The sequence below is a fragment of the Aquarana catesbeiana genome, linkage group LG01, assembly GCF_042186555.1.
Source record: "Aquarana catesbeiana isolate 2022-GZ linkage group LG01, ASM4218655v1, whole genome shotgun sequence".
In the NCBI taxonomy this organism is placed as follows: Eukaryota; Metazoa; Chordata; class Amphibia; order Anura; family Ranidae; genus Aquarana; species Aquarana catesbeiana.
The window spans coordinates 108,352,596-108,492,429 of NC_133324.1; the positions used below are offsets into that span (position 1 = coordinate 108,352,596).

The window sequence follows — 139,834 nt, forward strand, 5'->3', positions numbered from 1 at the left end:
ACTGACAGGGGGACAGGCAGCATCAAGACCGAGGCATACAGGGCCCTTGCCTCATCATTTTCTATGGCTGCCACAGGGACCCTGCAGGAAACTTTCCTTGCTGGCCATACTCCGCAGGGGAATGGTAAAATCTGGGTCCAGCCCACCTGCAGCTGATTGGAAGAGGAGACTGAGGCGGATACTGTCTATTCAACTCTCTCTGCAGAGAGAAATTGTGCAGTATGTGTGTGTTGGCCCCCCGGCCCTGCCTTGAGCTTCTCTTCTTCTCATAGAGCCCATGGAGAACCAGGTGCCCCTATGTCTGAATAGCCTCTAATTTCTTGATCTATGCATCCCTTAATCATATTGCTTTGGACACTCTGCAAAGTCTCTTTCTATCATCCTTAGGAGGATGCCGAGTCCCTAGATCAATAGATTTCCATCTCTGAAATAGAGGGGGCTATTAACTAATTTTCCCCCAACAAAATTCCCAGGCCTGATGGGTTATCGGGGGAATGGTATAAACTACATGTAAAAGACCTAGCCCCAAGGCACTGCAAGGTATTTACTGAGAGTTATGAGTCACAGTCCTTACACCCCCCCCCCCCCCCCCCCCGCCCTCCAATGTACCAAGCACACATTATACTATTGCCTAAGCCAGGGAAAGACCCCAAATTCTGTGAGTCTTATAGACCTATTTTCCTTAGGAATTATGATTTAATGGTCTTGACTAAGGAATTAGCTATGAGACCGGCAAAACTTTTATCCTCCTTAGTTAGTATTGACCAAGCTGGTTTTATCCCAGGTAAATCAACTGACATCAACCTGCGCAGGATTCTGACACACTTGCAGCTCCCCTTCAAATGAGTCAGCTTTCTGGATATGCTACATGTAGCCAAAGCATTTGACTCCGTTGATTGGGTCTACATGTCTGCCGTGTTGGAGGTGCTGGGTTTTGGGCCACGTTTCCATAATTGGATTAACATACTTTATAAAGCTCCCTTAGCACAGATTAAATTGGGAGGTGAGTTATCTGAATCATTTTCTATTGGCAGGGGGACCAGGCAAGGTTGCCCCCAGCATTATTTGCTTTAATGATGGAACCAACTGCCCAAGCCATACATATCTCTCCACATATTAAAGGTATACCGGTTGGTCCTATTATTGAAAAAGCGGCGAATGACATGATTCTTTTTTTGAATTACCCAGGCACAGGCCATAATTTCTAATGGCAGTTCTGATTCTGACAGCAGCAGGTTTCAGCTTCTAGAATACAATAGCTGGCAGGGACATGAATGTTGTTTAGCGCAGAAGGGTGAATTGATCAATTTCTCTTGTTTGGCCCCTCTTACAGTGTATAGTCAGCCTTTAATTCAGAGCTGTTAGAAAATGAAGATGGCAGTAACCAGAGGAATTTGAGACAGAATAAGTGCCATGAAAAAAATAGTACCGTATATACTCGAGTATAGGTCGATCCGAGTATAAGTCGAGGCCCTAATTTACCTCAAAAAAATGGGAAAAACGTATTGACCCGAGTATAAGACGAGGGTGAGAAATGCAGCAGCTACTGCAAATGGAAAAAGAGGGTCAACAATGCCCATCTGCAGCTGTATACCTCCCTGTGTCCTGTGCATGTGTCCTGTGCATGTGTCCTGTGTATATGTGCATGTGTCATGTGTCCTGTGCATATGTGCATGTGTCATGTGTCCTGTGTATATGTGCATGTGTCATGTGTCCTATGTATATGTGCATGTGTCCTGTGTATATGTGCATGTGTCTTGTGTATGTGCATGTGTCCTGTGCATGTGTCCTGTACCTGTGTCCTGTGCATGTGTCTCGTACCTGTGTCCTGTGTATGTGTCCTGTGTATGTGCATGCGTCATGTGTATATGTTAATGTGTCCTGTACCTGTGTCCTGTGTATGTGTCCTGTGTATGTGCATGTGTCATGTGTCCAGTGTATATGTGCATGTGTCATGTGTCCTGTGTATATGTGCATGTGTCATGTGTATATGTGCATGTGTCCTGTGCATGTGTCCTGTACCTGTGTCCTGTGAATGTGTCCTGTACGTGTGTTCTGTGTATGTGTCCTGTGTATGTGCATGCGTCATGTGTATATGTGAATGTGTCCTGTACCTGTGTATGTGTCCTGTGTATGTGCATGTGTCATGTGTCCTGTGTATATGTGCATGTGTCATGTGTATATGTGCATGTGTCCTGTACCTGTGTCCTGTGTATGTGTCCTGTGTATGTGCATGTGTCCTGTACCTGTGTCCTGTGTATATGTGTATGTGTCCTGTGTATGTGTGCATGTGTCTGTGTATGTGTGCATCCTTCCTGTGTGCTGTGCATGCCTCCGTGTGCCGCTCTGCACCGATCAGCGTGTGCTATTACTATTCGGCGGCCATTTACTGTTCAAAAGCCGCGCCTCCTCTCTCATCCTCATACCACGGACGAGGATGAGAGAATGTCCGTGATAGGCTGTACACTGACTGCTGGGAAATGAAATTTTCTGCCTATCACAGATGAGGAGGAGGCGCGGCTTTTGAACAGTGAATGGCCGCCGAATAGTAATAGCACACGCTGCGCACCGTCTGCCTGCATGACACGCTGATCATGTAGGCAGAGGGCGGTGACTCGAGTATAAGTCAAGGGGGGCACTTTCAGCCCAAAAAAAAAAGGGCTGAAAATCTCGACTTATACTTGAGTATATACGGTATACTTTTCTAGTATGCTTTTCATTATAAAGCAAATTTTAAAGTACTATGTCACCGTAAACGTTCCAGTGCAGCCATACATAAATGTTCAGAGAAGGTCTGACTGCAGTGTAAATTATGACGTCAAATTTTGATTTAGTCTTAGATATAGTCTTTTGATTAAAATGCTATTTTAATTTTAGTCGTATTTTAGTCATCTGAATTGTTTTCGTTTTAGTCGTATTTTAATTGACTAAAATTTCTATTACATTTTAGTCTACTAAAATCAAATTGGTATAGATACATTTTAATGCATTATTTCTTTAGAATTGCCAAACATTATATATACTCCTGAAGTAAAAATTGAATAATATGTTATTATTTATGGTATTAAGGTTTCAACATGCACTACAGATACAGATTTAGCCATTGTGATATATAATGTCTTTATAAATAAAATCAAGTTTCATAAACAAACAAAAATATTGCTTTTTGACAAGCAGAAGTACAACTTGAAAATATAAAAAACCCAGAAAACTGTAAACTCTATTGGCTGTAATGCCATTGCACATATTACCTGAATATATTACCAACATTAAATATTAAGAAAAAAAAATAGGAAAAGCCTTTTTCTTAATTGGTTTTCTTTAGCAGCTTAGTGGATGCCCCTTACATATTCTTATGTGGTAGTTCAGTGTTCATTTTGACATCAAATTTCAATTTAGTTTTAGTCATATTTAAGTCATCTGAATTGTTTTAGTTTTAGTCATATTTTAGTCGACGAAAATATTTTAGTTGACTAAATTAACACTGCTGGCTACAACAAATACATCACAAAAAAATTCCTGTGCATATATATATATATATATATATATTTATATATATATATGCACAGGAATTTTTTTGTGATGTATTATATAAATTAGTAAGCTTACTGTTACAACAAAATATGTCGACTTGAAACAACATTTAGTCCTTAGAACAATAAATATCTAAAGATTCTTTTTCAGAGGAGTAGAAAGAGTTTGATGTGTTCTCTACAATATAAATAAATAAATAAATAAATAAAAGAAAGGTCTGGTGTCCTACCTCCATCCCTAATAGTACAATAAAAACAACGGTATCGACCTTTGGGATTTTATATGAGGTTATATACATGATTATAATTACCGTATTTATCGGCGTATAACACGCACCCCAATTTAAGAGGGAAGTTTCAAGGAAAAAACTTTTTTTTTTTAAATAAACCACTTTGAAGCAAATAATGGTCAGTGAGAATCAATGCAGCCTCATCTGTGCCCATCTGCAGCTTCAGTGCAGCCTGTTCTATGCCCATCTGCAGCCTTTTCTGTGCCCATCTGCAGCCTGATCTGTGCCCATCTCCCCCCATCAATGCAGCTCACCATCTCTCATATGAAATTACTGAGCCCCCATCTGTTTCCTCGGCTCTAAGTTGGCAGTCACATACACAGTCCCGCCTCCGCCATTGGCATTGGACCAGCTCCTGTGATAGACAGAACACTGGTCCAATGCTGGTGGCGGAGGCAGGACTGTGTGTGTGATTTGCAAGCCGATTTAGAGTCGAGTGAGAGCCAAGTGGAGAGGAGATGACGGCTTGGTGATTTCCGGTGGCACTTGTCCCCCTCCTTCCCCTCTGAGGTACGCTGTCGGTGTATAACACGCACCCGCGATTTTCCGATTTTCCTCCTATTTTCAGGGTATATACCGTATATATACAGTATATATATATATATATACATATATATGGTATATACCGTATATATATATATATATATATATACCGTGAATATGGTATATACATATTTTAATTATATAATTTATTATATACACATTATATCATATTATATTATAGTCTGCCTTCCCGTTGTTCCTTGGTCAGGATTTTTGGTTGGCTTTGCTCCCTCAGCTCCCTTCACCGATTGGTGAGTATGGGGTCTTCTCTTTTTTTGTAAGGCCCATATTACCGTTTGTCCATCACTTATTCATGTGTTGCATTACCTTTTTGATCATTCATTTCCAGATATATTCTACATGCATCCACCCCTGAAGAGCGAGTCACATCTCGCGAAACGCGTTGGATGTTTTAGATGTTATGTATACTCATGTATTTCTAATGTAATGCAATCTTTAACCATGTACAAATTGTATCGGCTTTGCCTTTATTTATACTACTCTTTTATGTGTGATTATTTCTGCAATAAATATTTGTATTGTATTTATATTTGTCAATTTCATCTGTCTATTGTGCACACCTCATATAAAGTCCCAAAGGGTGATACCTTTGTTTTTAGTGTTCTCTACAACGACTTGAAGAAGTCCCTTCAGCTTTGTAGTTCGCCAGTTAGATATGGTATAATAAAATGTGGGTACTACTGAATGTAAAGCTGGATTTTAGTTTTTAGTTACTTTCAGGCAAACACACAGCTAAGTACAGAGTATTATCTGCCAAAGGATTTGTAGCTCCCCAAGATAGTCATGCAGTGACCTATTTTTTTCCTCATTCCAAGCAGTCATAACTCCCAACAGTCCCTCGTTTGAATACTGTCCCTCTTTTGAAACAAAATTATTTTCCTTCCTCCTTAGTTTGACACACTTGATCCAATGCTACCTATGTACAATGCATGATTCAAATGGCTGTGACAATTTACAGTTACAAAAAACTTGCACTGACTTCCATAGCACTAATCTACCAGGGTGGGAAATTAGTAGACTATTCCAATTGTAATATGGATAATATTGGTAAATCAACTCCATGAGTATTCCCATATTCCCATTCAGCAGTGAAGTATGTCAAATGAATGAAGTTTAATTGAACAGCGATCTATTCCGGTGGAATGATCAGAAGTCCTCAGACCAGGGCTTTTTTTCAGCAGGAACGTGGGGGAATGCAGTTCTGGCACCTCCAGCAATGAATGTATGTAATGACAAGGAGTGCTGCTGTGGTGTGCTGGAAGGTCTATTGATGCTTGCTGCTATCAGATCTATTGTCACTGGCGGGGATCTATTTTTGCATGGAAGTCTATTGTTGCTGGTGGAGGGTCTTATGTTGCTGGCACCTGGGAGGGTCTATTGATGCTGGCTGCTGGGAGATCTGTTGCTGCTGCCGGGGTGGTATTTTGTTGCCAGGGTCCATTGTTGCTGGGAGGGGGGAGTCTATTGTTTGGAGGATCTATTGTTGCTCGGGTGATAACCTGTTGCTGGGATGAGATTTATTGTTGCTCACTGCAGGGGATCTATTTTTCTGTCTTTCTTGTTATCATTAAAAAATTCAGTGCAAATCGCTTAGTAGCTCAAAATGATACTTGGTTCTGTATTCTCTAAAAGGGGCGGTACAGGGAGGTAGGTTACAGGTAGAACTAAGGGACGGTGCTCAGAGGTGAGTAGAGAGCAGAAATGAAGGGTGACTCAGAATGGGGGGGTTCCTGTACATATTCTCTGAGAAAAAAGCCCTGCCTCAGACTAATGACCAGTGGCGGCGGCTCCATAAGGGGCGCAAGGGCGCCACCTCCCCGTCCATGTGTCCGGCCTCCTAATCTACATGCAGGGCGTCAGATGCATGGATTCCAATGGGGTCCTTTTTTTTTTTTTTTTTTTGAAGCACGTGATTAGGGTAAGAGGCTTCAAAAGGCTTCAAAAAAGTGTGGTGCTCGGGACGCAGAGCCATGACAATTCGCTATTGTCTTCCTCATTCTCCTCCCAGCCCCTATTGACCAGGGAGTCCCTTTTTGGACTTTGGACTCCCTGGCCAATTGTGTCTCAGGACGCACTTCCTGTTCCTGTGTGGCTGGGAGGAGAATGTCTCTGTGTGTGCTCGCCGGAAAATCAGTCAGAGCGGCCCCGGTTCTTCCTTCCCCCACCTCCATAAGGTAAGGCATCATTCTCATGGCACATTCACAGTGAATCGCCGCTGTCCGTCTCTCGCGGGCGGTGTTGTTAGCTTGTGACGCCCCCCCCAAAAAAAAAATGTAAGCACCAGGCGCCACTGCGGATGACAGTTGAAGATAAAAGAAAATATGTCCCAGAACTGTGAAAATACAAAAGGATACTCAGTTCAGGCAGGTTTACACCCCTTCTGTGGTAGACAGTTTGTGCAGACCTAAATAGCACTGACAATCGTGCCAGTTAGAAGTACAGCACTGTTACTAGCAGGAACTATCTTAAAATAATATCTCTTACACCCACATGTATCATTATCACTAAACAAACTGCTTCTTCAGTCAGCATGAAAGGCATGAGTCAATACTATGTCATCATACTATAATCATTTTTGTTATGGGAATTCTGGTTTTATGATTATTTTTATTCTTGGTATTTCCATATAACTGCGGTTTCATTTGCAGCTGCAGAAAAGATCCGCTTCTGATCTGGACTTAATTCGAGGTATAAAACTCTTCCTTTGTGATCTGTAGAGGTAAAATAAAAAAACACATCAGATGATCCAGATCAAATCTATGATGAAGAAATATAAACTAACAGCACACATCTACACATGCTGAGCCTTGTGTTTTTCTAATTCTTCAAAACTGCAGCAAACTAAATACTTAGCAGACAGCCATAAGAGCAAAGCAGGGGTGTTCCTATCATGACATAAGGTCAATCTTATTTAAAGCAGAATTCTACAAATTATCTTTGTTGCTAATCTATATTGGTCCAGCTTGGCATGATGCAGTTATCCATATTTTATATCTGGGAGGTCATCGGGGATACTGAAAACCACTGTAGTAGCCTGTGCCACATACAGTGATAGCTGTGATCTACTGGGTTCTGCTCAAATGGTTTTCCCTCTGCACAATGAATACAGGGGTTGCTCGCTCAACTCCACTACCATTTGGAGAATGGCTTCTATTTTTTCAGTGAATACAAGATGTTCTCTGATTGGATAAGGTGGAGAGGAAACAGATGACATCACAAACTACCTCCATCCAATCAGAGAATGCCTTATATTTACTGGATAAAAAAACCCAAGGCGCCCCGTAAATGGCGGTGGTGTCGCACAAGCATTCCCCTGTGTTCAGTGTGTAGAGGAGAAGGCTATGACTGTATGTAGCATGGGCTACTACAGTGGTTTACAGCAACCTCAACAGCCCTCCAGATCTAAGATATTGATAATTACACTGTGCCAAGCTGGAGTTCTGCTTTAAAGTGTTAATTCTCTATCAGCACTTCCAGGACAGGCCAGATAAATTCTAATTGGTCATATACCTGGTTTGTTCTGGAAGCACTGAGGTTGAGAAGGGGAAATCCCTGGATTGTTGGAGTGGCTGTGGGGGTGCTGACAGTTCGGCAACCCTGGATGTAAGAACAACAGAGACCGGTGGGGGTGTGGAGGGTGTCTTGTGTTAATTCACATTTTTCTTGTAATGGCGAACTAACACTTTAAAGGGACTTGTCAGGATAGGAATATGGGAGCTGCCATTTAAGGGTTGCCTTGGCAGCTCATATACACATATTTATGTCCTGACAACTGGCTTGGCTTTTTTCCTATTTTGTTACATTACAGCCTTTAGTTCAATGTTTTTTTAATCTGAATTACCTGTATATGTGATGGATCAGAACACAATAGTCTATGTTGGTGAAGTAAAATTAGAAAAATATATACATAAAACTATTTTTCAGAAATAAAAAAACGATAATTGGCATGTGTGAATGTATTCACCCCCTTTGTTATGAAGCCCATAAAAAGCTCTGGTGCAACCAATTACCTTCAGAAGTCACATAATTAGTGAAATGATGTCCACCTGTGTGCAATCTAAGTGTCACATGATCTGTCATTACATATACACACCTTTTTGAAAGGCCCCAGGGGCTGCAACACCTAAGCAAGAGGCCCCACTAACCAAACACTGCCATGAAGACCAAGGAACTCTCCAAACAAGTAAGGGACAATGTTGTTGAGAAGTAAAAGTTAGGGTTAGGTTATAAAAAAATATCCAAATCTTTGATGATCCCTAGGAGCACCATGAAATCTATTATAACCAAATGGAAAGAACATGGCACAATGGCAAACCTACCAAGAGACGGCCGCACACCAAAACTCACGGACCGGGCAAGGAGGGCATTCATCAGAGAGGCAGCACAGAGACCTAAGATAACCCTGGAGGAGCTGCAGAGTTCTACAGCAGAGACTGGAGTATCTGTACATAGGACAACAATAACCTGTACGCTTCATAGAGTTGGGCTTTATGGCAGAGTGGCCAGAAGAAAGCCATTACTTTCAGCAAAAAACAAAATGCCACATTTTGAGTTTGCAAAAAGGCATGTGGGAGACTCCCAAAATGTATGGAGGAAGGTGCTCTGGTCTGATGAGACTAAAATTGAACTTTTTGGCCATCAAAGAAAAAGCTATGTCTGGCGCAAATCCAACACATCACATCACCCAAAGAACACCATCCTCACAGTGAAACATGGTGGTGGCAGCATCATGCTGTGGGGATGTTTTTCAGCAGTCAGGACTGGGAAACTGGTCAGAGTTGAGTGGATGGTGCTAAATACAGGGATATTCTTGAGCAAAATCTGTAGCACTCTGTGTGTGATTTTAGGCTAGGATGGAGGTTCACCTTCCAGCAGGACAATGACCCCAAACACACTGCTAAAGCAACACTTGAGTGGTTTAAGGGGAAACATGTAAATGTGTTGGAATGGCCTAGTCAAAGCCCAGACCTCAATCCAATAGAAAATCTGTGGTCAGACTTAAAGTTTGCTGTTCACAAGCGCAAACCATCCAACTTGAAGGAGCTGGAGCAGTTTTGCAAGGAGGAATGGGCAAAAATCCCAATGGTAAGATGTGGCAAGCTCAAAGAGATATATCCAAAGTGACTTGGAGCTGTGATAGCCGCAAAAGGTGGCTCTACAAAGTATTGACTTTAGGGGGGTGAATAGTTATGGACATTGACTTTCTCTGTAGTTTGTCAGCTTCAAAGTTGTGGGCATGTTCTGTAAATTAAATGATGCAAATCCTCGAACAGTCCATGTTAATTCCAGGTTGTGAGGCAACAAAACATGAAAAATGCCAAGGGGTGTGAATACTTTTGCAAGGCACTGTATATATATATATATATATATATATATATATATATATATATATATATATATATATATATATATATATATATATATTGTATATACTGTATATGTTGTCTATGTCTTGACAGGTGATATATGCGCTTGTTGTAAGTCAGTGTTTCCCGAAATTGTGCTGAAAAAGGTACACATTCTGTAACATGCACCCTCAAAGCAAGACATCAATAGCAGCTTCTCCACTCTTATCATGACATGTTTTTGCACTGTATGCTTTACAATATTGCTCTGTAAACAACATTCTTGATGTATAGGGCACAAATTCTTGATCCTAGACTTTGTAACAGCTCCTATGGACTGTGGTGATGGAACTGTCATAATAAGGTGACAATTATATAATTTCTGGCCATCTATTCAGGATGAACACCTCTTTTGACATCAATACCTCTCCACCTCTACCTCCTCCCATAAAAGTACCTCCGCCCATATAGTATTTCCATGTGCTTTTCAATTAAGTGTTTTTCAGAGCAAACCTCCTCCCAGTGTCATGCGACTATGCAGTGATCCCTTTTTCTAGGTTCCATCTATTAAAATAGGAAACAGAGTTATATGGTCAAGTGAACCAGATGTTAGAAGATACATTTATGGTACTTCTTATATGTTTTTAACACATGTACCTTTACTGAACTACATTGTCTTTACTCTGATGTCTTGTCCACTATTGCTTTATCATAAATCTTACATACCATGAGTGCTACAACACAAGATAAACTATATTTTCAAATGTATTGCCTTTAAACGCACGTCGACTTTAATGGCATCCCAGTCTTACTTCGTAGGGTTCAATACTGAGTTGGCCCACCCTTTGCAGCTATAACAGCTTCATCTCTTCTGGGAAGGCTGACCACATGTTTTAGGAGTGTGTCTATGGGAATGTACTTTTGACAATATAGTGTATGATATAACAATATTGCTCATTCTAAAATTAAATGAAGCTAGGGAATGGTGTTGCCCTTAGTGATACTAAACCCAGGACCCTGCATTCACTATATCTGGTCTCCCACAGTACACAGAACATGGAAATGCAATTATTTTAGTAAATATAAACTGCTAAATACCTTTTCTCATCAGCAGTATATAGCAGTCTTGTGACTTCTTTCAGTGTCTGGATAAAGCTTGTAGGAGGAGTTTTTATTCTCCTTTCACTGTCCTATGAGGTGCTGATTGGCCCTGTGCCAATCACATGCACCCTCCCAAGAAGAGAACTCTCTAGAAATACACACCAAACTGAGCATGTGCAGAGTACCTCCAAAGGCTCTGAACTTTCAGGAGATGGATTGGGGACAGTAGAAGAAGGGGAGCATCAGAGAAGACAGGATCAAACAACCTTTTTACACAATGCATAGAATTAACCCCTTAGGTTATACAATGAGAATAACAAGCATGCTTTACTGCATATACAGACAGATTTTACTGTTGTGAGTTTAGTATCACTTTAACCTCCCTGGCGGTATTCCCGAGTGTGGCTCGGGGTTAAAATTCAGGACCATTAGCGGTAACCCCGAGCCACACTCGGGATTACATCGCAGGATCCTGGTGCCTCCTTACTTACCTTGTCCCCGGGATCCTGCGATGTCCCCCGCAGTGTCCGCGGGCTGTGTCCTGTTCCGAAGCCTCTCTGTGCCAGGCTCCGTTCCCTGCGAGCGTCGCGACGCACGGGGGCGGAGCCTGGCGGCAAATTAAAAAAAAATGTAAAAAGCATAACACATACAGTACTGTAATCTTACATATTACAGTACTGTATGAAATCATTTCACATCCCATTTGTCCCCAGTGCTCTGGCCCATGCCCTGCATGCAGTTTTATATTGCATATACTGTTCTTTCTGCCTGGAAACTGGAGATTGTCCATAGCAACCAAAAAGTGTCCCTTTACGTCAAAAATGGCTTTAGACCAGCTAGAAAACAGCGATAGTAAATTAGAACACTTGCAGAATTGAGCGATAGTGAATCGTGTGGAAATTTATTTTATTACTATTTATTTTTATTTTTTTTAATTATTATTTTTTTTTTATTATATTATAATTTATGTTTTTGTATTTCAAACTTTATCATACCCGGGATATCTACTAGACTCTTGTTTGGACAGATTTAAGTGTGTTATTGTTAAGAATTACAGGCCTACAATATAAAACTCCAAATTTCCATGCAAAATAATTGTACCGCTTTCAGCACCTAAAATCAGAAAGAATCATACCGCCAGGGAGGTTAAAGGCCTTATCCTATTACTAACATTAGTGTCAGTAAAAAATATATACAGTATACATTTAAAACCTTCACAAAACTGTAACGTGCAATAAAATATCAATAAAGATATGTTAAATAAATAATACATTTCTTTTCAAAATACTTTCCTTACATTCATGCAATTTACTAAAGAATAAAGACTCACCATATATATCTGTCCTTTTTAGTAAAGTTGGATACTTCCAGACAGTCACCTGGTTTCTCGGTGTCCCATGACTGGTGGCCAACTCTCTTGTTTTAGGCAGCCAAAGAATGGAACAGATCTTGTGAAAGAAAAGTCAAAACATTTTGAAAATATATATGTAATGATATTTTCATATGTTAATGCTAACTTTACAACTGACCTACACAAAGAAGCACTTGATAATATTTAGGGCTCATGTACATGGGCATTCAATACCCTTTTTTCAGCATACCAGCTACTAAGTGTAGCACCCTCGGGTGTGCTAGCAGTGAAGTACAGACAAATTTATTTGACTTGTTTGACTCATGGTATGTGTAAGTGTGGAGTCTGGGTCAGGGTTTATTGCAGGTCAGGCTGGATGACTCATACAGGCAGGTCTCTGGTGCCTCCCCCTTATTCTAGAAGTTTGGAGAAACTTCTAGATGTTACTGGGTGGAGGCCAGGAGGGATGATCTGCATACTTAAGGGAATCTAGCCAATCCCCAGGCATACTGTTCTGTCAGGGTGGCTAGGTAATCCCTTAAATATGGATGAGTCAGGCTAGCAGGAGAGTCAGATGGAAGATGGAGTGCTGAGGAGGCTGTCGGTGGCCTAGGAGGGGTCTGGTTATCTCAGGAGGATCCATTCAGCAGAGCGGTTTGATTTGGAATCTTGCCTGAGAGCAGTGGGAGCAAAGAAGAAAAGGTGAATACATCAGCACACCCAGGGATTTTCAAGGGGAGAGAAAGCTTTCTAAAGGGCAGCATTGTACTTAACCCTTTTATCCTTGCCCTGGGAGGTTTTCAGACCAGCCAGGAGGGTTGGTAGTGCCTGCAAGCAAGTGTAGCTGGGAGCAGTTCTACATTAGGAGAGGATACACTCCTGCAAGCAGTTTGCTTCATCTTTTTGTGCTATTTCCAAGAGGGGCTGAGAGCTCCTAGTCTGTAATGGACTTTTGCTATTAATCTACTATGGTCTGAGGAAAGGAAGAAAGCAGTTCAGCATCTTTGTGTACAGAAGAGGAAAATTGTCCTCTTTTTGTTGTTCTTTGCATCAAGTTGGGCAGCCAATAAATCCCTTCACCCCATATAAGTTGTTACCCCTAATAAAACATCAAAACCTAAGCCAAGGGACTGACTCCTTGTGTCTGGATGAAAGCAGAGAATGCATGTTGCCTGGCTGTGCAGGTGTAGGGGAACCAGATACCAGCAGACCCTGCGGGGGTAGTGCTACGTATGAATGCGCAATCAATATGAGGCAAATTGAAATAATCCAGAAGCAGCTACTAAAAACTCAAAACAGCTCCTAATACATCAGAAACAACTCCCAACAAGTGCCTGAGCAATTCAAGGGAAAAATTAAGCAACTCAGAAGTGATTAAAAGAAATGTAGAGCCGCCTGAAAGCATACTGTACTGCACTAGATTTGCTTCTGAGACCAAGCTTAACCACTTCAATACCGGGCACTTTCGCACCTTCCTGCCCAGGCCAATTTTTAGCTTTCAGTGCTGTCACTTTTTAAGTGACAGTTGCGCGGTCATGCTACACTGTACCCAAACTAAGTTTTTATCATTTTGTTCCCACAAATAGAGCTTTCTTTTGGTGGTATTTGATCAAATTTTATGCTAAACGAATTTAAAAAAGACCGAAAATTTTGAAAAAAAAAAAATGTTTTTCTTTGTTTTTGTTATAAAATTTTGTAAATATGTAAGTTTTCTCCTTCACTGATGGGCACTGATAAGCTGCACTGATGGGCACTGATGAGGCAACAACGATGAGGTGGCACTGATGGGCACTGATAGGCGGCACTGATAGGTGGCACTGATATGCGGCACTGATGGGCATTGATAGGTGGCACTGATGGGCACTCATAGGTGGCACTGGTGGGCACTGATTGGCACTGATAGGCGACACTGATGGGCACTGAAAGGCTGCATTGATGGGTACTTATGGGTGGCACTGATAGATGGCACTGCTGGGCATTGATAGGTGGCACTGATGGGCATTAATGGGCACTGATGGCTGGCACTGATAGATTTAACTAATGGGCATCACTGGTGGCACTGGCAGGCATTTTACATTGGCACTGATTGGCAGCTGCCTGGGTACTGATTGGCAGCTGCCTGGGCACTGATTGGAATTTCCCTGGTGGTCTAGGGTGGCATACCTGGTGGCCCAGTGTGGTGGCCATCCCTGGTGGTAGTGGCAGCATCCTGGTGGTCCTGGGCGGGCATCCGAGAGGGGGGCTGTGCTGATAAACAATCAGCATAGACCACCCCGTGACAGGAGAGCAGCCAATTGGCTCTCCTCTACTCGCGTCTGTCAGACGCAACTGAGGAAAAGCCGATCAACGTCTCTTCCTGTTTACATCATGATCAGGCGTGATTGGAGAGAGAGGGGACAGGGCCGGGTGGCGGCTCCGAGTCTGAATGGACACACAGAGCTATGGCTCGGCTCGGGTGCCCCCATTGCAAGCTGCTTGCTGTGGGAGGCACTCAACAGGAGGGAGGGGCCACAAGCAAAGAAGAGGGACCCAAGAAGAGGAGGATCAGGGCTGCTCTGTACAAATCCACTGCAACAGAGCAAGTAAGTATGACCTGATTGTTATTTTTTTTCAAAAGAGAGACGTTACAATCAATTTAACTCTGGTGCAAGCAGTGGGTTGGCTCTTGGGAGGAGTTAGGTCAATATTAAAAGGCCTTGATGAGAATGTGTTATTCTGGAGGAGAGGGTATTCCATAATTTTTTATGCAGATTGCCCTGGGTAATGCCAGCCTAAGGCGCTATGTTGGCCTTCTGGCCTATTTATCTGGTCTGGAACCCAAGCATTGTCTGGTGAAATACATTTCTTTAGCTTTATTCTTGTCCTCATCTATATTTTTCAAATAGACAATTGTTTTGCTTCCTTTTTTCTTATCTCAGCGAATAAACAATGGTAGTGTGCTCTTTTTGGAGGGATTCGGGTTTTTATGTGAGGCCCCGACAGGGTGCAATATATCCATTGATTTATACACACTGAAACATTTTGTGGCTTACCTGTGAATTTGTATTTATTGAATTGGTGTTTTTCCCACTACTTGTGTCCCAGATGCGTATTTGTCCATCCCGCATTCCACCTCCAACAGCAAGAGTGTCTGAGAGCCAAGGACACCAATTCATTGCCTGACAAAGATAATACTGGTCTCAATATTGAGCAGTTCATTAATATTAAAGTTGAGACTGGAGCCTCATTTTGTGTTAATATTTGACTTTTATGTAAGATCCATCAACTGGTTTATGGAATTGCAGGAAGACTTAATAGTAAAGTAAATTCAGTTCTTCAATCCCCCCCCCCCCCCCCCCCATTTGATGAAACCCTCTTGCTGCCTTGACCTTTCCTAGTGCTTTTCCCTCCCACACAATTTGGCCTGCCTACAGAAATGTCCATGGGCTGGCACTCCAGGCTTCTTCCTCCTTCCCTCCTCTCTTCTTGATACTCTCACTCTATTCCACTCTCTCTGCCTTTTCTGCTCTTTCTGCCCTACTGCTATCATGGATAGGTTGTTAAGGGACATTACTACTGGGTGTAGACTCGTCCACTCTACGTCTAAGAGGTACCTCAGTATATTTTGCTCCTCGGTCTCTCTGAACCCTGGAAACCTAATAACTTTGGACCCCCAGTAGCATATTTAGGGGCTTAAGCAACACTTTCCCTAGCTTTTGCCTGTTTACTTCTAACATTATGGGGTGCACACCGTTTGTGTGATCTGTTACACCCCCAGATTTGTTCTGTTCACACACCTAATGTACACTGTACCATGTACTGTTACATGTTCTTTTATGTCTCACATTGGTTCCATTATCTGTATGTTACCTCTCTGATTCTTCTATGCCAATAAATGATTTGAACAAGAAAGTAAATGGCATTCAGGACAGGGAACTTTGTTGTACAACTAGAAAGATTTTGAGGAAAGGTTGTGCAGTACTAGACAGGCAAAACCATGAACTGCATTTTAAAGCAGAACTAAACTCAATCAACCTTAACAAGGTTTAATAGTTATGCTGCTAGCATTAGTGAATTCATAAGAAGGTACATTATATTTCCTTGTTTTGCACTTTTTTTTTAGCTTTCTTCAGTTGCTTCCGGGTTTCTGGCCTAGGCAAACGATGTCATATATCCTAGGAGTCTTCATTTGACAATTTTTGCTTTCATCTGCAGGGGAGGGGGGTTCTCAGCTTAGCACATCCTCCTGCCTGCATCCTGAGCTAAGGGCAGATGGATTTCAGGAAGTAAATGCTACCTGAATCTCCTGCCTTTACTCAGAATGGTCATTACTAGATATGCTAGGGCACAGGTGTCAAACACAAGGCCCGTGGGCCGAAGCCGGCCCTCCAGGCCATTTCATGTGGACCTCACACCTCTCCTGCAGCTGCAGGAGAGCTCCAGCCCTCCAGCCCTCCTCTGGTCCTCCTCCAGTTTGACACCCGTGTGCTAGGGGGATGTGTTTTAATCACTTCAAGACCAGGCCTATTTCTGACATTTGTTGTTTAAATCAGTATTGTTTGCTAGAAAATTACTTAGAACCCCCAAACATATATATTTATTTAGCAGAGACCCTAGAGCAGGGATCTCCAAATTATGGCCCTCTCCAGCTGTTGTGGAACTACACATCCCATGAGGCATTGTAAAACTCTGACATTCACAGATATAACTAGGCATGATGGAAATAGTAGTTCCTGAACCACTGGAGAGCCATCGTTTGGAGACCCCCTGCCCTAGAGAATAAAATGTTGGTTGTTGCAATATTTTATGTCACACTGTTTTTGCGCAGCAGTCTTTCAACTCAATTTTTTGGGGGGAAAAATACACTTCAATTAATTAAAAAAATAAAACTAAACAATAAAGTTAGTCCAATTTTTTTGTATAATGTGAAAGATGATGTTAGGAGTAACTAGACACCTAACATATCACGCTTTAAAATTGCGCACACTCAGGAACTGCTCCATCCTACCACTGTGGGCAGTTTAGTATTGTTACAGAAATGGATATATTCATAAAACAAATTGCACTGTCTGGGATTTTTTTTTAAATCCCAGGTCTTAATTCAGTCCTATATCATAGTTCTTTATTATGGCCTACTTGGTGAACTGATAACACGAATGTATCTCAAGCTCACCTTTACGGCAGTGGGGTGCAGGATGTTCTGTAGAGGAGTGTTTAGCTTGATTGATCCTGGATCATATGGCCAGATATTTAGGTGACCATCGCTTGATCCACTGGCCAAGTGCTTTTCTGATGGTGACCACTTTAAACTGCAAATGCCTTGTTGGTGACGCAGTGTTCCCATTTTATGTTGTGCCACACGAACATCATGGTGGTGTATATGCCCAAGCCTGGAGCCACTGGATTATAATTAACGATAAAGCACAAATAACATGTTTTCAACTGATATAAGCTTTATAATTCTTATTTTATATGCCTGACCATAATTACATATTAACAGGAAACCTGTCATAAAGGAACTACTATAGAGGCTGGCTTTGATTAATTCCTTCTCAAAATGCTAGTTTCCTGGCAGTAAGAGTTTCTGATAATAAGTGCTACATCAAAGAAGGACAAGACACTCCAACCTTTGACAGCCTTAGGGCTCCAGATTGCAATTCAAAAACCGATTACATGGATATTGGGAAAAGAGGCCCTGCTGATCACCAGCATGAGCTATGGAAAGGTTTCCTATTTTCTCTCTAAAGCCTCGTACACACGATTGGATTTTCCGCCGGGAAATGTTGGCTGTCAGGCTGTTGGAGGAAAATCCAACCGTGTGTATGCTCCATCGGACAATTGTTGTCGGACTTTCCGCCAACAAATGTTGGCTGGCATGTCTTCAAATTTTCCACCAACAAATGTCTGTTGTCGAATTTTCCGATCGTGTGTACACAAGTCCGTCGGACAAAAGTCCAAAATACAAACACGCATGCTCAGAAGCAGAAGCGGTCGGTCTTCTAAACTAGCGTTTGTAATGGAGAATTAACATTCGTGACTTGGCAATTATGAAATCTCCAAATGCAGCACACAATTCTCTTCTTCTTTAATGGGATAATAATGAAGCTGCTTTGCTGGTGATACTGATGGAGTTATTGCAAACAAATTTACAAATGCTTTTATTTTCTAGTGATGTCAAGAATAATATTATTATGTTTTTTTTTTTTTATTTGGGCAAGTTACCACAACACCATTATCCCGTAGTTTTTAAGAACAAAGATACAACTATGTTGGTGTCCCTTGTTAATTTTACACTGTATTTTTTAAAATGTAACTGCCTACTCCCAAACTGTCATTTGAAGTAAAACACATAGCCAAGTATTATCCTACACAATTTTTTTATTGTGCATTAAAAAAAAAAAAAAAAAATAGACATGCTATCTGCCAATAAAACTTAACCAAAATGCATTCTATGCAACCAAAAATATAGAAAATATACCAAATCAAATCATTATTCAACCAAAAAAATAATGTCAAAGCAATAACTCCAAGGCCAATAATGAATAACATGTTATCTCCTCCGATTCCGCAACATGTCTGGTTGACGAACGGCCATTCAGAAACAAACTGAAAAGCGCTAAATGAGAAGCGCGAAAAGAAAAACGCAAATCAACACACAAACTTCTACTAAAACAAAATTAGCAGAAGTAGCCCAAAGGGTGGCGCTAAAGTGCTGAAAAACCACGTAGTACGTCTAGTACGTCACTAGGTTCATAATTGTTGGCCAACATTTGTGTGACCGTGTGTCTGCAAGACAAGTTTGAGCCAACGCCCTTCGGACAAAATTCCACGGTTTTGTTGGCGGAAAGTCCGATCGTGTGTACGAGGCATTACACTGGAAAACCCCTTTGAAATACATGCATAAAACAGAGTGAAATGTTATTATGAAGGTACCTTTTTTTAGTTTTTCTTTTAAACACAGAAGGGAAGGTATAAACCGTACTCTAATTTCATAGTAAATCTCTAGCATGCTAACTCTGTTCTGTGCTTGCAATGTACTTCAAGACTAATAGGTTCCCACACTGATCATTATCTGAGACAAATATGTAAAAACAGAAAATATTTGCTAGTACATTATGCTATTTTCTTTTATTTCTCACCTGCTGAGGATATGCTGATTCCAGCTCAGAGCTCCAACTACAGACATATGTCCCAGCATATTTCTGAGCCTTTTCTGGGTCTCTATATCCCACAACTATAAAAGAATAACATATTAATTGATTTACTAGACAACTATGAATTCTTATAAATAAGGCCAACGTACAAAACTGTACCTGAACTTCCCCATCGCTGGTCCCAATGGCCAGACATGTCCCACCACTCATCCATGATACTGAAGAAACATATGTGGAAGGTGAATCTAAATGTAATGATTGTGTCACAATATTGCTTTCTCCATTCCAGATATATGTCACTGATTTTAACCCTATGGCAACAAGATTTTCTGAACTCCAATCCAGCAAATTCAGATCTGTAGAGAAAAGCATGTACGTATCATATTTCAACTGTATTAAAGGGAGAGTTATTTACAACATTAATTTAAAATGTAATCAAATGCATTTAAAAGCAGATATCCTCCTAGTTAAAATCCAGTGACATGGGTGCTGAATCTTCGGGAACGTAAAGTGTTTGTTACCCTAAAAAAAATATATATATCCTGTTCCTTAAAGCATGTTATACAGCACAGTGCTTGTGCTGTGTAATTTGGCCCCCTGTATCACCTGAAATTTTTTTCTCCCCTCCTGTAAATTGACCATGGTATATCATGGCTGCTGAGCCCTGACACCGTGATCAGTTTATGTGCCTCCGTCATCCGCAGCCATCCTTTGTTCTCTCCCCTGTCCTCCTCTTTCTCCTCCCTCCCTGCCTGTCAGCTCTTACCAGTGCCTGCCCCCTCCCCTCCTGCTGCTGAAATTACTTGGTTCTAAATATAAACCTCTTTGCTCCCTAATGCTATGCGTCACAGTGTCTGTGTTTTATAAAAAAAGTACCTGATGCTCACGTGTCCGGCCGGCTCCCTCCTCCCCTAGTCTTGACTGACAACAGCAGGGGATCCTCAGCCCCGCCCACTGCAGCTGCCAGATGGAGAGAGGAGAGAGCCAGCCGGTCACATGAACGCCGAGGGGGGCATTTTTCTTTATAAAACACAGACACTGTGACACGTAGCATTAGGAAAAGAGGATTATATGTAGATATGACAGTGGCTTAATAACCACTTTAAAGTGGTTGTAGAGGCAGAAGGTTTTTTATCTTAATACATTCTATGCATTAAGATAAAAAACCTTCTGTGTGCAACAGCCGCCTCAGCCCCCCTAGTACTTACCTGAGCCTATCTCTATCCGACGATGTACACGAGTGCCTCAGCCATCTGGGACTTTCTATCCTGATTGGCTGAGACACAGCAGCGGTGCCATTGACTCCCATTGCTGTCAATCAAAGTCAGTCAGCCAATCAGGAGAGAGGGGATGGGGTCGAACCGTGGCTCCTTGTCTGAATGGATACACAGAGCTGCGGCTCGGCTCGGGTTCCCTATAGCAAGCTGCTTGCTGTAGGGGGGGAACTCAACAGGAGGGAGGGGCCAGGAGCTCCAGCGAGGGACCCAAGAAGAGGAGGCTCCAGGCTGCTCTGTGCAAAACCATTACACAGAGCAGGTAAGTATAGACATGTTTGTTATTTTTAAAGAAAAAAAACGAGACTTTAGTATCACTTTAAGAGTTTGTGGAGAGGTCTGGTTAGTCCATTTTTAGTACCGTATATACTCGAGTATAGGCTGACCCGAATATAAGCCGAGGCACCTAATTTTACCACAAAAAACTGGGAAAACGGATTGCCTCGAATATAAGCCTAGGGTGGGAAATACAGCAGCTACTGGGTAAAAAATGCCCATCTGCAGCCTCACTGTGCCCATTTGCAGCCTCACTGTGCCCAGCTGTATCATTAGTGCCCATCTGTGGCCTCACTGTGCCCATCTACAGCCTCATTGTGCCATCTGCAGCCTCACTGTACCCATTTGCAGCCTCATTGTGCCCATCTGCAGCCTCACTGTGCCCATTTGCAGCCTCACTGTGCCCATTTGCAGCCTTATTGTGCCCATCTGCAGCTGTACCTTTGATAACTAAAACAGCGGGTGTCTCCCGCTGTGTCATGCAGTCTGTTCGGCTGCCATCTATTGTAACAAAGCCCCGCCTCTGCCTCGTCCATGATAGATGGAACACTGATACAGTTTCCCAGCATTGTATCAGTGTTCCGTCTATAACAGATGAGGAAGAGGCGAGGCTTTGTTACAATGGACAGCCGCCGAACAGACTGCATGACACAGCGGGAGACACCCGTTGTTTTAGTAATCAAAGGTACAGCTGCATAAGCCGAGTATAAGCCGAGGGGGGGGGGGGTTCAGCCTAAAAAATGTGCTGAAAAACTCGGCTTATACTCAAGTATATACAGTAATATGTAATTATAGGTAATTATTTGTATGTATTTATACATCCACACATCACTATTAGGGTGCAAAATACTATGTCTGCTAATTGTATTTCTCAAACTCAAAACTCACAGCTGTTAAAGGGTGGAAAATTTCAGTATTTTAAAAGATAGCCACTTCTGACAAAGTCAATTGGATGAAACTCATTGGGCTTTATGGTACAAGGAAGTAGTGTGGTCCACTTACACAAACCTGGGCAATTTCTCCTTAGTGCTGGTGAAAGCACAGCAGGATGTAGGTGCATTTTATTTGCATTTGGTTTAATTTTTATTAAAAAGTTTTGCACAATGAGCCTTTATTTTCAAGATCTGTTGAATAGAATGTTACTTACAAAGAGATTAGCAGTTTATGGTCATCCCTGTGGAGTCCCCACACAGCTGGGGTTTATAAAATCTGCTTAGTTTGACCATCTTATTCATTTAAATGATCAAAACCAGAAGATGAGTTCATCACACTTAGGCCTTATGTACACTGCTGCTGGTAAACGGACGTTTATAATGCGTACATACGAGCGGACTTTACGGCAGACTTTGTCCTGCGGACTTTTCAACGGACTTTACGACGGACTTTCCAAATGAACGGACTTGCCTACACACGATCAACCAAAGTCCGACAGATTCGTACGTGATGATGTACGACCGGACTAAAACAAGGAAGTTCATAGCCAGTAGCCAATAGCTGCCCTAGCGTCGGTTTTTGTCCGTCGGACTAGCATACAGACGAGCGGACTTTTCGACCGGACTCGAGTCCGTCGAAAAGATTTGAAACTTGTTTTATTTCTAGATCCGTCGAACTTTTGGGGAAAAAAAGTCCGCTGGAGCCCACACACGATTGAATTGTCCGATGGTCTCCAGTCCGCAGGACCAAGTATGCCGTGAAGTCCGGTCGTGTGTACGCGGCATTAGGAGAAGTTGGGTGTTTTTTTTTTCAGTTGCCCCTGAACTCTCCTCTATGTTATCTTATCAGTACATATACACAGGGTCGTTTATAGTCCTTTCTAGGCAGTTGCGTTTGGAAAGCAAAAAAATGCGTTTAGGACGTCTTTTCAGAGGCATTTGAAACGCCAAATGCCTGTAACAGCTTGTAAATGCAGTATCTCGCATTTAGCAGTGTTTCGTTTACAGGCGTTTTTAATGGAGAAACATTTTTGATTATTTTCAATGTTAAAAACACTTTTAAACTCAAACGTGGCTAAACGCGACACAACGGACGTTTTTAAACGTCGGTCACTATCTGTCAAGTTAAATCGTTCAGGAGAGGTTTTAAAACGTTCCGTGTACATGAAGCCTTAGGCCCCCTTCACATATGCGGACCGTTCAGATCCGCCTGTCAGTTTTTTAGGTGGACCGGAACGGACGCTCCATGCAGTTCTATGGAGTGACAGATGTCAGCGGTGACATGTCTGCTGACATCCGATCCGCTAAATTCAGATGGATGGAAACCTTATTTTCCATCCATCTGGTGGATCGGTTTGGATGAAAACGAACAGGCGGATCCTTTTTCATCCGATCCCCCATCGCAGAGAGCAGAGCTCTGACAGGTCCGTCTCTGCACAGAGACAGAGACGGACCTGTCATCCGCCGGCTCAGCAGGGATCAACGGAGCGATTCCTGCTGAGCAAACGGAGTCCGTGAAAACGGACATTAATGTGTGAAAGGAGCCTTATGCCGCGTACACACGGTCGGAATTTTGGGCCGTAAAAGACCGATGAGATTTTTTCGTCAGAAAATGCTCCATCGGTCTTTTGCTGGCGGAATTCCAGCCAGCAAAAGATTGAGAGCATGCTCTCAATTTTTCGGTCAGGAAAAGCTCCTAACCAAAAATGCATTAGTCTGTGGCAATTCCGATGCGTAAAATCCCTATGCATGCTCGGAAACAATTCGACGCATGCTCGGAAGCATTGAACATCATTTTCTCGCCTAGGCGTTCTTGACGGTAGGAATTTTAGCGAACTTTTGCGTGACCGTGTGTATTCAAGGCAAACTTGAGCGGAATCCCGTCGGAAAAGCCGGCATATCTTTTTCCGACGAGAAAACCGATCGCGTGTATGCGGCATTGGGGTGTCTCCGGGAGAAGAGCTTTTATTTGTTGTTGTTGAAGCCCTGGAGTAAGGATAGCCCAACTCTGGTCTGCACTTTACCAGTTGACTTTGCACATATTGGACACTGTTGCACTTTATTGATTTGCACTGGAGAACTTTTTTTGATGATAATTGATAATCAGTGTTTGTGATTATTGAAATCAGTTTTTTTATATAACACTCAAAATAGATATTTAGTAGAAAAACTTTGTGTATCGTAGTTAAAACTGAAATGGAAGATGTTTTATCTTCGTAACACATGAATATTTCGGTCATATGTCATAACGCCACTCAATTTTGCCACTTTTAGCACACACTATGACAAATCACAGCTCGATGAATCAAACCCTACAAGAGATGAACTGATCAATAATTTTTTACAACTGCCCAGAACCTACTGAAATATGAACTTTGGAAAGTGTAGAGGAAGTTATAGAAACATGATTAAAAGATCTGCACTAAGTTGCCTTTGCTGAATTCTCCTTTTTTTTTTTCTCATAGAATTTATAATAAGAGTATAAGCAGTGGTGTATGCAAAATTTGAACAAAGAGGTCCGGATGAAAATGATTTCTTTATTGTTATAATAAATCCATGTAAGGATAAAGCCACTGACGCGTTTCACACCGTTATAGCAGGTGCTTATTCATAGCGAAGTTTTAAAATAATGACAAATAATGACAAAGACATATATATGCAAGCAGGCAAAAATGTAAATTGGTGTAATTGGGTATCGTGTACGCCCACTACAGGTGACACAATGCTCTCAGTTGATATAAAGGTGAGCCAGCTGGACTTCTCTCTCACATGATCACAATATTAACTCTTCAGACAAAAATAAAGACAAACAAGCCAAACCCATAAAAGATATATAAATAAAGACCAAAAATTTGACAGTGATGCATGCTTAACATAATTAAACCACCTGAAAATATCCCACTCAAGAAAGTCTTCTAAAACCAAAAAATTGTTTAAAAAAAACTTTCCATAAACATATGTGTGCATATAAGTATATGTACTTTGATAAAAATGCCTGTAGAGTTTCCCGGCAGAAACACCTGTGCATGCCTAGCATTAGAATTCTCATGTAAAAACATATAAATATATAAGAAGAAGAATCTATAAATATTGCTATTGCGCATGCACAGGTAGGTAAACCAAAATTCTGTCAAAAAACCTCGCTGGCAGTCAGGATTCCCATCACACAGCACAGCATGAAAACACTGCTATTAACCCCATGACAAAAAGACCAAATAATTGCATGCAGAGCAAACTTTCAGCCGCAAACAACATGTTCATGGTTATGATTCAATCAGTTAGATACATATAAGCAATATACCTCCTGCAGATATCAAGATCATCTATCAAACACACATATTGCAACATAAATTCTAGCAAGAATGAATACATGCAAGGAAGCAGATAGACGTGATCATGTCAGGAAGGAACTGTCAAAGACATATATATAGAAACGTTCTATCTGATCTTTTGGGAACCGTTTTTCTGTCTGTCCCATCCAAAATGAATGTGACCGGGTTGCTTAATAGACATTCTATATAACCCTATGCCGACTGTTTAGATGTCTTTCAGTCAGATGCCATTGACTGACAGCATACTACTCTCCCACATACGACTATTGTAGATAATTGAAAGCCTCCATATTCACATTTGAGTACAATGACATTAAAGTCTAGGAAGTATACCCATTATTACTCATAAAAATGGGAAATGCCGCATTCATGATTCATTCCCCGGGTTTTCTGGTGTTAAAAAAAAAAACATCACCACGTTTGTTAATTGTAACACGAGGTATCTGTTCTACTTTGTAACATGCCAATCATGTCATATAAAATGCGTTGGGCGTACTACACGCAGATTGCGTGATCGCTTGTACGATCATTTGTATGACATTCAGAAAGGTAACCAATGTAGCCAATCATTGGAATTTGGTACACCAGAAAAACACTTCGAGTTTAGTGATGCAGGTTGTTGAGGAGATATCTTTGCCAGTCAGAGGAGGGGACAAATTCAGAATATTATGTAAAAGAAAAGTATAATGGATCTTCTTTTTTAACACCAGAAAACCGGGGGGACAGAATCATGAATGGGACATTTCCCATTTTTATGAGTAATAATGGGTATACTTCCTAGACTTTTATGTCATTGTTCTCAAATGTGAATATGGAGGCTTTCAATTATCTACAATAGTCGTATGTTGGAGAGTAGGGATGAGTCCAATGTTCCGTTCGACTCGAACATCGGGTGTTCGCCTGTTCGTCGAACAGCGAATAATTTGGGGTGTTCGCTGCAAATTTAAAAAAATTTTGGGAGAAATCAAAAGTGCTATTTTTAAAGGCTTATACGCATGGTATTGTCATAAAAAGTGTTTGGGGACCTGGGTACTGCCCCAGGGGACATGTATCAATGCAAAAAAAAGTTTTAAAAACTGAAGTTTTTTTCAGGAGCAGTGATTTTAATAATGCTTAAAGTGAAACAATAAAAGTGAAATATTCCTTTAAATTTCATACCTGGAGGGTGTCTATAGTATGCCTGTAAAATATTTCCCGTGTTTACAACAGTCCCTGCACAAAATGAGATTTCTAAAGGAAAAAAGTCATTTAAAAATACTCGCGGCTATAATGATTTGTTGGTCCCGGCAATATACATAAAAGTCATTGAAATAAACGGCATGGGATTCCACCACAGTCCATTACCAGGCCCTTTGTGTCTGGTATGAATATTAAGGGGAACCCCGAACCAAAATTTAAAAAAAAATTGCGTGGGGGTACCCACAAATTCCATACCAGGCCCTTCAGGTCTGGTATGGATATTAAGGGGAACCCTGCGCCAAAATTTTTTAAAAAATGGTGTGGGGGTCCCCCTCAAAATCCATACCAGACTCAGGGTCTGGTATGGATTTTAAGGGGAACCCCGCGTCAAAAATTTTTTAAAAATGGCGTGAGGGTCCCCCCAAAAATCCATACCAGATCCTTATCCGAGCATGCAACCTGGCAGGCCACAGGAAAAGAGGGGGGGATGAGAGAGTGCCCCCACTCCTGAACCGTACCAGATAACATGCCCTCAACATGGGGAAAGTGCTTTGGGGTGCCCCCCAAAGCACCTTGTCCCCATGTTGATGGGGACAAGGGCCTCATCCCCACAACCCTTGCCCGGTGGTTCTGGGGGTCTGCGGGCGGGGGGTTTATCGGAATCTGGAAGCCCCCTTTAACAAAACAACAACAAATGTACCCCTACCATTTCACAAAAAAAGTGTCAAAATGGTAAAAGTGACACAGCTTGGGACGAGTCCTTTATTAAAAGATCAAAAAAATTAAAATGTCCCACAAAGTCTATTCATCTTCTTCTTCTCTCGCTCCAACGGACCGAAAAAAAAAAGGCGCGAACGATCCGCCTCCATGGGAGGCTCCCGCCGTATGCCCCGTGGGCGACCCCGCCCACCTCTGACGCTACGGGGAAGCCATAGGGATGTCCCCGTGTGTCCGTCGGAGTGAGAGAAGAAGAAGATGAATAGACTTCATAGGACAGTTTGATTTTTTTTATTTTTTAATAAAGGACTTGTCCCAAGCCGTGTCTTGTCATTTTTACCATTTTGGCACTGTTTTTGTGAAATGGTAGAGGTACATTTGTACAACGTTACCATTTCACACGGGGGAGGTCAGGATTTGAGGGTCCCCTTGTTAAAGGGGGCTTCCAGATTGTGATAAGCCCCCCACCCGCAGACCCCCACAACCACCAGGCAAGGGTTGTGGGGATGAGGCCCTTGTCCCCATCAACATGGGGACAAGGTGCTTTGGGTGGCTACCCCAAACCACATTCCCCATGTTGAGGGCATGTGGCCTGGTACGGTTCAGAGGGGGGCGTCTCTCGCCTCCCCTCTTTTCCTGCGGCCTGCCAGGTTGCGTACTCAGATAAGGGTCTGGTATAGATTTTTGGGGGGACCCCCACGCCATTTTTTAAAAAAAATTTGGCACAGGGTTCCCCTTAAAATCCATGCCAGACCTGAAGGGTCTGGTATGGATTTTGAGGGGGACCCTCACGCCATTTTTTTTAAATTTTGGTGCGGGGTTCCCCTTAATATCCATACCAGACCTGAAGGGCCTGGTATGGAATTTGGGGGGACCCCCACGCAATTTTTTTAAATTTTGGTTCGGGGTTCCCCTTAATATTCATACCAGACCCAAAGGGCCTGGTAATGGACTGTGGGGGAATCCCATGCTGTTTTTTTCAATAACTTTTATGTGTATTGCCGGGACCGATAATTCATTATAGCCGCGAGTACTTTTGAATGACTTTTTTTCCTTTAGAAATATCATTTTGTGCAGGGACTGTTGTAAACACGGAAACATGCGCCACTTTACAGGCATACTATAGACATCCCCCAGGGACGAAATTGAAAGGAATATTTCACTTTTATTGTTTCACTTTAACGATTATTAAAATCATTGCTCCCGAAAAAACGGCCGTTTTTAAATCTTTTTTTGCATTGATACATGTCCCCTGGGGCAGGACCCAGGTCCCCAAACACTTTTTATGACAATAACTTGCATATAAGCCTTCAAAATTAGCACTTTTGATTATTCATGTTCGTGTCCCATAGACTTTAATGGTGATCACGTGTTCAAATGAATTTTTTGCCTGTTCGCATGTTCTGCTTCTAACCGAACCGGGGGGGGGTGTTCGGCTCATGTCTATTGGAGAGTAGCATGCTGTCAGTCAATGACATCTGACTAAAAGACATCTAAACAGTCGGCAAAGGGTTATATAGAATGTCTATTAAGCAACCCGGTCACATTAATTTTAGATGGAACAGACAGAGAAACGGTTCCCAAAAGATAAGATAGAATGTTTCTATATATATGTCTTTGACAGTCTTTTCCTGACACGATCACGTCTATCTGCTTCCTTGCATGTGTTCATTCTTTCTAGAGTTTTTAGATGTTGCAATATGTGTGTTTGATAGGTGATCTTGATATCTGCAGGAGGTATAATGCTTATATGTATCTAATTGATTGAATCATAACCATGAACATGTTTTTTGCAGCTGAAAATGTTGCTCTGCATGCAATTATCTGGTCTTTTTGTCATGGGGTTAGTAGCAGTGTTTTCATGGTGTGCTGCCAGGGCCGTTTTTAAGGCAGGGCAAAAGGGGCAGCTGCCCTGGGCCCTGTCATCGTTGTGGGGCCCAAAGCAGCTGTCTCATACTTGCCAACTATCCTGGTTTAAATTCCCTCGTCCCTTGAGGTTTTAGTCCAGTGCTGTGTCCCAATATCTCAGTGTGAAGTGCTGCTACTAATGCTGCCCAGCTCTGTCCTTTTGTTGTGTACAGATGACTCATCTGCAGACCCTGTGTTTACATTTAAATTACCGGCATTCATATGTAAATATCAGCACCCAGCGTCATTGATATGTATATCTTGCCCCCCTGAGGTCATATTCATAGTAATCTCTAGCAGCCAATCAACATGCAGAAATCATGTGCTGTAACCTCTAGCAACTAATCAGTGATCAGTAATGTGTGCTGTAACCTCTAGCAACCAGTCAATGAGCGGTAATGATACACTGTAACCTCTGGCAACCAATTGCAATAGCTGCCTGATCTGATTCAGTAAACTGGTTTTGAGTCTAGCTGCTATTTATTGTATGTCTCAAAGCAGGTGGAGAGCAAAACTGCATGGGGGGGGGCCCAAGAAAAGTTTTGCCCAGGGTCCAATCAATATTAAAGATGGCCCGTTGTGCTGTGTGATGGGAATTCTGACTGCCTGCGGGGTTTGACAGAATTTGGATTTACCTATTAGTGCATGCACAAGAGCAATATTTATATATTTTTCTTCTTATATATTTAGATGTTTACATGAGAATTCTAATGCTAGGCATGCACAGGTGTTTCTGCCGGGAAACTCTACAGGCATTCTTATCAAAGTACATATACTTATATGCACACATATGTTTATGGAAAGTTTTTTTAAACAATCTTTTGTTTTTAGAAGACTTTCTTGAGTGGGATATTTTCCACCTGTTCAGGTCGTTTAATTATGTTAAGCATGCATCACTGTAAATTTTTTGGTCTTTATTTATATACCTTTTATGGGTTTGGCTTGTTTGTCTTTGTTTTTGTCTGAAGAGTTAATCTTGTGATCATGTGAGAGAGAAGTCCAGCTGACTCACCTTTATATCAACTGAGAGCATTGTGTCATCTGTAGTGGGCGTACACAATGCCTAATTACACCAATTTACGGTTTTGCCTGCTTGCATATATATGTCTTTGTCATTATTTTAAAACTTAGCTATTATTAAGCACCTGCTCTAATGGTGTGAAACGCGTCAGTGGTTTTATCCTTGCTGTATGGATTTATTATAACAATAAAGAAATTGTTTTCATTGGAGTGCGGCCATCCGGACCTTTTTGTTCAATTTTTGCATATGGCTGCATATTGAGCAGCACCAACGCCTGGAGAGGGGAGAGATCATTAGGAAGTAGACACCTGGAGCGGGTTCTTCTTTTTATAAGCAGTGGTGTACATGGGGAAGGCAGACCCTTTCTGGGAGTGAAAAGTCAGTACAAAATCCCTGAATATAACATGTAGCTTCATCATTACATTATTAAACTATTTGAGAAAGCCATCAACTCCAATGGCTTTAAGGACTTGTTATTCCATGCAATTTTCTAACCTGGGACATTAGATGGAATTAAAGGTTGTGGTTATACATCTTGTATCACAGTATTGTAACACATACATGAGCTTGGTAGGATCTCTGTGCTCATTTTAATCATTCTTCATTAGGTGTAGATAATTGTGTGTATACTCGAGTATAAGCCGAGTTTTTCAGCACATTTTTTTGTGCTGAAAACGCCACCCTCAGCTTATACTCGAGTCAAGCACTTTTCTGCAGCAGAGAATGACATTTTCCGAACCGACTTTGGTAGTGCTAGTTCAACTGGGTTTGCACACCAAATTTGGAGTTCCTAGCACCAAGTGGCTCCGAAATACGAGGCCCCAAAATCGGTCAACTGTGGTCCATCTGCAGCAATGTCATTTCGGGACCCTTTGGGTCCAGAGACCCCAAATTTTGGCTGCAGCTAGGGGGCATCTAGGAACTCTTAACTACCGAGTTTGAAGTTCGGGGGACTTATGGCAAATGGGCACAGTGAGGCTGCAAGTGGGCATTGTTGACCCTCTTTTCCACTTACAGTAGTTGCGCATTTCTCACCCTAGGCTTATACTCGAGTCAATACGTTTTCCCAGTTTTTTGTGGTAAAATTAGGTGCCTCGGCTTATATTTGGGTCGGCTCACAAGAGATAAATATTTGCTATTTATCTCTTGAAAAAAAAATAGAATTAAAATAGAAAATCAAATAATAAACAATTGGCTAATTTACTAAAGTGGGAATTCACAGTCACATCTATTCACATAGCAGAATTTGATTAAAAAAAAAGCTTCTCCTTCTCATTAGTGGATATTGAACGTGCACCCAAGGTCTCTTTAGTTCACTGCATCTGAAACTTCAATAAAATATAGCCAATGTAATTTTATGCTGATTTAACTAATGGAATAATTATAATAACACAAATAAAAACATTAAATAAAACAATGATGAAATTCAACTTACAGGGACTTACAATAATCGTTTCGTAGCCCTGTGACATGCAGTTTTATCTCTGGCTGGATATTTACATCAGAAGAATGGTCACATATTTTTTTCTTGTTTTGACAGCCTAAAGAGAGACAGAATATTGAAATGCAATGGATTTATTCAATTTTTTTTTTTTTTTACAAAAATGACAATATGAGTACCAGTCCTAAGTGCTTTGCAGGGCTGTATATACTAAAATGGCAACTATATGCCAGTGCCTAAGGCAGTAGGTTAAAGGTGGCAATTTACAAACTGCAATTACTTTTTCTTATTTTGTTATCCTCCTCTGATCGCCTCTGTGTTAAAATTTGTCAAATTAACTATAGGAGGGAGTATTTGCAAGACCTGTTGACATCAAGAGGACTCATTATAGTTAAATAAACATGAAATCCTCCCTTCTATTTCTTTTTTTTGGCCTCTACAATTAAAGACATATTCAATCATATTGCAAAACAAATAGTAAATGCACCCATATTGATTTTAAAAAAATATGCATTATTATTTTTTTTTGCATTGAAGCCTGCACATGCAATTAGTGGATCAAGTATGCAATGCATAGGCTCCAGTGGATTATTCCTTTAACCACAGGTCTGTACAGAGGTATGGAAGTATAAATGAACTACAAGTGTGGTGATGTCACTGCATGTGTGATCGATTGAGATCTACAGGTCCCACTGCCATGGTTGCAGATGGGATTTGAAGTCTCTCTATTTATGGAACTCTGCGAATGGATAATGCAACTGTGTGAGTGTAACTATACAGAGCAGCATTCAGAAAATGACCGGAGCCTGCAAAGAGAACAACCCCAGATTCTGCAGGTGGAGGGGATGGTAAAAAGGCTGCATACTGTCAACATGTCACATGCTATTGCATGGGTGTAACGTGAAACATGGTCATAAAGGTGGAACCCCAGAGGTAATTATTAGTTGGGTTTAAATAGTCGGGGTTGGGTTTAAATTTAAATATGTCTACCCATGGTTCATAATTCAGATTTTTGTAAGCCTTAAAGAAGGAAAACACATACATTAAGTATATTAGGCTTTCCACAGTCCAAACAAATGCATAAAAAAAAAATATCTTTGTAAATGTTGAAGAAAGGCTGTTCAACGAATATCTTAATCATTATGGAAAATTCTCAAGAACTGATATAAAAGCTGAAAGTGTAACTTTCCTATCACATCAAGCCACAATCTGATGTGTGTATACACTGATAATAAAAATAGAAATATTTTATCGTAAATTAGTATAATCACTGAAATGGGCTGAAACCGTCTATGAGCCCCAATATTATACCTTGTACCCATACTGAGCAACATCATAAGTCAAGGCCAAAGGATGGCCCCCTGTTTTATGTAATAATGTATACAGCAGCTAGTACAGCTGCATTCTAAAGATTGGACACCCCTGCCCAATGACATATTTTGTCATTTTTATAGATGAGAAGTACTAAACAACAGCTGCAGGAAACAGCAGGAAATAGTCATTTTGGCTGAGCAAAGTAAATTGTAACTTTGCATTAACATTTGCAAATATCGTTTTTAATACATCGTTTCCTGCAGTAGTTGCTTATTACTTTTCCGTTTCAATGAAGAATGTAATTTGGCCATGGGTGCCCAAGCTTAAGGCCTAACTGAACCCAAAATGATTTTTTTCTTCCTTTACCTACCTCCCACACCTTTTGCAGTTTTCCTTACTTGGCAAAGCCAGTTATACATGGTCAGCAACAATACTCAGGTAGCCCGTGGCATTTAAAAGATGCTCAATTGGTACTAAGGGACCAAGTGTGCCAAGAAAATATCCTCCACACCATAACACCATCACCAGCCTGAATTGTTGATACAAGGCAGGATGGATCCATGCTTTCATGTTGTTTATGCACCCATTCCCCTTTTCAGGGCACTTTCCTTGCACATCCCTTTTCCACAATCATCCATTACTTATCATTGGGTATGCGCCCTTCTTGGTGTACCGACCAGCTGACCAGGGCACACCTCAGGTCTGTGTTTCATTGTGAGTTTTGTGGCATCTTTATGTGGTTCTGTGTCTGTCTCAGTTCAGGGACACCGATCATAAAAAAAAGATATATAAATATATAAATATATAGATAGATAGATAGATATTATCTATCTATATATATCTTTATATCTATCTATCTCTCTCTCTATATATATATATATATATATATATATATATATATATATATATATGTGTTTATATACATGTATATATATATATATATATACACATACATATACATATATATATATATATATGTATATATATATTTATTTTTTTTGTATACATGTATATGTACTGTATATAAACTGCATCACCTGCTAAACGATTAGTATTTCTGGTCCTGAGATCTACACAGCTCTATATATTGTAGGGTGACTATGCTGCTGGTACTGTTCACACTCTCATAAATGTTCCAAGTATATTTCAATCTTAAATAGTACTGTAGCGTGGTACTATTTAAATTTACACAGCTTTGCCACACTTTACAGCCTGGTTGGTATCCTGACTTTTTTTTTCGTCATTGCACATAATGGTCACTTTCCTGCCCCAGCTTGTGATTGGACAGTGAAGGAGCAGCAGCTCATCCCTCTACTCACTCTGCTCTCTCTTCTTGTCAGCGTGTTCCTTGTCAGTACATGTTCATGCAGCACATCAGCATAGTTGCCATCAGTGTAAAAAAAAATTATAGGGACACTTTTTTGTCTGTGGGTGGAGTCCTATTATAATTAGGGGGTGGGGCATGCGTTTTAATGTGTGGTGTAGAGGGGGACAATAATGTGGCATGGTTTCAATGGAATAGTGGGCGTGGCTTAAGGGGTGTGGCTCAAAGGGGTGTGTGGTCCGAGTCTGAGATGAATGACGGATGGAGGGAGATAGAAAGAAATAGGGAGGGAGGGAAGGAGAAAGAAGGAAGGAAAGAAAGAGGGATGGAGGGACAGCAGGCCCAGATCCTACACCACAATAGAAATATGTGTATTCCATAAAGTTTAACAATCAGCAGCTAAAGATACTCCAAACACCTGGTGTTAGTGCTTCAATTATCCTGACACCATGGTTGGTATGGTGTGTGGATGATTGAAGCGCATTATTATTATTATTACATTGTAATATAAAATGAAATATTCTACATTATGGTGAGTGGGAGCCCTGAGTGTGTCCCCTGCCACCAGATGCCATCAGGTGTCCCCAGTGTAGTCCCTAATTCCATCAGGCATTCCCAGCAGAGTTCCTCCTTACATCAGATGTCCTCAGCGGAGTGCCTCCTTCCATCAGGCATTCCCAGCAGAGTCCCTCCTTACATCAGGTGTCCCCAGTGGAGTGCCACCTTACATCAGGTGTCCCCAGTACAGTACCTCTTACATCAGGTATCTCCAGTACAGTACCTCTTACATCAGGTGTCCCCAGCAGAGTGCCTCTTATATCAGGTGTCCCCAGCGGAGTGCCTCTTATATCAGGTGTCCCCAGCAGAGTGCCTCCTACATCAGGTGTCCCCAGCAGAGTGCCTCTTACATCAGGTGTCCCCAGCGGAGTGCCTCTTACATCAGGTGTCCCCAGCGGAGTGCCTCTTACATCAGGTGTCCCCAGCGGAGTGTCTCTTACATCAGGTGTCCCCAGCGGTCAGTGTCCCCAGCGGTCAGTGTCCCCAGCGAAATGCCTCCTACATCAGATGTTCCCAGCGGAGTGCCTCTTAAATCAGTGCCCCCAGCGGAGTGCCTCTTAAATCAGTGCCCCCAGCGGAGTGCCTCTTAAATCAGTGCCCCCAGCGGAGTGCTGGCTGCAGACGGAGTGTTGGCTGCAGTCTAGGTACATCTCCTCTCGTTTCTCATCTTCAGTGGAGAGGGGTGGGGCCGATCCGTGCAGCTAACCCCGGCTGGAAAATTGTGAAGAGAGAAGCTGATTCATTGGCTGCACGGATCGGCCCCTCCCCTCTTCAATGAACATGAGGAACGAGAGAAGATGTAGCTGAACACAAGGGGAAAGCTCTCGCGGTGGCAATTTTGTTGGAGAACTGCTGCAGAGCCAAACATTCCCGTTTTTCCATGGACAAAAGGCAAAATCCCGAATCAGGACGGCCTCTGATCGGGACGAGGGTCCCAAAATCTGTATTGTCCCGGGAAAATTGGGACTGTTGGCAACTAGGGATGAGCCGAACACCCCCCGGTTCGGTTCGCACCAGAACCTGCGAACGGACCGAAAATTCGCATGAACGTTAGAACCCCATTTACGTCTATGGGACTCGAACGTTCGAAAGCAAAAGTGCTCATTTTAAAGGCTAATTTGCATGGTATTGTCCTAAAAAGGGTTTGGGGACCCGGGTCCTGCCCCAGGGGACATGTATCAATGCAAAAAAAACTTTAAAAAACAGCCGTTTTTTCGGGAGCAGTGATTTTAATGATGCTTAAAGTTAAAAAAAAAAGTGAAATATTGCTTTAAATATCGTACCTGGGGGGTGTCTATAGTATGCCTGTAAAGTAGCGCATGTTTCCCGTGCTTAGAACAGTCCCTGCACAAAATGTCATTTTTAAAGGAAAAAAAGTAATTTAAAACTGCTTGCGGCTTTAATGTAATGTCAGGTCCTGGCAATATGGATGAAAATCAGTGAGACAAACAGCATGGGTACCCCCCAGTCCATTACCAGGCCCTTTGGGTCTTGTATGGATATTAAGGGGAACCCCGCACCTAAATTAAAAAAAGGAAAGACGTTGGGCCATCAGGCCCTATATACTCTGAACAGCAGTATACAGGCGGTGCAAACAAGACAGGGACTGTAGGTTTGTTGTTAAGTAGAATCTGTTTGTAATTTTGAACTGGTACATTTTTAATGTGTTTAGCTCCAGCCAAAAAATCTATTTTAAGCTTTTTGGAAAACATAGGGAAGGGTTATCACCCCTGTGACATTTGTTTTGCCGTCTGTGCTCCTCTTCAGAAGATTTCAGCTCATTTTTTGTCCCAATGACAAATGTTTTTTGAAAATTTGGGGGTTTTTGTGAAACAAGGATTGGTGCTAAAACATCAGTGGAAAGGAGAAACGTTTTTCCCATATTAACTCTTACAGGAGAGAATTTCCCTTCCTAGGGGTAGATTTCATCTCACTTCCTGTTGTCTCCTTCCGTTTGCAAGTAGGAGTCGTTTGTAAGTTGGATGTTTGAAAGTAGGGGCCTGCCCTATATACTCTGCAGAAATTTAGGCCTTAGGTGTTGTTGTGGCCACAACTCTGTAAGCCCTCACAGGGCCCTGCTGTGAAATATTAGATCAAGAATTGTAATTACATGTTGAACAGGGGCAGAAAAATTGGGCCTTTGGTGGTGGTGGTGCTAGTGCCACAACACTGTAAGTCTTCACTCGCTCTTGGTGGGCGCAGAAACGGGCCCTGCTGTGAAATATTAGATCAAGAATTGTAATTACATGCCCCTGTTGAACAGGGGCTGAAAAATTGGGCCTTAGGCACTGGTGCTGGTGCCACAACACCGCAACCCCTCACAGATACTCTAGTTGGAAAGCAGAAACGAGCCCTGCTGCAAAGTATTGCACCAAAAATTGTAATTACACGCCCCTGTTAAACACTGTGCAGAGGTCGCACTACACTAACTTGTAGTTTTAGCTGAACACTGTGAGCAGGAAGCACTACACTAACTTGTAGCTTTAGCTGAACACTGTGCAGAGGTCTCACTACACTAACTTGTAGTTTTAGCTGAACACTGTGAGCAGGACGCACTACACTAACTTGTAGCTTTAGCTGAACACTGTGCAGAGGTCTCACTACACTGTGTTGTAGCTTTAGCTGAACACTGTGCAGAGGTCTCACTACACCAACTTGTAGTTTTAGCTGAACACTGTGCAGAGGTCACACTACACTAACTTGTAGTTTTAGCTGAACACTGTGAGCAGAACGCACTACACTAACTTGTAACTTTAGCTGAACACTGTGCAGAGGTCTCACTACACTAACTTGTAGTTTTAGCTGAACACTGTGAGCAGGACACACTACACTAACTTGTAGCTTTAGCTGAACACTGTGCAGAGGTCTCACTACACTAACTTGTAGCTTTAGCTGAACACTGTGCAGAGGTCGCACTACACTAACTTGTAGTTTTAGCTGAACACTGTGAGCAGGACGCACTACACTAACTTGCAGCTTTAGCTGAACACTGTGCAGAGGTCTCACTACACTAACTTGTAGTTTTAGCTGAACACTGTGAGCAGGACGCACTATACTAACTTGTAGCTTTAGCTGAACACTGTGCAGAGGTCTCACTACACTAACTTGTAGCTTTAGCTGAACACTGTGCAGAGGTCTCACTACACTAACTTGTAGTTTTAGCTGAACACTGTGAGTAGGATGCACTACACTAACTTGTAGCTTTAGCTGAACACTGTGCAGAGGTCTCACTACACTAACTTGTAGCTTTAGCTGAACACTGTGCAGAGGTCTCACTACACTAACTTGTAGTTTTAGCTGAACACTGTGAGCAGGAAGCACTACACTAACTTGTAGCTTTAGCTGAACACTGTGCAGAGGTCTCACTACACTAACTTGTAGTTTTAGCTGAACACTGTGAGCAGGACGCACTACACTAACTTGTAGCTTTAGCTGAACACTGTGCAGAGGTCTCACTACACTGTGTTGTAGCTTTAGCTGAACACTGTGCAGAGGTCTCACTACACCAACTTGTAGTTTTAGCTGAACACTGTGCAGAGGTCACACTACACTAACTTGTAGTTTTAGCTGAACACTGTGAGCAGAACGCACTACACTAACTTGTAACTTTAGCTGAACACTGTGCAGAGGTCTCACTACACTAACTTGTAGTTTTAGCTGAACACTGTGAGCAGGACACACTACACTAACTTGTAGCTTTAGCTGAACACTGTGCAGAGGTCTCACTACACTAACTTGTAGCTTTAGCTGAACACTGTGCAGAGGTCGCACTACACTAACTTGTAGTTTTAGCTGAACACTGTGAGCAGGACGCACTACACTAACTTGCAGCTTTAGCTGAACACTGTGCAGAGGTCTCACTACACTAACTTGTAGTTTTAGCTGAACACTGTGAGCAGGACGCACTATACTAACTTGTAGCTTTAGCTGAACACTGTGCAGAGGTCTCACTACACTAACTTGTAGCTTTAGCTGAACACTGTGCAGAGGTCTCACTACACTAACTTGTAGTTTTAGCTGAACACTGTGAGTAGGATGCCCTACACTAACTTGTAGCTTTAGCTGAACACTGTGCAGAGGTCTCACTACACTAACTTGTAGCTTTAGCTGAACACTGTGCAGAGGTCTCACTACACTAACTTGTAGTTTTAGCTGAACACTGTGCAGAGGTCGCACTACTCTAACTTGTAGTTTTAGCTGAACACTGTGAGCAGGACGCACTACACTAACTTGTAGCTTTAGCTGAACACTGTGCAGAGGTCTCACTACACTAACTTGTAGTTTTAGCTGAACACTGTGAGCAGGACGCACTACACTAACTTGTAGCTTTAGCTGAACACTGTGCTGAGGTCTCACTACACTAACTTGTAGTTTTAGCTGAACACTGTGCAGAGGTCGCACTACACTAACTTGTAGTTTTAGCTGAACACTGTGAGCAGGGCGCACTACACTAACTTGTAGCTTTAGCTGAACACTGTGCAGAGGTCTCACTACACTAACTTGTAGTTTTAGCTGAACACTGTGAGCAGGACACACTACACTAACTTGTAGCTTTAGCTGAACACTGTGCAGAGGTCCCACTACACTAACTTGTAGTTTTAGCTGAACACTGTGAGCAGGAAGGACTACACTAACTTGTAGCTTTAGCTGAACACTGTGAGGAGGACGCACTACACTAACTTGTAGCTTTAGCTGAACACTGTGCACTACACTAACTTGTAGTTTTAGCTGAACACTGTGCAGAGGTCACACTAAACTAACTTGTAGCTTTAACTGAACACTGTGAGGAGGACACACTACACTAACTTTAAATAGTCTAGCTGCGCGAACGGCCCATATCGTTTGCAATTCGGCGAACGATCAAACAGCCGATGTTCGAGTCGAACATGAAGCTCATCCCTATTGGCCACTATGCATCAGATTGACTCCTTGTGCTGGCCCTCCCTCTCCCAGTCTGAATGCTGCAGAACAATGGAAAACCAGGCTGAAGTCAAGTCAAATTCAGGTACTTGCACTAACTACATTTATAACACATTTCATTATTTTGTAATGAATACAGAACTGTATTGATTTTTAGTTTGTCTTGTCTGGAGTTTGTCTTGAAGAAATTCGAATCTGAGATAATCACACAAGACTCATGGGTCAAAGACTGGTTACCCAGGCAGTTACACAAACAGAGCAGACCGCAGTGCAGAAGGCGTATGTTCGTTTACTGTTATATCTTCCTGCAAAACACCAAGCCAAGTTTTACCAACTGATAACTGTAGATAAGATTGATCATGTAACTGTGAATTTCTATGAATGAGCTGTCAAGCTTAAAGAGGAGGTCCGCCCACCGCTGCAAAAATTACAAATTAAAAATTACAAATACTGCAGCTGCTGACTTTTATTAATAGGACACTTACCTGTCCTGGAGTCCAGCAAGGTCAGCACTGCAGCTGATGATTCCATCAGCTGTCAAGTGCTGCCGCTGCCATTGCGGGTAAGGGAACCCGGCAGTCTAGCATTATGGCTTCATGCTGGAAAGCCTACTGTGCATGCGAGAGTGACCGCTGTGTTCTCCTACTGGCCCGGCGGCGGGGGAAGGAGGAGGAGGGAGCCGAGCTGGCAGTGGAAGCTGGAAGCTGGAAGAGGGGACAGGATACCTGTCAAAGACAGGTATCCCCTCCCCCGAAAGGTGCCAAATGTGGCAACGGAGGGGGGAGAAGACAAATGAGTGGAAGTTCCATTTTTGGGTGGAACTCCGCTTTAAAGTGGAACTTTAGTCAAAAAATTAAGTCCTGCTAGATCACTTCAGGCTGGCCCCTTTTGCAGGTATAGCAATGAAAAACATTAAAAATAAGTGTCTATACTGTTTAAAACCCAGTAATACTGTCTCACCCTGCTCTGCACATGCTCAGTTGCTCTTTATATTTAGGTACTGCCGAATTTGTAGAGGCCGATCTGCTGACAGCCGCAAAGTAGAATTAAAGCGGAGTTCCACCCACATGTATGATTTAAAAAAATATATATATATCTCTTACTAGCATCCAATGTATAATTACTAATGGATAGTCTCATTATTAACGTCACTTTTTTACATATTTTAGAAGAAAAATTACCTTCGATTTTTGCTGTTAGTGAATTTCCATCTTACTTGTGGGCAGGCGAATCCCACAAGCATACTTCTCCGGGATACGGCGCTGCTGTATTACCAGCATGCACCCCCATTCTCGTGCATGCGCAGTAAGCACGGCAAGCGGCGCAGGTGACTTCTGAAGTGGCCATCACAATGGCCGGCGGCGCCAGAAGTTCCCGTCCCGTTGTGATGGCAACCATGATAAGCCTATCAAATACCTGTTTCAGGGTGGTATTTTTCTATTGGAGTAGAGTTTTGTCTGCCTACACTGAGTGCATCAATAGAAGCACACAGCCCCATAGCCTAGGGTACAAAGGCGCTCCCCTGCTCCTTCCTCCTCTTTTCTCCAAATGAACAGACTGGCTGGAGACTGAACTGTCCACTGTTAACTCTTTCTTGTGAACTGCAATTTATATTTTGTGTACTCCTGAACCCTGCACTTTGTACACAGCACACACCTGAACCCTCTGCTATGTACATAGTACACTTCTGAACCCTGCACTCTGTGCCTAGTGCACTTCTGAACCCTGCAGTCTCTATTGTACATAATGCACTTTGGAAACCTGTGTTCTGTACATAGCACACTCTTGATTCCTGCACTCTGTACGTAGTGCACTCTGGAACCCTGCAGTCTGTAATTAGTGTACTTAGTGCACACCTGAACCCTGCACTCTGTACATAGCTCACTCTTGATCCATGCACTCTGTATGCAGTGCACTCCTGAACCCTGCACTCTGTACATAGTATACTCCAGATTATACCACTCTGTGCATAGTGCACTCCTGAACCCTGCACTCTTTACGCAGTGCATGCCTGAACCCTGCAGTCTGTACGTAGCATACTCCTGAACCCTGCACACTTTACGTAGTGCACTCCTGAACCCTGAACTCTGTACATAGTGCACTCCTGAACCCTGCACTTTGTACGTAGCGCACTCCTGATCCCTGCATTCTGTATGTAGTACACTCCACAACCCTGCACTCTGTATATAGTGCACTTCACAACCCTGCATTCTGTACGTAGTGCACTCCAGAACCCTGTACTCTGTACGTAGTGCACTCCAGAACCCTGTACTCTGTACGTAGCACACTTCTGAACCCTGCACTCTATAGATTATTCTTTATTCATTTGAAAAGTAATCAAAGAAAGGTTGAGGGAGCACTGTCTTAGTCCACCAGTCTTAGCAGATAAATAAACCTTTCTTGCTATCCACAAATAGCCATAGTACTTGACCCAGGCAGTACCCCCAATGAACAAGGATCGAAAGAAATACCTCTGATTGTACACGTGTGTCCCTCACATATTTCGATATTGGGGTCTTGTTGTTTTGGTAAACCACGCTTATGTTCTTCAATAGATCCAAACAATGCCTAAAATAGGAATAGTTACAGTATGGAGACTTTTATGTAATATAACTTACATTGTTAAAATTGAAATCATATGCAAGAACTTACATTAAACTTACAGAAAAAAATGTAAAAATGTTTGTGCTGCCCTCGATATCCATTGTGTTTTAGTTTTGTTTTGTTTTTTCATTTCAAAACACTATACCGTTTATTGTGGCTTTTTTTGTAACTACTGTGGGGATGTCTGTCTGGGTTTTCATCAGATAAAAAAAACAGTAAAAAAGCTTAAAGTGTATTTCCACTTTTGCAGCCAAATTGGGGTCACACCTAGTTTATTTTTGTTACATGCTCACATTAACATAGCATACCTTAAAAAATGCTGGTTACCTTTTTAGGTACTTTTTATTGCTTAAATATCCTTACATGCTCTCCCTGCTTTGTAATGTTTAGGAGGGGGCTATGAAATAATGTTAACATAATTAACCCTGTCATTTAAAAATGCAGAAACCACCCTCCAGCATTGTATATTAATAAGGGAGAGCTCAGCCTGTTTGGGGACAAAGACAATGTGAAACTGTCTAGAAATGATTAGAATCAGTCTTGGAAACATATTAAAGATAAGAAATATTTTTTAAAATAATTCTTAGGTACTTTGTGTGAATGGAAACACATGAAAGGCATATTGTGGTGGTTTTCTCAACTTTGGCTGCAAAAGTGGAAATACTCTTTAACCACTTGACCTCCGGAAAATTTACCCCTCTTCATGACCAGGCCATTTTTGGCACTGCGTTAATTTAACTGACAATTGCGCGGCCGTGCGATGTTGTACCTAAACAAAATTGATGTCCTTTTTTCCCCATAAATAGAGCTTTCTTTTGGTGGTATTTGATCACCTCTGCGGTTTTTATTTTTTGCTCTGTAAACAAAAAAAGACAGACAACTCTGAAAAAAAAAACAATATTTTTTTACTTTCTGCTATAAAACATATCCAAAAAAAAAAGAAAAAAATCTAATTTGTTCATAAATTTAGGCCAATATGTATTCTGCTAAATATTTTTGGAAAGAAAAATCCCAATAAGCGTATATTGATTGGTTTGTGCAAAAGTTATAGTGTCTACAATCTATGGGATATTTTTATTTATTTTTTATTTATTTTATTTTTTACTAGTAATGACAGTGATCAGCGAACTTATAGCGAGACTGCAATATTGCGGCAGACAGTTGGGACACTAACTGATACTTTTGACCCTTTTTGGGGACCAGTGACACTAATACAGTGATCAGTGCTAAAACAAATATGCACTGTCACTGTACTAATGACACTGGCAGGGAAGGGGTTAACATCAGGGGCAATCAAAGGGTTAAATGTGTGCCTGACCAGTGCTTTACTACTGTGGGGGAGGTGCTTGTACTAGAAGAAAGCATGGATCCGTGCCCCTGCTTAGCAGAGACACAGGATCCATGCCTTCTGAAGGGACAGAATAGTGATCTGCCTTGTGTACATAAGCATACCGCCATTCTGCCTGTGTACCTGCCAATCATCTACCGCTGTGTCTAATCACAGTGGGGCACCAGCAGCATGCGCCCCAAACTCGGAAGTGTAGGTACGTGATCCTGCGCAGCAGAGTCGCCTTGCCGCTGTATATATACAGTATACGGTCGGCAAACAGTTAAAGTAAGCCCCATTTTTTGTTTTTCATCTTGGATAGCGTAAGGCAATATTTCTCAACCTATTTTCAGTCAATGCACCCTTTAAAATTTTTCAGAAATCTCAAGGCACCCTTTAAAAATGATGGACATCTTGAGGCACCCCATTCTAAAATGTAAAAACTATTCTAATAGTTTTGCTTAACACAGCAGCATCCACACATATAGGACATCCGACACTGAAGGTGATTTATTCTTCCAAAGCAAATACACTTTTGCAAACTGGTACAGATTAGTATTCCAATGTTTCTTTTCTCCTTCAATTTTTCTCCATCACTCAGCTAAAGTGCCCTCAAGAAGGTTGTAATGGTGCCCAATGAAAACCTGTGGCTTTGTGTAACCAAAAAGGCAGCTTTATCCACACGCCAGCTTGTATACAATTTAGGATACATTTTTTGGCATTTTGCCAAGGCACCCCAGTTAAAAAGGCTGGTGTAAGGGAGAATAAAACCCCTGTCTGTTTGTTTTCCTCTGTTTCAACAGGGAGAATTTTGTTCACTTCCTGTCCCATAGTCATAACAGGAAGTGAGTTGTCACCAGAGTCACCAGAACTAATGCTGGAATTCTTGTTCATTTTCACTCTCGGTGACAAATAAAGAGGGTGAATCTCTCTAACAGGAAACACAGCAATAAAAACCTGAAAGATATTTTAATTCCCATCCACTCTATGCAAGATTTAAAAAAAAAAAGTTTTCTTTAGTTATGCGTTAATCTTTATTTTGGGTAGAAACAGCCCTTATATTTGTCAGAAGTTTGTTCAGGGTTGCCAGCCTCCCGCAGCATTTTTTACTGACAAGACATGGAAAATTTACTGGCGGAGCACATTTTTTACTGGCAACCTGAGAAATTACAGAACTCCTATTGAAAACTAACACAGTGACTATTTGAACAGTATAAATATGATATGGAAACACTTACAATACAAAGTAATTTGCTTGATTTACACTTAAAAAGTCAACACAGCATTAAATTCTCAGCCCCTAATATTTACTGGCAGTTGTAAAAAAAATCACTGAGTTTTACAAACTGTTAGTAAATTTACTGGCGGTTGGCAACCCTGATTTTATTGTTTGCGTTCTTTAACCATTTGATCCATTAATTGTATATTGTTCATTTATTTTAGATTATTTTTCATACCTGGGGATGGAGAAATGTCAGCTTGCTTTGATGCAGACACTTTCTTATGGATTTTTTGGTGAGGGACTGAGAAGGAGCATCGTCTGATGTAGAAGATTTGGAGTCACTAGTGCTGGACACATCTGTCAGGTCTGAAACATGTTTAGAGATTATAACAGAAAGTAACATTTCACAAATAGAAAAAATACCAAGAAATTATTGGCTAAAGCCAAACTCCAGATAGATATAAAAGACACAAATTAATGCAGTGTTGTATTAATAATACCTCATTAAATAGATGTTGTAAATGCAAGTAGTGTAAGTACCTGACTTTGACTTAAAGTGGTTATAAAGTTTGTTTTTTTTGTACCCTAAAGTATTCTCTGCATAAAAGTGTTTGTAAAGTCACTATGTGACGTTACATGTATGCCATGCAGGTATGCTGCCATTAACGAAAGTGTAAGTGTTTGTTAGAAATGAAAAGGCTAAATACCGTTTCTAACACCGTAGCTGTGCAGTCACGTGATCCCCCTGCGCTGGCCGGCCTCGACCTATGGAGAGAAGAAGGAGGGGCCAAGATTCCCCTGTGACATCAGCCGGCCAGCAGAGGGCAATCTTGGCCCCTCGCTCTTCTCTCCATAGGTCGAGGCCGGCCAGCACAGGGGGATCACGTGACCGCACAGCTGCGGTGTCAGAAACTGGATTTAGCCTTTTCATTTCTAACAAACACACTTTCGTTAATGACAGCATATCTGCATTAGATGCATTGAAATGTGCTGCATTATGCAGAGGAATAGAGGGTGGAGGGGCAGTGAGGGAGGGGGAGAGAGACTGTCAGAGGAGGACAGGAGAGCTGCGGATGAAGAGGCACATAGACTGATCATGGTAGTCAGGGCTCAGCAGCCATGATTATTGTGGTCAGCAGAGGCAGGGGGACTCAGGAACTGGGAGGATCAATCACATTTTTACAAGTTAAGAAGAGAAGAATTGCACAGCACAAGCACTCCTATTATTCATGCCTTGAGGCAACAAGATCTTATTTTTTTTATTTTTTAAGGGTTACAAACACTTTTGGGTAAAAAAACCTCTTGCATACAGCCCCCCCATACCTTAGCCCGATCTTAATCCAGCGATGTGAGAGCAGTCAGCTCTCCCTCTACTCATTGGACAGAGAGGCAGCAGTGGGTGCCATAGGCTCCTGCTGCTGTCAATCACATCCAGTGAGGAGAGTAGAGGGTGGGGCCGAGCCGAGCTCTGTATGTCAACGGACACACAGAGCCGGTGTTTCATCAGATTAGGCGACCCGTCAGATTTTGTAACAGAAGTGATGTTCCATCGCACACTATCTTGCTACACCCCGCACTCGTCCACAGTAAGGATACAGTGAGCAGGCGGCAAGCGGACATCTTGTTACACCCACTGGAGTCTTGCATTTCACACGCCTGCTGATCTCACAGGTTTGCTATTCTGACAGAACACCGCTGCTTTAAAAAATCAACATCAAAATAGTCTGACGTATTAAAAAATAAAAATACGTATTTAAAAATACCACCCTCCCATCGCTCGATCAACCGCCGCTCTGCGGCCGCTCTGCGCCTGAGCCCACGCTTTTTGAAGCCAATTAGAGCCTCAGGCTCTAATCATGTGCTTAAAAAAAAAAATTGAAATCCAATGCGTCTGGCGCCCTGCATGTAGATTAGGGGCCTGGGCGCATGGATTGGGGGGGTGGCGCCCCTGCTCCCTATATGAGAGGCCGCCACTGAGTTTGTCTGGGGTTCAGCTTTAATATACTGCATATCTTATAAAAATGCACAAGGCAATAAGTATAGCTATAGCAATCCATAAAATTGCAATGAAGTCAACACCTGGGGAGGAGGTTTTATATTAAAATGAACACAGACTGCTGTGGGTTGAAAATGGCAACACTGCACACTTCAACTGTTTGCATTAATCTTCAGGCAGCGAATATACTCAGACAAATAATAATAATTTAGCTAACCCCAATTCAATGAGACTATTTTTCTGAGCGTGTTGGTTGTATTCAAAGAGGTCACCCAATACACAGACATGTATAGACAATTTTATGAAACATCTGCATGCTATACCAGAAGAGCTTCATCAATAGCTTTCAAAGTGGAGGAATCCCTTTCAACATATTTACAGTGAAACCTTAATGTATTTAACCACTTGCCTACTGGGCACTTTTACCTGCCCAGGCCAATTTTCAGCTTTCAGCACTGTTACACAATTGCACAGTCATGCAACACTGTACCCAAATGAAATTTATATATTTTTTTTTTTTTGAGACAAATAGAGATTTCTTTTGGTGGTATTTAATCACCACTGTTTTATTTTTTTTGTTTTTTTTCGCAAAAAAAAAAGGAAAATAGACTGAAAATGACTGATGAGCACTGATAGGCTGCACTAATGGGCACTGATAAGCAGCACTGATGGGCACTAATGAGGCGGCACTGATGGGCTCTGATGAGGTAGCACTAATATGCAGCACTGATTGGCACTGATAGGCGGCACTTATGGGCACTGGTAGGCAACACGGGTAGGTGGCACTGATGGGCACTGATTGGGGGCACTGATGGACACTGATTGGTAACAGAATGAGAGAGCCGCCGCCTGCCCGTCATTTGACAATACAGCGGTGGGAGGTGGTTAAAGTGGTATTAGACCCAAAAGCAAACATTTACTGTATTGCAGCTTACCAATTCTTAGACGTGGTGGCTGCATTAGATTTCTTTATGATGCAGGCTTTTTTTTTCCTTCATTTTTATCTGGTAATCTGGCCAGTAAGTCTGTTGTTCTGCAACTGAACAAGCTCTCCTGCAGAGGTATCAGTTAATACTATTGAGACAAACCATTTACCACTGACGGGGGTGCTTACAACGATCAGCTTTTGTTTATTCATGTAACACCTTTATCCCAAAAGAAAAAAATAACAGTTGTTGTAACTGTGGTATGAGCAAACGTTTGGCAACAATTTGTTAGTGTATTTAAATCTACTATTACCTTAAACGCTCCCCACCCCCAGACTGACAATGCTGCTGTCCAAAGGTGCCCCCTGTGCTCCTTCACCCAGATGGGGGGGACTCTAATACAGGCGGTGTATTACTGACCAAATCACCAGGTGAAAACACAAAACAAAGACTAAAAAAGAAAACAAATGCAGCCACCATATCTAATGATTGGTAAGCTGCAATATATAACATTTTTGGTTTTGGGTTTAATACCGCTTTAAGCGGGTACACATCCATTTTTATGGCATTTATCTGAAAGTACATTTACATGTGACTTTCAAGTTTTACATGCTTACTATTTGGTATTACCATGAATGTATTCTTCTCTCTATTGGCTATTTGTATGAGAAGTGTGCTGACATCTCTGCTGAATAGCTGTTTATAGAAACACCGGGGTTGGTTTACTAAAGGAGAAGAGAACTTCCCTCTCCCATGCAGGTGCCACTCACTGACAGAGGAGAGCCGGAGCTGCAGGATCATGTGACCACACTGGAGAGGATTACAAATAGGTAAGAACACAGATCTTTTAATACAGGGTAGGCAGGATAGATAGGAGGAGGGGAAAGGAAATATTATTACACACTTTGGGGTTGCTTTACTAAAGGCAAATAGACTGTGCACTTTGCTCCAGAGCTTAGTAAATGAGGTAAGGCTTCACTTTGCAAAGAGTACCCAATGACATGCAAGGAAAATTTTAAAAAAACAGTACCGTATATACTCGAGTATAAGTCGACCCAAATATAAGCCGAGGCACCTAATTTTACCACAAAAAACTGGGAAAACATATTGACTTGAGTATAAGCCGAGGGTGTGAAAATGAAGCAGCTACCGATAAACAATGCCGATCTGCAGCCTCACTGTGCCCATCTGCAGCCTCACTGTGCCCATCTGCAGCCTCACTGTGCCCATCTGCAGCCTCACTGTGCCCAGTTGCAGCCACACTGTGCCCAGTCGCAGTCTCACTGTGCCCACTTGCAACCGTACCTTTTATTACTAAAGCAGCGTGTCTCCCGCTGTGTAATGCATTCTGTTCAGCCGTCCATTGAAACAAAGCCCGCCCCGCCTCCTCCTCATCTGTGATAGGCAGAACACTGATACCGTTTCCCAGCATCGTATCAGTGTTCCTCTATCACGGAGGGACGAGGAGGAGGCGGGGCGGGCTTTGTTTCAATGAACGGCTGAACAGAATGCATTACACAGCGGGGGACACATGCTGTTTTATTAATAAAAATTATGGCTCACTCGAGTATAAGCCGAGGGGGAGTTTTTCAGCCTAAAAAATGGGCTGAAAAACTCGGCTTATACTCGAGCATATACAGTATTTTTGCTAGCACATGATTGGATTATGGAAATCAGCAGAGCTTCTGCTTATTTACTAAGTTCTGGAGCAACTTTTTGCCTTTAGTAAATCAACCCCCTTGCGTCCAGGCCAATTTTGAAATTTTTCACAGAAATGTCAAAAACAGCATTTTTTTTTTGGTAGAAAATTACTTAGAACCACCATACATTATATATTTTTTTAAAGCAGAGGCCCTCGAGAATACAATTGTGGTTGTTGCAATTTTTTATGCCATTTATCAAATGCGATTTTTCTGGAAAAAATACACTTAATTGATAACTGGGCCTGACTCCCTATGCAGGAGAGTCAGACCTATGAATTTGCATGATCCAGGGGAGAGGCACCAGGATGGGGTCGGTCGCCCTGTCCTATTTACCCTCCCTTGTCCTTCTTCCTACCCCTTATCCTTTCTCCTAATATATACCCCCCTCCTCCCACCCCATCCCTTTTTCTATCCCTATTTAACCTTTCTAATTTTGATCTCAAACACCCCTACTAATCAATAACTATTGTCATGACGTCTCCTCAAAGATCAGTAAGGATGGTCTATGAATAATAATTTCTTTGCATTAAAGAGGCTATATTTAGCCTTTAAGAGCTTGTTCCAGCTGATAATAATTAACAATATGCAACATGAAACACACATTTTTTTTTGTTTTATTTTTGTTTTTTTATCTAGTCTGGGTCATCGTTCTAGTCTACTTTCTTCAATGCTGTTTCTTGTTTTTAACAAACTTTAATCTGCCACCAATTATTATCGAATATTCCCCTCCACCTATGATTTAGGCTTGGATGGTAGCCAACAAGATGACCTGCTTTAAAGTTTTGAAAGGAGAAAAAAAAAAGAGAAAATACTCTTTGACTTATAACACTGTATTGGCTGCAAGGCCTGTAATGCCTAATTTTCATAGTTCATAAAACTTTTCAATAAAATTCTTGTTAAACTAATAAAAAAAAATACACTTAAATGCATTTTAGTGTACACAAACACAATATAATACCCATTTTTTGGTAAAATATAAAAGATGATGTTGCTCCAAGTAAATATATGCCAAACATATGAAGATTTAAAATTCTGCATGCTTGAGAAATGGTGAAAAACTTTTTTTATTACACTTTTTCTTTACATTTCTTTTTTTTATTTATCTTCATACTATCACAAGAGATGATGCTGGGGCAATGACAGGTCTCATTTATAGAGAGATCTGGGGGCTATTAGACCACTGATTCCGCCTATGCCCTCCAATTGGATTGGTTTGATTGGCTGCTTCACTGGCTGGTAACAGATAGTAAACAAACAAACCCAAACCGTAAGTAAAGGAATCCTTGTCGTGTCCAACTTAATTTGCCACAGAGGAGGGGCGGACAAATGTTCCTTTTCCTCCTGTGTCGACAGCCAGCCCGTTAGTGGTCCTGGGCTCCCCGGTGCAACGGGAAAGTCCGAGAACGCTAGTGGGCAGTAGTGGGGGGGGTCCATTCCTAGCCCTGTAAAAGTGATAGGGAGGGTATAGAGCTGCTTGGATCATGTTTACATGAAAGCCCATCGCTGGCTGCAAATGTTGATACCAGGATCATGGCTGCAGCTGCAAACATAATCCTGGTATAACAATTATGTTGTATCACCACAGGATGGCATTGTGGATACACAAGTAGCTGTGTGCCAACGTCCTAACTATATTGGAATATTGTTGGACATGAAAAATGGACCAATTATCTAAAATATGTAAAAATATAATATCGATATTTTTCACTTTTTACATAATTGGTAACAATTGATATAATTGGTGGTATGAGTGCTATTTAGGTTTAGGAATGTTTTTAGTTATATGTATGTACAGTACATGCTGTTTTAACAATGTTTAAATAAAAGATATTGTATTTTTAATAATCTGTACGGGTGTGCCTATAAAGTCCATTTTTCATGTCCAACAATTTTCCATGATCCTGGTTTAACCACTTGTTTTCCAAGACGTGAACTAGACGGCAAGTGATTAGGAATAGTTATAGTTAGTCTTTTCTCCCATTTTAACATTATAAAAGAAGAGGAATTAAAATGCACAAAATAGATTTGTTATTGCTGCAGATGAATAAATAAACATGGATTTTCTTCCCACATGATTAGGTACTGTATGTGAATTTTTGTTACACAATTTATAGCGTGAACATTCTTAACTGAAATGAATTAGTAAATCAGCCTCAACAGCAGTTTATAGGAAATTGTTTATGAATAGTTAGGCATTAAGCTTCTAAAACAGTTATTTTCTGTTGTGGTTTCTGAAGACACTCACATGGTAATAACGCCAACTGCTCTGGTGTTACACAATGGTCCTCGGAGGAACTTAAAGACAATTCAGTAGAGCCATGGCAAAATGTGTTGTCTAGGTTTTGCGTTTGATGACTGTGCCATCTAGTGGTAACTGGGCTACTTGCAACTGGAACTTTACATGTACGTCGCCTTAGGATGCTCCTTTTGAATTTGGAGTATGACGTTTTTCCAAAGTCTGGTGTCTGAAAGTAAGAAAAAAAAGGCAAGTAGGAAAAGCATTCAAAAACAAGCTAGCAAACGCACATTTTAATTACATATTCATCGTATGATGGTTTTCTCATGCCATGGGGGTTATTTACAAAAACGGAAGTGCAAAATCTGTTGCAACTCTGCATAGAAACCAATCAGCTTTCAGGTTTTATTGCCAAAGCTTAATTGAACAAGCTGAAGTTAGAAGCTGATTGGCTACCATGCACAGCTGCACCAGATTCTGAGTGCACTAGTTTTAGTAAATCTGCCCCCATGTGTTACATGTGCATCACAGGCTTAGAAACTGCAGGTAAAAACACATACATATCAAGTATTTCATATGGTCACTTGCATTGTTTTCCTTTTTCATATTTTTTTTTTTCATTTGCAAAGTGGCTTTGACCTTTATTTAAAATTTGACTACTCCAGGAAAAGTTTACTCCCTAGCACAGCCCCCTCCCTCCTTGTATATATCCTCTGCCCAACTCCATCGCCCTACACAACCTTTTATGTAGCTGCCAAGGAAGGCTAATACTATGGAGTGTCACTTTACAGAATTAAAAATGGTTTTAGTATTGGTGTTTACAAATTATGTAAATAAAGTAAAGTTAATACATTTCTATGTACAATGTCGAATGTTCTTTGTGGTCCAACACAATGCAATTTCCCTGCTCCCCCACTTGCCTATTACAAAGCTTATTTTGACCTTCGACCTGAGGGGAACATTTTATAGCCTTTAAACCAATGCTTTTTTTTATTATCCAAACATTTTCTAGTTGTTACCTTTCATTTTTATTGTAGTATTGATGTACCCACCAGGGTTCAGCACAGGACGCTGCAAGACTTTAGGATAAATTTCTTGACCTAATACCCTTACTGGACTGAGCATTATCTGTGTTTTTTAACCACTTGAGGTCCGGGCCATAGCCGAATGATGGCTACAGCGCGGACCTCAATCTCCGGGAGGACGTCATATGACGTCCTCCCCTATGCAGGCGCGCGGTGTGCGCGCTGTGATCACCGAGTCACGGAGACTCGGATGATCACAGATCCGAGTAAGGGGCCGGTCCCGGCCCCTTACCATGTGATCAGCTGTCAGCCAATGACAGCTGGTCACATGATGTAAACAAAAGCTCGGTGATCGGTTTCGTTTTCTCCTCACGCTGACAGCGTGAGGAGGAAAAAAAAGCCGATCACCGGCTTATGTCAAAGGGACATCGGTCCCGAAGAGGAAGGAGGCACACATGCCTCATCTGTGCCTCCAAGTGCCATCTGCCAGTGCCCACAAGTGCCACCTATTAAAGCCCACAAGTGCCACCTATCAATGCCCACAAGTGTCACCTATCAATGCCCACAAGTGCCACCTATCAATGCCCACAAGTGCCACCTATTAGTGCCACCTAGCAGTGCTGCCATCAATCAGTGCCCAATCAGTGCCCAACACTGCCACCCATCAGTGCCCATAACCGCCACCCATCAGTGCCCATCACTGCCAACTATTGGTGCCCATCAGTGCCGCCTCATCAGCGTACATCAACGAAGGAGAAAAATTAACTGTTTGCAAAAATTGATAACAAAATATAAAAAAAATATAATTTTTTTTTTTTTTAATTCTGTCTTTTTCAATTTTTTTAACAAAAAATAAAAACCGTAGAGGTGATCAAATACCATCAAAAGAAAGCTCTATTTGTGGGAAAAAAATGATAAAAATTTCATTTGGGTACCGTGTTGTATGACCGCGCAATTGTCATTCAAAGTGCGACAGTGCTGAAAGCTGAAAATTGGTCTGGACAGGAGGGGGGTTTAAGTGCCCAGTAAGCAAGTGGTTAAGCAATACATGTTAAATTACATTTTTCTCAAATACTTGTTATTAATAAAATAAGTATGATTATTTTATATTGTATCTACATGAATAGTTTTGCTATTGTATTATGCTTGTCTGTCATTCTAGCAGATACTAGTGTCAAGCCCTTTGTGGTGGACTGGTAACATTGCTTGTGGCACTTTCAAAACTAGGTGCACTAGAGTTGACAGTTGTCTACTGAAACGGTTGAGGGTAGGCTGCATGCATTCCTTTGGTCTTTCTATGATCAAATGATGGTTAAAATTGCATGAAATTGCCAAAAAAATGTCATTTGTATAAAAGCGAGACAATTCTTCAGCAGAAATCGCGAATGCACACCGTCAGTGACAGAAGATGAATAGTACTAGGCAAAAGGAAGCTGTAGTTGGAGAATAGTGGTCTCATAGATCACAAAGTAAATCTATGTTAGAACACATACAAAGGCTCCCAACTGAAAATGAGGGTTATTTTTACATGGAGAGAACAAGTAAGCAACTCTACTAAAATAGCTCTAAAGGCAAAACGTTTTCTTCTTTATTATGGATAGAATAAAACTGGCTATACATTAATAGAGTTTTGTATGAATATTCATATGAAATTTGTACGAAAATTCTTTGTATGTTCGATGAATGAATGAATGTCATTCGAAAGTACTTCAAAATGTCATCTACTTCAGGCAAAAATTTGTCCCTGAAACGGAGAACAGGGACCCGCGAAGATAGTGTGAACTCAGCCTTAAGTATTCAATTTTATTCTTTCTAATGTAAACCATATTCACTGTTACAAATGTGTTTGTTCAAGAACAAATTTCCATCTTGCTCCTCTAATTTTCTCATAATTACAGTGGAAAATAAATGTTTTTTTTTTTATTTTTTTGTATTTTTCAACTTTATTTCTTTATTCAACATTTTCTTAGTTTTTACAAACATTATCAAAAATCGAGCATTCTTTCCAAATCCCACCCCCCTCCCCTGTTCATTCCACCCCTTTAAAAGAGGCATTATATGATACACACATTATAAATAATACCTAGGGGGGTCTGGCAGCCTATGGGGGACCTGTCTGGGATTCTATTTGGATCTAGCTTCTCGCCCATCCGGTACACCCGCCCAGCTCATCCTATCCACTCATTCCATCCAACCAATCATCTTTCAGACTCTCTTGAACAGTTTTCTTTTGGGTCACTTCCCATCACATCAGTGTTTTTCCCGGTAAGTAAGGTTTGCATTTCAATCACTCTTGCGTCCCACCAGGGTTTACAAATCAATTCATATTTCCTTAGCGCACTTTGCTTTATATATACATAAATATTGGTCTTGATTATATGAGCTTAGTCCATATAAAGGGTGACACAAAAATAAAAAAATAAAAATTGTGAAAGTGTTGATAGAAGATCCACCACTGCTCCTAGTAAAGGCTTACCAGAGAGATTGGACACAGATGGGCATATACCCACTGGGTCAATCAAGCTTGTAAAGTGGGGATCCTTGGTAACACAATTCCAGGTGGCCTGGGTGCTTGTAATGATGCTTCCATAGCCTTCCAAAGGTACTGCCATTCTAAGCTATCGAAGGCCTTGGCGGCATCCAATGAGAGAATGGCCCTCTCTCCACCCCTGTCCATTGGAGCCTGTAAATTCAAATATAGCCACCTTATATTTGTACTGGTTGTCCTTCCGGGTATAAAGCCCATTTGGTCGGGGTGGATGAGTTTCGATATAACTTTATTCAGCCTAGCCGCCAAGGCCTTTACAAAGATTTTCATATATGTATTCAATAGAGCAATAGGCCTATATGAGGCAACATCAGGTGCATCTTTGCCCTCCTTATGTATGGTGATTATAGTGGAGTCCATCATTGATGAGGGAAGAGCACCCTTTGCCATCGAGCAGTTCAATACCCTCAACAGCTCGGGGAGCAGAACCTTCCCATAATGCCAATATATTTCGGCTGGGAGGCCATCTGGGCCCGGAGATTTCTGGTTCACCATCTCATTAGTAATCTGCTGCAGCTCCTCTAACGTGATGGGGCAGTCTAGCTCAGCTCTGTCATCTCAGTGAGGGAGGGAAGATTCAAGTTCTTGAAGAAACTATCCATTTCATCCTTCGTGCTGGCGAGATCTATACAGCTCCTCGTAATATTCTTTAAATTTGCCCACTATTTCTGGAGTATAGGAGGTCACTCTTCCATCCTCTGCAGTGATCATAGGTAATACGAAGGTAGGAGACCAATCATGTTTGTTTCTGCCACTCTAGGAGCACTAAGACCTTTCTTAAAGGTGGATAATGTGAATAATGTGTAATATGTTAAATAAAAATTAAGAAATCAGAGTATAATAAACCACTCAAACTTCAGGAAGTAGGTAGGTGGAATGAGGCCACAGGATGCAAACAGTGTGTGTTAGGCCTGGTTCACACCTATGCAGGTGGCAGTTTGCATACTCCAGGTGCATTTTTGCGTTTTTCAATACACATTTTTGATCCATTGAAGTCTATGGAACCAAAAACCAGAAAAAAAGTCCCTGGCCCTTTCCATAAAATGCACAGATGTGAACGTGACCAGATCAGATTGGGCCACCTTCTTCCATGACTCTGTGGTCCAGTTCTGATTCTTTTTTTTTTTTCTAATCCACAGTGGTATGCATAAATGAAACACCTAAGTTTACAAAAAAAGGTGCATGTGAAAAACACACGCCAAAAATGCACTTACTCCCCCCCCCAGGCACAAGGTTCCTGACAGTGGCAAGGTTCAACTTGGTCCACATAGAAACTCCCTGGTTCAGGGGAGGAAGAAACCTGATGGCCACACATCCTTCCCGTAGACTTCAAGGTAAACCCAAGGACTCAGACCCTCCATCCAAGTGGAAGAAACACAGACGAAAGTGATAGTGACAAAACACGAGAGAAAAATTAATTAAATAAATACTGCCAGCGCAGACTTGGGTTGTGCAGTTCTGATGCTCACGTGCCTATTGTAGGTGCTTTTGGCTGTGGACACAGGTCAGCATGGGCACCCTGACCAGTCTGCCACTAAGCAGCTCCATACACAACAAACTGCAATGCACTGTTTGTTCTGACACCTTCCTACCTAAACCAGCATTACTTTTTCAGAAATATGAGCTACAGTGCCTCTTCTATTGTTCATAGAGGAAATGCTGCGCTATCTGGATGTTAGCATGAGTGCCTTGATGCAATGACACTAAATAAAAAATATGTTGATGTGCAAACAAAGTTTTTTTTACCATAGAGCGTGTAATCACAGCATCACAAACCTTATAATCCACATATGTGTTGAAATGTATAAAGTGCCTCCGTGCTGGTAAAATAAATATATAAAGTATTTTCGTACAAACTCCAAAAAGTTCATACAAAATAAAATAAAATAAAAAACTTCATGTATCAAATATAGTGATCCAAATACATGCAAAAAATATATATATTTAAAGTGATCAAGTGATCAAAAGTCTAAGTGTGGATTATAAGGTTTGTGATGCTGTGATCACACGCTCTATGGCAAAAAAAACTTTGTTTGCACATCAACACATTTTTTAATTAGTGTCATTGCATCAAGGCACTCATGCTAATATGCAGATAGCACAGCATTTCCTCTATAAATATTGCATTTGCACAGTCGTATGGGACGTGATCAGTGCTAGCAGCTGTCCTGATAAGAGGTGTTACATATTTACAGATTTTGGGTAGCTCGCAAGATTTCTTGGTTTTAGTAGCTCTTCTATTGGATCGGACTACACAGGCCAGCTTTTGCTTTTTTGAATTGTTCTTCTCTTTTCTAGAACTCAAAGACTGTCATGGACTGGCTGTTATATTGACTTTCTGGTTTCAATCTTTTCAGATCCCTTCAAACTTCTTGAAGGGGAAATAGGGACATGCCTTTAGCACAAAGTATGCAAGTGAAGGACACAGCCCTGCCGTGCCCCCAGCTACACATACCATGAACAATTGATACACAAAAAATGTACATTTTTCACAGCTACTTTTTCCTTTATACCAAAATTTTAAAATAACATATGCAACATTAAAGGCTGAAAGAAAGGTTTGCACTGCAATGTAAGGGTGTTAAGAAGGTGTGTTGGGGTGCCATTCATTCTGAATGGTACATAATCACACCAATGTGCATAACACATTACAGTAATTGGCACAATTCTACGGCACCATAGTGTGACTAGGAGCTAAGTGTAGTATACAATTTTTGTAGTTAAACAGTACATTTTAAAATTATTGACTTTGGCCCAAACAAAAGGCAATGTGGAAATAACATGGTGCATCCTCTGCAGGTGGCCGTGGGGCACGCTTGTCCTTTTTTCTGCTGCTGGCCGTGTTATTGAGCCAGAACATGCAGAAGAGCTGGTGGAGTGGACAACAAAGCCATCCTCATCCTCCTCATCCTCTGTCACCCAGGCTCTGAGTAGTTTGCCTTCCAACGCAGCTACTATTCCACCGACTCCTTGTCCACAGTAACTTCTTCCGTAGCCCCACCACCATGCACGGAATCCCCAGAATTATTAAACCACAGTGTCGGGTACATGCTGCTGGAGGATGTGCAGCGATTTGAAGGCTCCGATGTTGGTTCTCAGGTTGAGGAAGGGAGTAATAGAGAGAGTTTGCTCCAGTGACGAGGAGGGAGGGGATGATGAGGTCACTGACTGTACTTGGGTGCCTGAGAGAAGAGAGGAGGAGGAGGAGGCACAACTCCAACGAGGCAGGATATCATCTAGAGGGTAGCTTAAGGGCGGCCACCCTATTGCATCACACCGCAGAGCTCCGCAGGCGCAGGGCGCTGCTGACTCCCCGCTGACTTTTAAAAGTTCCTTGGTATGGGCCTTTTTCGACACGTGTGTAGCAGATCGCACTGTTGCTGTTTGCAACCTATGCCTGAAGCGGATCAAGTGTGGCAAGAACAGCAGCCGCTTGGGCACCACATGCTTGACCAGACATATGAGGACCTGCCATGCAGTCCGTTGGCAACAGCACTTGAAAAACCCACATCAAAGAAAAAGGCTGACTTCTCCTTGCTCCTCATCTGGGATCTCCAAACCTACTATACCTCCAGTCCTCATAAACCCTGCACTGAGAGGAATGAGGAATGAAGGTATAGCAATAGGTCTGATTTTAGCAGGCAAATTTACCTACCCCAGTGCTGAACTGTAAAAAGAAATTCGGGCCCAGCCATCCACATGCTCAACATCTAAATGCTAGCTTGGCCTAATTGCTAGCACTGCAACTGCTGCCTTTTCAGCTGGTAGACTCTGCCCCCTTTCGTGAATTTGTGGAATGTGCTGTACCTCAGTGGCAGGTTCCAAAACGCCATTTCTCTTCACGGAAGGCCATTCCGGCTCTCTGCCGGCATGTGGAAGGCAATGTTTTGGCCTCGTTGGTCATGTTGGACAGGGCGGTCAGCAGCAAGGTTCATATTACCGCTGACTCATGGTCCAGCAGGCATGGGCAGGGATGTTACCTTTCCTTTGCGGCGCACTGGGTAACTCTGCTGGCAGCTGGGAGGGATGCAGGACAGGGTTCAGTGTTGTTGGAGCTTGTTCCGCCACCATGCCTCCAAAATGCTAGTGGTGATTCTGCCACAGCTTTCTCCTCCACCTCCTCCTCTTCGTCTTCCTCTATGGCTTCTTCTGCAGATTTGTCCTCTGAACCAGCGGTGCTCCGTAAGCGTTCAAGGGGCTACACAAGCAGTCATGCTAAAAGATGCCATGCAGTGCTTGAGCTGGTCTGCCTAGGGGACAGGAGCCACACTGGGGCAGAAATTCTGTCAGCTCTGCAGGGGCAGGCTCAGAGGTGGTTGACGCCACACCAGCTTCAGCCAGGAATGGTTGTATGCAACAATGACACCAACCTTCTCTCTGCCCTCCGACAGGGACACTTGACCCATGTTCCATGTTTGGCAAATGTCTTTAATTTGGTGGTTCTTGAGCAGGTACCCAGGCTTACAGGATCTCCTGAGGCAGGCCAGAAAAGTCTGTGGTTATTTCCGCTGGTCATACAATGCCAGTGCTTGGCTGGCTGACATTCAAAGGGAATGCAACCTGCCCACCAACCTCCTCATTTTTTGACATGCCCACCAGGTGGAACTTAACGTTGGCAATACTGCAGCGGCTGCACACGCAGCAGAGGGCCATCAATGAGTACCTGTGCGAGTATGGTACCAGGACAGGGTCAGGGGAGCTTGGCTTCTTTTCGCCACACCAGTGGCTACTGATCAAGGATGCATGCACTGTCCTGTCTTCATTTGAGGAGGCCACTAGGATGGTGAGTCTAGTCTTCCTGTTGGAGCACACGCTTCGTGGAATCATGGACAGGGCACTTGAGGCAGAACAGTGGGAGGAAGAGGAAGACTTCCTTACCTCTCAAGGCACCCTTTATCCAGATAGCATTCCTGCGGGCCTGCCAAACGCACAGGAAGAAAAGGAAGAGGAGGAGAATTGTGTCAGCATGGATGTAGAGCAGTGGTCATCAACCCTGCCCTCAGGGCTCACTAACAGGCCAGGTTTTATGTATTACCTTGGGGAGATGCAGACTAGAATACTGCAATCACTGAGCAGCAAATGATATCACCTGTGATGTATTTCAGTTATCTTGCAAACCTGGCCTGTTAGTGGGCCCTGAGGACAGGGTTGATGACCACTGATGTAGAGGATAACACTCAGCAGCAGTCTTCAAGGGATGGTTTTCAGTCCCCAGAAACCCAAGGAGTTGTAAGTGGCTGGGAGGAGGTAGTTACGGATCATGTGATCCTTAGTGACCCAGAGGACTCAGAATCGAATGCCTCTGCAAACTTACGCTGCACGGCCTCCTTGATTCTGCAAAGCCTGCGAAAGGACCCTAGGATTTGTGATATCGAGGAGAGGGATCATTACTGGCTGGCAACCCTTCTTGATCCATGTTACAAGGGTAGGGTTGCAGACCTCATCTTCAGGAGGCCTTGAAGAAAGGTTTGTGCAACGCATTTCCAGACCCTGGGAGGTTACAAATTCCTGGTGCTGGACAACGTGTTGCTGAGGCTTCGTTCAGTCAGAGGAAAAGCGGTGGAGAAGGTGGCCGGCTGACCGTTGCCTTTAAACAATTTTTCAGTCCTCAGCGCCAAGGTCTGATCAGTTCATGCAACCATCACCAGCATCTGCATTACATGGTGCAGGAATATCTAGGGGCAAGAGCAGATTTGGAGACGTTTCCAACAGAGCATCCACTGGGTTACTGGGTCTTGAGGATGGACCACTGGCCAGAACTTGCTCAATATGCAATTGAGCTACTGGCCTGTCCTTCATCCAGCGTGCTTTCTGAATGCACATTCAGTGCTGCTGGAGGGTTTGTAACAGGTCAAAGAGTGCGCCTGTCCACAGACTCCGTTGATAGGCTCACATTCATACAAAATGAATCAGTCTTGGATCAGCAATCAAGCACCTGATGCTGATGTAACTGATTGAATTTGCTATGGATGTGGGATCCCTTGAAGACTGCCTATGCTGACTATCCTATTCCTCCTCAATCTTGATGATGCTAGCTTCCAACAATATTTTTGGTTTAGGGCACCACCACCCAAGGCCCAATTTTTTTGCCCCTGTTTAACAGGGGCATGTTATTAGAGTGTTTAATGTAATATTTCACAGCAGGGCCCGTTCCTACGCCCAACAAGAGTATCTATGAGGGGTTACAGTGTTGTGGCACCACCACCACCTAAGGCCCAATTTTTCTGCCCCTGTTCAACAGGGGAATGTAATTACAATTTTTGATCTAATAATTCACAGACAGGCCCATTCCTGTGCCCAACAAGAGTAACAGTGTTCTGGTACCACCAACACCTAATACCCTCCTTTTTTTTTTCTTTTGTTTTGTTATTTGCAAATTGAAAATGAATGTATTTGTTTTGTTTTAAAGTGTTGTAAATCAAAAATTGGATTTAATAAAAAATAATGAATTAAAAAAAAAACATTTTGATAGAGGTTTATACATTGCACAAAAAGGGACAACTGAGAAAGAAAAAATGCCTGGTACACACTACAACCTGCTGGGTTGAAGGAAAAAAACTGACAGCTATGTTAAGTTAGTGCAGTGTTGTGTTCTGACAAGGGGATGGCCCCCTACCAGATGCTCCGATCAGCGCTCTCTGCATTGGGAGTCGGTCGTCTGCTGGTTTTCCAGCATGCTCGTCCGACAGAAGCCGGTCAAAACCGACACGGGCCGAACATCGGGCTTTTTTGTTTTTAACTGGCCAATGTCTCGCAAAATTTGGCCCATGTGTACGGGGCTGGGATATAGGGACAGGGGATTTGGTTCCAGTTAAGGGACAATAGGAAGCCAAGGGGAAAAGTTGGAAGCCCTTGTCTGTAAGTTTGCTCCAGGGTCAGCAGAAAAGTAATTCCCCACATTTTTCTTACTATAGGTTTGAAGGTTATTACAGGGGTGAAACTGTGTGATACATATAACGTTCTGGTCAGTGTACTGGGGCAGTCAGCTATTTTCTGAGTGTACCTCTCTTCCTCATTGTCCTCTGATTGTACGTATCTATTCTTGAGCTATTGTCACCTAGTACTAGTAGCAGTGAGGGCTGGTGGTAATTTTTTTGGGGGGGCGGGGTGTGGCAAACAGTGCACCCACCAACCCGGGTCGGTCAGTCAGTTGGTTCACATACCCCAACCATGGGCGGCTTCCCCGGCTCTCCTCCGCGGCCATTTCGAGCGGGCATCTCCTTCCTCCTGCTCGTGGCTTCCGTCTCCTCCATCCTCCTCAGCGGCCAATCAGAACGCTTCTCCTTTCGGCCAATCGGGAAACATATCTCAAACCCGCGCTTCCTGATTGGCCGAAGGCTATTCAGTTTTAGAATAACAAATATTCATTCGCTATTCTAACACACCTGGGTGGGCTCTGAGTGCAATGCTCTGCGTCCGGAGCCCACTCTATTTTAAAGCCTATTAGAGCCTCTGGCTCTAATCTGGTACTTCAAAAAAAAACAAAAAAACACGGCTGTAATTCATGCGCCCAGCATCCTGAAAGGGGCCAGACACATGAATAGGGGGTGACGGCGGCCAATAGGTTACTAAAGTTATGAAAATTCTTGTACGACAGAACGCAACTTCAGAAGTGATGTCATTTATTATATTGTAATGTATTCTTTCATTTCCAAGCATGCGCAGTCTTGGTCACACGATTTTTTTTTTTGTACAAATACCATACTAATTACACGAAAATCGTTTATCCTGTTATCGTACAAGAAAAATTTGTGTGCTTGTACCTTCGAAAATGAACTGTCATGATCGACTCTCGAAAGCTGTGTGCTAAAGATGAGATTATTGGACAATCACTCCAAAACCGGTATTTTTCATCTGATTTTCTCATTGTGTGTACTAGGCATTAGTGCATTATGTAATAGTTCAGTATATTGTGTTTGCTAGAACCTACAGCATTTATTGTTTGTTATAAGGGTTTGAAAAGTGGATTTGAATTTTTAATATGATTTGTTCTTTCAGACTGATTATTGATCTGGCTTTATTCTAGACCCGAAAATAAAAGTTACTTAAAGACAGTGTATGCTTTGGGCACCAGTTCGCTAAAAGGATATCGGGGAACTGGAGAAAGTGCCTAAAAGGGCAACCAAACTGATAAGAGGCATGGAGGAGCTCAGCTATGAGGAAAGATTAGAGGAATGGAATCTATTCACTCTTGAGAAAAGAGGATTAAGAGAGGATATGATCAACATGTACAAATAGACAAGTGGTCCATATCGTGAACTTGGTGTTGAGTTATTCACTTTAAGGTCATCACAGAGGACAGGGGGGCACTCCAAGTCAAATGCCATTCATTTCAATGGCCCCTGTTCACATCTGAGTGTTTTGTCATCTGAAGCAAAACGCCCGAAGCTCAAAAAAGTACAGGAGCTTCCTTTTTGGCAGATTACAGGCGTTTTCTGCTTTTTACATTGGTGACGTTTTGACCTGCCTGCTTTAGGTTACTTTGATGCCTGTTGGAGGTGTTACCATTTTTTAAAATTTTTTAAATGTTCTGATTGGTGGCTAATGTATTTATATTCTGTTTTGACACTGTTGCTCTTTATCACATGCCTGATGAAGGGGCCCTGCGCGGCTCCGAAACGTTGCACTTATCCATGTGATGTGATCTCCTTCGATAAAAACCTTTGGACGGAACTTGTTGATCCATGGTGTGCTGGCGAATATGTACACTTGCTTGATGTTTCCAGGACCCAACTGGTAATCGCTGCAGCTCCCTCTATTTTATGAGCCAGATTTGCCAGGAACATGTGCGATAGGAATATTGACCAGGTGTGAATGCAGCCTTATAGGTAAAGTTGATCCAGGGAAAATCCGATTGCCTCTCGGGGGATCAGGAAGGAATTTCTTCCCCTGCTGTAGCAAACTGGATTACACTTTTCTGGGGGGTTTTGCCTTCCTTTAGATCAACTGTGGGTAAAGGATTGTGTAAATGAGATTGTATTTTTTTTTTGGTTGAACTAGATGGACTTGTGTCTTTTTTCAACCTGACTATGTAACTATGTAGCTTCTGTAATAATTCAGTTGGATGTGTAGAGTACTCTTGTTGTCTTTAATGTGTAGAGTGAATGGACACATGCAATGCCCCACCTTTTCTCCATTCCTCTTTATCTCCCATAATACAGTGAAGGTCCAGCTGACTGGTGACGAATCCTCAGATCTTTCTTGCTGTGTCTTGCTGTGAAAGCATCTGGCTTCCAGTTACGTCCTCTGCTCCTCCCCTGCTACATTCCACTGACTTGCTCAAACTTCCCTGCAAAATCTCCAAAATGGAGACTCTTCCTTCTCCTTTCCCCTTGAAGTCCTCCTCACCAAAAATGAAAGTCTTCCTCGTGTTCTTTTCTATGGTACTATGCACAGTGGCCTTATTTATTCTGCAGTTAAAGTTTTTTAAACCCAGGCTAAAAGACTTCTATTCCTATGAAGTAAAGGATTCCAAGGGAAGACCGGTTGCTCTGAGCAAGTACAGAGGAAAAGTAAGTACATCACAAGAGCCTGCATGTTTTCACTGAGCAGCTGAACAAACTGAAAGAAGGAGCTGCTCAGCAAAAGATTTCAGATTGCAAGCTCTTTGGGACAGATATATTTCATTGAAATAATGTGCTATCAATGTCACTGAGGCTGTAGTTTGCTGTTGTATGTATGTGCAGCAAGTGATCTTGCTTGTTTGGATGATAAATCTTCCCCTGTATGATGTAATATTTTCAATGTGTACTATTTTCTGATAAGGAAAATGTTGTGATGAATGTGGATCACTGTCATGGAACAAAGAGAAGTGGATGACTATTTGCCAGCAGTGCAGGAGGAAAGATGGGCCCAATGACCTTCTTGTGTTGATGTTTTTATAGGTTTTGTCTTCTGGTCAGAGACATTGTCATTGCATATTTTATATAAGTGACAAGCCTTTATTGTGCAGGCTTGTCAGCTCCTTAAAACATAGGCCTGGATGGGAATTTGACAACAGAGATGATATGACACGTTGGGTAGATTTACTAAAGCTGTGCACTCAGAATCGGGTGCAGCTACTCATGGTAGCCAATCAGCTTCTAACTTCAGCTTGTTCAATTAAGCTTTGACAATAAAACCTGGAAGTTGATTGGTTTCTATGTAGAGTTGTACCAGATTTTGCACTCTTTGGTTTTAGTAAATAACCCCCATACACTTTACAATTTTCATACACAGACATAAAAATATTCAGCCATATTCACAAAATGTTCCTGTGTGTGTGACATGCATTTTTTTTTTTTATAGCGTTGAAGCAGATAAGTCAGATGTTGATATGAACTACAACTCACATCCAGACCAGCCACTGACCACCTAGTGCTAGTTAGCCATATGCGGGCTGAGATTGTCCCATAGCACCAATGGTTAAGGTGTAGTTGTGTGATTATGGAAGTATGCATGGAGTGTAAAGGATCATATATATTGATTGGGAATTAGCACAATGGCTTAGTGGTTAGTGTTTTGCAGCACTGGGGGTCCTGGTTCGAGCCCTGGTCAAGGTACTATCTGTATGGATTTTCATGCATAGGTTTTCCCTGGGTGTCTCCAGTTCCCTCCCACACTTCAAAAATATGATGGTAGGTTCATTAGTTCCTGTTTAAATTAGCCCTTGTATGTGTGCATGTGATATAGGGACCTTATATTTTAAGCTCTTGAGGTAGGTAACTGATATGGGGTACAGTATGTAAATTGTTGGCACTATGTAATAAATAAAATTGGGAGACCAGTGTGAGCATTGCAAGGGATCCAACAGATGGGAGGTTGTACCTTACATCCATCTGTGCTGATAATCCATAATAGATAGAAATATCCTCACAGCGAGTAATGGTTGGTAAGTAAATCATATAACATGTAAAAAAATGTATATAAATATATCAATAAACAATACTTAAAAATGAAATACATAAGGGTTGATTTAATAAAAATGGAAATTGCAAAATCTGGTGTAGCTGTGCATAGTATATCAGCTTCTAACTTCAGCTTGTGTCAATAAAGGTTTGACGATAAAACCTGGAAGTTGATTGGTTTCTATGCAGAGCTGCACCAGGTTTTTCACTCTCCAGTTTTAGTAAATCAGACCCATTGCATCTTTGTTTCCTATCCACCCTTTTAAATTGTAAACTCTCACGGGTAGGGCCCACTAATCCTCCTATGCATAATTGTACCAGATTCTTTCACTCTCTACTTTTAGTAAATCAACCCCATAGTGCTGTTGATACATTCATTGGGGTTGATTTACTAAAACTGGAGAGTGCAAAATCTAATGCAGCTGTGCATGGTAGCTGAAAAGGCTTCTAACCTCAGCTTGTTCAATGAAGCTTTGACAAAAAAATGGAAGCTGATTAGCTGGAATTACGTTTAACTGTTTCTCAACAATTAATGTGTCCTTTATGAATATATGGGTTAGTGATGATTGGTGGGTGTACGTAGCAGGTAAAGGAGGAATATAATCACATTCACACCCACTATGTATTGCTTGCTAGGACTTGTAATTTATTAGAATAGAGAGCGACATCAAGCATATAACTACACTGACGTAGAGACTGACACCAAACACCCTGGCATTTATTAATGTAATAATGATGCATTACAAACTAGATCCTATCAAAAATCTTTGACCCTTCTTATCATACTGACTGATCTCAGGTTTTTCAAAGTTGCAGTGAGTACTAAGAATTTGTGAGTTCATAGCTAGGTGGCCTGGGGCATTTACAAGTGACAATTCCAGGCCACGCACAGGCATGTGAACACTAGAATTCAATCCATCTGTTGGCCAAAATTCTGTAACAGCCAAATATCTGTAGAAATCACCTAAACTGAGAAGTGTACAGTCCTTGCTCTGTAGCATCATCATCAATCTGTCGCAGAGGGTTAAACAAACGACTTTTGGTTGTCTTTGCTCTGCAGGCGTCTCTTGTTGTAAACGTGGCGAGCGGCTGCCAGCACACAGATGCAAACTACAGAGCTCTGCAGGATCTGCACAGAGAGTTTGGGCCTTCCCACTTCACTGTCCTGGCTTTCCCCTGCAACCAATTCGGAGAATCTGAGCCCGACTCAAACCGGGAAATAGAAGCCTTCGCCAAAGGGAACTATGGAGTGTCATTCCCAATATTCAGCAAAATCAAGATTCTAGGGAGTGAAGCTGAACCTGCCTTCCGCTTCCTTGTGGGTAAGTGAATGAGCCTCTCACTCATTGTAATTTAGAGGGCTTTTAGAATGATGAATTCGTTTAGGAAAGAGGTTTCAATAACAGTCATGGGTGAGTACATAAAAGTTTCAGATTATCAGAACAGAAGTTAATTCTTTTGTTTGTTATTAAAAACTAATTTAAAATTGTAATATTTTAATTTAAAGTATATTTTATTCTTATTTTTATTTTGCACACAAATCGGGATAACACCTGCTTTATATTTGTTTCATGTTCCCATTCACCATAAAATATTAAAAAATTTCTGTATATATATGTGTGTGTGTAAATATATATAGATTGTGTATATATAAGGGGGCACCCAGACAAGCTTGCTTCCGAGCCGCTGCTCTGTGTGTTCATTCATACACAGAGCCGTGCCTTGGCCACGCCCCCTATCTTCTCATTTGCTCACTGGCCAATGGTTTATACTGCTGTCTCAGCCAATGAGGGGGGAGAGTCCCCGGAGAGCTGAGGCTCTCGTGCACAACGCTGGAGGAAGATCGGGCTCAGGTGAGTATTAAGGGGGGGTTGCTGCACAGAGAAGATTTTTTGCCTTCATGCATACAATGCATGAAGGTAAAAAAAAAAACTTGAGTCTTTAAAACTACTTTAAGGAGGGCTGAGGAGTTATGTTTTCCAAAATTAACCCTATTTGTACTGTGCTGGCGGATCTCATTCTCAGATGTAAATAAGATGTGTACACTGTCTGTCCTAACAAAGAGTTAAAGATATCAAATATTTTTTTTTTAAATTGTCTCCTTCAGTCTGCCCCCATATCTGCACGTTGCAAGCTGCTCTGAACAATTTTTTATTGTCTATAGAATTCTATATAAGAAACAGCTAGAAAGGTAAAATGTGTTTAATTCTTTTTAGGTATGCTGTGTGAACAGAAACACATAACCAGCAAATAGTGAGGGTTTTCCAAACCGTTTAGGAGATATTTATTTTTGATGCAGCCAGTGACGTCACTGACGTCACTGACGCATGCGCTCTGAAGGAGTCCTGTGCTGCGAACCCGGAAGGAAGACCGGGTGAAAATGGAAGCGCCTTCGTTCTAAGGTAGGCTTCACATAATGTGGTGCATACTAGCACATTATGGCTTTACCTTGCAGGATTAAAAAAAAAAGTGGTTTACTACCGCTTTAACTACAAAGGTGAAAATATTCTCATTTTAAACCGTCACTTTGCCCATTGTGAGGCAATGCATTAATGTCTCTTTCCTGCACCACCAGAGCCCTCACTAACCATCAAAGCTTCTGGATATGAGGAAGGCAGTACATGACCCCCCCCCCCCCCCATGTAATAACAGTGCTCAGGTCACCAGGCCCACACACTGGAAGGGGGTGCATGACAATACCTCCTGTCTAAGCTCAAACAGCAGCCAAAACCAGAGCTTAGAAGAGGTCAGGGAGGCAGCGAGGAGGTGTGGTTAGGGTGGGGACTATCTTCAGACCAGTGGCAGCTGGTGCTCAATATTTCTTGGGGGGCGACAAACCAACGCCAACACCAACCCCCACCCCCGCAGGAGAAGGACGGGAATGCGGCGATCCCCCTGCATGGGAGATGGACGGGAATGCCATGGTGATCAGAGGCCTCCTTACCTTAGGAAGGAGGCAGACATGGATCCCGGCTGCAACTACTCACTCCGGGGCCATCGCGCTTCTCCTCCAGGCCGAACAGGAAGTGGGTCCTGACTGAGACCCGATTGTCCTAAGACTCTCAGCCAATTGGGTCTCAGGAACTGCTTCCTGATTGGCCCGGAGGAGTTCCAGGAAGGAATTAATATTCGCTATTGTCACACAAGTGGGTGTGCTCGGGGGGCAGAGCCCACCCTTTTTTTTTAAGCCAATTAGAGACTCAGGCTCTAATCATGTTTCTTCGAAAAAAAAAACCTAATTGAAATAAATGCATCCAACACCCTGCATGTAGATTACTGGGCCGGATGCATGGATGAGCGGCCGCCACTGCTGCAGACACTGAAATATGCTGATCAAACACTGTCAACTGCAACTTTTTAAAGCAAACCTGTCAGAGAAAAAGAAAAAAACCTTTGCGGTACACATCACATTAGATACTGTGTACACCAAAGATTAATTTTACACAAGCGCTTTAAAGAGGCCCTGTCACAAGCTTTAATAAACTGCAGGTAAAAGCACAGAAAAAAAGGTTTTAAAAGCATCCTTGTGGAACTTTTCTATCCATAAATGTTTTTTTCACTTGCTCTGAACTCTTGGTCTCCTGGGGCTGCTGACAACATCCCCTTCTGGTTTTCTTTTGTGCATTTATGAAAACCTTTGTAGTACGTATACTTTGCCGCAGGTTTTTTTGCTTGAATAAAAAGACCATTTGCCTAAACAAAACAATATTCTATTATTCAGCACTGAATAAAGCTGGTTTTGTCTCGGATGTTTTCTCATTGTCTGAAATCATGGTAATTAGTCTCAGTTTCAACCTTGTTATAAATAAAAGACATGGTATTCTTAAGGGCTCATTTACACCATATCAGTTGAGTTGTGCTGATCTGTATAGATCAATGCAGGCTCAATGTAAGGCCGGGTTCACATATGTGCAGCCGCAGTTTCCAGCCTGGGGTCCAGTGCGTTCCTGTTCACTGGTTCAGGTGAAATTCAGGTCAGAATTTTTGCCTGAATTCGCCCCTGAATATGACCCAAAAACGCACAGGACCCTTTTGGAATTCACATCGTGGCCGCCCCGGACATGTGTGAACTGGCTCCATTGAGAGCCGGTCACACTCGCATGTCATGCGAATCGGATGCAGTGAAAACCGCATCCAATTTGCACATATGTGAACCCGACCTTATGACGTAAAGAAAACAATAGTTTTCTGTGAGCCCCATTTCCACCATAATACTGCATTTTTATGAAGATCCTGGCACAGCACCGCAGAGCATCATAACATGCTGCAATGCATAGACTTAAAGCGGGGGTTCACCCACACCGCCAAAAAAAATAAATATTAAAAGCCAGCAGCTACAAATACTGCAGCTGCTGACTTTTAATACATGGCCACTTACCTGTCCCAGGGTCCAGCGATGTCGGCAGGGGACGCCGAGAACCCGCTCGGTTCTCGGCAGCTGCCGCCGCCATCCTAGGTGAGGGAATCAGGAAGTGAAGCGTTGCGGCTTCACTTCCCAGTTCCCTACTGCGCATGCGCGAATCACGCTGAAGTCTTAGACAGGTATCTGCACCCCCCTCCCCCCTGAAAGGTGCCAAATGTGACACCGGAGGGGGGGAGGGTTCCGAAAAGCGGAAGTTCCATTTTTGTGTGGAACTCCTCTTTAAGTGAAGTGACACTTTAATATAGTTAAACAAAAAAGAAAAGAGTAAACAATGTGATGCATTGTAACAATGCATAGCACCACCCCTCACTGACTTTACATAATTTACACAAGCACACATTTTAGCATGCAGGCTAGTGTGAATAGGTCCTAAATGAATTATCTCAAAGCAATCAATCAGAATTGATCTTGTTCCAGTCTTATGTAAGCATCGTGAATTCGGTTTGGTTGCTATGCTTGGGAATCAGCACCTAAAGTAAGAAATCTTTATGGAAAAAGGTCATTGGACTTTTGGAACATCTGACTTAGCCCCTATTCACACCGATGCGACCTATCATGTGATTTGACAGTTCCAAATCGCATGACAAGTCGCACCCCATTTACGGCAACGGAACCATTCATATCACCGCAACTCATGTCGCAGCGACTTTGAAAAAGGTTCCTGCACTACTTTTTTGTTGATTTCATTGCAACTTGCATAGACTTCTGTAAATGAAGTTGCAAGCCGTAATGAAATCGGCAGTGCAAATCACCCTGATCTGCGGTTTAGAAATCACAATGAAGTAGCGCGATTTTAAAGCCGCACCAGTGTGAACCAGGGCTTAGAAAAGGTATGATCCATCTATGTACCCTGAGAATTTACTAAGCTGCACTTTTCAGTTCTGTCCATCAACATTAGTGAATCCACTTTTTGGAAGATAAGTATAAGAGATTAAAAAACACACTAAATGCAGGTGCAAAAATAAGCTGCTAGCAAAAGACAGTCAGACAAATTGAGTTCTGGCTCAACATAATATTTTCAACATGTCAGGATCACTTAAGTGCTCCTGCTCCTCTTTCCAGCATCCGGGTCTTGACTATTGCATTCTCCCTGTCTGTGTCCACCTACATGATGATTGATGTGGTCAGTCACCTGTTATAAGCAAGCCAAACGCTCTGTCCCTTGCTTGTGATAGAGACAGTGATACCTGCATTGTTTCTGATTGAGCTCCCCATTTGTCTGCCCTGTATTGCTAGTTTGGATTTCCCTGTGAATGACTTGGATCGGAAATTGGACTATTCCTTTAACTCAGCCTACCTTTTACCTGGACTGTCATAGAACCACGCTATCTGTCTGCTAACTGCAAGTAGTCTGTTTGCTTAGTTCGCATCTGCCCTGGGGTGGTGGCCAGGCACTATAGCATTGTGTATAAGTCCTGGAGGCAAGCAAGTACCGGTAGGCCTGCTTGCCTTAAGGGAAAGGGGGCTGCTATAGGTGAAGCACACAGTAGCTAGGTATAGTGTCTGACCATCTGTGTTGGGGTAGATGTGACACAACAGCACAGCAGTGATTCTACAAATAATTGAGACTGTTATATCACTTGTACACATTTGTGTTTTCCTATATTTGTCACCGGATCATATTTTGCTGTTTCTTTGGATTTCACTGTTATTTGCTTAAATAATTTGTCTGTTTCAATTAAGTTTTTAAAACATTACGAATAGCACGGCAAGTTATTTATCTTTTTTTATTGTTTAAGCAAAATTTCAAGTAGATATGAAAACATATTTAACCCTTTGTGACTGCAACATGGCTTTTTAAATCCACACGCGCAGCACCCTATGCCTTGAAAATTTTATAGTTACAGCAAGAAAAACTGACACATTACTTACATAGTAAGGCCCCATTCACATGGGTGTTCTGTCAGTCTGTTTTTCGACCTGTGATTAGACAGATCAAAAACAAACTGCAATGTATCCCAATGGGTGGCTGGATATGAGCAGATGTGCTTCCATTTATATCCTTGAAGATCTGTTCAGGTTCGTGGCCAGAGATAGGCAAACCCAATTCCGTTTGCATACAGCTACCCTTAGGGATTACATGGATCTGGTTTTCCTAAACCCCTTCCTGCCGCCTCCTAGTCCTTTAAGAGGTTCTAAATGCCAGGAGGCGGCCATTCCGATCATGTGACTTCTGTGATTGGCAGTCACAGCGGTCACAAAAACAGAAATCTCCTGATCGCAATTATGCATCAGGAGCTTTCCGATAGCTGCTGGTTACTGTGCACAGGAGCGTGCTCTCAGCACCGTCATGTGTTTACATAGGGCCCCATATATGCAGACTCTCGGCATTAAAGCCCATCCCTCGAGAGGCCATATATATGCATACGGCTGGTGGGAAGTGGTTAATTACAAAATGGGAAAAGAAAGGACTCGAATGTCATATGTGACATTTATTTCCATTCTGACCTGACTCAGCAGGGTATCAATCCATGGATCCCCTGCTGGGAAGAAATGGAGGCCCATGGTCAAAGGGGCCTCATACTAACACTACTAACTTTGGTTTGAGCATCAAAGCTCAATTCAAGGCTCTATTGCTTTGCACAGTGCTGCCAATCTAATAATGTCAACATGCTTCCAAGAGGCATAAGCAGAGGTTCATTGTTCAGAGGTGGGTCCCTGATAAAGTTGAAGTGTTTAAAGGCATAGTACACTTTCCAATGCTTTTATTGCTTTATCCAGGTCAGTGGTTCTCAACCTGGGGGTTGGGACCCCCTCGGGGGTCAAATGATGATTTGCCAGGGGTCACCAAATCCTTGGCTGTTTCTGAAGCCCGCACCGCTCTCCCAGCCTTTTTGTGGCCGCTCAGCAGGGCTGTCCCTGGAGCCCGCAGCCGCCCGCCGTCTGGAGAAGACCCTATCTCCTGATTTTCGGCATAGGTGTCACTGCTACGAGACACCACAATGTTGGATACACAGTGAGTAACACTACCTGTAATTATAGTTGCCAATAAAAGTCCCCACTACAGTTCTCAGATCAGCAGATGATCTTGATCAAGAGCACCTAAGTTGGCTGATCAGAACTTCCCCCAGCATTGCCGCTCATCCCATCCCCCCCCCACCCCCCCACCAAGGAGTAAGAGAAGAAATAAAAATAGAGAATACATGGAAGGGAGAGGAAAAGAGGGGGGGAACAAAGAAAAAGGGAGAGAAAGAAGAAGAGAAAGACACAAGAAAGATGGCTAGAAAGAGGGATGGGGAAAAAAAACCAAGAAATTAGGATAGAGAGAGATAAAAGGGAAAGAAAGGAGAACAAAGAGAGGTACATCCTAAAATGTACCATAAGGGGTTTTAATACTGTACGAGTGGAAGGGACTCAGGGAGCACTAAATGTCTGTGGGTTAGGGGCGCAAATTACTTGCCTTGCCTTGGGTGCTGACAACCCACGCTATGAAAATAATTTTATGATTGGGGGTCTCCACAACTTGGGAAATTTTATCAAGGGGTCACGGCACTAGACAGGTTGAGAACCTCTGATCTAGGTGATAGTGTAATTATATTCCCTGTGTTTGTTTATCCTACCTAGTACTGTTGGTCTCACATGTTGTGGTTGCAGTTTGTAGTATCATAGCTCATCAATCCCCCTATGTCCATGCATTGTTTCGACTAGCTTGTCCCTATGTGCCAATAGGAAAAGACAACTTCCTGTTCTGGGTCACACAGTGTCCAATGCATGCCTCACCACCCCCTCTGTGTTGCATGACAAATGTGAGAGTACTAATGTGATGAAACACTTTACCTCCAAACTGCAAGTAAGCTCTCTGTTTCTATGAATGCCCTGCCTGCTTGTGTCTGTGTCATGCCTGTCCCATTGGGGAGATTTCCCTTCACTTCCTCTCCCTTAGCCAAAACAGGAAGTGACAGGTAATTCCTCCAAAGTGAAGTAAACCCTTGGTGTTCCCCTTTAAGCTTTCCCCTCTATTCCTGTTTCCAAAATTAGGGATTTTCTTTTGCGTTCACATTTAGTAATAATGGTAAACAGGATAAATAGAGAGGTTGAATGTCCCCACTGGGGGCACAGACAGCAAAACAGATGTTCTAATCCCTATCCACTGTATCCAAAACAAAAAAAAATAGTTTACTCTTCACCATAAACTGAAACTGCTTTGGAATGTGAAGGTTTACTCTACTTTAGGCTGCATGTTTAGAGCAACAAATGACATCATGATACTACATGATCAATGCACATCGTATGCAGGTGATGAACACAAGTTGCAGGTAGGAAGGTTTATCGAAAATGTTGTATTTGGCTCCCTTCAGTGTCTGTCCAATCCTACACAGGGTGCAGTGTGTGTGACCTACAGTGCCTTGAAAAAGTATTCATACCCCTTGAAATTTTCCACATTTTTTCATGTTACAACCAAAAAAGTAAATGTATTTTATTGGGATTTTATGTGATAGACCAACACCTAACTCTGCTTTAAACTTCTCCACAACTTTATCCCTGACCTGTCTGCTGTGTTTCTTGGTCTTCATGATGCTGTTTGTTCACCAAGGTTCTCTAACAAACCTCTGAGGGCTTCACAGAACAGCTGTATTTATACTGAGATTAAATTACACACAGGTGGACTCTATTTACTAATTAGGTGACTTCTGAAGGCAATTGGTTACGCTAGATTTTAGTTAGGGGTATCAGAGTAAAGGGGGCTGAATATAAATGCACGCCACACTTTTCAGATATTTATTTTTAAAACATTTTGAAAACCATTGATCATTTTCCTTCCACTTCACAATTATGGGCCACTTTGTGTTGGTCTATCACATAAAATCCCAATAAAATACATTTACGTTTTTGACATGACAAAATGTGGAAAATTTCAAGGGGTACTAATACTTTTTTAGGGCACTGTATACATAATACAGTTTAGTCCTATAGGAAATTGTTAGACAGCAGTGTAAAAATATGACCAAAATGAGCCCTTAAATCAACGGTGTAATCACAGCTATAGCCAAGCATGTGGGTTCAGGAGGAGGATAGCCTTTGACTTTCAGACCACATCAATATTGGTAAAGGCTCCACTTGTATTAGGCAAACAATAATGAATAAAATACAGTTTTGTACATCTATCAGATTATTACAAACTTTATTATCTTTAATGGTGTGTGCCCCTTGTAATTATTTTATATTAAAGTTTCAAATGTAAATACCAACCTAATCGTTCTGTTCGTTCTTAAGACCTCCTGCTCTCTAGCTGCTCCTTCTCTCTAGCTCTCTCATCACCTTCTCCCATGCTGGTCTCCAGGACTTTTCCAGAGCCTCTCCATGGCTATGGAACTCCTTACCCCAATCTATTCGTCTATCTCCTACTCTATTAGCTTTTAGATGATCCCTGAAAAGCCTTCTCTTCAGAGAAGCCTATCCCACCCACACCTAACAACTGTATTTTCATTTTGTCCATCTGATCATCCCCCACAGCGACTAGCCTTTGTTCCACTTGACCCTCCCTTCTAGATTGTAAGCTCTAACGAGCAGGGCCCTTTGATCCCTCCTGTATTGAATTGTATTGTAATTGTACTGTCTTCCCCGATGGTGTAAAGCGCTGCGCAAACTGTTTTGACTATATAAATCGTGTATAATAATAATAAATGTCCTATCTAACAGAGGATACTTGAAGATGTCTGCTATTACTTTTATTAGCTAGAAAACCATTTCTGTGCTTCACACTGATTTAGTTTCACTTAAGGGGCTTGATTTTCTCTGACTACATGGCTAATCATTGCCAAATGCCATCTTCCTTTTCCAGTGAAGCTGACTCAGTGGTTGGTAAGGGTGTTGTCGGTGAACAGGAGATTGGTAGTTGGTGGAACCTTAGCCTTAAACTAAGAATTCTGTAATGTGCACATAAATAACAGAGGGTCAATGAAAATGACATTTCTTGTTAGCAAAAGTAATAACAGCCATCATATAAAATATGCTTATAGGCAGAACCTTACAGCGTAAATGTTCACTTTAACATGGAGGTTGGAGAGTTAGATCAAAGCAATGAATTTTTTATGGGACTGCATGGCATGTGCTATAGCTAAACCCCTGTTCTGATGCTCTAAGTTGTTTAATATACTTCTGCTTACCCTTGTATTTATATGTAAAGTTTAGACTGTTTACAGGCTCCTGTAAAAAAGAAAGGTCCATCCTTCAGGAGTGAGACCAATAATATCCTTATGTAGGTGAGCACACTGGCATCCAACTGCTATGTTAAAGGACAGGTTTATTTTAGACTAATGGATGGCTTTAGACCAGGCGGTCATCAACCTGTAGATCGCGACCAGCTGACTGGTAGATCGCGGTCTGGGCTTGCTGACCCACCGTCCCAGATCATCAGAGTGCAATGCAGAGGGAATACTTGTAGTTGGAGCTGTAGTATGGAGCAAGAGCCACATAAGCCGATGCCTCCTCTGTAGTCCTGGCTTCTGTCCCATGCGGAGTGATACCAACTGCACTCCACCTCTTATCCCAGCGATATGTTGCCTCCGTCCTCACTACCCTATTTTAAACCCATGATTGCGCGATTGCGTTTGCAACATGGCAGTACAGCAATCGATAGTTTAAATCAAGTGTGAGGTAGCGACACTGTGCCCAGTGATCTTTGACTTCTCCCATGTTGTTCAGGTAGATCTCCACCTCTTTAAGGTTGCCTACCCCTACTTTAGGCCATAGATGACTTGAATTTCACCCAATTTAGCAGGAATTGGATTAAACTGGAGCTATCAATTTTCTAAAGTTAAGAAATTTGAGCCATCAATGGTCTAAAGTTAAGAAATGTGAGACACAGATGGCTCTTCAAGTACTACCCAGCTTAACAAAAGTCTATTTAAAAATTCACTGAGCTAGGTGATTATTGGAAGAACAGTGACTGCATTCTATCAGATGCAGTCTCTGTTCCGGTGTCCTGGGGTGCTGCAACTTCCTAAACACAAAATCTGGCCGTGGAGATTCCTTCATCCAGCCTGTTTAGTACGGATGGGGAAATCAACTGATTTTCTTTCTTTCAATCAGGTTGCTGAATGAGAGAATTCTAGCTGTGTATAGACAGATTTACTTCTTTTATATTCTTCCAATATAGGTCTGGATTAGAAGAAAGAGCACTAGACCAGAGGAAATGAGTTACATGGTTTATAATATCAGTTCGTTTTCACTTATTATATTCCTGACTTATAAATTGTAGCTGATGAATGTATAACCCACTATTAATGCTTTTCTGTTTAGATTCCACAAAGAAAGAGCCACGATGGAATTTTTGGAAGTACCTGGTTAATCCTCAAGGTCAAGTAGTTAAAATCTGGAGACCGGAGGAGCATTTTGACAGTATAAAGGGAGATGTGGTCGCAATGGTCAGAGAAATTATCAAGAAGAAAAGGGAGGACCTTTGAATTTATGAGCAGTGTGGACTGTAAAGGGGGAATCTGTGATGTTGTATACAGGAGAACTCTATCCATTTACAAAAATTCAGTTTGTGATGACAATCTGCAAGAAGAGGGTGGATTCCAAAAGTCACCCACCACTTACTGCCCTATAGTGCACAATTACTGGAAAGGTCAAGCCAGGAACTGTAAAGCATTGCCATCATTACTGTTGTCTGACAAACTGATGATTCTCTATTAAAAACATTAAAGTGTAAGTTCACCTTTTTAGAAAAAAAATGAAAAAGTGAACTAACGACCCACAGACCCTCCCCACATCCCGTCCCTGTTGTACTTACCTACATGGGTGATGAGCTGTCAGTGGCTACACAGTCAGTGCAGCAGTCCAGGGAATTGAAATCTCTGTTCTTCTCCCCTTTTCTTTCTGCAGGGCTGACAGGACAGATCAGAGTGATTCTGATTGGTCATTACCGGCACAAAACATTGCTCTGATCTATCCCAGAAGCCCCACAGAAAGAAAAGAGAGAAGAACGAGGATTCTAATCTCTAGACTGCTGCATAGGCTGTGTGGGACCTGACAACTGATCACAGAGGTAAGTACTGTGGGGAACAGGGGGGTGGGGAGGGTGTAGGGCATTAGTTCACCTTTTCATTTTTTCTGAAAAGGTGAACTATCTCTTTAACTTCTTCTTTCTGACAAATTTCACAATAAAATCATAAAATAGTTAAATGAAAAGTACTGTATATTGCATTTTCATTGATCACAGATATGGGGTTTATATGGCGGTGCTTGTTCTACAATACCTTGGGTATTGAATTGAATATAAGGATTTGTAGATTAGGCATGGGGTGGAGCATTTATTGACTTAATGGAACCACTCTGTCATCTGTTTAACAATTGTTGAGATAAGCCTAGTACACACTACTAGTTTTTTTTTTTCATTCTACCCAGCAAGGCTGAGTGAAAAAAAAATGACAACTCAGTAGGAGCCGCTATACTAACAATGCAATGTTGGTACAGCGATCTCCCCTGCTGTGCTATTGTGTTCTGATGGGGGGGACAACCCCCGCCAGAACACTCCGAAAAAAGAAAAGATGGTTTTGAAACATATTCATGAGTTTATGTACATAAAGCTGCTTTTTTATTTTATTTCTTTATCTAAAAAATGAAAAGACTATACAGTATATTAGCTTTTACTTTGTATATACAATTTATCACTAGTGTTGTTCCCCTGAATATTTGAGGTGTTCAAATGATGCTACTGCCATAAGGGAACTGTAAACACATGGAAACTGCTTTATCAAAATTTGTCAAGCAAGAAGAGTTAATGCTGAATTGTCCGAAACTCAAGCCGTGGGTGGTCCTGTCCACACCACCCAGCTTTACAAAAGTTGATTTTTCAACCGACTAGATGGAAAATTGTTGGACCATTCAGTCACTGTTCAGGTATTCTGACAGCCAGAGGTGCCAATTATCAGAATACAATAGCTGGCAGGGAGGTTCCTTCATCCACACTGTTTAGCTTGGATAGAGGAATGTATTTGATTTCTCTAGTTCAGGCCATGGCATGGATGAGAGAAATCTATACATGTAAGGCCAACTTTGCTCTTTCAAAGGGTTGTTGTCATTAAACATTGTTCTGATTGTCAGAGTATTCTAAAACACTATCACAGATCTCAGATGCACTAGACCTAGACCCTAGGTAAGTCACCATTAGGATGCAAGCTGAACTCAGGTCCATCCAAAATTCAGATGTTTTTATTCTCAGTGGCGTCGCTATGGGGGTGCAGGTAGTGCTGACCGCACCCGGGTGAGCCCCCCTCAGAGGTGTGACACCATCATGTAGGAAATAATATGCGACCGCGATGTCACCCCTATCTGTGACAGCACATGGATCAGCGTGCCGGCCCTGACCGCATGATTTATAGGGGCAAGTTTGGGGGGAGCACCATGACCATGCACTGCCAGCCAAAAACTAGCCCTGCAGGGCAGTGTAAAAGTGTAGAAATGTCATCAGCCCAAAGCTTTAATCACATGGTCACACCGTGCACATAGGGCAAGGTCTAGAGCCATGCAAGGGCCCTTCTTCAGGCTAGTGACAACGTCAAATGATGACATTTCTTCACTTTGAGTGTCTATGGTTTCCAGCCAGTGGCCATTACAGCACCCAGCATTGCTACAGCCGTTTTCAAGAATGTGTGCGTGGAAAATATTACGCTTGGATCTGTAGGGCACTGTGACAGGCTAGACAGGAGAGGATGCACTAGCCTGCCCACTGTCTACTGCTCTGTCCTGCTCCTGCTGTCACTCTGCAACAGCAAGACAGAGCACTGTGGCACCATTGAGGGGGGGGGGGGGTGGCTGACACCATGTTTTACTGCACCAGGTGACACCACTGTCTATTCTATTCTTCAAAAAATACGACTATTTTTTATTTTATGTTTTTTTTTTTTTTAATCATTTTTTTATCTTTTGTTAAATAACTTAATTATTAGCTTCTTTTGTAACTGTCTATAAAGAATTGCTTGGTCTTGAACAAAGATGCAGATAAAAGTTCTGTTTCAGGAAGTATATTCCATAAAGAGTAAGGCCACTTTGTTATTTCTGCAGCTTATGGTTCTAGAATGTGCTGAGATCAATTATACTCACCCAGCTTTTTTATATCTTCCACATGCTGGTTTTAGAGGTTTAACATTTGAAGAATGATTTGTCCACCTCTGATTGCTTTGAAGGTTTTATGATCATTTATGTTTTTTGAAAGTTCTGTGCACATGGCCAAAGAAAGGGAATTGTTGTAAGGCTGATGGGTGAACACGCAACTTTGTAGCAGCTACAAATCCATCTTTTTTTTTGTAACAAGTTGTAGCTGATTGGAGAACTGCTGCTGTAGCCATACATACTGTACATATCTAGCAAGGGGCGGTGCTAGACTATTTTGCACCCTAGGCAAGACCAGCTACTTGCGTCCCCCCCCCCCCCCCCCCAAAAAACAAAAACGAAAAAAAAAAAAATGAAACGTAATGGCTTTGTGCAGTGTCATTAAATAATAGCACAATACACTCTTTGATCACAGATCCCAGTGTGTATTGTGTGACAATCTGTCACAATGTTTTTTTATAATGGCACTTTTTAATAATTTCACTGTGTGCCATTATAAAAAAATATATTAGTGGCGGAACACCAGGGCCGGATTGCAAGTGCAACCTTTGCAGCCTGGTCGTTCGGCCCGCATTAGGAGCATCATAGGCCTGGTGCTGAGGATTTTGGTAGGCCCTGGATTATGAAGCCCCTTGCCCTGTATGCTACATTAAAATTTTCTCTACAGCCTTGCCTTTATTAACCACCACTTGTGCCTAGGCATTCTTTCCATCACCACCCACTGCACCTGGGACCCCTTTCCTCATTATCTACTATGCCTGCAGCCTCCCTTGCCTTACCACCCACCACACCTACAGCCCTCTTCCCTCACCACCCAACATGTCTGGGCCCCCCCATCCCTCACTATCCACCATGCCTAGGTACACCTTCCCTCACCACCTACTGTGCCTGTAGCCCCCTTTATTGCAGAAATACTACAGGAGATGGTCACAGACTGCAAAACATACTACAGGAGAGGATCAGAGACTGCAGACATACTACAGGAGATGGTCAGAGACTGCAAAACATACTACAGGAGAGGATCAGAGACTGCAGACATACTACAGGAGATGGTCAGAGACTTCAGACATGGTACAGGAGATGGCCAGAGACTGCAGATGTAACACAGGAGAGGGTCAGAGACTGCAGATATAACACAGGAGATGGTCAGAGACTGCAGACATAGTACAGGAGAGGGTCAAAGACTGCAGATATAACACAGGAGATGGTCAGAGACGGCAGACATAGTACAGGAGATGGTCAAAGACTGCAGACATCATACAGGAAAGGGTCAAAGACTGAAGATATAACACAGGAGAGGGTCAGAGACTGTAGACATAGTACAGGAAAGGGTCAAAGACTGCAGACATAGTACAGGAGAGGGTCAGAGACTGCAGACATAGTATAGGAGATGGTCAGAGACTGCAGACATAGTACAGGAGATAGTCAGAGACTGCAGACATAGTACAGGAGATGGTCAGAGACTTCAGACATACGACAGGAGATGGTCAGAGACTTCAGACATAGTACAGGAGAGGGTCAGAGACTTCAGACAGGGTACAAGAGAGGGTCAGAGACTGCATAAATAGTACAGGAGAGGGTCAGAGACTGCAGACATAGTACAGGAGAGGGTCAGAGACTACAGACATAGTACAGGAGAAGGTCAGAGACTGCAGATATAACACAGGAGATGGTCAGAGACTGCAGACATAGTACAGGAGAGGGTCAGAGACTGCAGACATAGTACAGGAGAGGATCAGAGACTGCAGACATAGTACAGGAGAAGGTCAGAGACTGCAGATATAACACAGGAGATGGTCAGAGACTGCAGACATAGTACAGGAGATGGTCAGAGACTGCAGACATACTACAAGAGATGGTCAGAGACTTCAGACATAGTACAGGAGAGGGTCAGAGACTGCAGACATAGTACAGGAGAGGGTCGGAGACTGCAGACATAGTACAGGAGAGGGTCAGAGACTGCAGACATAGTACAGGAGATGGTCAGAGACTGCAGACTTAGTACAGGAGAGGGTCAGAGACTGCAGACATAGTACAGGAGAGGGTCAAAGACTGCAGACATAGTACAGGAGAGGGTCAGAGACTGCAGACATAGTACAGGAGATGGTCAGAGACTGCAGATATAACACAGGAGAGGGTCAGAGACTGCAGACATAGTACAGGAGAGGGTCAGAGACTGCAGACATAGTACAGGAGATGGCCAGAGACTGCAGATGTAACACAGGAGAGGGTCAGAGACTGCAGATATAACACAGGAGATGGTCAGAGACTGCAGACATAGTACAGGAGAGGGTCAAAGACTGAAGATATAACACAGGAGAGGGTCAGAGACTGCAGACATAGTACAGGAGAGGGTCAAAGACTGCAGATATAACACAGGAGAGGGTCAGAGACGGCAGACATAGTGCAGGAGATGGTCAAAGACTGCAGACATAGTACAGGAAAGGGTCAAAGACTGAAGATATAACACAGGAGAGGGTCAGAGACTGCAGACATAGTACAGGAAAGGGTCAAAGACTGCAGACATAGTACAGGAGAGGGTCAGAGACTGCAGACATAGTATAGGAGATGGTCAGAGACTGCAGACATAGTACAGGAGATAGTCAGAGACTGCAGACATAGTACAGGAGATGGTCAGAGACTTCAGACATACTACAGGAGATGGTCAGAGACTTCAGACATAGTACAGGAGAGGGTCAGAGACTTCAGACAGGGTACAAGAGAGGGTCAGAGACTGCATAAATAGTACAGGAGAGGGTCAAAGACTGCAGACATAGTACAGGAGAGGGTCAGAGACTGCAGATATAGTACAGGAGAGGGTCAGAGACTACAGACATAGTACAGGAGAAGGTCAGAGACTGCAGATATAACACAGGAGATGGTCAGAGACTGCAGACATAGTACAGGAGAGGGTCAGAGACTGCAGACATAGTACAGGAGAGGATCAGAGACTGCAGACATAGTATAGGAGAGGGTCAGAGACTGAAGACATAGTACAGGAGAGGGTCAGAGACTGCAGACATAGTACAGGAGATGGTCAGAGACTGCAGACTTAGTACAGGAGAGGGTCAGAGACTGCAGACATATTACAGGAGAGGGTCAAAGACTGCAGACATAGTACAGGAGAGGGTCAGAGACTGCAGACATAGTACAGGAGATGGTCAGAGACTGCAGATATAACACAGGAGAGGGTTGGAGACTGCAGACATAGTACAGGAGATGGTCAGAGACTGCAGATATAGCACAGGAGAGGGTCAGAGACTGCACACATAGTACAGGAGAGGGTCAGAGACTGCAGACATAGTACAGGAGATGGTCAGAGACTGCAGATATAACACAGGAGAGGGTTGGAGACTGAAGACATAGTACAGGAGATGGTCAGAGACTGCAGACATAGTACAGGAGAAGGTCAGAGACTGCAGACATAGTACAGGAGAGGGTCAGAGACTGCAGACATAGTACAGGAGAGGCTCAGAGACTACAGACATAGTAGAGGAGAGGGTCAGAGACTGCAAACTTAGTACAGAAGAGGGTCAGAGGCTGCAGACATAGTACAGGAGAAGGTCAGAGACTGCAGATATAACACAGGAGATGGTCAGAGACTGCAGATATAGTACAGTAGAGGGTCAGAGACTGCAGACATAGTACAGGAGAAGGTCAGAGACTGCAGATATAACACAGGAGATGGTCAGAGACTGCAGACATAGTACAGGAGATGGTCAGAGACTGCAGACATACTACAGGAGATGGTCAGAGACTGCAGATATAACACAGGAGATGGTCAGAGACTGCAGACATAGTACAGGAGATGGTCAGAGACTGCAGACATACTACAGGAGATGGTCAGAGACTTCAGACATAGTACAGGAGAGGGTCAGAGACTGCAGACATAATACAGGAGAGGGTCAGAGACTGCAGACATAGTACAGGAGATGGTCAGAGACTGCAGACTTAGTACAGGAGAGGGTCAGAGACTGCAGACATTGTACAGGAGAGGGTCAAAGACTGCAGACATAGTACAGGAGATGGTCAGAGACTGCAGATATAACACAGGAGAGGATCAGAGACTGCAGACATAGTACAGGAGAGGGTCAGAGACTGCAGACATAGTACAGGAGATGGTCAGAGACTGCAGATATAACACAGGAGAGGGTTGGAGACTGAAGACATAGCACAGGAGATGGTCAGAGACTGCAGACATAGTACAGGAGAAGGTCAGAGACTGCAGACATAGTACAAGAGAGGGTCAGAGACTGCAGACATAGTACAGGAGAGGCTCAGAGACTACAGACATAGTACAGGAGAAGGTCAGAGACTGCAGATATAACACAAGAGATGGCCAGAGACTGCAGACATAGGACAGGAGAGGGTCAGAGACTGCAGACATAGTACAGGAGAAGGTCAGAGACTGCAGATATAACACAGGAGATGGTCAGAGACTGCAGACATAGTACAGGAGATGGTCAGAGACTGCAGACATACTACAGGAGATGGTCAGAGACTTCAGACATAGTACAGGAGAGGGTCAGAGACTGCAGACATAGTACAATAGAGGGTCAGAGACTACAGACATAGTACAGGAGAAGGTCAGAGACTGCCGATATAACACAGGAGATGGTCAGAGACTGCAGACACAGTACAGGAGAGGGTCAGAGACTGCAGACATAGTACAGGAGAGGGTCAGAGACTGAAGACATAGTAGAGGAGATGGTCAGAGACGGCAGACTTAGTACAGGAGAGGGTCAGAGACTGCAGACATAGTACAGGAGATGGTCAGAGACTGCAGATATAACACAGGAGAGGGTCAGAGACTGCAGACATAGTACAGGAGATGGTCAGAGACTGCAGATATAACACAGGAGAGGGTCAGAGACTGCAGACATAGTACAGGAGAGGGTCAGAGACTGCAGACATAGTACAGGAGATGGTCAGAGACTGCAGACATAGTACAGGAGATGGTCAGAGACTGCAGACATAACACAGGAGAGGGTTGGAGACTGCAGACATAGTATAGGAGAGGGTCAGAGACTGCAGACATAGTACAGGAGATGGTCAGAGACTGCAGATATAACACAGGAGAGGGTCAGAGACTGCAGACATAGTACAGGAGAGGGTCAGAGACTGCAGACATAGTACAGGAGATGGTCAGAGACTGCAGACATAACACAGGAGAGGGTTGGAGACTGCAGACATAGTATAGGAGAGGGTCAGAGACTGCAGACATAGTACAGGAGATGGTCAGAGACTGCAGATATAACACAGGAGAGGGTCAGAGACTGCAGACATAGTACAGGAGAGGGTCAGAGACTGCAGACATAGTACAGGAGATGGCCAGAGACTGCAGACATAGTACAGGAGATGGTCAGAGACTGCAGACATAACACAGGAGAGGGTTGGAGACTGCAGACATAGTATAGGAGAGGGTCAGAGACTGCAGACATAGTACAGGAGAGGCTCAGAGACTACAGACATTGTACAGGAGAAGGTCAGAGACTGCAGATATAACACAGGACAGGGTTGGAGACTGCAGACATAGTATAGGAGAGGGTCAGAGACTGCAGACATAGTACAGGAGAGGCTCAGAGACTGCAGACATAGTACAGGAGAGGGTCAGAGACTGCAGACATAGTACAGGAGAAGGTCAGAGACTGCAGACATAGTACAGGAGAAGGTCAGAGACTGCAGTCATAGTACAAGAGAGGGTCAGAGACTGCAGACATAGTATAGGAGAAGGTCAGAGACTGCAGACATAGTATAGGAGAAGGTCAGAGACTGCAGATATAACACAGGAGAGGGTCGGAGACTGCAGACATAGTATAGGAGAGGGTCAGAGACTGCAGACATAGTACAGGAGAGGGTCAGAGACTTCAGACATAGTACAGGAGATGATCAGAGACTGCAGACATAGTACAGGAGAAGGTCAGAGACTGCAGACATAGTACAGGAGAAGGTCAGAGACTGCAGACATAGTATAGGAGAGGGTCAGAGACTGCAGACATAATATAGGAGAAGGTCAGAGACTGCAGACATAGTATAGGAGATGGTCAGAGACTGCAGACATAATACAGGAGAGGGTCAGAGACTGCAGACATAATACAGGAGATGGTCAGAGACTGCAGATATAACACAGGAGATGGTCAGAGACTGCAGACATATTACAGGAGACGGTCAGAGACTGCAGACATGTAACAGGAGACGGTCAGAGACTGCAGGCATTGTACAAGTGTGTCCTAGCAGTGACCAGTGCGGAAAAACATTGATCACTGCAAACAGGAGTTTATAAGATAGAACTATAAGTGCCAAAAAAAACAAACAAATTTATTTTCTAACAGTCATTTCTCAAGCACAAGAGGACAGTAAATGGTTAACAGGTCTGTGAAGCTCCTCCCAGCCTGACCAGCTAATTCCTTCAAAGATCAGGGATAGCTGACACCAACTGGAAGTCTTGCAGAAGTCTAATCATCAGTCAGGTGCTGTGTAAATACAAACACAGATAAGAAGCAGTGTGAGAAGATGGAGGGGAAGTCATCCCTGATCATTGTCTAATCTACACACAGGACAGGAGAACACACCAATTATTAGACTTCTGCATTACCAGTGAGTGTGGGACATGATCATACCTTCTTTATTCTCAGGTATGTCGGATCCTCTGCATCCTGTTCTGCTCTGGTCACTAGCATCTTCTGATCAAATGTGGCGGGCTGGGCAATCTGATTGGCTAAGGGGGTGGTGGGAGGCGGAGCAACCTAGCAGTCACACCCTACCACTCAGAAGAGCAGCTCTATTGGCTGCCTGACACACTGGTCTGTCCCTCTGCCTCCAGCATGTGAAAGCCGTGGGAGAGAGAGGGAGAGGGGGAAGCCTCTTTTGCCGGTGTCTTATCGAATTCAGTCCCCTATCATATAGTGTCCTCCCTGTACTGCGCAGGCGCAGTACGGAGGACAAAAGAGACGCCGAAAGTCTCCGAAGTTCAACAGCTGATCGTCAGCTGTACACGGCGCCTGCGCATTTATTCTTACCCTATGTCCAGGATCATTCCCTACTATCCAAGTGGACATAGAGTTAGAATAAATATTTGCCGAGCGCAGCGAGGCCGTGCCCGAAGCGTGGCGAGCGAAGCGAGCCCGCGAGGGGCCCTCTTACACTGCCATCGCTAACAGGTGCCCGAGCGCCGTGTACAGCTGATGGTCAGCTGATCAACTTCGGGCATTTTCGGCATCTCCTGCTCCTCCGTACTGCGCAGGCGCTGCGCCTGCGCAGTACGAGGCGGACACTATCTGATACGAGGACACTATATGGCAGAACACCGGCACTCGACTCCCTCCCCATCAGCAGAGCAGTGCAGGGAAGTGTCAGTGAGACACTAATGCATTCCAATTTCAGAATTCTCCACACCGCACCTGCACTGAAGGGGAGGCACTGCGCCCCCACACATTGTAAAAGATGGGAAACAATCAGGTGACAGTTTGTGGAATTACTGTTGAGCTTCTGGGAACTTTGTTGAAATTATTCCTGAACTTTTGCATCACTTACTACTGAACCCCAGCACTCTGTGTCACTTTAAGCCAGAGCCAGTATTCAGCGCAATGAAAATGATTTTTCCTGTGGTGCAGAGCACCTCACTTTTTCTCAGCTACGGGGGCCCAATTTATGATCCTGCATACAGGCCCACTGCTTTCAGAAAATGCCCCTGACCTGAGCTCATCATTGCGCATCCATTCCAGATGCTTGTATGTGACATTACATACATCACATACATCACATACCAGCATGTGGGCTGGATGTGAGAGGTGGATCAACGGGGATGAGTGTGCCAGGACAGGTAGATGTGTCTCATCTTTTCTTCCCTTCACCACTCTGTATATCACACATATCTTAGATGAGAAGAGGGTACAGCAGTGGAGCAGATGAACAGGAGGGTACAGAGGTGGGGAAAATAAGCAGGAGGGGTTCAGAGGTGGGACAGAAGAGCAGGAGGTTACATCAGTGGGGCAGATGTGCAGGGAGGTACAGTGGTGGAAGAGATGAGAAGGGGGTTCAGCAGTGGGACAGAAGAGCAGGGGAGTTCAGTAGTAGGACAGAAAAGCAGGGGGTTAGAGCAGTGGGGCAGATTTGAAAGGAGATTTATTGGTGGGACAGATGAGCAGGGGGTTACAGTGGTGGGGCAGAAGAGAAGGGGGGAACAGAGGTGAGACAGATGTGCAGGAGGTACATTGGTGGGGCAGATGAGAAAGGGGGTTACAGTGGTGGGGCAGATGAGCAGAATGGCTCAGTGTTAGGACAGATGAGAAGGGGATTCAGTAGTGAGACAGAAGAGCATGGGCATATGGCAGTGGAGCAAATGTGCAGGGGGTACAGTGGTGGGGTGGAAGAGCAGGGGGTACATTGGTGGGGCAGATGAGCAGGGTGGTGGTAGATAGAACAGTAGTAGTTTAACCTCTGTCAGGTTCAAATGAAAAAAAAAACATTTTTGGCTAAAGACTTTAAATATAACTCTAGTCAAAATTAATTTTAAGTTAAATAGGACTGTTAAAAAATGTTTTGAGGTTTTATTTCAGTCTGCAGATCCACTGGTAAAAAAGCAACAAAATGTAAGGCAAAAAAAAATGCACAAAGTTCAAAAAGTTCCGGTACTTCTTTACCACATCTGTTAAAATAAATGTGTTGCCCTTTGCACAAAGTGCAGCAACATGCAAAAACATGCAATGCACAACATAGTGTAAATGGGGGCTAAGAGGACACCCTGTTCTATGCATGGGGTAAGGGAATGAAGGAGCATCTACCCAATGGAACACATATAGCACAAAATACAAGAGTTTTAACCAATACTTACTTATCCAAAACTAGAAAAGAAAACATTTGCACTAGCAATACCATTTAAAGTACCAGGAAACTTAAATACAAATGACCACATATAAAAGATCTCCTGTTTACATTCACAGGTATGCAGTTAATAGTATCCACATATGCACTTCAAATAGTTAAAATAGAAACCCATTTTTCCAAGTGTCTACACTATGACTTATTTGAGGTTCCCCATGAAGGAGAGCCAATACTTCATTTTCTTCAAATCTGCACTAGATGATAAGCTTACCATACATGGCTTGAATTTTGGATGATTTCTGCTGAATCAGCTGAAATTCAAACTGGAGGTACCGCTGTTGGCACCACCCAGTTTCACAAAAGTGGATGGAAAAATTGAAGGTGCCAGGTGGAAATCTGTCAGCAAAAAATTAACTGCATCCAATCGATGTAGTCACTGTTCGGGTATTCAGACAGCTACGGATGCTGCATACAATAGCTGGCACTGCAGATTCCCCCATGCTGATTAGCATTGATAGAAGCATTAAAGCGTTTGTTAACCCCCCCAAAAAAATGGATCCTGCTCCTTTAAAGCATGTTATATAACACAGTGCTTGTCCTGTGTCATTTGGCCCCCTGTAACACCTGAAATACCAGGCTGATCCTGCCAGTTTCTGCCCTCCCCTCTGTAAACTGACCACGGTGTATCATGGCTCCTGAGACCAGACACCGTGGTCAGTTTACGTGCCTCCGTCATCCGCAGCCTGCTATCTGCAGCTTCCCTCTCTGCTCCTGTGTCCTCCTCCCCCCTCCCATCTCTGCTCGTGACAGTGCTGCCCCCTTCCCCCTCCTGCTGCTTGCATAACACTAACCTGTATACACCATCAACACTGCCTCCTATTGCAGTGTCCCCCTCTGTGTATGATTTATAAATATAAATGCTGCAAATACCTAATTTCACAGTCGCGATTGCGATCACATGACTAGCCACCTCTCTCCTCCTCCCCTCCAGACTGATGCCCCGCCCACTGCATCTCTCAGAGGAAGAAAGGAGAGAGCTGGCTGGTCATGTGATTGCAATCTCGGCTGTGAAATGAGGTATTTGCAGCATTTATATTTCTAAATCAAACACAGAGGGGGACACTGCAATAGGAAGCAGTGCTGATGGTGTATACAGGTTAGAGTGGCTTAACAAGCACTTTAATTGATTTCTCATGTTCAGCCTGCAGCCCGGCTAGACATAGATTACTGGAAACTGAGTGATTACTGGAGTAACACAGACAGTTCTTATTTCAGATACTTTCATGAACAATTACAAATGTGCATATCTTTACAGTTGAGCCTGTTATTTTGTGAAGAAACAAAAGCTGGTTTATGTAAAAGTGAACAAACATAATTTTGCATGATCTGTTGTACTTCTTTAAAACTCTTCTGTAATAGATATGACAGTTTTTAAAAATGACTAGTCAATGACATCATCACAATTCTTTTTAATCGTTCCTATTTTCTATGCCCCTATCTCCAGAAGACATAACGTGTGCTGATGTGGTAGTGTATGTAGTAGCTGACCTTCACATCACAGCTAACTAACAATACACTGCCTAATCACCACACATGGTAAACTATACAGTGTTTCCTTGGCTGTGTGTGAAGTTACAAGACTTGGTTCATTGGGGTTGATTTACTAAAGGCAAACAGCTCATTTTGCAAAGGATTTTTCCCCAGAGCTTAGTAAATATAGTGGAGCTGTGCTGACTTCCATCTTCCAATCATGTGCAAGCCAAATGCAGTTTTTTTTTTTTTTTTTTCCTTGCATGTGATTGGGTATTCTTTGCAAAGTGAAAAGTCATCACATTCATTAAGCTCTGGGGAAAATTCCTTTGCAAAGTGCAACTTCCCTTGCACAGTGAACACCCTATTTGACTTTAGTAAATCAACCCCAATAATGCAGTGCTGATGTGCAGAATCCAATAACCAACAGCAATGAATCAGAAATCAATGCTTAACAGGTATTACTACAGAAAATGAAATTAAAAATAAATACCAGTTGTCACCACACTCTGCACAACACTATCTTTTTTTTTTTTTTGCACTGCTTTACTGATCAAGTCCCAAAGAATTAACAATCACAGTGACAGCGCGCAGAAAGCACTGACTTCAGATATAACATAACATACTGTAAACAGTAAACAGTCTGTACTAATATTATATGTAAAAAGTAAAAAAAAAAAAAAAAAACTAACTTTTGATATTTTCGTGCAATAGAAGACCACACAACTGTAAGTGTCTGACAAAAACAAACACTTATGATGCCCCTAACAACCAACCACTTTTCATTTAATAATATGCTCTAGAGCTAAAGGAGGAAGACATGTAATAATTGCTCTGGGAGCCTCTTTGGGGTTGCAGTGCTAAGAGTCTGAATTTGCTTAGAAATGCTGGATTAGGCAAAAGTAGTCTCAGCAGTGGCCCCAAAGAATAAAGTTGGCCATACACAATACAATCTGATTGTATTATCATATACAGTATATTACCAAAAGTATTGGGACACCTGCCTTTACACGCACATGGACGTTAATGGCATTGCAGTCTAATGCCCTGTACACACGGTCGGACATTGATCGGACATTCTGACAACAAAATCCATCGGATTTTTTCCAACGGATTTTGGGCCAAACTTGTCTTGCATACACACGGTCGCACAAAGTTGTCGGAAAATCCGATCGTTCTGAACGTGATGACGTAAAACACCTACGTCTGGACTATAAACGGGGCAGTGGCCAATAGCTTTCGTCTCTTAATTTATTCTGAGCATGCGTGGCACTTTGTGCGTCAGATTTGTGTATACCCTGCTCTCAAACTTTGTGTGTCGGAAATTCCGACGGAAAAAGTCCGATGGAGCCCACACACGATCGGAATTTCCGACAACACAATCCGATCACACTTTTTCCATCGGAAAATCCGACCGTGTGTACAGGGCATTAGTCCATAGGGTTCAATATTGTGCACTGGTCCAAATCATTTGGTGGAGGGGGGATTATGACTTGGGGTTGTTTTTCAGGGGTTGGGCTTGGCCCCTTAGTTCCAGTGAAGGGAACTCTTAAGGCGTCAGCATACCAATACATTTTGGACAACTTCATGATCCCAACTTTGTGGAAACAATTTGGGGATGGCCCCTTCCTGTTCCAACATGACTGCCCACCAGTGCACAAACAAAGTCCATAAAGACATAGATGAGTGAGTTTGGGGGGGAGGAACTTGACCAGCCTGACCAGCCTGACCTCAACCCGATAGAACACCTTTGGTAAGAATTAGAGCGGAGGCTGCGAGCCAGGCCTTCTTGTCCACATCAGCACCTGACCTCACAAATGCTCTTCTGGAAGAATGGTCAAACATTCCCATAGACACTCCTAAACCTTGTGGACAGCCTTCCCAGAAGAGTTGAAGCTGTTATAGCTGCAAAGGGTGGGCCAACTCAATATTGAACCCTACGGACTAAGACTGGAATGCCATTAAAGTTCATGTGCGTTTAAAGACAGGTGTCACAATACTTTTGGTAATATAGTGTATGTATGTATATATATATATATATATATATATATATATATATATATATATATATATATATATATATATCTATATAGACACATATTTGATGAGATGGACTATCTGATTGGATATGTAAATTGAATGGAACATTAAGGTAGGCACCACATAGATGTTGGTAAAATAAAATGAGATAGCATGACCAGTAGTGATAAGTAAAAGGTCACATTTAGAGAGTCCTAGTGAGAAAAGTTCCTTCAGTGTGGAGCTGCCCACCATATAGGCATATAAATATGAATGTATTTGGAGTATGTATGCACAAATGTGTATATGTAACATTTAGGGTAACATTTAGGGCTTGTGCACACAAGTGTACAAGGTGTTCTGTCAATGGACGAGGCGTGATGAGCATCACGATCTCCCCTTGTCCAATCACAGAACACGTTGTATTTTGTGAAAAGAATATAAGATGTTTCATTAATGGAGGAGGTGGAGTGCAAGTGACCCACATGGTCTTCAGTGTATGCCGTGTACTAGAGCCAGGAGTCTAATTCTCAGAGCTGGAAGTTTGGAACTTACAGCGGAGTCAGAATGAATGAAAGTTACAAGTAAAACATTTTTACATAACAACAATACATGTTCAACAAAGCTTTTTTTTCCAGAATTTGGCTTGACATTTATGACTGTTGATTAAAACACAACATCTGAGTATTTTTAAGTCTGTCAAATATACCTAATTACAGTATCTCACAAAAGTGAGTACACCCCTCACATTTTTGTAAATATTTTATTATATCTTTTCATGTGACAACACTGAAGAAATGACACTTTGCTACAATGTAAAGTAGTGAGTGTACAGCTTGTATAACAGTGTCAATTTTCTGTCCCCTCAAAAAAACTCAACACACAGCCATTAATATCTAAACCGCTGGCAACAAAAGTGAGTACACCCCTAAGTGAAATTGTCCAAATAGGGCCCAGTTAGCCATTTTCCCTCCCCAGTGTCATGTGACTTGTTAGTGTTACAAGGTCTCAGGTGTGAATGGGGAGCAGGTGTGTTAAATTTGGTGTTATCGCTCTCACTCTCTCATACTGGTCACTGGAAGTTCAACATGGCACCTCATGGCAAAGAACTCTCTGAGGATCTGAAAAAAAAAGAATTGTTGCTCTACATAAAGATGGCCTAGGCTATAAGAAGATTCCCAAGACCCTGAAACTGAGCTGCAGCATTGTGGCCAAGACCATACAGCAGTTTAGCAGGACAGGTTCCATTCAGAACAGGCCTCGCCATGGTCTACCAAAGAAGTTGAGTGCATATGCCCAGCGCCATATCCAGACGTGGTCTTTGGGAATTAGATGTATGAGTGCTGCCAGCATTGCTGCAGAGGTTGAAGGGGTGGGGGGTCAGCCTGTCAGTGCTCAGACCATACGCCGCACACTGCATCAAATTGGTCTGCATGTCTGTCGTCTCAGAAGGAAGCCTCTACTAAAGATGATGTACAAGAAAGCCCCCAAACAGTTTGCTGAAGACAAGCAGACTAAGGACATGGATTACTGGAACCATGTCCTGTGGTCTGATGAGACCAAGGTAAACGTATTTGGTTCAGATGGTGTCAAGTGTGTGTGGCGGCAACCAGGTGAGGAGTACAAAGACAAGTGTGTCTTGTCTACAGTCAAGTATGGTGGTGGGAATGTCATGGTCTGGGGCTGCATGAGTGCTGCCGCCACTGGGGAGCTACAGTTCATTGAGGGAACCATGAATGCCAACATGTACTGTGACATACTGAAGCAGAGCATGATCCCCTCCCTTCGGAGACTGGGCCGCAGGGCAGTATTCCAACATGATAACGACCCCAAACACACCTCCAAGATGACCACTGCCTTGCTAAAGAAGCTGAGGGTAAAGGTGATGGACTGGCCAAGCATGTCTCCAGACTTAAACCTTATTGAGCATCTGTGGGGCATCCTCAAACAGAAGGTGGAGGAGCACAAGGTCTCTAACATCCATCAGCTCCATGATGTCGTCATGGAGGAGTGGAAGAGGACTCCAGTGGCAACCTGTGAAGCTCTGGTGAACTCCATGCCCGAGAGGGTTAAGGCAGTGCTGGAAAATAATGGTGGCCACACAAAATATTGACACTTTGGGCCCAATTTGGACATTTTCACTTAGGGGTGTACTCATCTTTGTTGCCAGCGGTTTAGACATTAATGGCTGTGTGTTGAGTTATTTTGAGGGGACAGCAAATTTACACTGTTATACAAGCTGTACACTCACTACTTTACATTGTAGCAAAGTGTCATTTCTTCAGTGTTGTCACATGAAAAGATATAATAAAATATTTACAAAAATGTGAGGGGTGTACTCACTTTTGTAAAATACTATATATATAGGAAAACTGATACATTCTAAACTTATACATTCTATTTAGGAGAATCAGATGTATTTGGTGAAAGTGCATGCAGAAAGATGGCAAATGCGAGTTAACTGGTGTATTTTATCTACCGACCAGCTAACATTACACTGCCTTCTTCTCACATACTGAACTCCGGTGTACTGCAGCCGTTCAGCGACGTCACTTCTCAAATGCAGGTGGCAAGGTATCAGCGACTGCTGGACTGGATAACAAGCAGCCAGCTAAAATACACTGCCTACCTGAAAGTGGATCTCGGTGGACACATATTTCTTCATGAAAGTATATTGAACAGCAGTTTAACATGGTTACATTGTGAGCACCACTGTTGCATTTGTTGCAGATATAACACATTCCACAAGATGGCGCAAGAGCTCCTTCAATTGCGGCTTGGAAATAGAACAGTGTGGAGTGCATCTAGCAACTGTCAGTTCTAAGCTTACAACAGCCAGCTAGCAAAGCACTGCCTCACTGGTCCATCATGCAGCATCCCAACTCAAAAGTATACGGTACTAAAGACTTTGCTTGGGTACAGAATTTGTAATGCTATTCCCCTTCATCAAAACATTTTATGTCATTTTTATTTTAGACACCCTGAAACCATTTTTACAGAACTGCTCTGGTGAGCTTAAATGGTATTAAACCTAAATACAAAAATTTAATATATTGCAGCTTACTGATTCTTAGATGTGTGGCTGCATTAGTTTTCTTTTTTTTAGCATTTTTCTTCTCTTAATTTTACTTGGTGATCTGGCCAATAAGTCTGTTACTGGGCTGAGACAAACCATTTACCACTGACAGGGGTGCCTACAATAATCAGCTTTGATTTATTTATGTAAAACCCTTAAGCGGTAATTGCTTAAAGAGAGTTATGCTGGGACCAGTTCAGCAGGAACCGGCCAACATTAGTTCATTGTGTACAGCTGTCTGTCTGGCTTTTGTCAAAGGGACATGCTTAGAAAACCAGCATCCAATTAGTGCTTGCAGCCAATGGCTGTGAGCGCTGATCAGTTGTCCTCATGTTGTACAAACTGTTGGCGCTATATAAATCCTGTATAATACTAATAATCAGTGTGTTCTGATGGGGGAGTCTCCGTGTCACAATACAGTAGCACAGCTGCGGGGGGTGATTGCCGCACTAACATTGCTTGTGTTGGTGCGGCACTCTATCAGTTTTTTTTTTTTTTTTTCAGCCCTCTGGGTTAAAATAAACAAAAAAAAAACTTGTGTGTATCAGGCTAAAGTTCAGCTTTAATTTGTTAGTCGAATCCATCTAAGCCCTCGTTCACATTGGGGCAACTTGTCATGTGATTTGAGGTAGAAGAGCAAAGATAAAAGTGTAAATATATATATATATATATATATATATATATATATATATATATATATATATATATACAGTCTACTCTTTTTTTTTTTTTTTTACATATCTTTTTGTACAGTATTGTATGGTTTGTCCTAAATGTAAAAAATGTAATAAAAATTGAATTATATAAAAAAAAAAGTACTACATGTTCTAAAATTAGGAACTAGAACACACATGACAGATCTGACATACGGTATTTTTTGAACCCCCTGGTAATACTAAAGTAGAAAAGTTCATCTATAAGTATAAACACCCATTTCACCCAATCAATCCCAGTGATCACTTCCATCAACTCCCAAATTATCATTATTATAATACAGGAATAATATAATAAATACATAGAGTCACTGACCTTACTTATCCTCTGTAAATCCGATTTTCTGCTCCTCTTATAATCTCTTCCAAAAGTTTTCCTAATACTTTCCTGCAGGAGAGATGACGTCATAGTATTGATTATTGATCAGAAGGATGAGGACCATCCCAGGTAGGTCCATAGATCACACTACTTACCCACATCACCTGCTCCTCTCTCCTGACTTTAGGGACAGACAACCTCTCCAGCTTCCACTCCATCCTTCTTCTCTTCCTATGCTGGATGTAGTTGTGTCTTTGTCTGATCCCTGCGATGCTCCCATGGGTCCCATTCTTCTATATAAAGGTGGAGAACAAGCGGCTGCAGCAGCGGGAATCACCTGTCCTGCGCCCTGATTGGCGGCTGAGGAGGAAAGGTTGGTGACGTCACCAGAGGGAATCCCTTCTCATCAGGGCTGCGTTGTTCTGCACATGGAAAAGACCCCGCCCTCCTGCTTGTGATTGGCTGCCCGGGCTGAGGATTTCCCCGCGTTCCATTCTGTGGATGCGGTGACGTCACGCGATCGTTGATGTTTTGTGACTTGTAACGGGAAGACGCTGCCGTTGTCCGAGGCGCTTCCATTGCCGCCAGCCTGGGCGGGTGAAAGGAGCGGGTCCCCGGGTCCCATAGTTACCCAAACACAGCAAAATCCACCCACACAACGGGCTCTGATTTCACATCACCTACTGGGGCAAAACTTTTATTTTTTTTTTTTTTTTTTGCACAGGTGTTAAAAATCAGCAACTTTTTTTTTGCTACAAATTACTGCAAACTTTCAAAAAGTATAATTTTTCTGAAAGCAGAGACCCTGGAGAATAAAACAGCGGTAGTTGCCATTTTTATGTCGCAAGATATTTGCACAGTTATTTATCAAAAAGGATTTTAGTGCAATCAATAATATACCCAATTTTTTGATAAAGTATAAGGGCCCTTTCACACTGGGGCGGTTTGCAGGCACTATTGCGCTAATAATAGCGCCTGTAAACTGACCCGAAAGTGCCGCTGCTTTCATTCCAGTGTGAAAGCTCCGAGGGCTTTCACACTGGAGCGATGCGCTGGCAGGACGGGAAAAAAAGTCCTGCCGGCAGCATCTTCGGAGCGGGGAAGGAGCGGAGTGTATACCGCTCCTTTACCGCTCCTGCCCTTTGAAATCATCGGGACGGCGCGGCTATACCGCTGGCAAAGCGCCTCTGCAGAGGCGCTTTGCGGTGGTATTTAACCCTTTCTCGGCCGCTAGCGGGGGGTAAAACCGCCCCGCTAGCGGCCGCATACCGACGGTAAAACGCCGCTAATAATAGCGGCGTTTTACCGCCCCTGCCCCAGTGTGAAAGGGCTCTTAGGCTCCATGCACACTGGAGCTCAAAAAAGCTTTTTCTGGACGTCAGATTGCTGGCAGAAAATGCTGGTTGAAAAACGCCCTTTTAACGGCGTTTTGTACTAGTGTTTATCCGCGTTTTAGCGTTTATGGGCGTCTTTAATAAAAATACACAAAGGAAAAATCCCACAATCCATTCCCAAACTTCCACAATGCATTGAAAAAATAGAACACCGAACGCTAATTAACGCACAATTATCTGCGTTTTTTAGCGTTTTTTGTGGTCTGGAAAACACACATTGAGCAATATTTTATGGCGTTCAGGGAACAGCCTATAAACTCCACTGCTGATAAACGCTAAAAAACGTCCATGTGTGCATGGACACATAGGATAACATAAAGTGGAGTTTATGGGCTGTTAAAAAAAAACGCCCAAACTCCAAAAAACGGCCGTTTATGAGCTCCAGTGTATCTTAGGCTCCATGCACACTGGACGTTAAAATAACGTTATGAAAAGGCCAATAGATTTACAGTGAGTCTTTCAACATTTTTTAACGTTTTTGCAATAGCGTTTATTAGCGTTTACCTGCATTAGCGTTTTTTAGCATTTCTTTTTATTTTTTTTCAATGGATCAAAAACGTTAAAACCGCCGGTGAGCCACGTTTGTGAGGGTTCATCGACGTTTATCAGCGTTTATGAGCGTTTGGCGTTTTTTGTGGTCAGAAAAACAACTCTTGAACGCGATTTTATGGCGTTCAGAAAACAGCCCATAAACTCCACTACTGATAAACATCCAAAAACGTCCATGTGTGCATGGACACATACAGTATCTCACAAAAGTGAGTACACCCCTCACATTTTTGTAAATATTTTATTATATCTTTTCATGTGACAACACTGAAGAAATGACACTTTGCTACAATGTAAAGTGGTGAGTGTACAGATTGTATAACAGTGTAAATTTGCTGTCCCCTCAAAATAACTCAACACACAGCCATTGATGTCTAAACCGTTGGCAACAAAAGTGAGTACACCCCTAAGTGAAAATATCCAAGTTGGGCCCAAAGTGTCAATATTTTGTGTGGCCACCATTATTTTCCAGCACTGCCCTAACCCTCTTGGGCATGGAGTTCACCAGAGCTTCACAGGTTGCCACTGAAGTCCTCTTCCACTCCTCCATAACAACATCATGGAGCTGGTGGATGTTAGAGACCTTGCGCTCCTCCACCTTCCGTTTAAGGAAGCCCCACAGATGCTCAATAGGGTTTAGGTCTGGAGACATGCTTGGCCAGTCCATCACCTTTTACCCTCAGCTTCTTTAGCAAGGCAGTGGGCTTCTTGGAGGTGTGTTTGGGGTTGTTGTTATGTTGGAATACTGCACTGCGGCCCAGTCTCTGAAGGGAGTAGCTCCCCAGTGCCGGAAGCACTCATGCAGCCCCAGACCATGACACTCCCACCACCATGCTTGACTGTAGACAAGACACACTTGCCTTTGTACTCCTCACCTGATTGCCGCCACACACACTTGACACCATCTGAACCAGTTTATCTTGGTCTCATCATACCACAGGACATGGTTCCAGTAATCCATATCTTTAGCATGCTTGTCTTCAGCAAACTGTTTGGGGGCTTTCTTGTGCATCATCTTTAGTAGAGGTTTCCTTCTGGGACAACAGCCATGCAGACCAATTTGATGCAGTGTGTGGCATATGGTCTGAGCATTGACAGGCTGACCCCCCACCCCTTCAACCTCTGCAGCAATGCTGGCAGCACTCATACATCTATTTCCCAAAGACAACCTCTGGATATGACGCTGAGCACGTGCACTCAACTTCTTTGGTCGACCAAGGCGAGGCCTGTTCTGAGTGAAACTTGTCCTGTTAAACCACTGTATGGTCTTGGCCACCATGCTGCAGCTCAGTTTCAGGGTCTTGGCAATGTTCTTATAGCCTAGGTCATCTTTATGTAGAGCAACAATTCTTTTTTTCAGATCCTCAGAGAGTTCTTTGCCATGAGGTGTCATGTTGAACTTCCAGTGACCAGTATGAGAGAGTGAGAGCGATTACACCAAATTTAACACACCTGCTCCCCATTCACACCTGAGACCTTGTAACACTCACGAGTCACATGACACCGGGGAGGGAAAATGGCTAATTGGGCCCAATTTGGACATTTTCACTTAGGGGTGTACTCACTTTTGTTGCCAGCGGTTTAGACATTAATGGCTGTGTGTTGAGTTATTTTGAAGGGACAGCAAATTTACACTGTTATACAAGCTGTACACTCACTACTTTTCATTGTAGCAAAGTGCCATTTCTTTAGTGTTGTCACATGAAAAGATATAATAAAATATTTACAAAACGATGAGGGGTGTACTCACTTTTGTGAGATACTGTAGGATAACATAGAGGGGAGTTTATGGGCTGTTAAAAAAAACACCCCAAACTCCCAAAAACAGCCATTTATGAGCTTCGGTGTGCATGGAGCCTAAGTATTGGGTCGAGTAAGTAGATACCAAAACACGCCAAGATGCTGCATATACACGATCGGACATTCCGACAACGAAATCCTGGGATTTTTTTCCAGCGGATGTTGGCTCAAGCTTGTCTTGCATACACACAGTCGCACAAATGTTGTCGGAAATTCCGATCGTCAAGAACGCACTGACGTACAACCCGTACAACGGCACTATAAAGAGGAAGTTCAATAGCCAGTGCACCACCCTTTGGGCTCCTTCTGCTAATCTCGTGTTTATCTCGTGTTAGTAGAAGTTTGGTGAGAGATGATTCACGATTTTCAGTCTCATGCTTTTCAGATCGTTACTGCTCTTCAGTTTGTGCTTGTGGGTTCGTATCTGGTTTTCAGTGCGTGTAGTCAGTTTGTATCTGGTTTTCAGTGCGTATTTTTATATTACGTATTTGATTTTCAGTGCGTTCTTGTCCGCTCGTTTCTGATTTTCAGCTCACTCTTCTAAGGCCTTTCTGATTTTTCAGTGCGTTCTGTTCGTTCTGACCAGCCGACCGTTTTGAAGCCATGTTGCGGTTACGTACTCGTCATAGAGTTCGTGCTGTGCGGGGGCTTGGTGTTGGGGTTCTTACTTTGACCCAAGTCCAGTCCATGAACAGGGCGGGGAGGAGTTCATGGACAAAGAAATGTTTGCTCCAGCGTGACCAATTCTCACACATGTCTTTGTTGCGGGAGATTCAGGAGAATAATTCTGATGATTTCAAGAATTATCTCCGGATGACAGATCCTGTTTTTCACCGTCTGTTGACTTTGCTGTCCCCTTATTTTACGAAGCAGGACACCTGCATGCACCAAGCTATCACTCCCGAGCAGAGGCTCGTCGCCACCTTGCAGTACTTGGCGATGGGGAGAAGTCTGCAGGACATCAAGTTCTCTAGGGGCATCTCCCCCCAGGCTCTGGGAATCATTATCCCAGAGACCTGTTCTGCCATCATTCAGGTCCTGCAGAAGGACTATATTAGGTTAAGTTTTATCCTTTAACATCACATTATATGTATTTAAATAAATGTATTTTTAAAATAAATTTGTATTTTAAAATGAAAAATATTTCCTTTGATTTACTGCTTGTGTTTCTTTTAGCTGTCTCTTAGGTTCTCCAGTGTTTTTTTTTTTTGGCCATTTTCTTCAATAGTTCCAACGTAATTTCTTTGATACATGAGGTGACAATCTCTTCTTCAGCTAACTATTATTTATGTTGTGGGTCTGCTACACACACCTTCTTTTTGTTGTTAATGTATGTAATGCATTAATGATAATAATATTCATCATTTTCAGCACCCTGAATACATTTTTAACCACTTGCCTACTGGGCACTTAAACCCCCCCCCCCCCCCCCCCCTCCTGCCCAGACCAATTTTCAGCTTTCGGTGCTCTCACACTTTGAATGACAATTACACAGTCATGTAATGCTGTACCCAAATGATTTTTTTGTCCCTTTTTTTATACAAATAGAGCTTTCATTTGGTGGTATTTGATCACCTCTGGGTTTTTTATTTTTTGCGCTATAAATAAAAAAAGACCGAAAATTTTGAAAAAAAAACGCATTTTTCTTAGTTTCTGTGATAAAATTTTGCAAATTATTAATTTTTCTTCATAAATTTTGGCCACAATTTATACTGCTACATATCTTTGGTAAAAATAACCCAAATTAGTGGATATTATTTGGTCTTTGTGAAAGTTAGTCTACAAGTTGGTGCAAATCATAAAAAATTGATCACACCTGAAGTACTGACGGCCTATCTCATTTCTTGCGACCCGAACATCTCAGGAAAGTACAAATACCCCCCAAATGACCCCTTTTTGAAAGTAGACATTTCAAGGTATTTAGTAAGGGGCATGGTGAGGTTTTTGATGTTGTCATTTTTTCCCACAATTCTTTGCAAAATGAAGATTTGGTTTTTTTTGTGTTTTTTTTCCCCCCACAAAATTGTCATTATAATAGGTTATTTCTCTCACATGGCATGTATATACCACAAATAACATCCCAAAATACATTCTGCTACTCCTCCTGAGTATGGGGATACCACATGTGTGGGACTTTTTCACAGCCTGGCCACATACAGAGACCCAACATGCAGGGAGCACCATCAGGTGTTCTAGGAGCATAAATTACACATATAATTTGTTGACTACCTATTACACTTTTGAAGGCTCTGGAGCACCAGGACAATGACACGTGACACTGATGACAGATGGCACTGATACGTGGCACTGATGACACTGACGTGGCACTGATGACAGATGGCACTGATACGTGGCACTGATGACACTGACATGGCATTGATGACAGATGGCACTAATATGTGGCACTGATGACACTGATGACAGATGGCACTAATATGTGGCACTGATGACATTTGGCACAAATACGTGGCACTGACAGATGGTACTAATACATGACACTAATGACACGTGGCAGTGATGACAGATGGCACTAATACGTGGCACTGATGACACGTGGCACTGATGACAGATGGCACTAATATGTGGCACTGATGACAGATGGCACTAATACGTGGCACTCATGACAGATGGCACTAATACGTGGCACTGATGACAGATGCCACTGATACGTGGAACTGATGACAGATGGCACTAATATGTGGCACTGATGACGGATGGCACTGGGGACGGATGGCACTGGGGAGGGATGGCAGTGGGGAGGGATGGCACTGGGGAGGGATGGCACTGGGGACGGATGCCGATCGCACTGTAAACGGCCGCTGTCATTGGCCGTTTACGGCGATCTGTGACTGGCTGTGTCCGAGGGACATGGCCAGCACAGAACTTCCACGATGCGCGCCCGCGGGAGCGCGCATTGTGGAACTAAACAGCTGGACGTCCAGGGACAGCCACCCGGCAGGTAGCGTCTGCGCTGCAGACGTCTTTCGGCTATAGCGCGGGCACGAAATGGTTAAAGCACTGTGGGTGTTATTTACTAAAGGAAAATTCACTTTGCAGTACAAGTGTGCTGCAAAAGTGCACTTGAAAGTGCACTGAAACTGCACTGAAAGCACACTTGTAGTGCAAAGTGAATTTGCCTTTAGGAAATAACCCCCATTGTCACTGTAAACACCAACTTAAGTAAAAAACCGCTATTGAGCATTGAAAGAAGAAGCCACACATTGTTGAGTAGAAACATTTTTACTCTGTGCACATTCACATGTGCGTTTAGAAAAGTTTTTTTTGAACAAACCAACATATTTTTTGGAATATATATTTTTTTGGGACAGTAGAAATATCCTTTTTTGTGGTAAACAGGCATGTTTTTCAAAACATAAAACAATACACAACTCAGGAGCTTACAAAGTTAAACTTTGATAAATTGAGGGCAATATCAGACATTAATATGTCCAAACTGTGTTGATATTGCCTTCATCAGATGGGGTGATGTCACCCCTGTGAAAGCCAAATTTTGAAGATGCACATAAATTGGGAGTCAAAATGGGGATTTCACGCCTGATCCCATGCCTAAGGTCAACATGTGCTAGCTCCCATCATGGAGGATCAATGGACGTGTTTCGGGGGTACAACCCCTTCCTCTCAGCTACTTGAGTTGCGAGAAAGGTGTTGCACCCACAAAACGCGTACCTTGATATCCCGTGATGGCAGATAGCACATGTTGACACACTGTGTGCATCTTCAAAATTTGGCTTTCAACATTTTTTAGAAAAGTTCTAATAAAAATACAAAAATTCTACAATTTTGGTGTGTTTTATATTCTGCCTAAAACATCAATGGTGTTTTTGAGTCTTTTTTCAACATCATTGATGTCTTCCTTGATCTTCTGTAAATCCCGATTGCACACCATGATCTCCCCGATGAGGACGTGTGCACTTGCACTTGTGAAATTAGATTCTTCTTCCACAACATCCACATCACCTAAAAGAAAACAACACACCATGTATTATAAATATGCAGGCATACATCTATTATCTGAAGCTGTGGTCTCAGACACTCACCTGTTGTGGTCACTATTTCGCCCACTTCATAAACCTCTCCTTCCTCCACATCCTGAGGTTGTGGTGTGGTGACTTCCCCTTCTTTAGGATGTTGGGGGTCCCTGGTGTCCTCTGGCCTCCCGATTCTTTTCTCCTCGCCTCTATGTGAATAAAATAAAGGTATACTTAGCACACAGATATTTGAGGCAAGAAATAGGAATATGAAACATTGCTTGGAAGTGTCATACAATTGTCTGTTTTGGCAGAGTTCCAATACTTACCTTTTTGGGTAAAGTTTCACACATGGAGACACCCCTAGTATCCACTGGAGCACCTGTGTGGGACACCCTAAAGTTTGATTCTGGTGTCCCACACTAGTGCTCCTGCGTCCAGATGTTTAAACAGCTGCTGAGTGTCCTCTTCTTACACTAAATCAAGTTTGCATTTCATTCTAGTTACAAACCTAAAAACCAAAATCTAGACAACAATGTACTAAACTTCTTTTAATACAGAGAGGCCTGAACAAATGTAGTTAACCTGCACCTGTCAAAAACATCGTATTAATGGATGAACGAATGATGTTTAATACGAACGATTCATGTGCCCACAAACCTGAAACTTGCCATTTTAAACTGTACAACAATAAATAAAAGCACATGGAGCAGTACTAACGTAATAAAAAGAATAGGAACACATGACAAAGTACTTACTTTTTTGCAGCACTCTCTTGACTCTTCTGTACTGATCCTGCTCCCCCAATTTGAGGTCTGACCATCGTTTCCTCAGTTGATCCTTGGATTGCCGTATCCCAAAATTCTTCTGCAGACTTATCACAACTTTAATCATGATCTTGGCGTTTCTCACATTTGGATTTGGGTAAGGTCCATGCTTCCCATCATAGTCGGTCCTCTTCAAGATGTCCACCATCTCTACAAAGGACATATTAGATGCCTTAAATCTCCTCCGGGATAGGGACGTTCGTGGCTCCGGGCTTTCCTCGTTGCTGCTGTCTTCATGCGCCTGTTGTCTCTCTACCATGTGCTCTCCCACTGCACCAAAAGACAAGAGGTGGGGAATATACTATAAAGAAGGTCAGGGGCGGGCGGAGTTTCATGCATGCGCAGTGAATATAAAGCGTAACACGCGTGTGTCATACGTACGATCTGTGAGCGGAGGACGGAGTATCAGAAGCACCGATCGTTCTAACGAAGGTACAATTCTAACTTGGGAGATCAGTGGCCTATGCTGCTTAGAGATTGAGGCCTATATTGGGACAAGATTATGCGAGTTTAGCCTGACATTAGGGTTTGTCTTGTGTTGTGTCTTGCAGAGAAAATGGATCGATTCAACGATCATGATTTCCTCACCCAATTTATTGATTTGTACAGAGAGCTGCCCTGTCTGTGGCAGACAAAACACCCCTTTTATACAAATCGTCAAAAGAGAAAGGCAGCACTGGATAAATTGCTGGAATTTGTGAAGCCGCAGATCCCCACGGCAGACATCAACTAAGTGCAAAATTGGTGGCCTGAGGAGCACATATAATAGGGAGCGCAAGATGGTCCAGGATTTAATACCGCCCTGATCCTCTCAGAAGACACCTCGACGGGATTTCTTCCACGTCCCGAGGAGCACGTAAAATGATGCATGCAGCTCTGCATACCGCACAATTGATAGACGTCTGGCGCCTCTTGCACCCTGGGGAACGGGATTATACATTTTATTCCCACCAACACCATTCCTACTCACGCATAGACTACCTCTTCGTACCACATGGACAACTACAGACAGTCAGGGGTGCCACTATAGGGTCCATCACATGGTCAGACCATGCCCCAGTCATGATGCGATATGCTTTGATGGATTTTCACAGGGGACAAAGGAAACCTTGGAGACTTAATGAGGGCCTCCTACAAGACCCGGAGATACTAGCTGATATAGCAAGGGAAATCACACATTATTTTCACACCAACAACTCCTCAGACGGTGACACGGGCCTAGTATGGAAAGCCCACAAGGCAGTGATACGGGGTATTCTCATAAAACATGGGGCGAGACTTAAAAAAATGAGGACTGCACAAATGACCTTACTAATTAACAAGCTACAGACGCTCGAAGCCACACATAAACAGAATCAGACTAGACAACTAGGAGCCGAACTTGACACGATTCGTACGCAGATTATGGACTTACTTCACTTTAAAGCTAAAGCGGCACTGCAAATCTCCCGGAAAAAAGTGTATGAATCAGGAAACAAATGTGGCAGATTGCTAGCACAATCCCTACGAGCTCAAAAGTTAGCATCCTATATACCATACGTGACTTCCCCCGCAGGACAAAAAATGAATAACTCACTAATGCCCACCTTATCGACTGAAACACGTCCAATACGACACTGAAATACCTAGGTACACGGATCCCCCAAACACTTTCGAAGCTCTATACACTAAATTTCCTGCAACTATTAAAGACAGTCAAATTACTTTTAAATAATTGGGGCAAGGGACTACACTCCTGGTTGGGACGGTGTAACATACTAAAAATGTCCATACTCCCAAAAATATCTTATGCAGGCCCTGCCAATAACCATACCCATAACCTATTTTAGGCAAGTACAGTCGACATTCACGGAATTCGTATGGGCCAAACAAAGACCACGACTTACAAACAAAATACTTGTCCTCCCCAAACAATATGGTGGCTTGGCACTGCCAGATGTCCGTACTTACTATCAGGCAGTTCATTTAGGAAGAATGGTGGATTGGTGTCGTCACCGAGAAACCAAACTATGGGCCCAAATGGAACAAGATCAAAGTAAAGTACCTCTCAGAAGGGCTCCATGGTGTTATTCAGATATGCCACTAGGGATTAAGAGACACCCACTAATAGGGACAACTAATACAAATCTGTGCCCGGCTTATTTCACGGGCAAACTTAACCTCGCCAAACTCCCCTCTATACCCAATACTGGGGAACCCATTATTTAAACCAGGCTTGCAGGATGCAGTCTTCGGGGATCTGGCAGAGTCAGGTCTACACCAAGCTTCCCACTTTAGCTCTAGAGGACACTGGAAAACAGCTACAGAACTCTCTGACACCATGGGCCCGTTTCGCCTAGACTTCCTAAGGGCGTCTCAGTTGAGCCATTTCCTAAAATCTATCCAACCTCCCACGAATGTCCAAATTCTTACCACATTTGAAGAATTATGTTCCACCTCGGGGGTGGTATCACACACGCTCTCTCTGACATACAACCTTTTAAATACACCACCGAGGGACTTTGTCACACCGGGCTTGCTCAAATGGGAAAAAGCACTAGACTGCAACTTTAACATAACCAAGAGACAACAAATCCTTAGGTTTACACACAAGTCCTCTATCTGCGCCAAAACTCAAGAGACAAACTACAAAATTCTCACTCACTGGTACAGAACCCCAGCACTGTTACATAAATTCTTCCCGACGACATCTGACCTCTGTTGGCAATGCCAGACAGAAACAGGGACACTGCTGCATATTTTCTGGTCGTGTCCCAGACTGGCGAACTTTTGGCAAACAATACGGGCGACAGTACGAAAATTCACGGACTATACCATCAGGGACGACCCAGCATTCTTTCTCCTACACGCATCAGACATCCCTACAAAGACGTACAAAAATTCAGTGACCCGGCACCTTCTAGACGCAGCTAAAGCCTGTATCCCACTGCACTGGAAATCCACAATTCCACCAACCATAGACCTCTGGATGAAAAAGGTAGAGGAAATCAAAAGAATGGAAGATCTCATCCACACCGCACAAAACAAACAGGAGAAGTTCTCCAAAACATGGCAGCTGTGGAACATGTTTATATACTCAAGTGAAGGCCAAGCTATGCGAGAGGCTTCATTAACTAACTGACTTTTCATTAGGTAAACTCAACTCCTAACCTATACATACAGGGCAGATAACGATACTACAGTTACATCTCAGATGCACCTTCTTTGAACACTCCATGACCGTGGGGAATATTTCCCCTTAACCCCTCCCCTTACTTCCCTTCTTTCTTTACTCTCTCTCTCCTCCTACCCGTAGGATGCTCCTACAATTCTTGGAAAATGGGAAAAAGTAAGGGAAGGAGCTCATCGGACCGTACTAACCTAACATAGCGCACCATAGGAAGCATATAGGTTCTTCTCCACCGTGGAGAGCCGACTGTCATTATGTATTAAGTATACACTTATCTTTCAAGAATAATGCATATTGGTGTGTTGTGTAATTAGTTTGATGACAATTTCTTGTATATTGTAATGTATTGGTTCATGTGGGCCTCCTTTCCTGTTATAAATAAAAAATAAAAAAAAAATAAAAAAGAAGGTCCAGGATTCCCAGAGATCAGGAGCACCAGCAGGTGACGTTTATGTACCCAGGCTGTGGTACTACGACAAACTGCGATTTCTGTCAGACCTGACTCACTCTCAACCCTTCCTTCCACTCTTCCTTCCACCCCAGCTGAGGCTTCTGACATCCAACCTGGGCCTTCCAACCAGGAAGAAGATTTGGAGGAGCCCAGCTTGAGTCAGGTATAGCATTGTTCAACATATTTCTCAAAATTGTGTGTGATTGATGATCAATAAACTAAAACTATGTCCCATTTTCATACACAGGAAATCCTCAGCTGTAGAGGGCTGTAGAAAGTGGCAGCCAGGAGGTCGCAGGGGAAAGTGACAGCCAGGAGGTGGCTGGGCCCAGTAGCCTGACCGAATCCCAGGTCCCTCCCCTCCGCCTTCAACAAAAAAGGCCCAGGAAGGGGAGTAGCATGGAGGAGTCAGCACCTGGGTTAATTTGGCAGGCTTCTGCGGCCCTCAGAACCCCCACCAGCCTTCTTGAGGCCTATGCCTGCATGGCTGCCAAAAAAATGCAGGAAATGGAGGTGAGCCAACGCCTCTTTTGTGAGGAAGTGATATATATGGCCCTAAATAAGGGGTTGAGGGGCGAAATCACAAGCAAAACCCACCTGTGTGAGTTGGACCATCCTCCTCCTCCTCCTCCATCTCCTGCCACAACTCCAACACCAGAGCCACAGCCTGGAATCAAGCATGGAAGCAAGTGTGTAAAGAAGACAAGAGAGTGATGGCCTGTGTTCAATCTGGCAAAAGATGCAAGCTGTTGTAAAACCACAGCCTGGGGACATATATGCCATCTGCTGCTGTTCCTGATCTTCTGGAAGAGTCCTGGACCAGATTGTGCTCCCTATTAAATGGACTCCTCAGGCTCCCAATTTTGCCTGTCAAATAGTTGATGTGTGCCCTGGGGTACAAAGGCTTCACTAATTTCACCAGTTTATCCAGCTTTGCCTTCCTCTTTATTTTGTTATGACCCCTAATAAATGTATATATTTTTCTTAAATCATTGGCTATGTGTTATAATTAAAAAAGGACAATTTGTTTGTGAGTAGGCGGGTACATTTCAAAAAGACAATGTAAAATTAACAAGGGACACAAACACCAACCAATCTCCTTGAGGTTAAAAAATACAAGATAATAATGGTGTTGTGGTAACTTGACACACAAAACAAAAAAATATTATGGAGATCACTAGAAAAAAAAATAAAACAGGAGATCTTGATTTTAAAAAAAAGGAGATTACTATAAACAAAAATTAAAAACATTATTCTGGAGATCTGGCGAAAAAAAAAAATTATTCATGAGATCACAAGAAATAAGAAAGAAATCTGTTTGTCAGAACTCTTTTTGTTGTCGGAAATTCCGGCAAAAAATGTCTGATGGAGCCTACACATGGTCGGAATTTCCGACAACAAGCTCCCATCGAACATTTGTTGTCGGAACATCCGATAGTGGGTACGCAGCATTAAGCTCCATGCACACTGAAGCTCATAAATGGCCGTTTTTGGGAGTTTGAGGCGTTTTTTTTTAACAACCCATAAACGCCCCTCTATGTTATCCTATGTGTCCATGCACACATGGATGTTTTTGGATGTTTATCAGCAGTGGAGTTTATGGGCTGTTTTCTGAACACCATAAAATCACGGTCAGGAGTCATTTTTCTGACCACAAAAAACGCCAAACACTCATAAATGCTGATAAATGCTCAAAAATGTGGCTCACCAGCGTTTTTTAACATTTTTGATCCACTGAAAAAAATTTTTTTTTCAAAAAAAAAAAAACGCTAATAAATGCTATTGCAAAAACGTTAAAAAAAGTTGAAAGACTCACTGCAAATCTACTGCCGTTTTTATAACGTTATTTTAACATCCAGTGTGCATGAAGCCTTAAAATTCAGCACTCCTCTAGAACAGGGTTTCTCAACTCCAGTCCTCAAGGCGCCCAATATGTCAAGTTTTCAGGCTTACCATTGTTTTGCACAGATGATTTGATCAGTTTCACTGCCTTAGTAATTACCACAGCTGTTTCATCTGTGGGAAATCCTGAAAACATGACCTGTTGGGGTGCCTTGAGGGCTGGAGTTGAGAAACACTGCTCTAGAATCGCAAAAAAAACTATGGTAAAAATTCTCCATAGGCAATGTTTTAAAAGCCTTTCAACGTCATCAGTTTAAGCTTGGTAGAGAAAATCGTACGAAAAAAAAATATATATATACTCTGCATTTAGCATAGACTATATATATATATATATATATATATATATATATATATACTCTGCATCCAGTGTAGCCTATATCCTCAGTGCATTCCGTGGTGTAAGTTGCTAATACAGTTCAAGCGGTGTACACAGTGTCTAATACAGTGTGTACAGTTTCTACTACACTTCTGGTGGTGTACACAGTACACAATACAGTGTACTGCGGTGTTGCAAAACAAAATATACATCATGTCCAGAAGGCCACCAAGGAGAGGCAGATGCTCACAGCCCACTAAAAGAGGGCAAGCAGCCTCTGTGTCTACAGTCAACAGTGCTGGTCGTGAACATGGTGCATCCTCTGCAGGTGGCCGTGGGACATGCTTGTCCATTTTTGCTGCTGCTGGCTGTGTTATTGAGCCAGGACATGCAGAAGAGTTGGTGGAGTGGTTAACAAAGCCATCCTCATCCTCCTCATCTTCTGTCACCCAGGCTCATAGCAGTTTGCCTTCCAACACAGCTTCCAAAGCAGCCTATTCCACCGGCTCCTTGCCCACAGTTACTCCTTCCGTAGCCCCACCATCATGCACGGAGGAGTCCCCAGAATTATTCGACCACAGTGTCAGGTACATGCTGCTGGAGGATGCGCAGCGATTTGAAGGCTCCGATGTTGGTTCCCAGGTTGTGCACAACAAGATTATCTGTGAGGGGTTACAGTGTTGTGGCACCATCACCACCCAAGAGACAATTTTTCTGCCCCTGTTTAACAGGGGCATATAATAACAGTACTTGATATAATATTTCACAGCAGGGCCCATTCCTGCGCCCAACAAAAGTAACTGTGAGGACTTACAGTGTTCTGGTACCACCAACACCTAAGGCCCAATTTTCTGTAGAGTATATAGAGCAGGCCGTATAGTATATATATGCTGTTCAGAGTATATAGTGCCCGGGGGACCCCCACGCCATTTTTTAAACAATTTGGGTGCGGGGTTCCCCTTAATATCCATACCAGACCTGAAGGGCCTGGTATGGAATTTGGGGGGAAATCTACACCATTTTTTTTTTGGTATTTTTATCTATATTGCTGGGATCTGACAATACATTACAGCCGCAAGCAGTTTTAACCTCTTGCCTCATAGCCGAATGACGGCTACAGCGCGGACCTCAATATCTGGGAGGCCGTCACCTGACGGCCTCCACTTTCATCGCTCCCTGTGCGCGGTCACGAGCGCGCATCTGGGAAATTCTGTGTTGGCCTTGTCCCTTGGACACAGCCAATCACAGATGGATGTAAATGGCCAATCACAGCAGCCATTAACAGCGCGATCGGCGTGGCCAATGAGCGATGATCTCAAATGTAAACATATGAGATCAACTCTCATTGCCGGCTCTCTCTCCTCACACAGAGACCGCGTGTGAGGAGAAAGAGCATCCGACAGCAATCTGTGCGTGAAAAAACACATAATACAGTGCAAACAGTGCCCAAACAGTGCCCCATTAGTACAGTGCCCACCTGTGCCAATCGGTGCCCACCTGTGCCCACCTGTGCCAATCTGCCATTGGTGATCAGTGTCCATCTGCACATCTTCACAATCAGTGCACATCTGTGCCACCTCATCAGTGCCCACCTGTACCACCTCATCAGCGCCCACCTGTGCCACCTCATTAGTGCCCACCTGTGCCAATCAGTGCCCATCTGTGCCGCCTCATCAGTGCACATCTGTGCAATCAATCAGTGCACATCTGTGCCGCCTCATCAGTGCCCATCTGTGCCACCTCATCAGTACCCCTCTGTGCTGCCCCATCTGTGCCGCCTCATCAGTGCCCATCTGTGCCACCTCATCAGTGCACATCTGTGCCATCTCATCAGTGCACATCTGTTCCGCCAGTGCCCACCTGTGCCACCTCATCAGTGCCCACCTGTGCCACCTCATCAGTGCCCACCTGTGCCAATCAGTGCCCATCTGTGCTGCCTCATCAGTGCACATCTGTGCAATCAATCAGTGCACATCTGTGCAATCAATCAGTGCACATCTGTGCCACCTCATCAGTGCCCATCTGTACCGCCTCATCAGTGCCTATCTGTGCCGCCTCATCAGTGCACATCTGTGCCGCCTCATCAGTGCACATCTGTGCAATCAATCAGTGCACATCTGTGCAATCAATCAGTGCACATCTGTTCCGCCTCATCAGTGCACATCTGTGCCGCCTCATCAGTGCACATATGTTCCACCTCATCAGTGCACATCTGTTCCACCTCATCAGTGCACATCTGTGCTGCCTCATCAGTGCACATATGTTCCATCTCATCAGTGCACATCTGTTCCACCTCATCAGTGCACATCTGTTCCACCTCATCAGTTCCCCCCTGTGCCACCCCAGTGCCCATCTGTGCTCATCAGTGCCGCCTCATCAGTGCCCATCAATGCAAGCTTAGCACACACCTGTGTAGTCGCATCATCACCAGCAACCATGCCTAAAAGATGCTTTTCCACCGAGGAGGCATACCAAATACTTTCCCAGGCCGACGAGAGCAACAGGGAGCTCTCTTTTTCGGATTCCCTTTCAGACTCCGATTCTGAGTCGGACGTAAATTATGAGCCAGTCCTCAGTAGTGGAACACTGAGTGACTCAGAGGAGGAAGATATTCTGCCCGCCAAACGAAGGCATTCTGGTGAGGAGGCAGTGCTATCCACCAGCACCGCAGTGCCATCCACCAGCACTGCAGTGCCATCCACCAGCACCACAGTACCTCAGCAAGAAGGCCAAGGACCCATGCCAGCCTTTCCGATGCCCTTCAGAACCCTTTGTGGCTTCCTCAGGAGAAGCTAACATTCCCACGTTTACTGCCCAGCCAGGAGTCCAGGTGGAATTTTTCCCCAATCAATTTTTTTATTTAATTTTTACCGAGGACATGCTATCAAAAATTGTGGCCCAGTGCAACCTTTATGCACAGCAATTTATTTTAAATAATCCAACGTCCTATTATGGAGGAGTTGAAGGTTTTTTTAGGCCTCACATTTTGTATGGGACTCACCAAAAAAAAAAAAACACTTTGATGTCCTATTGGTCAACCCACCCCATCCACCACATGCAAATCTTCTCCAAGATAATGCCCAGAACCAGATACCTCATGATAATGAGGTTCCTTCTTTTAAATGATAATACCCATTGCCCTCCCCGAAATGACCCAAATTATGACAGGCTTTTCAAAATTCGACCACTTCTAAATAATTTTTTGAAGTATTCCCCCAGCTGTTTACCCCGGACCAACACATATGTGTGGATGAGTCCCTTGTTAAATTTAGTGGCAGGCTTAAAATCAAACAATGTATTCCCAACAAAAGGGCCCGCTATGGGGTGAAGGTATACAAATGATGTGACCGAGTCACAGGGTACATATATGCCTTCATGATGTGATGTGTAATTTATGCTCCTAGAACACCTGATGGTGCTCCCTGCATGTTGGGCCTCTGTATATGGCCAGACAGTGAAAAAGTCCCACACATGTGATATCATAATACTCAGGAGGAGTAGCAGAATGTATTTTGGGGTGTCATATTTGCTATCTAAATGCTATGTGTTGGAAATATCTTATAAACGGACAACTTTGTGTAAAATAAATGCGCTTTCATTTCCTTTCCCCTTTTTCTAAAAACTTCTGGAAAAAAATGAACCATTTAAAAGACTCATTATGCCTCATATATTATACATTGGGGTGTTAGCTTTCCAAAATGGGGTCATTTTGTGGGTGTTTCCATTGTCCTGGTGCTCCAGGGCCTTCAAAAGTGTAATAGGTGGTTGAGAAATGTGATGTGTAATTTATGCTCCTAGAACACCTGATGGTGCTCCCTGCATGTTGGGCCTCTGTATGTGGCCAGGCAGTGAAAAAGTCCCACACATGTGGTATCGCTATACTCAGGAGAAGTAGCAGAATGTATTTTGGGGTGTCATTTGTGGTATGCACATGCCATGTGAGAGAAATAAGCTATTACAATGACAATTTTGTGAAAAAAATCTTAATTTTGCGAAGAATTGTGGGAAAAAATTACAACTTCAAATAACTCACCATGCCTCTTACTAAATACCTTGTAATGTCTACTTTCCAAAAAGGGGTTATTTGGGGGGCATTTGTACTTTCCTTGGTTGTTATTGTCTCAAGAAATGAGATAGGCCGCCAGTACATCAGATGTAATAATTGTAGACTCTAAAACTTTCAGACAGATCAAATAATTTCCACAAATTTTTGGTTATTTTTACCAAAGATATGTAGCAGTATAAATTGTGGCCAAAATTTATGAAGAAAAATTACTAATTTGCTAAATTTTATCACAGAAATTAAGAAAAATGTGTTTTTTTTTCAAAATTTTTGGTCTTTTTTAATTTATAGCGCAAAAAATAAAAAACCCAGAGGTGATCAAATGCCACAAAAAGAAAGCTCTATTTGTATGAAAAAAAGGACAAAAAAATTATTTGGGTACAGTGTTGCATGACTGAGTAATTGTCATTCAAAGTGTGAGAGCACTGAAAGCTGAAAATTGGTCTGGATAGGAGGGGGGTTTATGTGCCCAGTAAGCAAGTGGTTAAACGACATTATTTCCTTTAGAAATGTAATTTTGCTGTGGCATTGTTATAAATGCGGGAAAGATGCGCTACTTTACAGGCATACTAAGGACACCCCCAGGCACGATATTTAAAGGAATACTTCATTTTTATTGTTTCACTTTAAGCATTATTAAAATCACTGCTCCCGAAAAAAACGTCCATTTTTTAAAACTTTTTTTTACATTGATACATGTCCCCTGGGGCAGGATCCGGGGCCCAAACACTTTTTATGGCAATAACTTGTATAAAAGTCTTTAAAATGAGCACTTTTGATTTTTCATGTTCGTGTCCCATAGACTTTAACAGTGTTCACGTGTTCAAACTAATTTTTTGCCTCTTTGCATGTTCTGCTGCGAACTGAACTGGGGGTGTTCGGCTCATCCCTACTCCACATGTGTACCGGGCATTAGGGTGAACTATGACTCTAGAATCATTGTTCTCACTTGCAATTGATGTTTACTTACATGTGCTTGCCCGTTACTGTGCTTTTTATATGAGGGGGTGACATAGGTGCTTTAACATTTTTCTATTATTTTTATTTATTTTATACACTTTTATCATTTGTTTTTTTACTTTTTGTTTTTCAGTAGAACAAGATCTCCCCCAAATGTAGCAGTTAGAGGGTTACCACTGACAGGGGTGTTTACAATGATCAGCTTTTATTAATTTATGTAAAACCTTAATCCCAAAAGAATAAAAAACAGTTTGCTATACTTGTAGCAGAGTGTGAGTGGGAGTCTGAGTCCAGCCCAGGATCCCATGGATTCCAATAGTGGGGTGTTTTTTTTTTTGAGGCACATGATTCAAAAAAGGGTTGTGGGACAGTTGTGGGACCATAACAAATGAATATTCATTATCGCCATAGTAATCCTCCATCAGACCCGCCGATCAGGAAGTGGGTCCTATTGGACGCCTAGTAGGGGGAAAGAAGAGACACACGGCGGAAGCATGGAGGACACAGGAGCCTCTGCCTGACCCACAGCTCGCCGCTTTTACCCGCTGCCTGACCCGCCGCCCATCCCACAGCTCACCGTTGTCACCCGCTTCCTGACCCGCCACCAAGATGGGATAAGTGCTGGGCAGACAAAGAGTGAGCAGGCGGAGGGGGGGTGCTGGTTACAGTTTCCATGTGGGCTGCAATCAGTGTAAACTTAGCCTAAAAAAGAAAAACAACGCAGCTACCACATCTGAAAAAAATGATATAAATCTCATTTGTACACAGCGTTACATGACTTCTGGAGCTCAAGTGGCTAAACTCCTCTGTTCTTCTTCCTCCAATGTCCCCCTTAGAGAGAGAGCTGGAGAAATAAATGTATTTTCCTAGCCATACCTCACGTCAGCACACAATGGGTTAACGCCTCATCTGGCGCCCACATGACCACCTTTTAACCATCGCAAACGCATGCAGATATTTGCAAATGTGAAAAGGGAAGAACTTCTTTTCCCATAATGATGGAGTTAAAAGCTCATTAATGAAGAATGGGAAAGATGTGATAAGAAGACCAATTTACAGTAAAGGTCTCCAAGCTTTGTCCAATGAAGCTGGCTGATGCATGTTTAAAGCGGGAGTTCAGCGACCAATCTTTTTTTTTTCTTTTAGGTCATTAAGACACTTTGCAATAAAGTACAATATAAAGGTAATTACAGCGATAAAAAAAAAATTTCGTGTGGCATTTGAACATCTATGCAATTAACTGAAGGGGGTAAGATTAAGTTAAAAATTTGAGTGGAGCCCCTCTTTAAGCAACGCACTTCCAGGAGTGGATGGGGCCTGCCAGCATCAGGTGCGCCAGTGTCTTTGCCTTTTAATACCTTTCAGGAATCCCACGGGTTGAAAAAATGTACTTTGTACTTGAGGCTGGTTCACACTGGATGCAGTCAAATGCGTTTTTATTAGAGTCAAAAATGCATGAACAGTGTTTAACATGGATTCCAATTGCCTACATCACACCGGCTGTCAAATAAAGGAGAACATATTGCATTTTTTTCTGTATGGAACGTATCTATAACATGGCAACACCTGAACACCTCAAAAGTGTGCATGCAGAAAAACCTCTTCAACTCAAATTGTGGTGAACTGGCCTGCAGACTTGCAGAAAATTTATACTATGGCAGGTTTTTGCCTGTGGACTGGTGACAGCGCTGTGATGTTTAAAGGATTAGGAAATGGCAAGTGGAACCTGCAGGAGTGGGCATGGTTCGGGAGGACTGGAACCTGGCTGCTGACTTGGCCGAGGCTTCAATAGACCTAGTTCTAGGGCTGGCACATTCAGTCACAGCCATATGAGCTTTGTGGTTTCTCCACTGGAGGGTGCATAATGCTTCCACACAAGCCCTTTGTAACATTCTCCATATAGAAGGTTGTTGTTTGGCAAAGCACTGGATCAGGTGAGTGACAGAAGAAATGTCCAGAATGTGGTCAGTCTAACAAGAGGAAGCAGCCATCTTTTTGCTCAAATCGGTCAATCTTCAGAAGGGTTCAGGAGGCCAAATCTAATAGGCCAGGCTGAAATTTACCAGATAACAATGAAGGGGGCTCAAACTTCCTGTGTACATGGAATCCAATCCAGAGCAGGCTGCAAGATATTTGGAAAGGCTTTTGTCTTTCAGTGTCTTTCAGTGGGAGCCAGGATAGCCTCCTTTTTGGAGAGTTTGGGTGACAAACATCAAAGATAGTTAGCTGAGAGTAAAATCACCAAATCTTTTCATTCATGTCCAACAGATCTCAAGAAGAAAGAATTACTGCATGATTACATATAAGAATTATACTGCAACAAGTCCATAGTGCTGGTGCCACTAAAAGAACGAATCTGGGGGTTTCTCCCCATTCTTTCTAGTACCCAAGGCTTTAGGAGCTTTCCCTACTGTCTGGGTTGAAGAAATCGAATGGGTACATACACAACAAAAGGCTCAAGATCGAGTCCATGCAAACAGTCATGGCGATAGTTCAGCATGAGGACCAGAGTCAATCGACCTGTCGGACATATGCTTCCATATACCAATCAGTGTGTAACACCAGAGACATCTGAGATTTGCAGTGACTGGCTGTCACTTCCAGGTTAGGTATTTGCCATTTTTAAAATTTGGCACGGCACCAAGAAACTTTTTGAACATTTTGAAGGCAGTAGGGGCAGTACTTAGTCTTTGAGGGTAAGGTCCTGCCATTACCTAGACAATGTTTTGATTGCCCCAGGTGTAAACCAGGAGCTGGCAAAGCATCACAACCTTGTCCTAGAAATCCTTTTCCAAGTTCAGTCAACCAGTGAACAAACAGGAAAAGCAGTTAACCCCTTCTTAAGCTATGAAGGATCTTGGAGTTGTTTGTCATACCCAAATATGTCAAGAGGTTTTCCAAAATGGGAAAATTTGCGTATGAAGAGTCATGAAGACAGCATTTATGTCAGCAAGGGATTGCATTGCCCCCATTTACAGCAGCCATTCAAGTGCTGCCTTGGGCCAGGTGGCACATTAGGGGGCTTTTCAATTTGCCCTTCTCTCTTAATAGAATGGGCTGCCTATGGATCAGAAAGTCTTTGTGTCTGCACAACTTAGCAAGAACTGGAGTTTTGGACACCAGTGTGCCTCTCAGCCCATGAGATGGAATAATTCTGACGTCGGATATCAGTCTGCCTCCAGTCTGAAGAGACAAGTGCAAGGCCATTTGAGCCTAGTGGAATGCAGATGCTCTGACTGACTTAAATGTAAGGCATTTTTTATCTAGCATTGCAAGCCTTTTAGGATCTTTCTCCAAGGGGCCCGAGTAAAGTTGTTGATTGACAACAAGACAGCAGTAGCTTACATTGCCCACCAAGGGGGCACCAAGTGTCTGTCTTTTCCTGTTACTTTTCGTAAAATAAAATTTTCACTGGACAGAGAGCCGCTTACAGGCAGTTAAAGGCAGTCTACTTACCAGGAAAGTGGGATCCACTAACAGATCAGTTAGGGAAATTATTTTCCAACAATAAGTATCTCAACCAGTATTGGCTCTATGGTACATTCCAGCGGTAGCTCTAATAGAGAGTCCTCTGAACACACAGCTTCCGGTATCGGTAACAATGTACAAAGGTGACGTGATAGAAGGTGGATTCACAATGCCATAGGTGTTTTCCATTTTGGTGTTTGTCTTCCTCCAGTCTCTTTTGATTATGAAGATTTGGACAAAACACGGTTATGCCATACAGGTGCTTTCCACCTGCCGAAGAGGCCTTGGTTGTCATTCAGCACACCCAATCCTGTTTTCGGTCAAACAAGATCTTTTATGCCAACATTAATGGCAGCACCCCAATCCACTGAGACTTTTAATAGCCTGGCTATTGAATCGACCTGACTAGAGGTGCAGAGAGGCTCATCTGAATTGGTTCAGACCTTGTCAAAGACTATTGGTTCAGACCTTGTCAAAGACTACAAGACCATATCAAATGATTGGAGGTGTAAATACAATTACTCGTCTGCTAAAGTCAGCCAACATCCCAATATTAATGCAAACAAAGTTTTCCCCAAAGAGGGTGGGACTTTAAAGGCATAGATTGTCAGACAAAAAATTGATAAAACATATATTTTATTTAAACAACATGTAAAAAAGAAGAATATTTACAAAAAAAATAATTAATTGGATTACATATCATAAATACAAAAGCATTTTTTTTTAAAACCACAGTTGCTAGATATGCATATGACTTTTTAGAGACAAAAAATTGATAAAACATATATTTTATTTAAACAACATGTAAAAAAGAAGAATATTTACAAAAAAAATAATTAATTGGATTACATATCATAAATACAAAAGCATTTTTTTTTAAAACCACAGTTGCTAGATATGCATATGACTTTTTAGAGTGTATGGTGTCTTCAAAGACCTCGAAAAGACAAGATACACCCAAAATATATAAGTGTATAAGTACTTGATAAATCCCTCGGATTTATCAAGTACTTATATATTTTGGGTGTATCTTGTTTTTTCAAGGTCTTTGAAGACACCATACACTCTAAAAAGTCATATGCATATCTAGCAACTGTGGTCTTTTTAAAAAATGCTTTTGTATTTATGATATGTAATCCAATTAATACATTTTTTTGTAAACATTCTTCTTTTTTATATATTTTTTAAATAAAATATATAATTTATCAATTTTTTGTCTGACAATCTATGCCTTTAAAGTCCCACCCTCTTTGGGGAAAACTTTGTTTGCAGACTACAAGACCATGAACGCTACATATGAGGATATGAAGGAAGTTTGTTCTGTTTAAAGTTTTCTCTCCTGTGTCCCCAGCTCTAGACATTTTTATAATCAGCGCTTGAGGTTGGTCTGGCATCTAACTCCATTGAATAAATGCTTCATGCAGGCCGTAATCCATATACGACCACCAAGGAAATTCTTGTTTCCTTCATGGGGCCTAGGCTTGGTTCTGAATGCGCTCATACAGGCATCCTTTGCTCCAATAGCTTCATTTCCATTGCGGTCCCTAATGGTAAAACTAGTTCCTCTGACAGCAGTTGCTTCAGACAGTAGGATGTTGGAGGTTGCAGCACTTTCCTGCAAAGATCCCTTTTGTGTCTTTTTTAGTGATACTATGTCCATCTTCAAGTGGTATCCAGTTTTCAGGAAAACCTGGGGATAGTCCCTCCAAGCATTCACATGGAGTTACTGAGTATACAGCAGGAAGACTTCAGGTCCTTACACAAGTTGCTAACAGTGTACATGAAAAAATCACAGACATGAGGAAAGTGGACAATCCTTTTCATTTCCCCGTCGGGTTCTTGAGTCAACTTCTATTGGTTCACCAGGGTGATTAGATTGACATGCAGGAAGTGGATCTTTCTGCTCAGGAACAGGGGCAAGCCCCTTCAAACTGAGGGGTGGCAGCCTTTGGGGCAGTTATGCCAGGATGTCAGTGAAGAGTATATGAGAGATGGCTAGCCCTTCATTCAACTTTACAAGCTAGGCCTGCAGTCGGCAAGTTCTGCAAAGTTTGTGATGAGACATATAAATTATTTTTGTCTTTGGCAGCTTTTCTGCGATTGTCAATGTTTCTTTTCATGTGTTCTCTCCCACCCATTTATTCAGCTAGTTAAATCCCATTGTGTGCTGAGGTGAGGTATGGCCAGAAGCATGTAAAATTGTTATCAAATACTTACCGTAATTTTCCTTTCCTGGCCTATTCTTACGTCAGCACAGGACTCCCTCCCAAGAGGCCTGTCGCAGGCTAGATTATCGAACACATCAGTGGGGGAGGGGCTGTCTTTTATTCAGCTAGGAAAAGGTGGTCATGTGGGCGCCAGATGAGGCGTTAACCCATTGTGTGCTGACGTGAGGATAGGCCAGGAAAGGAAAATTACGGTAAGTATTTGATAACAATTTTCCATAATAATGTATTGAACTTTATATTCTGCTTTCAATTTAGTATTATTATTATTATTATTAGACAGGAGTTTTATAGCACCATCAGTTTGCGTAGCACTTCACAAATAGGATATGGCAGCATTGGTTAATTTATGGTATGAGGGTTTATGGACATGGAGCTAAACTTTAGCGGTCAGAAAATACATCAGACACGCAAAAGAAGCATTGGCGTTTATAAGAGTATGGCTGAATACAGGCATTCACTTGAATTACAGGCTGTAGGTGGCACCTATGGCTTTCTAGGTGCGGGAAAGTGCTGGGAAATTTACACTAGGCATAGAGCTGCACGAATAATTGCTAAAAAAAATCACAATCTCAATTCAACCATCCTCATGATCTTAATCCACGAATCTATGTAAACAGTGCATAGATGTTCTCTGCTCAGAGCTGTCAAAAAAAAACCACAGCAGATGTTTAGCAACATTGTCAGCTCTGAAAGATAGAGAAGGGATACAATGTATCATTTGGTTCTTTTAGATCAAAGGGGTGAACTTCTGTCTGTAAATGAGGGCAGTTTAACCACTTAAAGACTAATGCCCCGTACACACGGTCGGACTTTGTTCGGACATTCCGACAACAAAATCCTAGGATTTTTTCCGACGGATGTTGGCTCAAACTTGTCTTGCATACACACGGTCACACAAAGTTGTCGGAAAATCCGATCGTTCTAAACGCGGTGACGTAAAACACGTACGTCGAGACTATAAACGGGGCAGTGGCCAATAGCTTTCATCTCTTTATTTATTCTGAGCATGCGTGGCACTTTGTCCGTCGGATTTGTGTACACACGATCGGAATTTCCGACAACGGATTTTGTTGTCGGAAAATGTTATCTCCTGCTCTCCAACTTTGTGTGTCGGAAAATCTGATGGAAAATGTCCGATGGAGCCCACACACGGTCGGAATTTCCGACAACAAGCTCCGATCGGACATTTTCCATCAGAAAATCCGACCGTGTGTACGGGGCATAAGTCTTTTTGTTTGCTGACACTTGTTGCTTACAGTTAAAATCAGTATTTTTTTGCTAGAAAATTACTTAGAACCCCGAAACATTTTATATATATATATATACATATATATATATATATATATATATATATATATATATATATATATATAAATAAGCAAAGACCCTAGAGAATAACATGGTGGTTGCAATATTTTTTGTCCCACAGTATTTGTGCAGCGGTTTTTCAAATGCAATTTTTGGGGAAAAAATACGCTTCAATGAATTAAAAAACAGTAAAGTTTTTTGTATAATGTGAAAGATGATGTTAAGCCGCGAGAATTAACTAAGCAAAAAAATTGTGATTTTCATTTTATCCAGCATCGTGCAGCTCTAACTAGGCATAGAAATATGCATGAACCCCAAAAGAAAAGCAATAGTGAAAAAAAGTCCAGGGGTGCAAATCTTTCCCTAACCGCAGGCAATCCATGTGCAATTACATGTGAATGGAATATAACCCATTATGCTTCTTCTTACCTTTCTTTTTTGTTTCTTTCTTTCATTCCTTTATTTCTTTCTTTCATCCTTAAAGAATTACAAAAATCTGTCATACTTGTGTGAATTTGTTTAGTTCTTTCTCTTCTTTTTATGTAAAAATGTTAAACTTCAATAAGAATAATTGAGACAGGAAAAGTGTGAAAGTCCATACACATCATTGTGTTCTGCACATTGGTTATGTTACATGAGACTGCCAGAAATCACTGCTAAAGCCCTAAAATCCACATTTGAGATTCCTACACCTCCTATAATAATTATGCGTTCCTGGATGGATGGTTGGAATGGATGGATAGTTGGAATGGATGGATAGTTGGAATGGATGGGCAATTCAGAACAAGTAAGAATGTGAAAGAAATAAACCAAAACCATTTACCTACTGAAATCTATTCTATAGTATCCATTACCTTCACTGGCTTTTTTTATATTTCACTGTTATTTTTCTTTGTATAAAAACAAATTAAAAGAGACGTAGGGTTTTTTTTCAGAATCATACTTACCTAGGTGGATGCTGCATCTGTCCCCCGGCGCCTCTAACACTGAGAACCGAGCGATCTAACAGTGACGATCGCTCAGTTCTCAGAGCTCCATGAGCAGGGAGCTGCTGACTGCCAGTCACCGCTCTCAGCTCTGCCCCCTCTCTGCTCAATGGAGCGCTGGGCTGTGGAGGGGGCGGGAGCGGCCGGCTCGGGCTCTTAGCAGCTCGCTGAGAGGCTGAGCCAGGTGCCGGTCCAGTCATGTGGGCGGATCCCGACTCCATTGTTGCGATCTTGCTAGAGCCTGGACCGGCTCTGTGACATCAGCGGACTTCAGCCTGCTGAAAATGGGTCACAGGAGTGCACAACTAACTGCACTTCTGTGATCCATAGGAGGAGTACAGGCAAACAAGCTTTGGCTGTAATTCTCCTTTAAAGTAACAGGAGGCAAATTTTGGTACAAGGACACGTCCAGGATAGCTGAAAGCTTCTGTAATCTACATGAAACATTTGAAGTCAATTGTATTCCTTAAAACTACCAAAACCATTTTAACCACTTGCCGCCCGCCATATAGCAAAATGACAGGGGCAAAGTGGTTTAGTTATCCTTATCGGACGTCATATGACATGATCAGGATAACAGAGCCAGCGCATGCCCGTGGGGGCGGGCAGTGCGGCGATCGGAGGTGCTGTGTGTCTGTCTGACACACCGCAACTCCAATCGTGGTATGAAGCCTCTGACAGAGGCTTCATACCACGTGATCAGCTGTGACCAATCACAGCTGATCATCGCGTGAACTAGGAAGTGTCGGTAAACGGCTATCCTCGGTTCACGCTGGCAGGGAGAGCCGATTGGCGGCTCTCCCTGTCGGGGGGGGGTCTGTGCTGATAATCAGCACATTGATTATCAGCACAGCCCCCATCAAAAGGTGCCCATCAGCTGCCAATCAGTGCCCATCACCTGCCAGCCTGTCCCTCTCTATAAAGCCTGTCAGTGCCCATAAAAGTGCAGATCAGTGCCCACAACAGTGGCAATCAGTGCCCAAAAAAAGTGACAATCAGTGCCCTATCAGTGATGCCTGTCAGTGCCCTATCAAAGTGCCAATCAGTGCCACTCAGTAATGCCTGTCAGTAGCTCCTCATCAGTGCTGCCTATCCAGTGCCACCCATCAGTGCCCCCTATCAGTGCCCATCAGTGCTGCCTATCAGTGCCATCAGTGCCGTCAGTGCTGCCCATCAGTTTTTTTTTTCAAAATCGTCAGTCTTTTTTAGTTTTTTAGCGCAAAAATTAAAAACTGCAGAGGTGATCAAATACCACCAAAAGAAAGCTCTATTTGTGGGAAGAAAATGATAAACATTTAGTTTGAGTACAGTGTTGCATGACAGCACAATTTTCATTCAAAGTGCGACAGCTTTGAAAGCTAAAAATTGTCCTGGGCAGGAAGGGGGGGAAAGTGCCTGGTATTGAAGTCGTTAACTCCTCTATTCACTGCCTTAAGTCCCTTTTGCCAATATTTGCCAAACGTCTCCCCTGGTTGCCATTGGCGAGAACTGCACTTTTGCTCCATCATGTATAAATCAGTAGTAATCAGTGAATAAAAAATGATCAGCACATGCCATGCAAAGGGGAGTTTCCAGCCCATCCTGTGTTATCAGCAGAACTCTGCTGTTAGTGTGACAGACACACACTCTGTACCAGGAGCTTTCTATGATCATAATGAACAGCATGCAGAATGGTTGTCAAAGTGATAGCAGAGCTCCAGAGAAGCACTGTCCCTGGATGCACACTGAGAGGCTCTATTTGAATGTAAACGCTCAGATGGGTGGTTACATGGGAACAGAAGTATCGCCATTTATTAATTTGCTGTTGTCTGCACAGATCTAGCCTGTCTGATGTGGGGGCGCAGTAAAATAAATGTCAGGGGGGCAGAGGATGCAAGGTCAGCAAGGCAGCGTATAGGAGTAGGCAGGGCAGAGGACAGGGATCAGGAGGGCAGTGTAGAGGGGTCAAAATGGCAATGTACAAGGGTCAGCAGGGCAGAGGACATGGATCCGTAGGGCAGTGTACAGGGATTAGCAGGGCAGAGGACAGGGGTCAGCAGGGCAGTGTACAGGGGTCAGCAAAGCAGAGGACAGGGGTCAGCAGGGCAGAGGAGAAGGGTCTGCAGAGCAGTGTACAGGGGTCAGTAGGATGAAGGACGGGTCAGCAAGGCAAAGGACAGGAGTTAGTAAGGCAGAGGAGAAAGGTCTGCAGGGAAGTGTGCAGGGACCAGCAGAAAGGAGGACAGGGATCAGCAGGGCAGAAGAAAGGGGTCAGAAGGACAGTGTACAGGGATTAGCAGGATTGAGGACAGGAGTCAACAGAACTGAGGGCAAGGGTCAGCAGGTGGAAGACAGGGGTCAGCAGGGTGAAGAACAGGGTTAAGCAGGTGGAGGACAGGGGTCAGCATGGTGGATGACAAAGCTCAGGAGGATGGGAGATAGTGGTCATCAGGATGGAGGACAGGGAGAGAGAACCGGGCTCAGCATGCTGGATGACAGAGCTCAGGAGGATGGAGAACAGTGGTCATAACATCAGGATGGAGGACAGGGGTCAGCAGGATGGAAAACAGGGGTAAGCAGGACAGGGGTCAGCAGGCAGAGGACAGGGGTCAGCAGGACAGAGGACATGGGGTCAGCAGGGAAGGGTACAAGAAGTCAATCCCCCCCCCCAACCTCTCATCCCAAGCACAAATGAATCTTACGCCCTCCCTCCCCCCTTTGTGTTACCAGTACAATTCCCCCACCTGTTAGTTCCACCCCCCACCCCCCCAAATTTACAGGCGGCAATTCCTACAGAGGAGGTGTGGGCTGTGCTGTGCTCCTGTCAGAAACAGAGCTCCTCCATGCAGAAGATGAAACAGGATTTCCTCCAAGGGCTGCTCATCTCCCAGCAGCTGCTCATCTCCCAGCAAACTGTATACAGTCCAATCTAGCAGTCCTGTGTCACCTGCTGTATAGAGGAGCGAGAGAGCACAACACAACCTGCACCTCCTCCCGGCTCTCTCCTGCCTGCCGCTGTTACCTACCAGCGGACTTTTTCACTTTAGTTCCCTGCAGCAGGCTGCCCTCTCCTCCCCAGAATGTCCATGGGGAGGACGGCCTGGGGGGTACCCCAGCACCCCCCTACATCCGGCCATGGTGTGAAATTTATTGTAGGCCAAAGGCTGGTGTCAAATGTTATTTGTAGCAATTTGTAGTGTTCTATTGCTAAGAAATTCATTGCTATTTGATTTGGAATTGCAAAGTTTTCAGCGATTTCTAGCTCGGTGATTGAGCTCTAGCAGCATTTCATGACCCGGGACATTCACCCTTCACGCATTTCTGAAGGAGAGCAATTTGTAATAGAGCACACCAACCCAATGCTGTAGCACTAGTTTAGATCTTATCTGCAACAAATTGCTTCTAAAGCCTCGTACACATGATTGGATTTTCCGAAAGGAAATGTGTGATGTCAGGCTGTTGGCTGAAAATCCGACCATGTGTACGCTCCATCGGACAATTGTTGTCAGTTTTTTTGCAGACAAATGTTGGATGGCAGGCTTTAAATTTTTCTGCGGACAATTGTCTGTTGTCGGATTTTCCAATCATGTGTACACAAGTCGGTCAGACAAAAGTCCAAAGTACAAACACGCATGCTCGGAAGCAAGGACGAGCCAGAGGCGGTCGGTCTTGTAAACTAGCATTCGTAATGGAGAATTAACATTCGGGATGCAGCAAATTATGAAATTTCGAAATGCAGCGCACATTCTCTTCTTCTTTAATGGGATAATAATAAGGCTGCTTTGCTGGTTATACTGATGGAGTTATGGCAAACGAATTTTCAAAGGCTTTTTTTTTTCTATTGATATCAAGAATAATATTATTATGCTTGTTATTTTTTTTTTGGTGCAAGTTACCACAACACCTTTTATCCAGTAGTTTTTAAGACCAAAGATACAACTATGTTAGTGTCCCTTGTCAATTTTACATTGTATTTTTTAAAATGTAACTGCCGACTCCCAAACTGTCATTTGAAGTAAAACACATAGCCAAGTATTATCCTCCACAATTTTTTTATTGTGCATTAAAAAAAGAAAACAAATAAAATTAGACATGCTATCTGCCAATAGAACTTAACCAAAAAGTGCATTCTATGCATCCAAAAATATAGAAAATATAACAAATCAAATCATTATTCAACCAAAAAATTAAATAAAAGCCTCATGCATGTGTCCTGCTTCTTAATATAGGGGATCAACAATGCCAAGAGTTGGTAAAAGCAGGGGTTCGTCATCCGGAGATAATTCAGAAAATCATCCGGATTATTCTCCTGGAGCTCCCGCAGCAAAGGCATATGACATAATTGGTCACAATTAATAAAGCAACCAATTTTTGGTCCAAGAAATTCTCCTCCTCCTGTTCCTGGACTGGACTTGGGTCAAAGCAATACCTCCAAGGCCAATAATAAATAACACGTTATCTCCTCCGATTCTGCAACATGTCTGGTTGATGAACGGCCACTCAGAAACGAACTGAAAAGCGCAAAATGAAAAGCGCAAAATGAAAAGCGCGAATCAACACTCACCAAACTTCTACTAACATGAAATTAGCAGAAGGAGCCCAAAGGGTGGTGCTAAAGAGCTGAAAAAACACGTAATATGTCACTACGTTCGTGTTTGTTGGCCGACAATTCCTTGCCGTTTGTATGCAAGACAAGTTCCTGGCCAATGCCCTTCAGACAAAAGTGCGTGATTTTGTCTGCGGAAAATTCGATCGTGTGTACGAGGCTTTAGGCCCTGTACCCACGGGTGGCCAGGGGTCACTAAAAACAGTTGAGCTGCATTTTTCATTTTGATTTACCTTTGATTTTATTGTGGACATTTTTGTGGTTGCTTTCAATTATGGACATTATTTTTTAACACATTTACTGCACATTATGTTAACTAGTGATAGGATTGCACATTCACATTATTTGGTGAAAGTATTTCAAATCACAGAAACTTTTGTTGATGATATGTACCTTTATACAAACAAGTGTAAATGTTATATATGATTAACTGGGAGCGCGGTTTCAACCTATTCCATTTACCATCCCAGGATAAATAAGCCTAAAGCCTCGTACACACGGTACGATTGTTGGCCAACGAGCGTCTGATTTTTGTCAAAAGAGCGTGTGCCAGGATCTTGTCTTGCATACATACATTACACAATTTTCGTGCCACAAACATGTACGTAGTGACGTACTACGAGGAATTTCAGCTCTTGAGCGCCACCCTTTGGGCCCCTTCTGCTAATTTCGGGTTTGGTGAGCATTGATTCCGTGCATGCCTGTTTGTACTTTCGACTTTTGTGTGACGATTTGTGTACTGACCACACGAAAATCTGATGTCAAACCGCTGTTCGCCAAAAATTTACTAGCCTGTCATCCAACATTTGTTGGCCGAAAGTTGGACAACAATTGTCAAAAGGAGCGTACTAACGGTCAGATTTTAGGACAACAGACAATCCCCTGCCAACAATCGTACCATGTGTACGAGGCTTTAAAAAGAGCAGCTCCAAGTATAACGAAACACAAAGTATATAGGTTTATATTAACTCTTTATTCACCACACTAATTTGTTTTTCACATTGAAGGTCACTGTTTGCGCAGGTGTAGGACTTTATAGACCTACATTTTGTCATTTCTCCATAAACAGTACATGTCAACTGCCCAAGCTACTTGTTAGCCACTTTGTGATAGCAATAAAAAAAAAAATTTAAAAGTGTAAAAAATGCCACACATGCCATATAAAACATTCAGGGTAGGGCGAGCTTGTGTATGTTAAACATAATCACTTGCCCACTGGGCACTGAGGGGGGTACAGCCGTTACAACTGTAAGGGGCCAACCCGGGCCAGAAGAAGGCAGGACGGGTGAAGGGGAGCCAGAAACAATCTCACAGTGTGTGCTCTCTGTGGCATTGAGCTCAGACATCGAGCTCTTTACTGCCACCTCTGGCTACTTTGTGCATGTGCACCCCTCGTGTACTGGGCTTTTCTGTGCCAGCAACATGTCAGCTTTGTGAAAACGAGCTGGACCAGGTAGGAAGAAATTCTTTACAAGTATGGGCTGTGAAGAATAGGGAGGGGGGGCAGAGCCTTGTGTGTTTACAGATTTGTGTATGTGTGGGGCTGACATATATATACACGATGTGGGGGGGGGCTGGGCTGGCATATATACAGGCAGTGGCGGTGCGCCCATTAAGGGCGCATGGGCGTCGCCCCCTCTCTCCAGCCACCCACCTCTATCATGGATAGATTCATGCATTGCATTGCATGAATCTATCCATGACCGCTATAGCCACCCCCTATTCAGGCTTCCGGCCATTTTTTCGGCGGAGGGAGCCTAAATTACAACGGCGGGGCGTGTATTTTTGAAGCACCTGATTAGAGCCATAGGCTCTAATAGGCTTCAAAAAAGGTAACTGTGAGTGTGTGTGGGGGGACTGACATATATACAGGTGTGTGGGGGGGACTGACATATATACAGGTGTGTGTGGGGGACTGACATATATACAGGTGTGTGGGGGACTGACATATATACAGGTGTGTGTGGGGGGACTGACATATATACAGGTGTGTGTGGGGGGGGACTGACATATATACAGTGTGTGTAGGGGGGACCGACATATATACAGGTGTGTGTGTGGGGGGGGACTGACATATATACAGGTGTGTGTGGGGCGCTGACATATATAAAGGTGTGTGTGGGGGGACTGACATATATACAGGTGTGTGGGGGGGACTGACATATATACAGGTGTGTGGGGGGACTGACATATATACAGGTGTGTGTGGGGGGCTGACATGTATACAGGTGTGTGTGGGGGGACTGACATATATACAGGTGTGTGGGGGGGCTGGACATATATACAGGTGTGGGGGGGACTGACATATATACAGGTGTGGGGGGGACTGACATATATACAGGTGTGTGTGGGGGGACTGACATATATACAGGTGTGTGTGTGGGGGGCTGACATGTATACAGGTGTGTGTGGGGGACTGACATATATACAGGTGTGTGAGGGGGACTGACATATATACAGGTGTGGGGGGGACTGACATATATACAGGTGTGTGGGGGGGACTGACATATATACAGGTGTGTGGGGGGGGCTGACATATATGCAGGTGTGTGGGGGGGACTGACATATATACAGGTGTGTGGGGGGACTGACATATATACAGGTGTGGGGGGGGACTGACATATATACAGGTGTGTGTGGGGGGACTGACATATATACAGGTGTGTGGGGGGACTGACATATATACAGGTGTGGGGGGGGAACTGACATATATACAGGTGTGTGGGTGGGGGGGACTGACATATATACAGGCGTGTGGGGGGACTGACATATATACAGGTGTGTGGGGAACTGACATATATACAGGTGTGTGGGGGGGGGGGGGGACTGACATATATGCAGGTGTGTGGGGGGGGCTTACATATATACAGGTGTGTGGGGGGACTGACATATATACAGGTGTGTGGGGGACTGACATATATACAGGTGTCGTGTGTGGGGGGACTGACATTATACAGGTGTGGGGGGAGGGACTGACATATATACAGGTGTGTGGGGGGGACTGACATATATGCAGGTGTGTGTGGGGGGGAGGGGGGGACTGACATATATACAGTTGTGTGGGGGGACTGACATATATACAGGTGTGTGGGGGGGAACTGACATATATACAGGTGTGGGGGGGACTGACATATATACAGGTGTGTGTGTGGGGGACTGACATATATACAGGTGTGTGTGTGGGGGGGACTAGACATATATACAGGTGTGTGTGGGGACTGACATATATACAGGTGTGTGTGGGGGGACTGACATATATACAGGTGTGTGGGGGGGACTGACATATATACAGGTGTGTGGGGGGGGCTGACATGTATACAGGTGTGTGTGGGGGGACTGACATATATACAGGTGTGTGGGGGACTGACATATATACAGGTGTGGGGGGGGACTGACATATATACATGTGTGGTGGGGGGGACTGACATATATACAGGTGTGTGGGGGGGGACTGACATATATACAGGTGTGTGTGGGGGGGACTGACATATATACAGGTGTGTGGGGGGACTGACATATATACAGGTGTGTGTGGGGGGACTGACATATATACAGGTGTGTGTGGGGGGGGACTGACATATATACAGGTGTGTGTGGGGGGACCGACATATATACAGGTGTGTGTGGGGGGGGGGACTGACATATATACAGGTGTGTGTGGGGGCGGCTGACATATATAAAGGTGTGTGTGGGGGGACTGACATATATACAGGTGTGTGGGGGGGACTGACATATATACAGGTGTTGTGGGGGGGACTGACATATATACAGGTTGTGTGTGGGGGGGGCTGACATGTATACAGGTGTGTGTGGGGGGACTGACATATATACAGGTGTGTGGGGGGCTGACATATATACAGGTGTGGGGGGGACTGACATATATACAGGTGTGGGGGGGACTGACATATATACAGGTGTGTGTGGGGGGGACTGACATATATACAGGTGTGTGTTGGGGGGGCTGACATGTATACAGGTGTGTTGTGGGGGGACTGACATATATACAGGTGTGTGAGGGGGACTGACATATATACAGGGTGTGGGGGGGACTGACATATATACAGGTGTGTGGGGGGGACTGACATATATACAGGTGTGTGGGGGGGGCTGACATATATGCAGGTGTGTGGGGGGGACTGACATATATACAGGTGTGTGGGGGGGGACTGACATATATACAGGTGTGGGGGGGGACTGGACATATATACAGGTGTGTGTGGGGGGGACTGACATATATACAGGTGTGTGGGGGGACTGACATATATACAGGTGTGGGGGGGGAACTGACATATATACAGGTGTGTGGGTGGGGGGACTGACATATATACAGGCGTGTGGGGGGACTGACATATATACAGGTGTGTGGGGGAACTGACATATATACAGGTGTGTGGGGGGGGGGGGGGACTGACATATATGCAGGGTGTGTGGGGGGGGCTTACATATATACAGGTGTGTGGGGGGGACTGACATATATACAGGTGTGTGGGGGGGACTGACATATATACAGGTGTGTGTGGGGGGACTGACATATATACAGGTGTGGGGGGGGGGACTGACATATATACAGGTGTGTGGGGGGACTGACATATATGCAGGTGTGTGTGGGGGGGGACTGACATATATACAGTTGTTGTGGGGGGACTGACATATATACAGGTGTGTGGGGGGGAACTGACATATATACAGGTGTGGGGGGGACTGACATATATACAGGTGTGTGTGTGGGGGACTGACATATATACAGGTGTGTGTGTGGGGGGACTGACATATATACAGGTGTGTGTGGGGACTGACATATATACAGGTGTGTGTGGGGGGACTGACAAATATACAGGTGTGTGGGGGGGGGACTGACATATATACAGGTGTGTGGGGGGGGCTGACATGTATACAGGTGTGTGTGGGGGGGACTGACATATATACAGGTGTGTGGGGGGACTGACATATATACAGGTGTGGGGGGACTGACATATATACATGTGTGTGGGGGGGACTGACATATATACAGGTGTGTGGGGGGACTGACATATATACAGGTGTGGGGGGGGGGGACTGACATGTATACAGGTGTGTGGGGGGGGACTGACATATATACAGGTGTGGGGGGGACTGACATATATACAGGTGTGTGTAGGGGGACTGACATATATACAGGTTTGGGGGGACTGACATATATACAGGTGTGTGTGGGGGACTGACATAATACAGGTGTGTGGGGGGGGGGACTGACATATATACAGGTGTGTGGGGGGGGCTGACATGTATACAGGTGTGTGTGGGGGGACTGACATATATACAGGTGTGTGGGGGGGGACTGACATATATACAGGTGTGGGGGGGACTGACATATATACATGTGTGTGGGGGGGACTGACATATATACAGGTGTGTGGGGGGACTGACATATATACAGGTGTGGGGGGGGGACTGACATGTATACAGGTGTGTGGGGGGGACTGACATATATACAGGTGTGGGGGGACTGACATATATACAGGTGTGTGTAGGGGGACTGACATATATACAGGTTTGGGGGGACTGACATATATACAGGGTGTGTGGGGGGACTGACATATATACAGGTGTGTGTGGGGGGACTGATATATATACAGGTGTGTGTGGGGGGACTGACATATATACAGGTGTGTGGGGGGGACTGACATATATACAGGTGTGTGGGGGGGGACTGACGTATATACAGGTGTGTGGGGGGGACTGACATATATACAGGTGTGTGGGGGGGACTGACATATATACAGGTGTGGGGGCGCTGACATATATAAAGGTGTGTGTGGGGGGACTGACATATATACAGGTGTGTGGGGGGGACTGACATATATACAGGTGTGTAGGGGGACTGACATATATACAGGTGTGTGTGGGGGGGCTGACATGTATACAGGTGTGTGTGGGGGGACTGACATATATACAGGTGTGTGGGGGGGCTGACATATATACAGGTGTGGGGGGGACTGACATATATACAGGTGTGGGGGGGACTGACATATATACAGGTGTGTGTGGGGGGACTGACATATATACAGGTGTGTGTGGGGGGGCTGACATGTATACAGGTGTGTGTGGGGGGGACTGACATATATACAGGTGTGTGAGGGGGACTGACATATATACAGGTGTGGGGGGGGACTGACATATATACAGGTGTGTGGGGGGGACTGACATATATACAGGTGTGTGGGGGGGGGGCTGACATATATGCAGGTGTGTGGGGGGGACTGACATATATACAGGTGTGTGGGGGGGACTGAACATATATACAGGTGTGGGGGGGGACTGACATATATACAGGTGTGTGTGGGGGGGACTGACATATATACAGGTGTGTGGGGGGGACTGACATATATACAGGTGTGGGGGGGGAACTGACATATATACAGGTGTGTGGGTGGGGGGACTGACATATATACAGGCGTGTGGGGGGGACTGACATATATACAGGTGTGTGGGGGAACTGACATATATACAGGTGTGTGGGGGGGGGGACTGACATATATGCAGGTGTGTGGGGGGGGCTTACATATATACAGGTGTGTGGGGGGGACTGACATATATACAGGTGTGTGGGGGGGACTGACAATATATACAGGTGTGTGTGGGGGGACTGACATATATACAGGGTGTGGGGGGGGACTGACATATATACAGGTGTGTGGGGGGGGGACTGACATATATGCAGGTGTGTGTGGGGGGGACTGACATATATACAGTTGTGTGGGGGGACTGACATATATACAGGTGTGTGGGGGGGGAACTGACATATATACAGGTGTGGGGGGGACTGACATATATACAGGTGTGTGTGTGGGGGACTGACATAATACAGGTGTGTGTGGGGGGGACTGACATATATACAGGTGTGTGGTGGGGACTGACATATATACAGGTGTGATGTGGGGGGACTGACATATATACAGGTGTGTGGGGGGGGGGACTGACATATATACAGGTGTGTGGGGGGGGCTGACATGTATACAGGTGTGTGTGGGGGGACTGACATATATACAGGTGTGTGGGGGGGACTGACCATATATACAGGTGTGGGGGGGACTGACATATATACATGTGGTGTGGGGGGGCTGACATATATACAGGTGTGTGGGGGGACTGACATATATACAGGTGTGGGGGGGGGGGGACTGACATGTATACAGGTGTGTGGGGGGGGACTGACATATATACAGGTGTGGGGGGGACTGACATATATACAGGTGTGTGTAGGGGGACTGACATATATACAGGTTTGGGGGGACTGACATATATACAGGTGTGTGTGGGGGACTGACATATATACAGGTGTGTGGGGGGGGGGGACTGACATATATAACAGGGTGTGTGGGGGGGGCTGACATGTATACAGGTGTGTGTGGGGGGACTGACATATATACAGGTGTGTGGGGGGGGACTGACATATATACAGGTGTGGGGGGGGACTGACATATATACATGTGTGGGGGGGGGACTGACATATATACAGGTGTGTGGGGGGACTGACATATATACAGGTGTGGGGGGGGGGACTGACATGTATACAGGTGTGTGGGGGGGACTGACATATATTACAGGTTGTGGGGGGGACTGACATATATACAGGTGTGTGTAGGGGGACTGACATATATACAGGTTTGGGGGGACTGACATATATACAGGTGTGTGGGGGGACCTGACATATATACAGGTGTGTGGGGGGGACTGATATATATACAGGTGTGTGTGGGGGGACTGACATATATACAGGTGTGTGGGGGGGACTGACTATATACAGGTGTGTGGGGGGGACTGACGTATATACAGGTGTGTGGGGGGGACTGACATATATACAGGTGTGTGGGGGGGACTGACATATATACAGGTGTGGGGGGGGGACTGACATATATACAGGTGTGGGGGGGGGACTGACATATATACAGGTTTTGTGGGGGGGGCTGACATGTATACAGGTGTGTGGGGGGGACTGACATATATACAGGTGTGTGGGGGGGACTGACATATATACAGGTGTGGGGGGGGACTGACATATATACAGGTGTGTGTGGGGGGGACTGACATATATACAGGTTGTGGGGGGGGACTGACATATATACAGGTGTGTGGGGGGGACTGACATATATACAGGTGTGGGGGGGGACTGACATATATACAGGTGTGTGTAGGGGGACTGACATATATACAGGTGTGGGGGGGACTGACATATTTACAGGTGTGTGTGGGGGGGACTGACATATATACAGGTGTGTGTGTGGGGACTGACATATATACAGGTGTGTGGGGGGGACTGAAATATATACAGGTGTGTGTGGGGGGACTGACATATATACAGGTGTGTGGGGGGACTGACATATATACAGGTGTGTGGGGGGGACTGACATATATACAGGTGTGTGGGGGGGACTGACATATATACAGGTGTGTGTGGGGGACTGACATATATACAGGTGTGTGGGGGGGACTGACATATATACAGGTGTGTGTGGGGGGACTGACATATACAGGTGTTGTGGGGGGGACTGACATATATACAGGTGTGTGTGGGGGGGACTGACATATATACAGGTGTGTGGGGGGACTGACATATATACAGGTGTGTGTGGGGGGGACTGACATATATACAGGTGTGTGTGGGGGGGGACTGACATATATACAGGTGTGTGTGGGGGGGACTGACATATATACAAGTGTGTGTGGGGGGGACTGAGTGTGGATTCGGTAGGATGGCCCCTGGGCAAGCCCTGGGTAATGTTGGTGGTCAGGGCTCGGAGGGGGGGGTTAGGGTTGCCACCTTCCCGGGATTCACCCCGGACAGTTCGGGTTTGGAAATATGCGTCCGGGTTTCAGTCTGCCTGAAACCTGGACACATTATTCAGACTGGACTATGGCTTCCAGCAGGGTTGCTGTCTGCAGTTGTCTAAGCTGAGAGTGTCTGTTATGCCACGTACACACGATCAGACTTTACGGCAGACTTTGCCCGGCGGACGGGATTTCGTCGGACAATTCGATCGTGTGTTGGCTTTGTTTTCTCAAAAGTTTGACGGACTTAGATTTGAAACATGTTTCAAATCTATCCGACGGACTCGAGTCGGTCAAAAAGTCTGCTCGTCTGTATGCTAGTTCGACGGACAAAAACCCACACTAGGGCAGCTATTGGCTACTGGCTATGAACTTCCTTGTTTTAGTCCGGTCGTACGTCATCACGTACGAATCCGTCGGACTTTGGTTGATCGTGTGTAGGCAAGTCCATTCACTTGGAAAGTCGTCGAAAAGTCTGCCGGGCAAAGTATGCCGTAAAGTCCGGTCGTGTGTAACACTCTCTTTCACACTGCCCAAAGCCAGCACTAACAATCCCCCCTACCCTAAATACACACACAGACGGGAGAGGAGAGAGGGCTCGATCTGCACCTCTTCCTCCCGCCCCTACTCCTCTATGTCTGCCCACACTCCAATCCCCAGGGGCTGTGCCTCAGAAATGGAAAGTGTGGGCTGGTAAATTTGAAGTCCAGCAGCCTCAGATACATCTGGATGAGAGGTGTTGACTGCCAAGGGCATAGCTGCAACAGTCCCGGGGACAATCCCGATTTTGGGACCCTCGTCCCGATTGGAGGCTGTCCCGAATCGGGATTTTCCCTAAGGAAAATCGGGAATGTTGTTTTTTTCTCTGGAGCAGCTGGCTCCAGCAAAATGGCGGCCGGCGCCGCCGCTCGATCTTCCCCTAGCGTTGAGTAAGTCAGTGGAGAGAGGAAGGGGGCTCGATCCGTGCAGCCAATGAAGCGGCTTCTTTAGCTGCACGGCCCCTCCCCTCTCCACTGAAGCAGAAGACATGGCGCCGCCGTCGCCGTGTCTAGCAAAAAACTTCCCCAGCCCCGTACTGCGCAAGCGCTGTGCCTGCGCAGTACAGGGGGTCCTTACTTGCCGAGGGGAACTTTCTCGCAGAACACCGGCCGGTCGCTCCTGCACTGAGCGGGGGGGGGCTGCACTGAGGGGGGGCTGCATTGAGGGGGGGTCTGCACTAATAGAGGGGGGCTGCACTGAGGGGGGGCTGCACTGAGGGGGGTCTGCACTAATAGAGGGGGGCTGCACAGGGGGGCTGCACTGGGGGGGGGTCTGCACTAATAGAGGGGGGACTGCACTGAGGGGGGATGCTGCACTAATTGAGGGGGGTCTGCACTAATAGAGGGGGGGCTGCACTAATAGAGGGGGGCTGCACTGAGGGGGGGGTCTGCACTAATAGATGGGGGGGCTGTACTGAGGGGGGGCTGCACTAATAGAGGGGGGGCTGCACTGAAGGGGGGTCTGCACTGATGGAGGGGGTCTGCACTGATGGAGGGGATCTGCACTGATAGAGGGGGTCTGCACTGATGAAGGGGTTCTGCACTGATGGAGGGGGTCTGCACTGATGAGGGGATCTGCACTGATGGAGGGGGTCTGCACTGATGGAGGGGGTCTGCACTGATAGAGGGGGGTCTGCACTGAGGGGGTCTATACAGACTCTGCCGGGGGCACCTGATGCAAGGACAGACTCTGCTGGTGGCAGGCGACGTGGCTAGTGACACGCTCAGGGATCCCACTGATTCGGCATTATGGTGAGTTGAATGATTTAATTTTATATTACAATGTAATAATAGAAATAATGCGCTTCAATCATCCTGACACCATAACAACCATGGTGTCGGGATGATTGAAGAGCTAACACCAGGCCTTTGGAGTATCTTTATCTGCTGATTGTTAAACTTTCTAGAATACACATATTTCTATTGTGTAGGATCTGGGGCTGCTGTCCCGTCATTCCCCTCTCCCCCTTTTCCCCCTCTCCCCCTTTCCTTCTCCCCTTTCCCTCTCCATCCCTCATTCATCTCAGACTCTAACCACACCCTCTTGA

The 139,834-nt window shown here is 43.4% G+C and overlaps 2 protein-coding genes across 2 annotated transcripts; one reads left to right on the forward strand and one right to left on the reverse strand.

Moving 5' to 3' along the window:
* Positions 1–4,177: 4,177 nt before the first annotated feature.
* CDC20B (cell division cycle 20B) lies at positions 4,178–97,328 on the reverse strand. The gene is made up of 12 exons (XM_073622761.1): positions 97,101–97,328; positions 96,943–97,014; positions 51,537–51,756; positions 44,902–45,032; positions 41,985–42,081; positions 31,402–31,497; positions 19,477–19,673; positions 19,303–19,397; positions 17,337–17,562; positions 15,217–15,342; positions 12,164–12,281; positions 4,178–7,098 (listed from the first exon to the last, which is right to left on the reverse strand). The coding sequence occupies exons 1-12, from the start codon at positions 97,161–97,163 to the stop codon at positions 6,995–6,997; spliced, it is 1,545 nt and encodes a 514-aa protein (XP_073478862.1). The 5' UTR covers positions 97,164–97,328; the 3' UTR covers positions 4,178–6,994.
* On the forward strand, positions 64,332–78,542 carry GPX8 (glutathione peroxidase 8 (putative)). The gene is made up of 3 exons (XM_073622735.1): positions 64,332–64,612; positions 67,047–67,308; positions 77,652–78,542. Exons 1-3 carry the CDS (start codon positions 64,406–64,408, stop codon positions 77,813–77,815), a joined length of 633 nt encoding a protein of 210 aa, XP_073478836.1. The 5' UTR covers positions 64,332–64,405; the 3' UTR covers positions 77,816–78,542.
* Positions 97,329–139,834: the final 42,506 nt, after the last annotated feature.

Bases quoted from the DNA above. Each gene is read 5' to 3' on its own strand.
- GPX8 (XM_073622735.1), top strand. From the start codon at position 64,406: ATGGAGACTCTTCCTTCTCCTTTCCCCTTGAAGTCCTCCTCACCAAAA. The intron at 64,613-67,046 runs GTAAGTACATCA...TTTGCTCTGCAG, and splicing joins TGAGCAAGTACAGAGGAAAA to GCGTCTCTTGTTGTAAACGT. The intron at 67,309-77,651 runs GTAAGTGAATGA...TTTTCTGTTTAG, and splicing joins TGCCTTCCGCTTCCTTGTGG to ATTCCACAAAGAAAGAGCCA.
- CDC20B (XM_073622761.1), bottom strand. From the start codon at position 97,163: ATGGAGTGGAAGCTGGAGAGGTTGTCTGTCCCTAAAGTCAGGAGAGAG. The intron at 51,757-96,942 runs GTCAGTGACTCT...TCTTACTTTCAG, and splicing joins ATTTACAGAGGATAAGTAAG to ACACCAGACTTTGGAAAAAC. The intron at 15,343-17,336 runs GTGAGCTTGAGA...TATCTTTGTCAG, and splicing joins TGCACCCCACTGCCGTAAAG to GCAATGAATTGGTGTCCTTG.